This window comes from Trichoplusia ni, chromosome 6 (genome assembly GCF_003590095.1).
Source record: "Trichoplusia ni isolate ovarian cell line Hi5 chromosome 6, tn1, whole genome shotgun sequence".
Taxonomy (NCBI): domain Eukaryota; kingdom Metazoa; phylum Arthropoda; class Insecta; order Lepidoptera; family Noctuidae; genus Trichoplusia; species Trichoplusia ni.
Window position 1 is genome coordinate 9,313,091 of NC_039483.1, and position 144,179 is coordinate 9,457,269.

General features: G+C 35.6%; 11 protein-coding genes across 13 annotated transcripts; 3 read left to right on the forward strand and 8 right to left on the reverse strand.

The window, feature by feature from the left end:
* Window positions 1-5,088: 5,088 nt before the first annotated feature.
* Window positions 5,089-12,532, reverse strand: LOC113495384 (monocarboxylate transporter 14-like). The gene is made up of 5 exons (XM_026874078.1): window positions 10,928-12,532; window positions 9,641-10,135; window positions 8,585-8,806; window positions 5,961-6,249; window positions 5,089-5,581 (listed from the first exon to the last, which is right to left on the reverse strand). The coding sequence occupies exons 1-5, from the start codon at window positions 12,161-12,163 to the stop codon at window positions 5,430-5,432; spliced, it is 2,394 nt and encodes a 797-aa protein (XP_026729879.1). The 5' UTR covers window positions 12,164-12,532; the 3' UTR covers window positions 5,089-5,429.
* A 3,638-nt stretch (window positions 12,533-16,170) lies between these two features.
* LOC113494829 (40S ribosomal protein S24) lies at window positions 16,171-16,831 on the forward strand. The gene is made up of 2 exons (XM_026873315.1): window positions 16,171-16,325; window positions 16,437-16,831. The coding sequence occupies exons 1-2, from the start codon at window positions 16,276-16,278 to the stop codon at window positions 16,783-16,785; spliced, it is 399 nt and encodes a 132-aa protein (XP_026729116.1). The 5' UTR covers window positions 16,171-16,275; the 3' UTR covers window positions 16,786-16,831.
* An 847-nt stretch (window positions 16,832-17,678) lies between these two features.
* Window positions 17,679-21,939, reverse strand: LOC113494828 (zinc finger protein 454-like). The gene is made up of 9 exons (XM_026873313.1): window positions 21,740-21,939; window positions 21,493-21,642; window positions 20,982-21,117; window positions 20,425-20,551; window positions 20,218-20,342; window positions 19,959-20,071; window positions 18,513-18,744; window positions 18,296-18,378; window positions 17,679-17,831 (listed from the first exon to the last, which is right to left on the reverse strand). Exons 2-9 carry the CDS (start codon window positions 21,606-21,608, stop codon window positions 17,735-17,737), a joined length of 1,029 nt encoding a protein of 342 aa, XP_026729114.1. The 5' UTR covers window positions 21,609-21,642; window positions 21,740-21,939; the 3' UTR covers window positions 17,679-17,734.
* Window positions 21,940-22,259: 320 nt separating this feature from the next.
* Window positions 22,260-25,450, reverse strand: LOC113494827 (lactosylceramide 4-alpha-galactosyltransferase-like). The gene is made up of 3 exons (XM_026873312.1): window positions 24,730-25,450; window positions 24,328-24,452; window positions 22,260-22,895 (listed from the first exon to the last, which is right to left on the reverse strand). Exons 1-3 carry the CDS (start codon window positions 25,446-25,448, stop codon window positions 22,669-22,671), a joined length of 1,071 nt encoding a protein of 356 aa, XP_026729113.1. The 5' UTR covers window positions 25,449-25,450; the 3' UTR covers window positions 22,260-22,668.
* Window positions 25,451-26,342: 892 nt separating this feature from the next.
* Window positions 26,343-28,269, forward strand: LOC113495305 (lactosylceramide 4-alpha-galactosyltransferase-like). Its single transcript, XM_026873974.1, has 3 exons — window positions 26,343-27,357; window positions 27,553-27,689; window positions 27,970-28,269. The coding sequence occupies exons 1-3, from the start codon at window positions 26,684-26,686 to the stop codon at window positions 28,245-28,247; spliced, it is 1,089 nt and encodes a 362-aa protein (XP_026729775.1). The 5' UTR covers window positions 26,343-26,683; the 3' UTR covers window positions 28,248-28,269.
* A 2,324-nt stretch (window positions 28,270-30,593) lies between these two features.
* LOC113494791 (lactosylceramide 4-alpha-galactosyltransferase-like) lies at window positions 30,594-33,923 on the reverse strand. Of its 2 annotated transcripts, XM_026873260.1 has the most exons (4): window positions 33,421-33,923; window positions 32,877-33,299; window positions 32,615-32,727; window positions 30,594-32,045 (listed from the first exon to the last, which is right to left on the reverse strand). In XM_026873260.1, exons 1-4 carry the CDS (start codon window positions 33,444-33,446, stop codon window positions 31,819-31,821), a joined length of 789 nt encoding a protein of 262 aa, XP_026729061.1. In that variant the 5' UTR covers window positions 33,447-33,923; the 3' UTR covers window positions 30,594-31,818. The 2 variants fall into 2 exon arrangements, with proteins under 2 accessions (XP_026729061.1, XP_026729060.1); XM_026873259.1 differs by having other exon boundaries at window positions 32,877-33,923.
* A 5,877-nt stretch (window positions 33,924-39,800) lies between these two features.
* On the reverse strand, window positions 39,801-42,567 carry LOC113494792 (lactosylceramide 4-alpha-galactosyltransferase-like). Its single transcript, XM_026873261.1, has 3 exons — window positions 41,081-42,567; window positions 40,851-40,987; window positions 39,801-40,496 (listed from the first exon to the last, which is right to left on the reverse strand). The coding sequence occupies exons 1-3, from the start codon at window positions 41,728-41,730 to the stop codon at window positions 40,264-40,266; spliced, it is 1,020 nt and encodes a 339-aa protein (XP_026729062.1). The 5' UTR covers window positions 41,731-42,567; the 3' UTR covers window positions 39,801-40,263.
* Window positions 42,568-42,573: 6 nt separating this feature from the next.
* LOC113494790 (pyridoxal-dependent decarboxylase domain-containing protein 1) lies at window positions 42,574-63,300 on the reverse strand. 2 transcript variants are annotated; one of them, XM_026873258.1, is made up of 16 exons: window positions 62,954-63,300; window positions 62,500-62,876; window positions 57,774-57,880; window positions 57,349-57,480; window positions 56,121-56,335; window positions 55,887-55,958; window positions 55,307-55,366; window positions 54,812-55,000; window positions 54,287-54,331; window positions 54,039-54,167; window positions 53,491-53,737; window positions 53,024-53,174; window positions 52,705-52,826; window positions 51,991-52,180; window positions 43,742-43,866; window positions 42,574-42,901 (listed from the first exon to the last, which is right to left on the reverse strand). In XM_026873258.1, the coding sequence occupies exons 1-16, from the start codon at window positions 63,023-63,025 to the stop codon at window positions 42,669-42,671; spliced, it is 2,466 nt and encodes an 821-aa protein (XP_026729059.1). In that variant the 5' UTR covers window positions 63,026-63,300; the 3' UTR covers window positions 42,574-42,668. The 2 variants fall into 2 exon arrangements, with proteins under 2 accessions (XP_026729059.1, XP_026729058.1); XM_026873257.1 differs by lacking the exons at window positions 42,574-42,901; window positions 43,742-43,866 and adding an exon at window positions 46,263-51,506.
* An 83-nt stretch (window positions 63,301-63,383) lies between these two features.
* LOC113494795 (NADH-ubiquinone oxidoreductase subunit 8-like) lies at window positions 63,384-66,132 on the forward strand. Its single transcript, XM_026873263.1, has 5 exons — window positions 63,384-63,506; window positions 63,750-63,979; window positions 64,201-64,341; window positions 64,766-64,864; window positions 65,654-66,132. Exons 1-5 carry the CDS (start codon window positions 63,470-63,472, stop codon window positions 65,813-65,815), a joined length of 669 nt encoding a protein of 222 aa, XP_026729064.1. The 5' UTR covers window positions 63,384-63,469; the 3' UTR covers window positions 65,816-66,132.
* On the reverse strand, window positions 66,125-69,206 carry LOC113494794 (deoxynucleoside kinase-like). The gene is made up of 5 exons (XM_026873262.1): window positions 68,779-69,206; window positions 68,522-68,691; window positions 68,115-68,251; window positions 67,762-67,856; window positions 66,125-67,090 (listed from the first exon to the last, which is right to left on the reverse strand). The coding sequence occupies exons 1-5, from the start codon at window positions 68,920-68,922 to the stop codon at window positions 66,944-66,946; spliced, it is 693 nt and encodes a 230-aa protein (XP_026729063.1). The 5' UTR covers window positions 68,923-69,206; the 3' UTR covers window positions 66,125-66,943.
* Window positions 69,207-71,854: 2,648 nt separating this feature from the next.
* LOC113495404 (cytochrome P450 9e2-like) lies at window positions 71,855-80,146 on the reverse strand. The gene is made up of 10 exons (XM_026874109.1): window positions 79,816-80,146; window positions 78,086-78,249; window positions 77,148-77,302; window positions 76,780-76,953; window positions 76,043-76,181; window positions 75,558-75,620; window positions 74,255-74,476; window positions 73,829-73,929; window positions 72,789-72,957; window positions 71,855-72,030 (listed from the first exon to the last, which is right to left on the reverse strand). Exons 1-10 carry the CDS (start codon window positions 80,007-80,009, stop codon window positions 71,870-71,872), a joined length of 1,542 nt encoding a protein of 513 aa, XP_026729910.1. The 5' UTR covers window positions 80,010-80,146; the 3' UTR covers window positions 71,855-71,869.
* Window positions 80,147-144,179: the final 64,033 nt, after the last annotated feature.

Genomic DNA, 144,179 nt, shown 5'->3' on the forward strand with positions numbered 1-144,179 from the left:
ACGGCTTTACCTATTTTATTCGTTTTTGCCAACTGGACAGTTATTATGTTTAACAAGCAGATAATTCAAAAACCTAAAAATATCTGCCCGTTTTCTTTTTTTAAATGAAATCAAACCCTGATAAAAAAAAACTCAAAAAATACAGACGGATCGACTTTATTAGCATTAGTATAGATAAGCACAAAACATACAAACTGTGAATAGATTACTTGTGAAACTAATAGTTATATCCATATTATGTATGTATACGCGGTGCACGAGTGGGGGTCACGTTCGTAGGAGCACGCATTTATTTGTACTCACAATTATTGTCACATAATTGTGTCGTATTGTTCTCTAAACACTAGATAATTACCTACTAGTGACAACACTTAGACACCAAGCATTACATTAAAAGAGCAGTTTTGCATATCATCGTTTTGTCTCTAGTCATACATCGTCGATTGTTAAAAAAAGAGAGAGTAGACATAACATTTTATTTCACTTCTAACCTTTTTCTTCTTCTATTCGTATGGTTGATGTTGATCTTAGACTCAGAGTACCGCCCGTAGGCCACTGAAGTGGTTACTTTCATTCTTTAAAAAAAAACAACTCCTATACTAATTACAACAACGGATGGACGGCGTCGTCGTGGGCGACCTAGGAAGCGGTGGCGAGATGACCTTAACGCTTACCAACCAGGCTGGTTCCATGAGGCCCAGAATAGAGAGTCGTGGAAGGATTTGGGGGAGGCCTTTGCCCAGCAACGGGACACAGTAGGCTAGGAAAAAAAAATACTAATTAATTTTATGCTTGTATCTCGGGGGCTTGACAACCATTCAACTCACTTGCACAAAGACACCCGGTCTCAGAGCAAGCATTGGTGTATCTAACAAATGCGATATTGCGGGATTGAACTCATGACACGTCGCGCATGGCGGATTTGGTGTCTTCAACCATACGGCCACAGTTTTCACATACAGTTTTTTTTATAAGAGTGATTATTACTTTTACTTTTATAATTTGGGGTACAGGGCGGGCTAAAACTTTAACGCCAATTTGCACATTAGCCGTAACAAGAAAGGAGTAACAAAGGCTTATAGAGTAAGAAGTCGCTTAGAGTAGTCTCGTAGTTGATCGTAGTATCTGTAGTTGTGGGAAAGAGCTAAAATTAATTGAGAAAGCGCCCTGCTTGGAGGCGTGTAAAGTGTCTCCAACAATTTCGATGACACCGCCAAATCTAAGATTACGGTAGCTGCAGAGACCACATAATACAAGGTTTTGAAAGACCCTCAGGTTACACAAAGACCGAATTCTTTTCAATTAATCATGTTAGTAGCTATGAATGAAATCATTTTTAATGTATTGCGAAATTTATTGTTTAAGATTGCAACACACAAATATGACTGCCATCGATATTGTTATTCGCATAGCGATGCTCGTCGGTTTCCCCGAAGAAGTTACGATGTTTGTTTAATATACGGGGTTTTCATTCATCGTATTGATGTTATGAAATGAGGCTGACACTCGGCGAATGCATAACATTTCACACTAATTTTGTTTGTATGGTTGATAATTTTGCCTGTATCTAAAAAGGTTTTAATTCTTACCAATAAACTTAATGGAAGAGTTGCTTACTTGAGAATAGGCATTCCTCCATCTCTTGTAGTCGTTTATCCATGACTGACGATTCTGGATGCCGTGATACCAGCAGGGACGACCAACCTCAGGCATTTTTGAACTCTCTCGAACGTCAACGTTTTGGACATCTGTGTCTGGTTCTTTTGATTTCTTAAAGAGTAACTTATGGAGTTTTTTGCCGATTCTTCGTGCACCTAGAGACATTACTTTAAGGTAAAGGTGCCGTAAAACGAACACCAAAATCAAAAGTATTTCTGATTTGCCTTCTGCTTCTTCTCATACTACTGAGCACTGCCATACCATATGAGAAAGGTTTGAGCTATTGATCACCAATTTCATTCAAATATTTGGAGCCTTAGCTTCGGCACGATGTTTTTGCTCTAGAAGTTGGTGGAACAATAAAAAAAAAACAATTGTTTAAATATTTTATTAACATTTGGCTATACAGAATAGTAATTGAATAACATGTTCTAAATTCGTTTTTTATTAAAAAATTTATTTAAATTTTTTATTCTCTCGCACTCCAAGGTCATTGGTTCTGGTCGCAAAGGATTCAGCTGAACACCAAATTGTACCACAACTTAATGCCTATCTGAGGATCTGAGGGCCGACCAAGTCTGAGGTGATTACAAACGGCACGCTACACGATGCAGACCGGCTCCTTTTTTAAACTGACAGCATATTGTTTAATTAGGTTTTGGTAGGCCCACAGATCCTCACAACCAATTTGCAAGGCAGCACAATTTAAGAATTTAATCTGATCTCGTGTCAATTCCACTTTTCACACACGTTTTTTGAAACAAATTACATTTGGTAACACTATAATACGAGTATGATACTATTAATATAATAAATAGGTACAATTGATCGTAAATCAGTAGCGGCACTACAAAATCGCCCTTATTACAAAGTGGTACGGCTTACTTTTGAAGTTCACCACTGAATAGTCATCTATAAAATATCGTAACATTTTGTGCATAATATACGTGTTTTCAATTATATATTATTTAAAACTAGAATATTATATACGTTAATTGTGCTCTATATAAACGAGCGTTTAATTTTCTTTTGTTTATTAATCTATGGTCTTATGTAAGAAGTCGTGTTGACTTCGGGGGCTCTCATACAGCCCACCAAGAAGGGTGGGTTTACCGTTGCCTTTAAGTCTAGACAGACGGACTGCATTTCAGTTCAAGTGCAGTTTGAATACGACTGCAAAAGAACTGTGAACCAGTCGTGCAAGCCCATTGCTGATTGCTATTGCTTGAGGAATTGAACTCTAATCGGATTGCACATTTGCCGTGTCAACTGCATTCAAACTGCCCTTTAAATGCAATTTGCGGTTGGATCGCAGTTAAAATGCGCTCCATCTGTCTACTGTCTAGAGTGTTTTAGTTACTAGGAGTTCGGAAGTTTCCAAAGTATGTTATTTTCAAGTCATCTTACTTCAAAATTATTATAAATAATTTTGTCTAACACTTCCTATAACAATTCTCCTAAACATGTTGCATGTTCCAGTATTAGGTATATAGGCACAAGTTGAATAAGAGTGGCACAACTTTATCTTAATACCAATATAAATACTTTCGTGAATAAATACCCCCAATATAAATGAATGGAGAAAATTATAACTTGTTCAAGTACCCATATTTGTTTCTTAGTAATATCGAACTCCTTTCCTAGTTAATATAGTCAAAAATTGATTTAGCATAATGTATGTTATCACGAGTGTCACAATAATGTATATACAGTATATGTATACAAATATTAGCAAGTAATACAAAAATTAAAACATGACTCTCTATTTTTTTACAAATTTAATCAAGTAAAGCATTGTTAGCCCAGTGGCATAAGCGTTGGAATGACAGCCAAAGGTCGTAGCTTCAATCCTTCAATCCGAGTTCATATGCCTCACTAGCTAAAAAGGAAAACGTCACAACCCAGCACACCGAAGAATTTAGAGGATTCGCTTAGAGTCGATGCGCCCTTAACTTGGTGGTCAAAAATACAGAAAGACCTCAATCAATCAACCAATCACACACACACATTAATAACTTTATTAGATAAGTAATACATTGTTCACTGCCAATATCAACCACCTCTCCTACCACGGGTCTGTTGGTAGAGATTTCTTTAGAATGTCTTTCATATTTAGTAATGTTGTGTTTTTTTACTATTTTGTACTATAAATTATTAAATAATATTCGAAAAGTAGGTGCGTGCCCTGGGTTCGAACTCGAGACCTTTCGTTGTCATACGCGCGCCATCACAGCAAAACTGGCTTGCCAAAGAAGTGATAGGGCAATAAAACTCACTTGATAAACATTGATTAAGTTGTGTAAAATGAACTACTCAAAATTTACTAAGAGAAAATTTTGATAAGCATCTAATTTAAGGAATAGCACTTTACTATGGGCTAGACAAAATTGTATTATAATATACATAATATAATGCGTTATTTATGTGCTCGTGCAGTTTGGCTTAAATCACCTTTTTTAATTTTAGTATAGGCACCCAGAATCAACCTTTATTCTATAGTGCCAGTGTCTTTGTCAAAAAACCGCTTAACTAAAACGCAAAAGCTAATGGAACTGCACATAGGTAGGTATAGCAGAGGGGTTGAACTCATTGGATTCATCCACTCGATTGGGATGGTGGGATTCGATCCCCGCGCAGGACTAGCATTTGTGTGAATTGTGATCTAATGCTACTCCTGATCTTGGATATCTTGTGTATGGAATGGTCATGTGAATGGAATGTTTGTGAAACCCCACGACACAATTGAATTAATTAGATTTTTTTTAGTACCTATTGAATTCAAAAAGTGACTTCGTCTTATAATACTTTCGTCTTGCAACTGAATATAATTTACTCAGAGTGTGCATATATTAATATTATATCTACTTTTAATAATAAATAAATAGTTGGGAACCGTTATCATGCTATTTAAAGTTGTTGTAAGCACAACAGTGACACCAATTCGCTTGTACATCGTTTCTGAAAGAGCGTTCGTATAAAAACGTTGTAATTGTTGAATATTTGATACAAATGTATAAATTGGTAAATATAAATTTAGTAAGTACTTAGTTAAGTATATTGCGGGTACAAACTAATTCTATTGAACTACAAAATGTGAATAATTATGTAAATGTAACATACTAAGACACGGTGGTAAGTATTAGTAATAGTATTCAAGTGTTTTTAAAAACCTTTGGTTGAAAATCCAGGGGTCCTCTTCCCCTATTTAAAATGGCCGATGAATTAATGGAATTCGGATTAAGTTAGATCCGAAAAGCTAGTAGTCTGAAATTTTCAGGGTAGCTTCAAACCCGATGACAATGCAATTTACAACTATAAAAACGGCTGGACCGATTTTGAGAAACTTGTAATAGAGATGACATTTAAAAACGTGGGTATTTAAATTAGATTTTCAAATTCTATTTTTTTTAATACAATAATTGTAAATTGAGTACAGTTCGATACACTCACGTTCAATACAATAAATTCATCGGTCATTATTTATAGCGGAATTGAGGCACAAGAAGCTTACCGTCATTTCTAAAAGGAATATTATAACGGGTGTGAAAGAGATGCCGCTCTACGCCTTGTATTGCGCTGTCACGCTTCCACAACCATTATAATATTATTTTACGAGTTTACTTAAGGTAGATCCTCTGGACCGCTTGAAGGTGCCCGTTCCTTACGAAAGAGTTGCAATATAATGTTCAATAACTTATCACGTAAGTATCTAAAAGTGTAAATATGGTATTTTGACAAGAAATTACTTATTTTCTGCTTTTCCCCATCTTCTAAGCCATGCTGATCTCATCGGCCGCCGCCCTTCGCTTCTGGTAGCCCTTGACTGGTTGTATCAGAGCGATGAGTAGGCCAGCGACCACGATCCAGCCTCCAGCCAAATAGAACGACAGCTCCCAGGAATACGTCACGTCGAATATGAAACCTGAGAGAAAAAAACTTTTATTATTTCCTTTAGTTTAAGTAAAGAAGAAATTGAAGTAATTTATCATTAAAATAAAAATCAATTAAACGTTTATTATGAAAGACTTGTCATTTAAAAGAGATAGTTAAGGGAATTAACACCTTTGATATTATTAATAACTGTGTCAGTCACGCATATTTATAGGGATACCTTGACTAGTTTCGGACCTAACCAGAGTCCATAATTATCAGCTGACGCGTCACGTCACGAGCTATTAAGGACTAAACACGTTTGAGTAAACTATTACTAAGTAATTATGCCTAAATCCAACTACTTACCTGTTACAAAAGTTATTTTAGTAAATTTATCCCTATAGGAAAAGCATATTAAATGAACTTACCAGATAACGGTGGTCCAATTAAATGTCCAATGCCTTGAGCGAGCAGCACTAATCCGTATGCTGAAGTGAAATCATCCAAGGAGACCAGCTTCACCAGTAGACTTGGTGTGAAGGTATATGATGCTGCAAAAAACAACCCAAAGGCCGCTGACGCAGAGGCTAAAATCCAGTAATTGGCTGATGCAGCTGGCGGTATAGAGGCCACGGACGCCCCGCAAAGTATGAGACATACAGCATACAGGCCGCCTATGGAGACCTGGGGGAAGTCGCCGATCCAACCCAGACCGACCTGAAAGAAAAAAAAGCGCAGGTTAAAGCAAACATTGAAAGGATCCGTTACTGGACAAATGGTGTCCTAGAAAATGAAAAATCTAATAGGTGGGTCCATGCGGCCCAGAATAGAGAGTCGTGGAAGGATTTGGGGGAGGCCTTTGCCCAGCAGTGGGGCACAGTGGGATAGAGAAAAAAATAGGTAGAGAAACGGATAAAAAATGGTATTATGTGGCTTTGAGTTTTCTTTATCCTGTTTTAAATTACAGAGTACCTACTTTAAGATGTACTCGAAGTTATTCCAAAAATAAATCCTAATTTTTTTTTTCCTACTATACATTTTGTAACGATTTAAAAAAACTTCTCAGCTACCATTACGTACATTTACATTTCAGAGAGCGGAAAATTTAAATAAAGCATTAATTCATAATTTCCCGTTAATACCTTATTACAGCAGCAAGTGTTCAATAACAATTTGAAATATATTTACGAAACAAATATTTACACTTCATCGCTGTGCAATCAGGCGAAAACAAATGAAAACATTTTGAGCTATTTTACTGCTCGTTGAACAATGTTATTGAATTAAGTAAGTACCAACATGTAAAATGTTGGCAACCTCTGTTATTGTTTGCTTATACCACCTATGTCTGTGCAACTAAAAGAATTTTTTTAGATGTAATTACGACATTAAAGAAAGAATATACACACTATTATAATTTTATCGTGCTATACTTTTATAATTATATTAGTGTGTTATAAAATTATACTGTGTATTTTATAAAGAAGTAAAATAATAGGGGGATTAAATAAGATGAGAATCAGTCCGATAAAATCGGAAAACAAGGGTATGTAACTGTTGGTACGATCACAATGTTATTTGCAATGTTTTTCTTAACATATTTTAGACTGTTTGTTTTGCAAGTCAGACTCACAATTTACCAGTTTTCACGTAGGTACTTCGACGAAACTAATTCCACCCCATTATCATCATCTCAGCCTATAGCTGTCCATTGCCTCTCCATACGTTATCCAGCGCGACCGGTGCATTGCCGCCTGCGTCCAGTGAGACCCAGCGAACGGATTCATTCCACCTATTTCTTATTTATCCATTCCAGTTAGTCCGTGACACTCTTAATGCACCAATTACAAACTAGAATGTCATTTAGAAATTCCCGTAAATAATGCAATACATTTAGAAATCCTCGACCAGTTTTTGGCACAGACGCCGTTCCCAGACATTTGGAAACTGGATACATATATCTATTTCTGTAAAGTTATGTCAAAGACTCACGTCGGGATGTCTAAAACCTTGGAGAAAAACCAGACTGAACGCTGTCTCGTGATCTTCATGAGTAAGCATTTTGTTTGTCTCAGGGCTATGCGGCCGGAAGACATTTATTAGAAACGTGAGTTTCCCTGGACGCGGCCAAATGCTAGATATTATTAGGATTACGAATGTTTCGTAAACAGTTTTGGTGCACTGGAATATGACGGCGGAGGCGGGTCTGCTAAATAAACGGCATTTAATACCTTGTTTTTCGTGTTGGTTTTGATCCTTAAGGCTTGAAGGCCGAAAGGGAACCCTATTGCTTTATTTATTTTATTCTACCCATTTTGTCGTACATTTTATACATTTTATTAGTAACCATTTTCTTTAGACAGTTTGTTTCTCTTCAGCTTACTTTGCGAGTACAACTCAACACTTAACCCGTGGCCTACGCAACTTATGTCTACCTACGCATGTATCGTATTTTCATAATGTTGAAACCTCTCTCTGTACGATCACAAATCATTTGTTTTTAATTACAACTGACCTGCGTACCCTTTCTTTAAAAGCGAATTCATGATATCTTAAAGACGCCAATAAACCTTGACGTTACGCTTTAAATATTCTCCAGGACTGGCGATATTCCAGAAACGAGGACTTTTGGGACGACTCCTACTACAGACAAATTGGGCGTCATGCCAATGGAACGGCGACTCTTGCTCATTCATCATATCATTTACATTTAAATGCGCAATCTTGAATTCATACTTCGAACTAAGGAATGTCTAAGTATCTATCTATACATGACCTCTTTTTAGGGAGATCTAGATTTAAAAGTGTAAACTTAGTTAGAACCAAATCGTGACCACTGTGAACGAAAAATGCTAGTCTACTAAGTTTTTCCGAAGTTTTGGACGTCGTATGGAGCAAGAAAAAATATATTAGCAGAACCTCAATATATGTAAGCAAATGCGTGAGACCTTCCATAAACTAAGACTAAGACTTTCCGTTTCCGTTTATGCGCAACGAACATAGCAGCATTACATTTATATCTAATGTTAATCGGATTATAGATAAGACTCACCATCCCAATAGTGTTAGTGATTCCGATCAAGCTGAGCATTGCAGCGCCGTCGTCCTCAGTATACCCCTCCTGTATCATGTGCTCGGCGAGGTAGAAGTAAGGCACGATGAACCAGGTGAACAGGAAGATGGTGCCAAGACAAAGCAGGTTGAAGGTCATCAGCTTGAGGAGGGACACGTTGAACATGTCGCCGAGGCAGCTTACGCAGTCGTCGTACCATTTCTACAAAATACAAAAGCAAAAAAGCCTTCAGCAATAACCCTCATGACAAATCGTCTTTAGCAGAATTGTAAAGACTGTGATGTATGAGTAGTAATTTTAATATTTTTCCATGAGAATTCTCAATTTTCTCATAAAAGAAGGCAAGATTTTTTTATCAAACATTTCTAAGCACATTCTATTTTGCTTCGGGGGTTCACAATCGTAGTAGATAGAGGAAACTATTCGTTTTGTCGTTGTTAATTTTTGATTCAACACAATTTAAGAAAAAAAGCTGGGCTTCATTTTAGTGCAGCATACATATGGGCATTATAAAAGTGCTGCATTCTCGCTGACAAGTAGTTGATAGAAAGAATAAATTGATATCATATCTATTGACCTTCGTTAAGAGAATCAGGGTTAGTTAAGGTCGCTTTGGTTATTGGTAGGGTATTGTAGCTATTTCAATGGTGTATGGATCACTGGTTAAGTGACCAGTTATTAGTTCATTCTCTTTTTGTAATAGGAATTGACACATTGTCCACCTTATCACTCAAGCAATATGGTTGAAATTGTAATTGTTTTTTAAAGTACGTAAGTATGTGTTATATAAATTATGCCACTACAATCCAGTATTTAAAAAAATAATTAGAACCATCTGCTGCCTTAATTGGTTACTTCGATGAATAACTACAAAATAAAGTGTAAGGATGATAACGAGACATAATTTAAAAAATCACATTTGACTTTAGAAAAGCATTGAGAGAACTTTTTCCAGAAGTCTGACTTTCTGACAACTCAAAATAATTTAGAGATACAAAAAACGATAAGCTATTTAAGGATCACATGTAAGCATACCTCTTCCTTCTCATCGATGGTAATCATCGAATTCTTAAATATGTCTGGACATGAAGACGCCTTCAAACGATACCGCTTCACATTAAGCATCGCACTTCTATGGCTGATGGAGTTTAGTGGCATCTTCAAATCCTTCAAGTAGTGATGGTTCACCGACAGCTGTTTCTTCAACCAATCCCTTCTGTTCTCCTTACTGTCTTGTTTCACCAGCTCTTTGCCCTCCCTGGCTTCCGACTTAGCCTTCATAGCACAAGTCTGAGGATTCTTCAACTCGAATTTATCCGAAGTTTTGTCCTTACTTTCGTAGTTTTCTGAATTTGTTCTTTGTATAGCGTGCTTTAAGTATTTAACGATGGGAGGGTCGTTTGAGTCGGTACTCGGTTCCTTTGGTACGATCTTTTTGGTTCGGTTAATGGCAAATGCTGGATATTTCACTTCAATCCCGTGTTCCCGGCTTGTCTTCTTCACAAGTACATCTAACGTTGTCAAAGACACCTGGAATGTATTTGAAAATTATTGTAAGTGCTTGCATGTTTTGTTTGTATGTTTATGAAATATAAAGTGACTGGACACTTGTGAGAAGGGAATTCATTTTTTATTGTATAATTCTTTCCTCTTTGACATCTGGTTAGTGATATTGTTAGTTATTTATTTAAATCTTTTTATATTTCTGACCTAAATGTGCCTCTCGGTACTATGATAAAAATGCTATCTAAAAATGTTTTTAATGAATTAGGGGCAAATGTCATAACACTCATAACAATGCTAACGTCCGGGTTGACGATGTCATTACTTTGTTATCTAAAGACCTAGGTTATTGCCAAGTAGAAATATGAAAAGAACAAAGTGCGTAACATCGATCTATTAAGAGTGTTTAATAATTTGAGGTAGGAATAATTCACGGTATGTTATGGAACTATATAACTGCAACCAAACTATTGATTATCCAACACAATAAACTGATTTATAGTATTAACCGGTCTCATCTAGGTGGTATAAGGAGAAGTTAAATGAAATCTATATACTAATATATAAAGCTGAAGAGTTTGTTTGTTTGAACGCGCTAATCTCAGGAACTACTGGTCCAAATTGAAAAATTCTTTTTGTGTTGAATAGACCATTCATCGAGGAAGGCTTTAGGCTATAAACCATCACGCTGCGACTAATAGGAGCGAAGATACAATCGAAAATGTGAAAAAAAACAGGGCGCTTATAAATCATAACTTATATCTTCTACCCACGGAGACGAAGTCGCGGGCAACAGCTAGTGGATAATAAACGTCATACCTTATCGCTGTAGGTGAGATACGTTGGCAGGTTCTCAACAGACTGTGACATCGGTTTCACACCCTTGTATTTCTTAAGCTTCAAAATGTCCTGGTGACGCTTGATACTCTCTGCTTCTTGACTGATCACTTTCTCAGGCGACACACCTCTCCTTATCAAGCCAACCATACTTTTTCCTCGAGATGGAGCATCAAAATCAAAGACATAAGGATTAGAAATGGACGCAGAACTGGAATGTCTCGATTTCTCATCGTCTTTCTTCAATTTACCTTCATCCCTACTATTTCTTTGTCGTTTCTGCTCCACGATCCACCATTCAGGATCCCTCATGACGCAACCACATACACACAAGTTCAAAAGCGTGCCAGATAGAAGTAAAATTGTACCTCTCCACCCGTATTCCTCTATGAAGAACTGCGTCATGGGTGCGTACAGAAATGTTCCGACGCCAGTACCGCAAGCACCCAAGCCTACAGCCAAGTTCCTCTTCTTTTCAAACCAGTAAGCTATAGACACAACAGCTGTGACGTAAACCAACCCAAGACCCAAACCAGCGATAACTCCAAAAGTTATCATCATCATTTCGAGCGTCGTCGAAATTGAAGCCAGAACGAAACCCAACGTCGAAATTATACCTCCAAGTATGGTCATACTGCGACATCCATATCTGTCAACTAAAGCACTCATAACTGGTCCAGAAAGTAGGGGAACAGCGATGAACAGACTACCAATCCAAGCTGTAGTTGATTTACTAGCCTCAAATTCTTCTAGAAACTCGATATAGAGTAATCCAAACGAAAAACTGATTCCGTCGGCTATCATAGAGATAATGAATGATGACAGAACCACAACCCACCCCCACCCTCCATCAGGAATTCCAATTGTATCTTTAGCAGACTTTTCATCTTCGATTTCAACATCTTCATCAGCAGGATTTTCAGTAATTTTAACCTGATTATGTTTTTGCTTCTTTAAAATCGGACTAATTTCTTCTTTGAAGTTCGTAGAGTATTTAGTCTTGTTGGTGTTTACAAGTCGGTCTCGAGTGCTAAATTCTAGTTCGGGACTCGAGAACGACGCAGTTCCAACACTGGTCGTATCATCGTCTTCACCTTTGCATATTCCTGACGTAGATTCAGATAACAACGATTCTCTGACTGCGCTTTCCCTGACCAGCTCTCTATTCTTCGGTGTCCGGGAATGTCTTAACACAACTGGTTCCCAATCTTGTTCCATATTTAACTTTGTACTACAAAAAATACTTTGGAAAAAATACTGGCAGTTTTAAATTTTGGAGTTTCGTTTGGGACTTAGGTTCTTAATCTCGGGTCTCGGGCGGAGTACCGACTGGCTTGTCGCGCCACACTGTTCAGTTTCAATGTATTTGGTTTGTTTTGACCAGGCACCATTAAGAACCGGGGTAGAATCGCGTGCTCTGTGACGTCACCCATACACACGTGTTGGCGAAGAGTGGCGCGACGTTGCGCCACAACTATGACTCCAGCGATGTCAGCGCGAACCTCGCGAGTGGTGTTTGCATCTGTAAATTGTGAAGAAGCGTTATTATTATTTATTTTTAACATAAAACTTACATGAAACTAAATTAAAAGAAAAACACTTTTTAGAACTCTGTCAATTTTATGCGTCCAACAATATATATTTTATTGCTATTGCGCGGCATCAAGGCCGCTTGATGGATTTCAAAAAATCCTAAGTTATATCATAGCCACGGTCACCAGCGGCCGAAGTTAGTAAATTATAAGTATCAATTGCAATTGATTTTAAGTATAATTCAATTGGACGTTCCACCCGCTTTCTTAGGCCAAAGGGTAAACTTGCCTTTTGCAAATAAACAAACGATTGCGTTTATTACAGTTACTAACATAGTAATTGCATTATTTGAGTAACTGTAAAGATATATTTGGCTTTTTTCTTAATGATTTTCTCCTGCATAACATTTTGCAGACAATATAATGATCATTATTACAATAATATTTTGTTAAACTAATGGTCTCGTTAAGTATGATTAAGGTATCAATTAAGTATATAAGTTTTGATGTGATAGGTCACGCATCTGTGGTAGGTAATCCACTTACAGAAAATACCTCAAACGGTAGGTATCTTAACCTTGATGGAGAAATATATAAAAAGGTCGGTAGCAATATGAAAGAAGTCAAGGCCACATTGTTTTGTCAGCATTTTTTTGTATAGACAAATAAATTATGGGTCACTAAAAAACTTTGGTAGTTCTCAATTTTAAATTAAGGAACCAATTTATCAATTTGAAAACCCCTACCAGAAATATCTGAGCAAGAAATATTCATACGTCGTATGTTCTTATGTGGTAATAATGCCATTTAATTTGACGCCCCTCGTGTTTTTGCAACTTTAAATATGCACCAATCAACCGTAATATGTATGTATAAACTTATTAAAAGATAAATAGACAACTCTCATAGACTTCCACAGGCGCCAATTGTGTAAAATACATAAGCATACCCATTTTATATGCATGTTATATTAAATATTTAACTCTGCCTATTGCCTACCAAGCACACAGCGATATCAGTACACAATAAAATTAATACAAGTAAAATTTAGGATTTCACACGTAGGTAAATGTTTTTTACGTTTCTATCGCTGGCTGTTATCTCCATTCGCTTCGCAATAAATAATTTAAAACATATTTATTGCATTTCTGACCGTTAATTTATGAAGGTCGACAAACTATGTTTTATATTGATGCAACGTTCTTCCGTTCCCGTGTATAAATTGTGATAACAAACACGATTCCTTTATATTTTTTATTCTCATTACTTTGATTACTACTTATTTACCTTATGAATGCAAGTTCAATTAAAAGCCACATTTTTAAATTAAATATCACCTAATTACAAAACAAAATTTAACTTTAACGTAGCACAGCTGACAACCTCTCCCTGATAACCTATTTCACGGTAGGCGCGGGAAAATCAGCTGATAAATTACTAACACAAAAACTGCGAATAAAAATTAGAACCAGGCAAGTATCACGATATTATTTTAAGTATACAAAGGTTTCACTTGCCTGCATATAACCTTCAAGATGTATACTCCTTGGTCAGACGAGCACGCTTAACGGATTCCCAGGTCGTAATACGGCCGGCATGAGACTTCGATCAATATGGGGTGGACGGGGTGGCGCCTCCATGCCGTCACCAGTCATCGTGATCCCCCACGATTCCCCTCAACCGACGAATTTAATCAAAATTAAGGGATGTTGTTTATACTTTAAGAGGTCTAGCTTAACTGGACACGTCTTGCTAGAACCTTGTTACGTAGCTATGACGTCACATAGAAAATATAGCGTTAGCGGGAATGTAGGAAAAATTACTTTTATTATAATTTAATTTATGGAGTTATTTTAAGAATGGTTATTGTTTGCAACCTACGTATAAACCCAACTCTTACTGAGGAGGGTTAGGTAGGTATTTCTATTATAAAACAACTATACGCAAATATCCATTTACATGCATACAAGTGTAAACCGCCTTATTTCATAATAAATCAACTGGTAAACTAAAGCGCCTGTTTCAATACTTATAGCAATACAACAATTTACATATATTCATGAGTTAATATTTTGGGTAGGCATACGTTTTGGGTTCTGGTTAATGTTTTTTTATTAAAGTCAAGTTCTTTGTCCTTTACAAAAAGTGCAAAAACATTCGACGTTAAAAGACATGTCTCTTGAGTGCGATTCATCTAATTGTCTGTCAACAACGCTGACATATTGACGTATTAGGAATGTTCCATAATGGTATGAGAAACTTGAGTGGGGACCTTTACCTATCGATCTAAGTATAAATATGTTAAGAGAGTAGTTTAAAACAAGTATATACGTACATCCAAGTAATATATCAATGTAGAAACATGGTTCAGCTCATGACCTATCATAGAATTTCAGAAGATAAATGCTACATGTTAATATACTAATTAACCACTGTTAATAAATACCGCCAGGATATTTTTATTATAATTATAATGGTATACCTTATCTAAGAAATTAATTCTGTTTAAAGCTTCTAATTAGGTTTTTTTATTATAGTAAATATGGTTTACCACTCAAACAACGAGATTGTCATCAGGCGTCTTTGGTGCGAAAAATATATTGGTTTAAAAAAAAGGGAAATATCCTAAATGAAAACTTCATAATATGCATTAACGTTATTACCGACAGTCGAGTTAGTTGTGATAAGTAGTTGTCCATATAATGAAGGTGCATGTCTATGTATAATACACTGTCTGCGCTGTGTTCCTATACAGTCACGTTATTACTTTGCTAACATCCATTAGGGTGCTAGCCTCATTTATTTTGTTTCATCGACATTATCTTTGACCCCGAATTCCCTTGACATAGTTGACATTATACAACATGCTCTTCTATTTTTATGGCTAACAATTTAAAAGATGATTTAGCACAATAATGTAAACAATTATGGCAACACTTGGAATATAGTTCAGTTGTTACGAGTTGTTATGTGAATATAGATACCGGCATTTGGTAAACTATAAATACTAAATTTAAGGCTTTAATAAATTAATGTTACTTTCTATCTCCACCCTAGAATGGCCATGCATTAATAAAGAGGAAACGCTTTAGTCATGATAATTATAATGGTGACCTTGACCTGAGTTAGAACGAACTCGAGCTAGCTTAGCTAGAAGCAGAAAATAGAAAAATATACATATGAAATACAATGTAAGTATATTGTCAAAATGTTTGCGTAAAAAGCTTATCGGCTTAGTCCGTGCAATAATAAAACTTTGTATTTCTACAGATGTTTAAAAAGGCTTTCATAAGGCTTTAAAAATAATATTCTATTATGTACGAAACTAAAGGTTTTTCTAAAAAAAGCCAATAAATTCAAAAACAAAAAATTATTAATATTGACACAGTGTCTTAAACATTTTTAATTCCTTTTTGAATTATAATGGTTTGTATTACATATTTCTTATTTCTATCTAGAAAGCATATTTTGGACGAGATTAAAATTTATAATTTTGAACGTATCCGTATCAGTGCTGCCAGAAATAAATCTAATAAGATTTTAAAGAAATCATTTTTCAAAACGTGTAATTGTTGGTCTATTGTTAATATAACGTATAGCCAAATAATCAAACTAATTATTATCAATTTTAAATGATATTCAGAACCATTTGTAAGTAATATTTATTTTTATTTTTATGCACGCTACGGATGAAAACTGCGGTTTTAGTACTGGCAACATTAGCGCCTTCTTTCTTTTTCTCTGTAAGTGTTGGAGACACGTGCGTCGTTTACGGCGAAATCTCTAAAATAGTCCAAAATGACTGAAGGAACAGCAACAATTCGCACGCGCAAATTCATGACCAACAGGTAAATGTGTAAATCGTTGAGTTCAGAAGTTGTGCGAGGTGTAATAGTCGGGCAAGCCAAATGCCTCGCCATGACAGGTTATGTGTGACAACGTTTTTGGTATTTTTGTAGATTGTTGGCGCGCAAGCAGATGGTTTGCGATGTCCTCCACCCGGGAAAGCCTACTGTCAGCAAAACCGAGATCCGTGAGAAGCTGGCTAAGATGTACAAGGTGACACCTGATGTTGTGTTCGTGTTCGGCTTCAAGACTAACTTCGGTGGCGGCAAGTCAACTGGCTTTGCCCTGATCTACGACACATTGGACTTGGCTAAGAAGTTTGAGCCTAAGCACAGACTAGCCCGCCACGGCCTTTATGAAAAGAAGAGGCCCACACGCAAACAGCGTAAGGAACGCAAGAACAGGATGAAGAAGGTGCGTGGTACCAAGAAATCTAAAGTAGGCGCGGCCGCCAAGAAGTGATGTGACGGATAGAACTGTAAGTTAATAAAAAAATCCAAAAAACCTATTTGTTGTTGCTTTACTTTGAGTTATCCTCAGATGTTTAAGTATCCTAAGTGAGTGACCTCATGTGCTTACAAGTTTTACTTACTTTTGGTATAACATCCAATTGCAAACCTATTCTTTCAAATCTGTGTTTCTGTTTACAAGTGCTCTGTATTGTTATTGCCATCTCGGCAATCATCAAACTGATTCTCTAGTTGAAGTAATATTTTGGTTACTAAGTATGTACTGCACATGTAAGATTACTCCTAGTTTTGGTTTCAGTAAAACTTATTGTCAAATCTAATCATACTTCAATTATTAGTACTAAGATTTGACTGGTGATGGACGGCCTTACAATTGATACTCTCATGAAAAATATTGTGTAGTCATAGATATCAATATTTTCTATATTTGCAGCAGTATGTGACAAAGTTTATGAACTCAGGTGTCAGTAGTCTGAATCAAACAGTGTCAAGCTGCTCTGCACCTGCATACTCTGCCTGCACTAGACCTTTTCGACTGGTCTTCAAAAAGTAAATTTCATAAGCGACTGGACCCTACCAATTCATTAGATACTAGAACTTTTTCAACGACTCAACATGCTTTTCTCAAATTAAAGGCTTTTTAAAGCATCACAAAAGGGAATTTACTTAGTTAGTAATGATTCAATATAAATAAAAAGCATCAACTACATATGGCTGATAAATATTTTATTGACAAATATAAATAATTTACTTTGTCAATAAAAAATATAGAGAAATAAATCTTAATGTAACTCAGTAATTTTTTTACATGTTTAGACATTATTTGCAACTTGTAGAAATCAAAAGAGAATAAATAAGTAAGGAAGCTAGAAAAGAAACAGTTTATATATTTTGTACTTTTTTATTATTTATTAGTCACAGGATTTCACTGATTTTAGGTATTATGTTGGATTTTGCTGTCTTAAATATGTAGGCAATATTCCAGACCGCAACTTGGGACGATTGTGAACTCTACGCTCATGTCTGCATATCATTTTCCTGAAACAAATTATTATAAATACAACAGGGTACTTGACAAAAAAAATCTCAATCTTCAAAAAATACTGCTTTCTTATTTTATCACATTGACAAAAAAGTGAAGATGATACAGTTGAAATCTCGTAAGACGTCGACGTCACCTGTTAGTACACTTTACTGATATGCGAAGTTAATAGATCTCGGGCTTGGTGATAGTCAATGACATAAACTTAATTGTTTACCAACTCTGCACAGATAGATGAGTATTGCTTACAGTTAGCTAACCCTCTGTGCGACATGTCGCGGGTTCGATCCCTGCGTGGGACAAGTGTTTGTATGGTTCATAAAAGCTAGGTCATATTTGGTTCTATCTGGGTGACTTATGTTTTTGAAACCCTTGACGACGCACGGAAAAAATCCTAAGTGCGGGAGTTAGCTTTTTTTCTATTAGAGAGAAAAAGGAAAGAGTTGTCAAAAATTGATACCTGGTTGAGAAGGCTTTTCCACATGAACTGCAAATGTGAGGCTTAGCCGTGCTGTGTTTTGTTGCTAAATGATTATGTAGAGTCTGTATAAATAAAAATAATCTAAATTAGTAAGTATTACCTGAACACTCTTAAAAAAGACAATTCCCATTATCTTACATTTAAAAAAAAACAGACTTAATTAATATTAATATAAAGGGTCATAAAAACAACTTACCTCCTTAAATCTAAATTTCTTATCACACAAATGACAATGGTAAGCAGGTGGCATATGCCTTCGTTTATGTGAAGCTAAGTTCGACGAATTAAGGAACTTGGCGGGGCAATGCGGACAGGCAATAGGCCTGACGCCGGTGTGGGCTCTCTCATGCACCAGCAGCGCGTACTTCGTGCGGGCGCGGTAAGGGCAGTGAGAACACGGGTAAAGCAGCTCGCCCGTGTGAATGAGTCTGTAACACGTAAGTATATAGGTTGAATAACAACAAAGCTAGTTTCTACCAACTCTGAAGGTAGAAAATAAAACCTTACTTTTTGTTTTTAGTTTCAATGAGTTTGGACCAGCATCATTAAATTCAATAGTCAATAGGTACGTACATAGTATTTATTATCTCCCAAGTCACCTCAAGTTAACCCATTCAGTGCCGAGCCCGCCCATCGGCGGGGAAAATTTTTTAACTTTCACGCCGAGACCGCCCATGGGCGGTTTGATTTTAAACTGCAATAACTTGAGGAAATAACTTCAGAAAGTAATGAGATAATGTGTAATGATTTATTTTATTAGTATTGATTTGCAACTCAAATGGCCTGCTGATATTTGAAGTTTTGAAAAAAGGCAATTCTAATCTGTCATGCCGAGCCCGCCTTTGGGCGGGCCGCAAGATTTTATATCAGAGGTCCCAAACTTTTGTCAATTTTAGTACGACTAACGGCTATTATTAATTTATGTAAAAAGTTCTCTGCTCGCTACTTCTTAAGCATGAATTTCGTGTATAAAAATAAAGTGTTATCATCTATTTCACATAAAGGTGTAAAACCTTCGAAACATTGATCAACAGAAAGTTCTGATTAAGTTGTGAAATATACTAAGAAAAAACATTTGGAACGTCTCTTGCTTAAAAAAAACCCCTTCGGCAGGGTTTATTTTGGTCTAAAACGTCCCAGACAGCCGGTCGGGCCAAAACATAAACGCAATGAAGGCTTATATTATGCGTTCGCGTTATCTTAAGTCAAATTAATAGCACTTTGCCACTTTCTAGGATTTTTTTGGATGCGTCGGCGCATCTCGTACTTCACGTTTTTTTGCTGTTCTTAGTAATCAGACGTATGTTCCGTTTCTACTCCTTGCTCTTCCGACGATATTTGCTTGCGTACCTGGATTCAACAACAACAGTACTAGTAAACTGAATATATCAAACGATTCATGTCGGAATCTGCAGCTTCATGCCGAAAACGCCAATGGGCGGGCAAAAATACATAATTAAGATGCCGGGACCGCCGATGGGCGGGCTGCATAGTACAGTATGGCGGCATCTGGGTAATATTGTTACTCTTTAGATCGGCAGTGAATGGGTTAAACTAGTTAGGTAGAACTTACATTTCGATAATTACATTAGTACTGTCAAAGTAGGTATGTAGCTTGTTAAATTTATAAAGAAATCTCTACCTGTGCCTTTTTAATCTGGTAATAGATTTAAGTGCAAGCCCACAAATCTCGCACACAAAACATGTGGTAATACTATGACATGTTAGCAGATTCTCATGCTCTGTAAACTGCTCCTGAAGTAAAAGGCAACTTTTAAATATTTTTGCGATAAATAATATACCGATAATAACGCTAAACTGAATCACTGATACACTATTTATACTTAAAATGTACATTATATATATTAATGATACTTTAAATGTGATTGTAAAGTACTTGCCTGAGAATCAAATGTCTGTCGACATTTTCCACAAGCCCATTCTCTGATCACTTTAGACCCTCGCTCTATAAAATATCCGCCATGTTTGCTTCGCTTCAAATCAGTATCCATAGGTAGACTTGAGGCTAAAAATTAATATTGATGTTTATAATTGTTTTAAATAGGTAAACAATTGGAATCGAAACATGGGAAAAGGCACAAACATACTCATTTCATATTCTTGTTGCAATCTCCATTGAGTTATTTCAGCTGTTTGTTTTAGCTGCTCAGCATTCAATAAGGTAACTTCACAAGCCCGGCAAATATACTGAGGTTTACCATCATTTTCACATACCTGAAAATAGTAGTTTGCTTCACATGGATCTAAATTACTAACTTAACACATGGTTACTTTAGCTAAAGAGTGAGTAGTCTCATGGCAGGGAAAATTTCATGAAACAAGAGTCTTAAGATTTCAAATACTAAACTAATCTACGTAAACCAAGTATAAATAGGGAGCATTTCTAATTTTCCTAATACATACATTTCCCTTCAGTGCTTTAGGTTTGAAATAGAAAGAAGATTATTTTTCTTTCAAAAATAGCTGTTTAGGTTTAGATTATTTTTAGGAATTTGTAGGAACTCTGAGGGTCCCGAGCATAGGCATGCTTATGTTAAAGGGTTGATTGATAACACATTCCTTTTCTTTGAGAGAAATGCAATAAATTTGATAGAATCAATAAAAAATGACTATTACTACTAGTAAAATTTACGAAGTAACTTACATGTATAAAGAGTATATTTTTTATACTGTTTACAGTATCAAAATCTTTCCCTCCAAAAATTCTTCTGTAGCCTGATTTTAAGCATATCCGACATGTTTTATTTTCTTCCTGTTTCTCTATTACCCTTTTCAGCGATCTGAAAAAGAAAAGGTTTTTAGTTTAGATTTACTTCATAAATTTAACGGACTATCAAACAAGGAAATGTGATCAGATGATTTTTAGCTACATGCAATGAACATAATAAAATTATGATAAGTCTCATGTCACAGTGTATGTAATTAGTCTTCTCCGAAATGGCTCCACCTATTGCCATAAACTTTTTTGTGTAAGTTATATAGGTATTACCGAGAATCGGACAACATTTATCATTTTCAACACAATGTTTGCTGGGATAACTAGTAATGATATAAAAATGAATTATACTATTATGTTACCTAGTTCACTTAGAAATTAACTGAAACAGGTAATATCCTGATAGATAGATATATCTGATAATTACGTTTATACTTACGACTTGGCTCTGTTGAGTTCTTCCATATTATTCAATAACAGCCATTTATTTTTCTCAAATTCACCCGAGCTAAGCTTGACTGATAATAGTTTTTGAGCTAATATAGTCGAAGTCATTATTTTGTGAATTAACTTGTTCCCTCTAATTGTACTGAAAAGAGCAACACAAAAAATGATTTATAATTTTTATTACAGCCCAGTGGCAATTTAGTAAAAACACGTAAATTAAATTTAAATAAAATACTTACGTTTTTAGAGATGAACGTTAGTACGATTTAATATTTTATTAATCAGCTGCCTTTATTTGTCATGTACCTGTTAAAGAACTATTACATTATTATACTTTTGTTAACATTGCTTTTAATGGCAAAACAATAAACCAAAATCGAAGGAAATAAGCAAAAGCAATATGTTTATCCGTATCTGTTGTTATTTTACGGGGTTGTCATACTTGTCATACTCTTCTTGGGGTGTTCAGAATCTTCAGTTTACACATTGAAACATGACCATTTCTAAAATTCTATAATATTGTCTTTGAAAGTAAATGCAAAATACTGAGTGATAAGTGAGTATTTTAAATATTATTATATAATTTTCAAGTAACCATTTAGAACTTGCGAAGATAAAGAATATTTACAAGGTAGGTACTATAGTTAATAAATATATATTACAGGACTAACGGCGATTATGGATAGGTACGTAAAAATTACACTTTTCGTCAATAAATGACGGTGTTGAAAAAAAGGGAATGAAACATTACATTTTTAGAAATTCAAATAATACATTTATTTGGTTTCTTAAAATTATTATTAAGTATAACTTATAATACACCTTATGCTAAATAAAGAGCTCATGTAATGAAATCACGGATTCTCATAAATCGTAGAAGTAGTCTAGACATTTTGAGTATTGTAAACCCAAATCTGTGGAAAAAACCTAGTGCTTGAGAGCCCTTGATTTTTTTTTTCACATATTCAATACAATGCCGTAGTCCATTATATGAATTTTATTGTTTGCAGATAAAACCTAAGATGACTGGACTAAAGATTGTTATAAGCATCGTACAAGTTTTTGATTTCAGGTATGAAAATAAAACATTCTCCAATATTTTGTGTGTAGTTTTTTCTCGGCTGATAAAATGATTATCCAGCCAGACGATATTGACTTTAAAATGCCTTTAAGATCCAAATTCCTCTCCATACATTTCATAGATAGTTGGACAGTACTCCTTCGCCATTTTCTCATATGGAGAATCCTTTTCTATTTTCATGTCATGCGTCAACTTATTCCAAAAATGATGAGTGTAAGCATTCTCAGCGCCCTTCAATTCTCCTGCTTTGAAGTATTCGTCTTTCTTCGAGTAGTGAATCGGGTAGAAGTACTCGGGCCCGTAAATTTCCAATCCTGAAACAATATAAACCTCATAATAAAAATGTAAATGTTACTTTATCTGTCAGTCTGTCTAGTGTCATATCATTTGTGAAATCCTTAGATAAAGAATCACATGTAATTCTAAATCTATGGTGAAACCTCTCAACAGATTTTAATAAAATTCGTTTTGAAATAGCCTCAGGCACTCAGTGCGTGTGCTAGAATTGAAAAAAAGGCTCATGAAAAAAATGTAATGCCTCCATAGATTATAATCATTCTATGATTACAATTCTGAAAAACAAGATTAATCAAATTATGACAATACCCATCAATTATTTCTTTAGAAACAAATCTTATCTTTTTAAAACTAACGTGAATGTCAATGATAACCGAACACCGCTTAAAATAATATAATGTCGGTGATAATGTATTGGAAATAATCCGACAGATACAATAATGTTAAAAGATTTGTCTGAGAATTAATGGGTGAAACACTCGATATTAAATTAAAACTATAAAGATTTGAAATCTTACTCATATTTTCACACAACGCCATCTAGCCTCAAATTCTGCCGATGATTCAATCTCTGTCATTGGCCTAGCCTTTTCCCAATTATGTTGGGGTCGGCTACCAGTCCAACCGGTTTCAGCTAAGTACCAGTGTTTTACAAGGAGCGACTGCCTATCTGACCTCCTTAACCCAGTTACCTGGGCAACACGATACCCTTGGTTAGACTGGCTGTCAGACTTTTTCAAGCTTCTGACTACCTGTAACGACTGTCAAAGATGTAGGAATAACAGCCGGGACCCACAATTTAACGTGCCTTCCGAAACACGGAAGAACTCGTTATGACAAAGATGGTCACCCATCTACGGACCAACCGCGTCAAGCATAGCTTAACCTGAGATCGAATCACTTATGCGGTAGCCTAAATAAAGCCTTCAATCTCTGTATGAGTAAAAATCCGTCAAGTTCGAGTCGGACTCTTGACGCTGAGGGTTCCTTATAAATGGGAAAGAGAAAAATAAAAGGTTCAAAAAACCACGAAGCGCTTTGAGAAAAGGTAGGTAGTGCCCGTGCGCATCGCTTGGCGGGGGCACTGCCGTGCCCCCAGATTTGCGAACAAAATTGGTGGTCCATCAAATTTGCGACCTTAATATAGGTCGCTTCACCTCGATACTACGGGCAGACTGACAGACAACGGTGCCTAAATTTCATGGATTTAAGATTTAACCATGTGGGTACGGAACCTATGGGCCCGCACCCATAGGTTTCGTACCCACAGGTTTCATTAGTTAATTTTTTTTTTGTAAATTTGATTTTCTTTACCTTTTTTAGAAACGCTTTATTATCAATATTCAGGTACAATAATGAACTTTTTTGACGATTACAACAGATTATTTCCTTCACCTCTACTTAGTTAATAGTTAATGGTGGAGTCATGAATAATTGAGAACATCAAACCTTGACATGTATTTGCGGACCACTCCGCGAGATCGTGGGTTTTACACAATTTATGAAGCACTCTTGTGATGGCGCCAGGTCCGTTGTGAATCCAAATATCTGGCCTGTAGTTAGTTTTTAGTTCCCTTGAAATAAAGAAAACCACCAATTATTAATGTGCAATGTTAGTGTTATCTATCACAGCTAAAACCACTTAAACTTTATTTCGACGCGGGTACCTGTAATATTTATCAAACTGCTTTGTTAACAGACAAGTATCGTCTTTATTAATAAAATGAACACATCTACGTAACATACAATCTGTACGATCGCCGTAAGTTGCCAAGTAGTAGGTAGGTAGTGTAGGTACCAATATTAAGCATTTTAATAAAATTTTATTTTAAGGAAAGAAATGAAACTTACTTAATTACATCATTGGCCAGTTTTCTCCCTAGGAAATCCATAGAAATAGCTATAGCTGCCGCATTGACTAAGCCATTGTTTTCTTTAGCTGCCCAGTTGTGACCCAGAGGGGTTAAAGACTTTACCACCAACATATCCGTGTCCAGATACACCCCTCCCCATTTGTATAGAGTGAGGTACCTGAGGACGTCAGACGTATGTTCTACTCGCCACTTGCTTTCTTTAAAAGGCTCGCTTGCCACCATTGATTCCAAGGGAGTCTTTCTGGCGTAGTCCGTGATGTGCACCCTTGCGAAGTGCACGTTTGGAAAGCGACGAAGCTTAGCTATACAACTTCTTTCGTAGACTATGTCGCTGACAGGTGCGCTGAACATAACGTAGACCTGTCTCCTCGGGTGGGCCCGCGCGGCGGACTCGACAGCACACGCCTGGCGCGAGTTCAGACCTCCCCGGCATGACGTCTCATGGAAGAATATCGAGTTTGATCTCGGCGAAAAGGTTGTGTCTTCAGCTGACGGCAAAGCATCTCCTTCGTCTACATAATGACATGATATGTTATTGCCTGTCTCTTCAAAATGTATGAAATAAGGTTCTCCGATCGACACATTGTGCTTGTTGACGTACAAAATTGTTACTACACTTAAAATAACTAAACTTATTAAAATTACCACATTTTTCCTCATAAGAAAACTTTTTTTTTGACTCATTAACGAGTACATATTTGAGCTATTTTTGCGGAATGAGCAGGTAACCGAGAAAAATAATCATTTTAACGCGGCGTTATCTAATTTGATAACGATCTACAACAAATACATTTTGGTAAAACATTTGATTTCAATAAGATTAGCCCGATTTCTTAATTATGATGACACACTCTATTGTAGGATAAAGGCAGATAAGAGTCTGACACTCGCACAGCCCACATTCTGACGAGAAGAGGTTAGTCACATAGGTAGGTAGATTTTTACGCTTGAAACGGCCAAAATAATTTTTTGTGATATTTATATTCCGACATATACATAGTTTCCTAAAAAGAACTCAGTGGTTGGAATAATTTACCAAAATTACTCACGTCTTACTTGTAATTTTTCATCAAAAAAGGTTTTAGTCGAGATCGTGGTTGATTTCATAGTGTTTTTTTTTATATAATATTGAACACGCATATAACGTAGGTTTTATTATTCAACTATTTGTAGATTGAGCAAATGTTTCTGTTACTTGAAAGAAGTGGATTTTGGATGAATAAAATTTTATTCCATAACAGTATACTATGTTAGATTTTGTGACTGTTGTGAATTACTGCACAGACTGCTCGACCAGCTGAGCGGTACTCACGGTTTCCCTAAGAAATATATTTCATATTGAAATTGAAAAATAAAGAAAAAACATTTTTAAAGGGATATCATTGATGACTCATTAAGTTATTTATTAAAGTATAACTTTAATATTAAAATAACTTTCGACAATCTTTTACTTTCAACGATCACACAAACTTTCAACGATTTCATTAATGACTGGTATTCATCACTTAAACATCTAAACATGCTTCGACACATAAAATATTCACAGAAGAAAATGTTATCCGAAGTCTAGGGGGGTGGGTGGGGTTGGTTCTTATTCGCCAGGTGGGGTATTCCAGGAATTATTTAATGACTTTTGGCCGCCTAAATCGTACTTACCAATGTGCACATTGAGTTTCTCCCGTCGAACAAAAAAGTCCCTCTGGACTTTGAGTCTTTGCTAACAAGATGTAAGTAATTTCCTTATTAATTACCGTGGTATTTAATAACAATAAAACAAATCACATTATCGCAATTTTATAACTCGTTCAGGAATCGATTATATACGAGATTAGTAAATGAAATATTGATTACTTAGGAATAGACTCCTTTAGGCTATCGTCGATAATATTATTAAGTGGTTGTTCGATACTAGTTTTTAAAGTGTTCGGAACATGATTTTAAATTCTTCAAGGCTACGTTTGTACTTGTTTGTATATTTTTTTATTTTACTTGTATTAGTATTGTATAACATTTGTAAGGAGAAAGAGGAAGTTAAATTACGGAATAAACGCAAAGGCAAGTCATGTCATTTTCACAAGACAGATAAGGATGTGTTACCGTTGCTTCTAAGAAGTACCTCATTTCCGCCTAAGTCTATATTCTTTCATGAGACGACATGCAGGGGTGGTCTCTCGTACCGCCAAGCGTGTGCTGTGGAATCAGCAGCTTTAGCACATCCGAACCACCAAATCAACGTGCTTTTCACGTCTCCAGTCTTAAGAGATTACTTCGAACAAAGTACAATGAAGACTTTGTTAGATAGTTATAGCAACGTCCGGTTTCTGAGAGTGCACATCAACAGCTACGTCGAGGGAACACCTCTGGGGCACGCGGTAATCCAACTGACTGACGACCAACTGCATGTGCATATTGCTAGAGTCATGACATATTTAACTATGTACAAGTACAGCGGGATTTATTTAGGTTTAGACGTCATAGTGGGCAAGTCTCTAGCAGAGCTGTCCAAGAATTGGGTAGTCAGAGAAACTCCAGAAACATTATCAACAGATATGTTCGCGTTTTCGGAAAATCACGCTGGACGGAAGCTCGCTGAAATATCCATAGGGTAATTGTCTATTTCTATGATGACATAAGACTTTTTTCTTAAACTGTTGGTATGGTATAATTACAAAATTTTCTGAAACTTTTATGATCAAATGAACTAAACGTTTGTGATCTCAACATAAGCAAGATTCACTATTTTCATTTTTTTTTACAAAAAACCCTTACCGATATTTTCCTATATGGATATTTATTCCAGTTTCCTATATAGTGAGATATTATTTAATGAGGAGCATGCCACATGGAGTTACAGCGGGCCCAGTGTCCTGACGCGTGCTATGCAGCTCTGGTGCACGACGGATAAGATCCAAGGCATGTCACTGTCCTCGTGCGACGGTAAGTGCTCTTTAGGTGATGTTTCATGGTCCTCTCTTAATTGGAAGCCTAATGGACCTTTTATCTCCCATTATCTCTTTAAAAAAGGTTGACTTGTCGTTCGAAATGTTGTTAAAGGCTTTCTACTAGGAAGCCAAAATTACGATTTTTCAATAGTACCTAAAGTTCGATATATTTAAGGCATTGCTATTACACGACTATTTGATAGGCTGATAAAAATCATTAAGCATCTCCTTTTACTAATTGAATAAAACCATTTATGTTTGATATTTATTTACAGATGTTGCAGTTTATGGTCCAGAATTATTTTATCCAGTATCATTTCACAACAGATCGGAGTATTTTCATGAAGTTGACTGGAACAAGTGGAAGGACGAAAATATATACACATATCACGTGTGGGAATACTTTACAAAGTATAATCTTGTGACAGAATTCTCACTTTACAGCAGACTTGCTGAGTATTATTGCCCGACAATTTTTACCACTTATTTTGGTGGCATTATGCTTAAACAGGAGTTTAATAATTTCAATAAAAATAATAGGGTAAAAACCTAATACACTACGCTATTATAAATAAACTGAGCTTAAAGTTAGAAAATAAATTTCAAAATAATTAAAATTATATGGTTAAGAGTTTAATTAAAATATACAATTTAATTTAAAAAATTGTGTGGTGCCTAACTAAAAAATGTGTGCAGTGTGGGTAAGTGTGTCATACAAGGAATATTTTCAGTAAGCACGCCACGCTTTTTACGGTATTTTTTAATGTTAATATACTATGTAGATACCAATCATTGAGCTATAGCAGTACCAACCTATTTCTACCAGTAGCATTTTGTCGACACAATAACCACAGCTAAACTCAGGCCTCTTCCTGTGGGAAAAGTTTTAAGCATTAATCACCACGCTAGCTCACCGTGGGATTTTAGATTCTAATATTTAAAATCCAGGTTTCCTAACGGTGTTTTCTTTCACCGTCTGAATTAATAAGAAAGTACCTAAATATAGCCGTGAAAAAGTGTCATTGGTACTTTGGCTGCTTTGGTATCAAGCCTGCGCCTCGTGCGAGCAAATGTATGCATGAAACCCTAAGGCCACCACGACATTTTAACGATTTATAAGTTACTAGCTATTGCCTGAGACTTCGTCCGCGAGGTTAGGAGATATTATAAGTTATGATTTATACCTGCCCTGTTTTTTCCATATTTTCCATTGTATCTTCGCTCCTATTAGTCGCAGCGTGATGGTATATAGCCTAAAGCCTTCCTCGATGAATGGTCTATATAACACAAACATATTTTTTCAATTTGAACCAGTAGTTTTTGAGATTAGCGGGTTAAAACAATCAAACTCTTCATCTTTATATATTAGTATAGATTTGTTCGAAATGTATGTATGACTATTAATTAAAATAGCGAAATCCTACCGGAAGAAAAACCTTGCTTTTAAAAGAGAAATGTTATTCTTTACAATTTTATTTAAATTAATGTAGAAGTGTTTGTCCGCACGGCGCGGCGTGCCGAGCGGGAGAGGTCACCACGTGAAACCCACAGAGCGTGACGTGTCGCGAGTTCTATCCCCGCGTAGGCCAGCACTTGTGTGATCCACGAATGCTTGTCCTGAGTATGAGACAGTTTGAGTGCGTTAAGTCTGATCTGATCGACACAAAGACTTACCTTAAACATTAAAGCGGGCGTGATTGAAAAAAAAAATTACGTGAGCCGTGAGCCAAATCTTTATACTTAATTGTAAATAGTATGTACCTGCGAATAAAAAACTATCAGTTTCATATCAGGTATACGAGGTCTTAGTATAGGTACATCAAAATATCAGTCAGTTGTATTGACGTATCGGTGCACACTTATCCCGGCAACTCGTTAAAATTATTTTTCCTAGAAAGTTGCTTGTTTTCATACTCAAAATTGTATTAAAAAATAACTATGAATCAATATCAAAAGCAACTCGATAGCTCTACTGTGGGACATAAATGATAAATACGTTTCTGCCAGCAATATCGCTGTAATGTCATGTCAGGTTTTGTACAAAAAGGATACAAACGGGAACCGTATTACTAAGAATGTGCTGTATGTCCGTCTGACTGGTTGCTGTTTCTCATGCACGTGTTAGACAGGTAATTTTCACAGATTATGTATTTCTGTTTTAACTTAACGAATACTAAAAATATAGATCGAGATCAAGCAACGGTTGCGACTGTCATCAATTTGTTGGGTGCCAAATAACCGAAGACCGGTTAGTTTAGTGTTAGCCTATTTGTACGGAACCCTTTGTGTCGTAGTGCTACTCGCACTTGACCTGTTATATTATTCTAATTAGATATGAAGATAAAATGTTACGGACTTCGCCGAAAAACTTTTTTCAAAATCCATGTAATAGCTGATTACAAGGAAATCATTTTAAATCTTATCTGTAACTATCTAATAAACAGACAATATTAAAAAAAAAAGATTTTATCGTTAGAATAAGTACATATCTATGTCCCAATTTTGTGTTAAATACGTCCTTTGAGCATTTAAATATTTAAATACAATTTAAATCTTCGATACCAATTAAAATTACCTACTACTACCCTTTCTCCTGATCCCAATCTGTTTCAGGTACTACTGCTGTCTGCTACCCTGGTACTTTAGGTAAGACACAAGGCGATAGAAAGGAACAGATAAATGAATTAATTATAATATTGAAATAATGAATATAAAGTATGTACATAATATACACTATTTTACACGAACCTATTCGTAACAATGTCTGAATAAACAACAGTACTTGGCAAAAAACAAAACTGTTTACTACGTCAGACTGATTTCCGTAAAATAACAAATGAACATTGTAATCGTAAATCAAGTATTTGAAAACATATTTTACGTAAGAAACCATCTAAAATATATAGGGTAGGCTGAAGAATGGTTGCCCATTGTTAATTATATAATTACAGGTCACAAAAAAAATTGTGCCGCTTATCCGTTACTTTTTCAGACACCCTGTATATGTTTTACGGAATTAAAACTATCTTATACAAAAACATACTATTTCGTAACATATTTGGATACATATATTCGTATCATCTAGGAACAATATCAATAAGTTTATTATTAATACAAATTTTGCGTTTATACATACTTTTAATATGAAAGCTGTCGTTGACGGGTCTCTCTAATGTATTAAACTTACAAGTCAAAGAACTGTCACGTTTATTTTCAAAAAATATTTTCGTGTCCATGGATTGTGTGTCGCATAGTTTTTTTTTCCTCATTAATTCCAATGTGATTAGACGTCGGACTTTAAAAGAGGCGATGACCCCTGAGTTTGTCAGAGCTTAAAAAATGGCATGTAAAAGTAATGACGTCTATCCTATTTGCAGAATAAATTATTTAATTTCATTTCATTTAGTTGTCTTGGACCCTCACGACACTCGACGGTCATACCTTATTTTCTAGAATAAATCTTGCAGTTTATCAGCGTACTCCGGTAACGAACCCGGGTAATCCGGTTCAGTCACCTCGAAGGCATCCGTAGTTATCCGGCCCGTTGTTCTTTGAAGCTCTGGGCTCAATTCTGACCTCGCAGTTTTCATTATTAACAGAAATAAGACACATCCGATAAGCCACAATAGAAGTAAAATTGTGTACAATATGATGTTAAGACGTAACATTTTTATATAGGTATTATATTTACATTTATTTTGTCTTAATACTATTGTGAGGTGAATGCTATCACTGCTCTCAGCTCCAATGAATTACAGACAAGACAAGACCGTAATATTATTGTTTACTATCGGTCACAGTATTTATGTTTATAGTGATAAAAGAAAACAAACGGAGGAGTCAGAACTTTGCGAGTATGTAAAATTGAATAACTGTCATTCGCTTAGTTCAATGTAATCCCTGTCATGTTTATACAATTAGATTGATATGTAGAAAAATTGCACAATGATCAACATCACCAAAAGCCATTTTTATCATACTGATGATGGGTGGTGGAGGTCAAAAACATCAATTCAGATCCAATTCGCTGCGAGCCAACGGCCACCTTTTCACCACCAGCATTAATTTCCACGACTGAAACAATCTTTGAGGGGGTGGTGCTAGATCCCTGCCCGGAGATCCGTTTACATTCCAAAGTCCTCTCCATACAGTTCATAAATTGACGGACAGTATTTTTTTGCCAGCACTTGGTACAGAGAGCCCTTCTCTATTTTCTCAGCGCTGCTCAGATAATTCCACATGTGATAAGAGTAAGGAGATTCAGTGGTTGAAAAAGTCTCTACTCGAAAGAAGAACTTCCACAGAGAGTAATGTAGTGGGTAGAATAACTCGTACGGCATGATTTTAATACCTGTAATACATGGAAGACAGTTGAAAGTATTATATAACGGAAATAAATGCAAACATGTAAAATACCTACTTCACATGTTTTATAATTGATAGCGAACAAGTGCTGAATTATTCGTTGTTTTGTGCCGTTGCTCTATTTGTGTATGTTTTTAGTTACAACAACGTTTGAAAATATCTACATTGGTATGGCTTTATTCAAAAATGTCAGCCCAGTCAACACTCAAAATATTATTTATTAATATTCGTATCTCTTTTTATTCATGGGAGTAAACCCGATCTTTTTGTATATGGGGTCAGCCAGCCAGTTAGGGAAAGAAAGAGCTGGGAGTCCCCATGAAGTCCTTTTTATATCTAAAGGTTTAGATATAAAAAGAAGAGAAGTTTAGAAAAGCAATGCTAATTTTCTCTCTGGTCTGAGGGGTTAAGACAATAAAATGGGTAGCGATCTGGCTCTCTGTTTTCTATCGCAAGTGTCTTTCAAACAAGCTCGACGCTCCTTCTTCGCCTGGGCCGACCACGAGGTCTTCTGTGGTATTAATAATTCATCAAAATAAACGATTGGCGACTTACCATTACAATTTTCGGAAATGTTCCCAGTCATGCATAAAGGTAAAACTGCATTTTGAACGATATACGGGCCATTAGCAATCCAGTCGTAAGGGTCAAAATTTTGGGATAATAATCTGGTAACATAAAAAATGAATCATATTTTTGGGTGTTGATATTACACTATCGTTCACATCAACTTGCATGTATATAATCTCGCATATATTTACAAGAAATTGTTGACTCACTAAGAAATTAAAGAATCAAAAAACAAATTTTTACTTACTCAAGGATTCTTTTCGTGACATTCCTTCCAACCTCATCTTTAGCAAACGACAAGATTCCTGAAGCTAAAGAAAAGTCACTTTGTTTCGCGACCCAGTTAGGAGGCAATTCGTCTAAAGACTTCACAACTATCATATCAGTGTCGAGATATATGCCGCCCCATTTGTTCAGGGTTAGTATCCTTAGTATGTCAGAAGTATGTTGAATTGGGTAATTGCTTTCGTCCAAATCTAATAAAATTGGTTCTATAGTTGAACCCTTGGCGTACATGTCTATATGCACTCTCGCGGCTTTAATATTGTCGAATTGCAGTAATTTTGCTAGGCAACTTCTTTTCAAAACGTTCTCGCTAACAGGTGCGCTGAAGAGAACGTACACTTCCCGCTTTGGATGTGTTCTGGCCGCGGCCTCTATGGAGCAGGCTTGGCGAGAGGTGAGTCCTCCTCGACACGAGGTCTCGTGGAAGTAGATGGAATTTGACTTCGGCGAGAAGCTGACGTCCTCCGCAGATGGCAGAGCGTCGCCGTACTCTGAGTAGTGGCACGATATGTCCGAAACAAGGTGCCGCCATTGTCTGATCGTAGGAAGCGACAGAGAAATGTAATTGAACATAACAATAAATATTTCAGCGCCTATAATGAACACCGCTATCAAATAAATATGAAATGTACTGAATCGTAAAATACTTGAATAATTCATTCCTGTCTGAAAAGCGATTATTAAGGAATGTATTGTTCCCGTGGTTGATGACTGTGCTGTGGCCCTAGTGTGTAGTGTGACTAGTAAGTGTTGGTGACCGGTACCAGTTTCCTTGAATTGTTTATAAAATTTATTAAATTTATAACACGGTTGACATTGTCGGCATCGCCGGACGGTTGTTATTCTGAACGATTACTAAAATCATAACATACAAATATTTTTATGTATCAACTTTGAAGTATCTTGTTTAGAATTTCGGGCCATACGTCGTTGTCAGGTAATTGCAGTGACCTGTCGAATTAGTCGAGTTCATTAGTTGCCGCCACATCTCTCTCTAGTAGTCTGTGGTGCCGTTAAAATGGCGTTTCGTTGGAGCGAAGAGACAACTTTTAAATTTGTTTCCAAATATCTAGAACATGAATGCTTGTGGAATATTAAGTCCTCGCATTATAAAAACAAGCAAATTAAACAATCCGCATACTTGGATTTAGAAAATAAAATGAATATACCCGGATTTGGTGAAAAAGAAATTAAATTGAAAATTAAAAATATCGATCCTTAAATTAAATCGATAAATATCGTTACGGTTAGCTTAATCAGTTTATTAACTTTATTGCGTTGTAGGCTGTTCATCTTGCAAATCACCAATCTTCTCTTAATTCGAGTCAGTAATTTGATATCTGCTAATGTCATATGCCAAAATGATCACAGCAGCTAAATGATCATAGACTAGTAGACCAGATTATTTCAGAATTCGTTTTTCAAAACTAGAACTTTTCAAGATTTAACCTCTACTGAAACACGAAATGAAAAAAATTCATGCACTTTAAATGTTAAATCACTTTGAATGACAAAATTCATCTTTGATAATAGGCTATTTGTCAAAAAAAAAAACTGTTTGCTAAAAAAGCTAGTTAATCCTGCGAATTTCGTTAGCTAGTCTGCTAACATCTAGACATACAAACTTTGCCGAATATAATATTAGTAGGAAGGATTAAGTAAATGGATAAATTAAAGTCAGGAAATAGTAATGAATGTATTAATCTAAACATCGAATCCAGCCTTTAGGAGCAGGCATACTAAAGGGTAAAAGATAACGTTGGCTGTAGCATTCGGTGAGTCCAATTAGCCTTAAAATTGTTTATGTGGCACTTCCAAATATCTTTCTTATCTTGCAACTTCTATTACATTTGTATCTGCATCAATGATTGCGAATGTGGATGTAGTTGCAGATGTCTAAATCCATGCGGAAAATTTTTCGCAACAACCCTTGTACATGTACATACACAAAGGACCCAAGACCCGATCCTACACGTCTGATTCAAACACGTAGCGTGTGTATTGTTTTATTTTGAACGTTGCTGGATTAAAATGTGTTTCAATTTCACGTATTATATAGCTTGTTTTAAGTTTTTTTTTTATCGCTGTGTATATTATTCTCGATCGCATAGTTGGTTTAAAGTACCTTTAAATAGGGTTAAAAACAACTCGTTAAGCGTTCTTGTTTCGAAGTCTAACAATTGCAGGCTATGTGCGTGAAAAAGGGCCATACACCATATCGTACATTAATTTATGAAGCGATGGACAGTATTTCTTTGAAAGTTCGTCAAAGGGTGTCAATTCCTCAAAATGGTACATATTCGTCATAATTCCCCACAAGTGATGGGTGTAAGAGCCATTGTATAATTTTAAACTTGAATTTTGGAAGTATCTATGAGCCTCTTTATAACCGACTGGATAGAATAAATTGGGATTAAGGATCGATGCTCCTGAAAAAAAAAACCGAAAGAAAATAAAATGAAAGAACTGATTTTTTTTAATAAGATATTCACCTAGCCTTCGAGTGAAACAAACTCAAACTCGATCGGTTTATGTTCAATCATTGCGGAACTTCTATAGCCACCCTTCCGTTCTGGCTATCATATCAGCTCCATGCTGATACTCATATTGACAGAAAGTAAGCTCAAAAGGCAACCAAGAATTGGGCCAAACTTGCAACATTTGTTTACGAAAAAGGCAGTTATAAAATTAAATAAAATCTTGTAAAAAGCCAATTCATTTTTTACAAAGGTGCGTGTTAACTATGACCGTTAACTATTAATCACAGTAGATAGAGCCTTTACTTTTTCCAACCAACTTCAAAAAATGGTACATATACCTAAATATATTCGAATTTGGAATCCGAGTTGCGGACTGGATGAATAGATTTTTTCGATTCTTTTTTCATTTCGGTCGAAATAGCTGTCGATTCGGCCGATAAAAATTCTTACATTTAGCTGAGTAGTTTTTATCGAAGTCGGTTGTACGTTCTTGTTCTTAAAGCAATATTATCATTTTCAAGTCGTTTGTCTATCGCTACGTATAAAGTAATTATTATTGTTGTCGGTGTAGAAGAAAGATGGAGCGGCATCTTTCTTCTACACGTTGAATAACACAGTCACGCTTTCATAATATATATAATTAAATATTACTTTAAGACTTGGTGGTAGACCTTCTGATTGCATACTTTATTCAGGCTGTTTGAGCAAACGCAAACATAGGGGCACCCTTAGTAGGTAAGTAGTAATGTTGAAAAGTGTCATACCCATACAGGTGGAAGAGTTAATTGAGCTTTTGCCGCATTTTGTTTCAAATACTCTTTCGAAAGCCTGCTGGCCATTATATGTTAACGTCTGAACATTGAATGTCCGAAACATTTCACTGTAAGCAAATATAGATGGGTTAAATTAATAAAGTAACAAATGTCTCAAAAAATCAACATTGGACGCGAATAACTGTATTGTTAATAAGCCGATTTTGAAGGTACTTTATTTGTTTATTAAATTAACATCTTGAGCTCCTCAGTTTTGGATTGGTTTTAATTCATTATGATCAAACAAACTTTTCTTACACCATCACAGCGCCAGTTAGGTTCTTCCCAATTTCATCATTTGTAAACGCCATAGCTCCTACACCCAATTCACTTTCGGTTTCTTTTGCGATCCAGTTTTTTGGAAGATCATCAAAAGCTTTAACAACTAGTTGATCAAGGTCCAAATAAACGCCGCCATACTTGTGTAATGTTATGATCTTCATGAGGTCAGCCATATGCTCCACAATGTAGGGACTGTTCCACAGTTTGTCCTCTATTGTTGTTTTTAATGTAGTGTCTCTTGCATACTCCAAAGCAACAACTCTTGCGACTTTGATATTAGGAATTTTTAAGAGGCTCGTTAAAATGCTTGCATTAAGCTTTGTACGAGAAACAGGCGAATTAAAAAGTACAAACACTTGCCATTTAGGGTGTAATCTAGCAGCGGATTCTATACAACACCCTTGTCGTAGGCTTAGACGACCTCTGCATGAAGTTTCGTGAAAAAAAATTGTCTTAGGACCCGGATTAAAGCTTGAAACATTTATTGTTGGTAAACCGTCATTTTCCAACGAGTTGTAACAAAAAACACTTTGGTCTTGCTTTGCGTGATTGTTCTCCAGGTTCATTGTATAAACTAGCATCGCCAATAAAGTACAGGAGACGTATAAATAGAAAAATAATAGAAGGCATCGTATTTGAAATGGCCAAACAGTTTCTTTGAAGTCGAGAATGGATAAATTAAAACTTATTAGTAGGTAGAGATAGTAATGTGAATTCACATTAAACATGCAATCATTTTTTTAAGAAGGGAGATAAAACCCTTCTTAAAAATTACAGATCCATCTCACTTTTGAGCCACGTCTATAAGCTGTTCTCACGGGTGATCACGAATCGTCTAGCAAGGAGACTCGACGGGTTCCAGCTACCGGAACAGGCCGGGTTTCGCGGAGGCTACGGCACCATAGACCACATTCACACAGTGAGGCAGATTATACAGAAGTCCGAAGAGTATAATCAGCCCCTGTGTCTCGCTTTTGTGGACTATGAGAAGGCATTTGACTCCGTCGAGACCTGGGCTGTTCTGGAATCCTTACAGCGATGCCAAGTAGACTATCGTTATATCGAGGTGCTGAGATGTCTTTACGAGGCGGCCACCATGAGTGTCCAATTACAGGGCCAGCAGTCTAAACCTATCCAATTGCGCAGAGGAGTGAGACAGGGGGATCCTATATCCCCGAAACTGTTCACTAACGCATTGGAAGATATGTTTGGGACGCTGGACTGGAAAGGTAAGGGCATTAACATAAACGGTCAGTACATCTCACACCTGCGATTCGCTGATGACATAGTCATACTGGCGGAGTCGCTGGAGGAGCTGAACCGAATGCTGGACGACCTAGCTTCAGCCACGCGATGCATCGGTCTTGGCATGAATTTGGATAAAACCAAAGTTATGATCAATGGTCACATTGATCCAGGACCGGTCGTCGTACATGGTCACCTCCTCGAAATTGTTATCGAGTACACTTACCTTGGGCAGATTCTGCAGTTGGGTAGGAGCAATTTCGAGAAGGAGGCCAAGCGAAGGATCCAGCTGGGCTGGGCAGCATTTGGAAAACTGCGTCGAGTCTTCTCGTCATCCATACCGCAATGCTTGAAAACGAAAGTTTACAACCAGTGCGTCCTACCCTTCTGGACCTACGGAGCTGAAACGTGAACACTCACCGTAGGGCTGGTCCACTAGTTTAAAGTCGCTTAGCGAGCTATGGAAATGGCTATGCTCGGAGTTTCTCTGAAGTATAGGATTCGTAACGAATACATCCGGCAGAGAACTAAAGTTATCGACGTAGCTCTTAGAATTAGCAATCTGAAGTGGCAGTGGGCCGGCCATATCTCGCGAAAAACCCATAACCGATGGAGTAAACGGGTCCTTGAGTGGAGACCGCGACTAGGCAAACGTAGTGTAGGACGCCCATTGGCCAGGTGGGATGACGACTTGCGAAAGACTGCAGGCGGATGCTGGATGCGGCAGCCGAAGTCAGGACGCTATGGCGCACATTGGGGGAGGCCTATGTCCAGGAGTGGACTACTAAAGGCTGATGATGATGCAATCAATAAATTAGTGTCCGTCAGTAACAGCCACGATAAGCTACGGTCAACAGTTAGATAACGTTTTGTGCTGTTGTATTCACGCATTATACCTATTATCATCCTGTTTTCTATTCACGCCTTTGTAAGAGTGTAGGAGGGAGCAGTAGGAACGTTAGAAAGAGAAGACTAATTAAGATTTCTCTTTATTAAGTTCATAAATATGAAGAAACCAAATAATTTTCTAAGGATGTAAAATAAAATTCGAAGAGGAGCTCGTGACTTAACTTTTAACATAATTGTAAAAGTTGATCGATGACAGGTCAAGCTACGCTTGATACGTTTGGTCCTAAGGGGTATCGTGCAGCCCAGGTAACTGGGTTGAAGAGGTCAGCTAGGCAGTCGCTGGTGCATACTTAGCTGCATCCGGTTTGACTGAGTGATATTGATCCGTTCACAGCTGTCCGTAATATTAGACAAATACGAATTAATCTTTCCTTAAAACCCCAAATTTCAATCCGCAACGATACAAATTTTGGTTTTAATATTTTTTGTGCCCTACATACATAGTTCATAGATTGCATATTTAAGGCGATGTAACTTGTATTCAGAAAAAGACCAATGGACATTGGTTTCGCGATTAGAATGCCACTTAAATGAGGCCTGTCATAGAACCGAGACGGGGGCATGCAACACCCACGTAGCGTCTCGCCTCCACAGCGGCACATGCCTGTGTGATTGTGGCTGTTGTGAAGCCCACAGCGCAGCTTCGAGAATAGTTATCGCGGTATTCACTGTCAACACTTGCCCACGGCACCCACATTATGATGCGCCTAGCGATGTGATTGTCCATCTTCTGTCGCCAAAGCGTTCACATTTTGAAAAAGTACAACACTCAACTGTACCTGTTAATTTTTGACGGATATTATTTATTTCAGTATTCATGTTTTCGTGTTGTGGGCGGATTAAGTCTTACGTAGATACTTTTACCTATATCGTTAATATGAAGGTATTTTAAACAGTAATTTTATGTACTTATTAACTGATAACAAAATTTTATGGCTTTTACTACCACAGTCACAGGCCTAGTACTAAAATATAATGGGTTTACTGATGTTGATAATTTTAATATTCATCACACAGCTACTGGCCTAAAATTTTGTATTCAATATTGCAACTGAGGTTAAGACTTGGAAAAATAAATTCTTATGATTCTGTAGGTATGTAGACGACTGGGGTAACTATATTAGAAAGGGTTTATTTAGTTTTTATTTTTTTCGTACGGTTGTCGTAGTGTAGCTATGAACAACCAACCAACTCACCCCATCGCAGTCCATTGTATTTTTAGACTACTTCATATACCTATACTAATTTAAGACCCTTTCCGAAAGTGCACTACTAGATTGTCACTGCTTGAAAGTGATACCCTGGTTACTATGTTACTACCGGGCCCTATTGGTATGCCCGATGAACTGCCAAGGCACACGTCAATGGTTCGAATACCGGAACTCAGATATAAATTTTCCAAATCATGTGCGCGCGGTAAAACGGTTAATAATAATAAATTTAAAATAGGTTTATTTAAATTGGAACTGTATCCTTGGTGCTGGGTATTATATTATTAGTAACAGCGATCAAATTGTTTACTCCAACAGTTTTCCATGAAAATTAATTCGTTTCTGCGTGATATTCGTGTATGTTTTCAACTAGAGATGGAGTGTTTAGGATGGCTGTGTTGCTGTAAGGACTAACTTACTCCGAACTCTTCGCCATAAGTGTTATAAATAGTAGGACAATATCGCTTAGCAATTAGTTCATACACTGAACCTCTATGAATTGTTTCATTAAATGTTATGTAATTCCACATATGGTAAGTGTAGGGTCGCTCCATATCAAATTCAGAGTCTGGCGGATCGAACAATTTGTGTTTTTCTGTGAAATACACGGGGTAGAATAACTCAATGTTAAAAATGGCCACACCTGAAAAATAATAAATGGTTAGTTGTTTTTCTTTTGATAATGAAACTCACGACCTAAACACTTTTAGCGTTCCATGTAAAAGGGTAAAAATTAAACCCTACTACTGAGGCACCTCCAAGACCGTCTGATACCATACTGTATCTCAAGTTCTTTGATAGACAGTTAACATTTTCACGAGGTGTAGTTGCCTCTACAATTTTTAATAAAAATAAAAATTGTAGTTGAGCAATGTTAACCAAGAATTTCTTTTGGAAATATTTATCTTTAGTCTGGGACAAAGAACCCTCAGTGTCCACGAAGCCGCGACGCAATTAAATGTATAGATTTAGAACGAAACTTGTTGTGGCGACATACCTTTACAGTAGCTGATGGGGTTTTTATAATAGTCGTAGGAATAAGTCAGCTTAGGACACATATCTTCTATAACATAGTCGACCAACGATCCTCCAATAGCTGACCATTTTTCAGGGTTAAAATATTTTCGCATGTACCTATCAAAGATAAACGTAGATACAGAAAAACAAGTACACTACATGTAGAATCTACAGGTTGATCTAAAGCTACCTAAAAATCAAGAGCCTCACTTCATGATGATATCAGTTAGATTACTTCCAATAAAATCCTTCCCAATCGACAATATTCCTGTCGCTATATTATCTGCATTTTCTTTTGCAAGAAAAGTATGAGGTAGATTTTCTAATGATCTAGTAACTATCATGTCAGTGTCTAGATAAATTCCACCCCATTTCCTTAGAGTCACTATTCTCAGTATATCCGAAGAGTGCTCTGTAGGAAATGAACTTTGCTTCAAGGCTTCGAGTAAGATGGTCTGGGCTGGTGTTCCTTCAGAGTATTGCGCGACGTGGACCCTGGCGAAGTGCACGTTGGTGAGGCGCGTCAGCTGGGCGAGGCAGCTCGTCCTCAGCGTGTAGTAGGTGACCGGCGCGCTGAACAGCACGTACACCTGCCGCTGCGGGTGCGCCCTGGCCGCCGCCTCCACCGCGCACGCCTGCCGCGGCCTCAGCGTGCCCGCGCACGACGTCTCGTGGAAGAAGATCGATCTCTCCGCCGGAGCGAAACTCGGATCCTCAGCAGATGGCAACCAGTCGCCTGAGTTCATAAGGTAGCATGGGGTGTTCGAACTCACTATAATATCCAGCAATGTATAGATTACGAATAACGCTGCCACTGAAACGGCGAGGAAACGCCATTTTTTTAGCGAGGGATACTGCATCTCGCACTGAATTTGATGTTGGTTTTAAAAAAAGTCAATTAATGAGTTGCAATACTTTTAGCACTGTGTTTAATATCGCAGACCAAAACATCGTTTTATATTCACATCCTGACTTGATATTACTTGTCTCGTGTTTCCTCGAATCAAAATATTATTACCCAACGGTACATATTATTGTTTGTTTATCTGAAAGACATTTAAAACAACATTTTGCTATATTTAAGGTTTGAGATTAATCAACAAGTGATGCAGGTCACTTTATCTATTATCTTATGGAAGACAACAAGTTGCACAAAAGGCCGAATGGTGTAAATCAGCACGGTTTAGATGCCCTCTATGTGGTACGTATTGTGACAATTTCTAGGTAATCCACTAAGCTTCAATCATGAAAATCCTTTGTATGGAAGACGTTTAGAAATAAATTTTTATTTTAGCCGGTACACACAGTCAATTAGTCATTTTTTAAGTCGAACCAATAACATTATGGAGGAAAATACTTTTCTTGTAATATTATATAGCGTACGTTTAATCATATCATAATTTTCTTGTACAAACGGTGACACCTTGATTTTTTTTACATATGGATCGTTTTTAAGTCATAGATAGATATTCGATTTATAAACTAGGATTTTTGGACAGCATCGGAAATTAAGGCAGTAAGTGGCTAAAAATACTTGAAACAGTAACGATATAATCGCGCCGTTCTGAAGTGCTTGGACCTATTAGATTTGTCGTAGCAAGTACTCCAGATACGGGTCCAAGATAAAATTACAAAACACTTATTATTTAAATTAAATCACAGTAGTCACAGTCGACTGGCAGCGGATGGATGCGGGATTGCGGGCTGCCCAGGACCGGGATGGTTGGCGCTCTTTTGGGGAGGCCTACGTTCAGCAGTGGACGGCAATAGGCTGAGATGAGTCACAGTCAAGAGTATCTCAAAAATCAAACGTCCCAAAATTCCTTCCGTAATGTTCATAAATCGTAGGACAATGCTTCTTGGCTATTTTAGCGTAAACATAATCTTCTTTTATTTCAAAACTCCCAGTGATTTTGTTCCAAACATGGTAGGCGTAGGGGACGGTAATGTTAAGGTCACCGGGTGAGAAATACTGTACCGCGTTGATCCAGGACACTGGGTAGAACAGCTCTGGTCCGTAGATCTCGAATCCTGGAATGAGTACGAGAACCTCACTAAACATAATTCCGAACTCAAAGGTTTAAAGGCGGAACCTTTACGGCTTCCCTGTCTGTTATCAAGCTGTATACATAATGAAGCGGAATTAGAAAACAAAAATAACAATACATATTACCTCAACGAATAAGGAAATTTTTTATTATTCAATTACTGGAAGCCCGTCAATAGAAATTATTTGCATTTAAAGACAAAGACAATCAAAATAAAATGTTATTGGTCTAGTCTAATCAGAGCACCTGGTTAGTAGTAATTTATTGCAAAACTGTGAAGATGTTTTGTCCACGAAATTCTTTATTTGTCATCAAAACACTGGCATCTGTAATATTTTCTTTGTTCTGTTTGCCTGTCTATATCTCTATCTGTCTGAGGCATCATAGCTCCCGTAGTTTGTTTTGTCTTATAGCTGGATTATGTGCGAGTGTTCTTAGACATGTTTGATAAAAATCGATTGAGCCGTTGAGAGAATAACCGAATGTCTGCAAATATACTTCTGTGGGGACTTAAACTGAATGTTAATTATGATTACTGGCAAAAAATAAATTATTATTATTAAACGCAAGCGCACTGGATAACAATATTGACGACTTAGTCAATAGAGTTCCTAGCCCCGTTTGTTAAGATAATTGGTTGTGGGAAACTAGGATTATAATATGGATTTGTCAGGTGGGTTATTAATTTTAACGGGGACATTATATTACTTAATATTACTGTCTAAAAAAACACTTCAGCACTTCCAAATGCTCTACCCTCTATTCATATTGAGTATTCATTACCATTATGTAGAATATTACACACACTTGATAGGAATCTTACCTCTGCAGGTTTCAGCAGTCATCTTGGTGATATTATTTGTGTTACACATATTTTTCAATACCCTGGTGATGACTCCTGGGCCATTGTTACCCCACGTATCACCTCTGTAGTGATTTTGAAAGTTCCTGGAATATTATATGTTAAGTTATTAAAAAAACACTGAGTCTGTAAACAGCAACCTGCAATCGTGGGTACAGCGGCCAAGAAATTAATAATCGTTCCTCCGCACAATCAGAGGATAATATGATAGTATAGTGGGCTAAGCCGCTAAGCGTTTATCAAAAAATTGGGACAACCAGACATTTACCCGGGATTGGGACCTATCGATATAAGAATAGTAAAGCAGAGTAGTAGATCCTCAATATTTATGTAGGTAGGCATCAAAAAGTCAATAAATTCTATGTAGGTAGAATTATTGACATTAATCAATATTAGCTTACGGTTTCAAGGACAGGTCAAGGAAATTGAACTGCAGAATGCAAGGCGTTAGGATACACTGTCGTCGGCGCGTTATGAACTGAGAACTTGGGGCCATAAATCATTTCTCTTTATCTACCTCGCTTGCTGATGGGTCTTATTGAGCCGATTGAAGGGTGTAATAATAGACATATTATCGATAAGTAACGTCATTATCGTACCTGGTTCACAAAGTGAAAAACAAATATTTGATATTAAATACACTTTATTAATGTAAAATGTAAATAAATATTAAGATTAAAATAAATAATTATCGCAAAACCATTAGTGAATCATCGTGCACGTGTGCAGGTAGCGGTTTATCGATAACTTGGGTCCGGCGCGCTGCACATTCCTATCTCTTTTGATTTTTATGGCCCTAAGACACAGTTCATAACGCGCCGATTTAGCCGACTACAGGGCTGCACACGGGCTCAAGATGACACCAAACATTGTCCCAAGCGGGACTAAACCAGCGACAAGTTTACGGGAAAACAGACGACAAACATTTAAGGTGGCTTTGTTACGAGTAGTACCTAACTGTACACTTATTAGTACCTATATCATTGTTTTTTCCTGCTTTACTGTAATTTACCGAGAATAATAATTTAAAGCTGGGGTTTAACGCATCTGCTGGTATGAGACCTAACCATGTTGGCTTACGATTCAATCAAAGTACCTAAGTATGACAAAATATTTAAGATAAGCATATATAATCGCGCTCGGAATGTCGGCTGTTTATTTTGATTCACTATTTGCCAAATAAAACAATGATTCATTGTTTTTCTTTCAAGTCGAAAATGTGGTAAGAAGATATTACTGTACCTTATAGCGGCGTCGGCAACCTCTCTTCCAAGATTGTCCGTTGAGAAGGCGAGCGCTCCGGCCGCTACCACGTCACGGCTTTCTCTAGCTGCCCAGTTCTTCTTGAGACCCTCAAAGGATTTCACCACTACCACATCTAAGTCCAAGTACACCCCGCCCCACTTGTACAACGTCAGATACCGGAGCATGTCCGAAGTGTGAGAGATACGCCACCGAGTCCTGTTCAAAGCACCTTCACTCACTAATTGCTCCAATGGAGTATTTTTTGCATAGTCCACGATATGCACTCGTTTGAAGTTCACATTTTTCACTTGTTTGAGAACTTTAAAGCTGTTTGAATTGAGATTCTTTGCAGTCACCGGTCCAGCAAACAGCACGTAGATATTCCAGTCACTATGAGCCCTGGCAGCTGACTCTACGGCACATGCCTGCCGGGAATTCAGCCAGCCGCGGCATGACGTTTCATGGAAATATATCGATGTGGGAGGCGGGCTGAAGTCTTCTCCTACCAGGGGTAAGGCGTCCCCGATGTCGGAGTAGTGACACGTTACATTCTCATATTCACCCCAATATAAAAAGTACAGATCCGGGGAATAGTCCGTATTTAATATAGCCAGGCTCGAAAGCACTATGAAAAGTGCAATAAATAGGAACTTTTTTTTTCTTACGCATAATTTACTGTATTTAGCCAACATAATATCTCGTCGCGCACTCAATAGTTGTGTTGATATCAGTTTGCAGTAGTCTACACTTTTTTCCGAACGCACTCGATAGATACTATTGTCTCTTAAGAATCGCGTATAGGTTAGTAAACGCGTGTTTATCAAGATTAGAATGTAAAATAATCGACATGACGTGTACCTACAAACACTTGTACACGATTTAATGTGGGTAAGAAATTATAAGGAAATGAAATAATAATAAACTGTAGGATACAATACGTAATTACGTATGGTATCGTCAATTAGTACCGCCGCACTGAGGTCGTAGGAATTCTATAGCATACTTCTAGCGGGAGCAACATTTTATCTACGATATCAATGTTCAGTAAATAGGCTAGCGATGTTTGTGTAATGTGTGGCATTTTTGGGGTTTTACATTCTCAAAATGTAACATGCTTCACACTATCTAGTTTTATGAGTTTCAAAGTCGACATTTGTGTTATCGTGAGTTTAACACTAATTTATACATTGGTTAGAAGACTAGGTATATGAAATACAATTGAAATTAAAAACAGAACTAACATTGTATAATTTTATTTTTTAATCATTCAATAACTTATATCATTAAATTTTACAGGATAATTGAATCATAACTTCACTTCTTAATAATAATAATGTGGAAACCGCGGTTTCTATTGGGACACAAGTTTCCTAACATGTTTTTTTTATTAAGGAAAAGCATGGACGCATAATGCATGTATCAATTTCGGTTAAAAAAAGTCCATGTACATTTTTAATATACTAAAAACAAATAAGGTTCGCCGTACAAAACTGTAGTCAGACGTTAAACTTTATGTCGACAAACTAAATGTTTTTTTTTTCAGATTCGAGTATAGTTTTCTTGGGAGGCAGTTCAAAGAGACTATCATAAGTAAGGCTGTATTGCAAGTAATGAGGTGAATATTACCATGTTTCGGCATTTACTTCATGATAAATTGACGACATCGAAACACGAGAACAATAAAAGCAGGAACTATGGTTCATTTACTTACATATATAGTAATTAAATTGTGAATGGAAATCAGTTGCCCTCATCTGTTGCAATTCATTCTAGAGTACCTACCTACAGTATTGATACATGCCTGGTCCTTGCTTGTGATTTTCTTACTGGAAACATGTCCCAATGCAACACAAGCCCACAAAAATACTTAAAAAACTAAAACTAAACATTATACATACATATTTGTACCAAAATAATAATTATTATCACCGATATACGTATTATTTGTGTGTATCCAAGCTGTATTTGAAACTTATGCGACCACAACCATACAATGAATTCTTTGAAATATTTTTATTATCAAATACAATTTATATTTCTCTCATCGTATTCTTTCCCTATAGCAAAAAGTTAACTAAAAATAAACTTTATCTGTTTGTGTTAAGTTTCAAAATAGAATAAATGATACATATCCAGACAAGCGTATCTTTCGATCACAATAAAAAGTAGCAAATTAACAATAATTACCATTTAATAGTGCAGGTATTATTTGGTATATCATCGGATAGCGTAATCAAAAAATTAGATTATACTGTGAGTTCAAATGTCATGCGAGGTCACTTATCGTATGACGTTTTACCGTCGTAATATTTTTTGTGAGTTATAATTGAATATCTAATATTTTAGTAATACCATATTACTTTAAGGTTGAATGATTAAACGGTAATAGACAAGCCGAACGAATCCCCATGCTTCAAGCCATATTCAGTGCATATAAGAATGCCAGTAATTTTAATATTATAAAGTGAAAGGAGTTATATATCGATAACTGATAGCAAGCCACTGTTATATGACAACCAATGAGATAACGCCGTTAGTATCGAGTGTTGATCCCATTTGTACACAACTTGTACAAATATGTGGTCACTATATCGATACGACGACAATCACACTTTGAATACAAAATGTCTTTGACCGAATACTAGAAGATTTGATCTATAATCCGTTGTCTATCGCCAATGTGACGTCATTGCAATCTGTTTCTACGAATGTCTTACTCAATGGTTGTGTTCAGCAATGTATGCCGTAAGTTATCAGACAGAGGATTACGGATGAAACATGTGGAAGCGTTATTACATTTTAGTCTTTATGGCAAAGTAGTAAAGTCCACAATTCTTTGTTACTATCAAAGTGAGGCAGTTATGCATGGGTTTATCAGATTTCAGTTTGAATGAGAAGATAAAGGTTTATCTAAATATGTACGATGGAAATTTAAAGTTGTTTGCAGTTGTGTCGCATAAACTTCAAAAGCTAATATTTTTAAATGGAAACCTGATTAAAATAAATACCTAAGTTCATACATAGAACAGACTGGAATGATATCTAACGTTTATAAAAATAAATATTATAGATGCCTAGTTTATGAACTAAATACATAATGGTTTAATGCATAATCTTATACATTAAATTAATAGCACTTTAAATGTTGCAAATGCTTTGAATGTACAATCACGCATTTTCATAATTTCACTTAAAATGTGGTTTTACATGGATACTTACTATGTTAATATGGCGTTATTCAATGTGCGTTAGGGGAGCTAAAATGTCTATTCCTTAGTTTAGATTAATGGCCACGGGTTTAGTTTAGAAAACGTTGAAAATGTTTCATTGAAAGTTATTTCTACTTTATGGTTAAATATGTGTTAACGATAACAGTAGGGAGGAAGGTTCGACTGTGTGTGAAAGACGGGATATAGGCTTGGAAGAGCTCGGGAGCCCATGCATAGTATAACAGCGAACTGCAATTGCAGCTGGCAGGAGCTGGATGCGAGCAGCCGAAGATAGATCTCGATGGAGTACAATTGGGAAGGCCTATGTCCAGCAGTAGACGAATATGAGCTGATGATGGTGATGATTCCCAATTCATTAGCTAATAAATTCCGTAAGCCGTATATACCCGTGGCCATTTGAAACATTAAGTAAATCAGGAACTTAAACATATTCAAACAGGTATCGAACTTATTTCTCTATTTCATAGGTTTGACTTAAAAGGACAGTACATATCGTCGGGCTCTTAATTACGAAATTTGTAAAGCAGTTATTTATTCATTTACTTGTAGAGTCAACAACAGGAGTTGATGTATACTATAGATCTTTGAGATATGATTGCTGAAGTGCGAAGAGTGTACAAAATTACTTCATCTTATGGTGTGTGTTAAAGGAAACTTATAACTCATTTAAATTTAATTGGAATTTAATCTTAGGGATTAAAAATTTAGATAAAGCATATGTGTGTGTCAAACAAATGCTTGTCGTACGCGAAGACCGAACCCACGATACTTCATGCAGTGTTAGAGTTAAAAGAACAGAATTAGATTAGAGATCTTATTGTGTTCATCAACTTTTATTGCTGACTGTACTATTTGAGCAAAAAGTTTAAATAAATAAATAATTGCCTTCGAATGTTGACTACCAAACTTTTTACTACGCGATGTTATGACTGCGATAACGCATCAGTCTTAACCTTAAACACTGGGATAATTATATTGACTTATTGAATTAATTACAGATATTGTGATATCATAAAATATAAATCCTATTATTTACTAAATTTATTCTAATAACCTAATCGAGGCTAGATTATTTAATTAAATAAATAAAGTCAAACTTTTAAGAAGCTGCTGTAATATACTTTTGTTATCAATTTTTGGAGCATTCTTATTAATGTTTTCCCTGAGCGAGATTTCTTTTGATGAAGTAAAAGTGCTTACAATAGCATTATTTTTACAGCAATATGAGCAGTAACAAATCAAATCACCAATTTTTTATTACATTTATTTGTATAAGTAGCTGTTTGCAGGACTCCAATGTCTGGCAGGTTTCTTTCTACATTAAAACAATAAACGAATTGAACATCCAAATAATAGCTCAGTCCAAACTAATTAAGTTTGCGCTTAAAGTATCTAGCCGTTAATAATTGATATTCAGTTTACTGTTTGACAAATAATTAAAATTGTATGCAACACTAAATTATAGCACTTTCGACTAAAATAAATTAATTTAATTTAACATCATAATTTATTATACAGTTAATTTTCAGACAGTCCGAATGCAAGAAAAATGCAATCATCTAACTTGTTGTTGGTAATCATATTGACATTGTTTTTATTTACTGAGTTTAATTTATTTTTTTAATAGTAATACGAATTTAATTAATTCAATAACGTAGAAAACAAAATAGCCAACACACTTTTCCCAAGTTAGTTCTTAAAATGAACACGCAATTTAATTTGGCGCTAGTGTAGTTCAAAATTCAATGACGAGGAATTCAATTCAAGAGGTCTATGGATAAATGTGGCAAGGAAATGCAAATTCATTAAAAATATAAGGAAATCAAAATTAATGAAAACCTTATTTTAAGTTATTTTTCTGTACATGTATTTTATATTGCCATTCGTTTTACCTAAGACCGACTACTGGACCTTTGCAATACATTAATAACTAGAAACTACTTTATGCTATTCTATGATTAGAAAAGCTACTTTAAATTACAGCTATTAGCAATTAAGATGATGATGAGAATAAAACTATGGGCGATGGCGGCGGGACATCGATCACTTGTTAAGGTATCTGTGAAAGGGGTCCTTTCACCGATACCTGGACGGGGCAAAACAGACTCGAGTTAAATGAGAGAGACAGAGTGACCTCACGGCATAGCAGCGTGATTATCAAATAAATTTTAGAAACATGGGTATTAAAGGGCAAGTTGGTATAGTACCTTACCTTAAAGGTATTCAAAAACTTATTCGCGAATAGGGACAAACTGCAGTAGTATTATGCAACATGTCAGTAATGGATTCAAGGAACCAAATTAAGCAATTTATTTGCACTAAGGCGAGGCGGGAACTTTATTTTCATCATCAATCTTAACGAGCTACTTCCTATCATACGTCGATTAAAAATGGTATGGAGCCTTATGTATTAAGTATACACATTAATATATTTTTCAAACTACATAGACAGTTTTATTGCGTCACGTAACTCTACCACTCACAGGTTAAGAATCACATTTTTATTTTTCAGTGTCATATTTGTTTCATATTGATATTGTAGTGACAAATATATTAACATGACTAATGAATCGAACCACTTGTACGTTTTATTAAAAACTTTAGAATTTTTACAGATCACTATAATTAAGGCATTTTATACATGCGTGTAATATTGCCTTATAAGGTCCTTAATACTAGAAACTATATCTTAATAAGTTCGAATCGTAACATTAATTTATGCAGTTTTTAATTCAATAATAGTTGACTGAACACTTATGGCTTTAGCCGAATGATCGTTAACAATAATACTATTCCAATTTAGCAGTCATCAGACTCATGTGCCGTCAACTCCAGTTTCTAAACATTATCAAAATAATAATACATACGCTGGTATAACAATTTTGAGATCTGAAGCCATTTACAATTCTTTACAATTCGCACCAAAATATATTAAAGTTATTGGTAAAAATGTTAGGTTCTGTTAACGTTTCTGAAACGTAGTTGCATCAACAACACAAATCAATGCAATCTTTGGTATAAAATGTCATTAGGACTAACTCTTTGTTAGTATTTATGATTGCAGAATTATGTTGAACCATGTTTTATTGGCCAACGTAATAGGGCATGTGTGACCAACATTGGGCATACATGGTGAGTGACGTATACATATACAAACTTACAGACGTAGTTATTGCTCGGCGGCCGGAGTTTGTCTCGTCGGCGAGTGGGCGCGCGCCGGCTCTGTGTCTTTGTCTTTGTTTTGAACGCGCCTGGAGACAAAACAAGCTCTGTAAGTTAAGCTAGAAAACAGTTAGAGACCTTACAAAAATAACTCTTTTTCTAGCAGCATAAAAAAATATTTTCTTTCAGATGTAAATATCCATTGAATCAATTGAAAACTTTTTTGCTGTTATAAATGGTTAATTATACATTTAGTGCTCATAGCGGTCGTTGCGCTCTTCCAATGTTATTTTAAAATCAATTTTCACGCTTTGAAAGACTACTTCTTGTAAGAAGAAGTTCTAATAGTAAATAAATAACCAGAGTTCTTTGATAAATTTCAAATTTGTGCTGGTATATTTATGGAAAGTTTTAAATTCTAAGTTTCTCATTTAGGATTATAGTTTTTACCATAAATCACAAGTAATTGTATTTATTATATGACTAAATGTCACACTTATGTAACATAAATGTTACAGCTTAACTTTTGACTACATTGTTGAGTGATGTCGTGTGTTGCTAGTGCGTGCGTACCTGTAGACGTCGTCGGTGGTCTGCAGCGTCCCGTGCGCCAGATGCAGCCGGCGGCCGCGCGGCGGCGCCACTGCGGCGGGCGCCCACCACTCCACCACGCGCCCCACCACGGGCACGCGCCGCAGCAGCCCCTCCTGCCACAGGCGCTCCGCGTTCTCGCGCTCTATGTCCGCTTGAGCCTCCTCGATACCTAAGCGAAACCATTGGCTTTTACTTTGAGATATGAATGAAAAGTGCGGAAGAAGCGGAATACATGAAAAGCACTTGCTTAGGCTTAGGGTTGCACCAGGTAGAGGTAGAAAGGTGTCGCTGTGTTTCATCTTAAAAACAATTATCTGCCGTGGGTCACAGACGTTGACGTGGTCACGTGGGGACGTGGCCGAGAGGGGGGATGAGTTGCGACGCTGGACGACCGCACGTAGTGTTTTTAAAGGGACCGTGTGTGCAATGTCAATTTAGCGACGCTCTAGTGCAGCGGTATCTAAGTGAACCAGGGTCGCGAGCACACTGTTTTGATACTGTGTCCCACGCAAGAGGGATGGAGGGAGGGGAGAGGCGACACAGGGCGGTAGAACGACATCAGTCCACATTTTCATAAACTGAAACAAAACACCGAACACACCACATCCTGCACACTTGCACATGCTGATAGGATCGCAAAGGTATTATTTACATGTTATTATTTATTAGTGAATATCAAATTATATGTCTAACCTTTCTTTAGCACTTCGGTCATGTTCGTGAGCGCACGGCAGCTCTCCTCGACCTCTTCGCCAGCAGATATAACGAGGTCCAGCAACTCGTCGACATCTGTATCTTCCGTCACCATACCGAACCTGCAATACATCTTATTGTAGTATAGGTACAAAGCATATTGACACATTGTTACACTCGTTTATGTTATCGGGTGGTTATGCGGACAACCCCATTTCGAAGTTGTGTCGAGGCTAACAGTGTAGGTTCGTACCCAATATTTCGGAATAATATGTTTTCGATTGCCAAGTTCCTAAATTAATTGATAAATGTCGTTTACCTGACACAAGCCAGTCCGTCATCTCCGTCCCCGCACGAGAATGCCCCGTCGGTGGCTCGCAGCGTTTCCACCAACTGCCGATTGAGCGAGTTCAATTCTTCCGCTGAAGCGCCTTCCCATCCCGGCGGTATGTATCTAACGCCACCTAGACCTGCAAGTATTTTTTCTTTGTAGTGTCAACGAGCATTTTTTTTGATGCCTGCACAAAATTAGTAATTGACCTTTAGTGGCAATCGTTAATGCCCATTAGCGCAACATTTTTTTTTTTTGATGTACTTGAGCGTTAAGGCACGTTAAGTTGTAGCTGTACCTATGGCTAACGTCCGTAATCGCGATAATTAATATCATTTCTGGTTAGTGCGACTAGTGAACTATGTCAGCATTCATTAATATTTCATGAGCCACTGGGGGAGCTGCCGGCACCAAGCACGCAGGCTTTGCGGGCAGTGTGGAGTGTGTGTACGTACCGGCCCAGCCGGGCACGTGGACCCTGGCGAGCGCGGGGCGGCGCGCCAGCCCCGCGCGGAAGGGCTCCTGCAGCGCCACCGTGGCGTGCAGCACGTGCAGCTGCGCCTCCAGCAGCGCGCCCCACGCCGCGCGCCCCGCCTCGCCCCCCGCGCCCCCCGCCGCGCCGTCCGCCCCCGCCGCGCCCTCCAGCGGGCAGTAGCGCAGCACCACGCCGTGCGCTTCCGTCTCGCACACTTCTATGCTGATCTAGGATTTTGAATAAATAATAATATAACAAATAAAGCTTGCGAGTCACGTATTTAGGAAGGTACCTCGCGACTTTTAATGGAACCAACTAAACATGCAAGTTCGCGAACCCAAACAATGCAAGGCGGCGCATCTACATTCTACTATCTGAAGCTCACAGATACTTAAAATAAACAAAGACGCAGCGCCATAAACATCGAAAATTCAATGTTATTTGATTCAATTTAATGATCAGTTTATTTTGCAAAGGAATACAGAAATAATAATATGATTAAATCAATCATAAAATCGGTAGACTTACCATCTCAGCTTCTCTTTGGAGCACTTGTCCCAACCAAGAGTTGAGTTTATCATAATACGGTGGCGGTTTTTCCGTTCCAGGTGGTGCGAACTGAAACGCTACGCAGGCAGAGGCGTTGCTTATGGCTTCCTATAAAATAAAAAAATATTATAATAAGAACTAGATGCCTTACAAAAAAAATAATATCCATAACTTCCACTGATCATACTTATAAATAACATGTTGCAAAGTAAACATAAATAGCTTACCACAACTCCTACATTTGGTGGTTCATCGCCCCCTGGCGGTTCGCTCTGTAATACAGATAAAAAATCTCAATGGGATATGAAAAATTGATTTTAAATTGCAAAATTCAAATCAATTGCCGTAACAAATGATTCTAAATAAAGTGGAAAGGACTTCACATATATTATACCTTACTTTTTACAGTTTTTAGAAATAATAGCAAGATTTCTTCTAAGGAACGTTATTTTGGAACCGAGCTATTAGAGTCACTAGAACTACAATTTAAAGTTTCTTAAGTCTTTTAGTGTCTTAAAGCGCGCTTTACACTCGCTCGCGATTTTTGCTGTGAATTCACGCCGCGATTCGCGCCGTGCAACCGGCAACAAATGGGGAACGGCACGGCGCCAAGCGTGAACACGCGAATCCATCATTTTTATAAAAAAACGTCATCCGCAGTAAGGAATTTAATCCTTGTGTCGCGGGGGGTTTACAAACATACAACACACATGCACAAAGACACCCAGACTCAAACAATAATTAGTACTGACCAGCAGACGCAGGCCGGCGGCGGCCACGACGTTCCGGAGCGCGCGCGCGGCGCGGAAGGCGGCGTGCAGCCGCGCGCGCAGCGCCCGCGCGCCCGCCGCCCGCGCGCACGTCCACAGCGGCAGCGCCGGCAGCCGCGCGCCGCCGCCCGCCAGCCCGCCCAGCGCCGCCAGCGCGCCCTCGCGACCAGCCTGCACAACCACACACGGACTGCTACACTACTTTTCATATGATTGACGAAAAGCCTGATAAGGTTTTCGTAAAGGAAGGGTAAAAATGGAATCCTATTACTGAGACTTTGCTGGCCGTCCGTCATCAGAATGCATCTCCATGCAACCAGTCAGTTGAAATTTTTCGTTGCTGCTTTAACGCATGTTGAAGTCTAATATGTCTTAGAACATTTTTCCATCACCCAGAACTATTAAAACGGAAATAGGCTGAATGGAGATTTTTTTTGGATTATTGATTTAAATATCTAGTAGGTATACTGTACTTACGGTAGTCGTGGACTTCGATTGGTCGTTTACTACAATTGGTTCTGGAATTTTGTAGAATGTCTGACATCGTGTTAAGAAAAGCATTAAAATTTTTATAATTGACTTAAGTTGCTACGACCTGCTACATATTAAAATGTACCTTAAGAAAAAGGCAATAAGAATGCAATTCTTACAAAACAGTGACATCAAATATTTTGAATAGAAACTACTTTTACGGATTTTATCGCGGTTTAATTTTAGATTTTAGTTTCCGACGTTTCGAAACCTTTGCAGGTATCATGGTCATGGGCAGACTGAGATGGCGTTCGTCTTGACAGAAGATGTTGCTCGTTCTACCTTCATATTTTAATTAATTATTTGTGATCCGAGCTACGCAGTATGAGCTCACTGTGTCTTGATGTCTTGCAGCGCTGCTCTTGGGTTTGGCCTTCAGTTTATTTAATATTGGATCTAGGGTGAAATTAGTGTGTTTTTTATCTATTGAGGTTACTAAAATCGTCGGGAACTAAAATCTAAAATTAAACCGCGATAAAATCCGTAAAAGTAGTTTCAAATATTTTGCACAAATTATAAAGGATACGACAGTAGGCAAGCCGGGAACGCCAAACCACGGGCCTGGCGTCAGTGTCACCGAATCTGCTATGCTGTACGACTGAAACAAACAACACGTATAACTAACAACAAAACTGCTTGAGCATCGTCGGCATATCATCCAAAAATGTACCAATATTTTTGTCTTCAAATACTTCAAACTTCAAATATTTACCGCCATCATGAGTAGATACTAATGTTAATTATATCGACAACTCCATACCTCATCCTTCCCCGTGGCCCCGGGCAGCGCCAGCGCGTGTCCCCGGACGTGCAGGTGCAGGTTCCTGTGCGCGCAGATCTCTGCCAGCAGCGCCAGCGGGCTGCCCCAGCCCAGCGGCGGCGCGCCCAGCTCGCCCAACACGAGCAGCGGCGTGCGGTTCGCGGTCACATCCTCATCGCATAACTTCTCTAAAGCCTCTATGTCCATACCTTGACCTTTAAGACAAAAAAAAATCTATTAAACTATTTATTTTCATGAAAAAAAATTAGTCTAAATAACACATAAGTAGCAACAATCTATTACATCTAGATTGTAGGCCCACGAAAAATTATTTAAGCTATATCATAACGCCATCTAGGCTCAAACCAAGCAAGACTTGTACTATGAGTACTAGACAACTGACGAATAAGATAAGATAAATTACTACCAGACACCGAAATAACGCTCGTACTGATCAAACAAACATTTTTCTTGGGTGGGAATAAAAAACAACCAAAAAGCGTGGACTATTGTTTTTATTCCTTCAGTCTAGCCATTCAATACATTTTCCATTAGCTATAGACCATATTGAAGAGAAAAATGGAAGGAGGGAAGTCAGGTCTTTGCGCTAAAGTCGGACGCTAATCCACGTTAGTCTAATACCAATAAATAAGATACACTCTAACATATCATGCTCCAATCACCGTCATGTCGACTTCAATAAAGTACGTCGCAGCACGTTTATCTTGGTATAGTTTACAAACAAAAGTCACAAACAGCAAACATCTGAATACAATTCATAATAAATGCGCACTGTAGGTGTTCATAAGAATCATTTTTACACATCTGAACCCACCCTTCCTCTACCCCCAATATGTTCCAGTCTTTTTTCGTGAATGCTGGTGGGAGGAATAGAGACAAGAATCACTCTTGCTCAGACGGGAAATCTTTAATACGCTAGCTAGACTATTGGTCGTACTGAACGCTACGTGTCGTGGTTTCGATCCCTGAGTATGACAAAAGTTTGTGTATTGATCCACGAATGCTGGTTTTTAGTCTAGATGCTTATGACCTGAACGTTTTTGAAAGCCTTTGCGACACAAAGACTGATATTTACCACATGTTAAAGTTATATCCTGTTGTGGACGCCTGAAATCGCGTCTCTCGGCACCAATTTCAATAAAACTGCTTTAACACGAACTGGTGGATGTTTAATTCTACCTTTTCTTCTAAAAGAGCTGGAGCTTACCTGATGGATGCACCGGAACAGGTCTGACGCACGCTAGAGGCAGACTTAGCTGTCTGCACAGATGCTGCACGACACCCAGAGGACTGGCCACGCAGCTGTATATACATGGCAGTCTGTTTGTGAATGCTAACGCTGGAATTATATTCAATCATTAATTATGGTTAATTAGTATTACAACAGAAAATTAAGTTATAATTATTTTTTCATTCTCTGTTGTATTAAAATATGGCTCAAAAAATATAGTTACAGATAGCGCGTTCATTCCGGGCTGATATCGACTATTTGAGCCGACAATTCTACATCGCCAAGTTAATATGATCTTAACAATAAGCATATCAAGAATTCTGAAATTTCGTAAGATGAGATATTTCTCTCCGTTTTGTAATATACTTGCAGTCTGTGTTAAGTAATGTGTATGTGGTTACCTCCATCTTCCAAATATCGGGGGTATCTGTGATGTAACAACATGCGCGTCACTCTGACGAGGCCCTCCAGTTGCTCCTGGTGGTAGTATGCATTGTAATCTGCTAGTCTGTAATAAAAATAAACGCTTTCAGATATTTTTGATTTTTACGGGCGGGTTCATTATTATTTAAGGGGCCAGTTTATTTCTACGTAATTAATAGGATCGCCCAAGGAGTCGTCAATTCATAATTTACGGATTACAGCTGCAAATGGAGCAGATGCACTGAGCAAATTGCAATCAATCAATCTCAGAAGCAGTATCAATAATCTAGTTTTCGGTGTTAAGACTGTTAAAGTTAATACAACAAGGTTGCGCCTCTTTTCAGCGCTGTATTCCAACACCAGTTCATCGTCCAGTAGCGAGCTCGTCAATAATTCAAAATATTCCATTCAAATTAAACCTACGAAAATCAGGGCATGTCTATAACAGTTGTTTAAAGCGAGACATCGCTATACAAACAGTGAAACGCGATCTCGCTTCCACAATTTCAACAAGCCTGGTTCCATACCTCTTAGTACAAGAGCGTGGTACTACATTTTAATCCAACCTACGCAAAATTCTTTAAACATTTTTACCGCAACTACGCATGCGGTATCGTAAACAGTGGTCCATTTAAATGCAAATGGCTCATACATCATACACACGTTTATCAGCAACACATATATTACTAGCATGCAAATTTAACATATGCAAAGCATATAATACTGTGTTGTTACAATTTTACATGGACTACACATGTTTGTTTAGTAGTACCATGTTAATTCTTATTGTTACATTTATGCGTTATTGCAAATAAAAGGTCCTTTCAGTGACTAAAGACCAATGTATAACCCTACCGTTTTATTTAACCCTATATTATTTTTACGGAAGCCGACGAGTCCCTTAAAACAGGCAAAAAAAAAAATGCTAGAAACAAATGTCTGAAGGCTTGTTTTTTTTTTATTTCGTGTGTTGTGCGGCGATGATATTCGTAAAGCAGCTACGAGGGATTGGAGGAAGAGAGATGAAGATCTTGGTCAGTAGGGTGCCATGCGAAAGGCCTATGCCCAGCAGTGGACTAAGATGTGCTGATGATGATGAAAAACAAAAGTCAACAATATGTTGACTTCTTGGTAAATTATTGGATTGTACAGACGTGTTGCGGTACTGCGTATAAAACGCAATTAACTACGTTTGTATCGTTTTAAAACCGTGCTAATTACATTACATACTGTGACGTTTCTAATCATAGTTCGAACCATGATTTAAAGAAGTCATATTAGTAAAAACCACCCGATTCACAACGAATCATGAAATAGTTTAAAACCTATATGCTTTATTGTGATCCCGGTAGCGAAAAATAATTAGCGATAAAATAAAACTCGTTGTAAATTAAACTTCAGTACTTATTCGAGGGATCATAAGTAATTTAGAATTTTAATCTGCGTTCATTATTCATGCAGTTTTAATCGTTTTACATAAAATCGACCTCGCATAAATCATGAATATCAAGGGGTAAAACTTCGATAATATTTTTTAACAAAAAAAAAAACATACAAATCTTCTGAGCCTAACTTGATGAAATTTATATAGGACAGCTATTTCATATACTTTACAGACTGAAAATTTGATTTAACAACATAAAAAAACACTAATTGAGAACTTTCTTCGTTTTGAAGTCGGTTGAAAATGCTTTTATTTCAACCGTTTTCTGAGGCTTAACGCGTTCACTACTCCTTTAACAAAGTATTCAATTTTAATAACGCACACGATTTATTGGTTTGTAGTTAATCTTAGATTTATGATCCAATAAATATTGACCTAAATTGAAAATGTTTATTTTTCATTCAAATAACAATAGTGGGCAAAACGAATTCTTATCGACGTGTATGCGGAAAACCGGTATAAAATTACCATTTAAATTTCCATTTAATCTCATTATTCGTGGAATAGGTATCAGTAAACGTTTAGTTAAATGAGCATGCTTCATTATATACAGGCTTATATGAAAATTATGGCGATTGCTATCAAAGAGGAGAGAAGTGTAAATTGCTCACGGCTGAAGAACGTGATGATATATACTAACAGATATCCGTTACGCGTGAAGATTTTTACGGAGCCCAATTTATCCCAAGAATTATCTTGCATTATGTATTGTTAATTTTTATCGTCCAGCTAAAGACGTCAAATAACAAAAACTAATCAAGCCATACGGTGCTATACGGTGTTTTCCGTAAAAATTGGTCACCCATCAATTTTGATATCTGTAGTAATGATTGACAACCTTACTGAACTACGATTTATGTTATTATTTATTGTTTAAGCGGCAACGAGAATACATCATCTGTGAAAATTATAAAAGTTTAGTTAACACGATTTACTAGATACAACCGGAGACATGATTGCTGACAGATGGAGGTGGGAATGGACAGACTGAGGAGCTCTAGTAGGCCCTAAAAAAAGCCATTTCATGTTTTATGACTACAAAAGCTACAATAAAAAAAAATAGAAATTAGTAGGATAGCGCAGTGATAACTTAGTAACAGCGCTCATGGTCACAGGTTCGTTAATGTGGCGCAGTGCAACACCATTAGGGCAAAGTCGTGCACGTCACACAGCTCACGGTCGCCTGTTCAATTTCACAAACCTTTGCATTCAAATAGAAGGGTAGGAATTATAAGTGGTTACTCGGAAGCTAACCTTAGACGGAAGAAAAAATATTCTACATGGTTTTACTGTGACTTTTTGCACGACTTTCGTGAGGCAAATCCATAAATATGTAAGGATTTTAAAGATGATTTTAAGCTGAATTTAGGCTTTGTTATGGTCACTGTACATCTTCTGAAAGATGGTCAAATAACAAAGATCTTATACATTATAAAGTTTTATCCGGATTCACGCGTTTATTCTTCGAGTCTGGACCTTATTAAGACGCTTATTCAAGAAATAATACAAAACAATTATTCAAGAACCGTTCACTAACGAGTATTTATAGGGATCCCCCGACTAGTTAAGGAGTCTTTCATGATGAGCGAAAGAGGTGACGGGGTTGCGAGGCGAAGTGATTATTAATTTTATACTATCGAAAACATAACAATGTCACATTTAATATGTTTTCGCTTATTTACTACAAGTAATCTCGGTAATTGCGAGTGTCCAATCTTAATCAAATTCTAAAGTAAACATGTCTGGGTACATTGTAATGTATTTAAGTGGTTTCAATTATAACTAGATTTTAAAACAAAATAACTGGAATTTATGACGTCATTGTTTACGATAAAATTGGCATGATGTTCTATTGATAACTGTAATGTTTATGATTTAAAATATGCTCATAAATAGAGGTACTTCTGCAGGTGTAGGTGAGGTGACAACTATCAAATATGTCGGAACTTTAATAAAGTAATAAAATAATACATTATCAATGACGTTTACGTAAATTTTACTGTTGTGAATATTACAACAGGGAGTATGTACATGGACAAAAATGATTTAATGATTTATTTTAACCACTCTTGTTGAAAGAGAACTGCTGTATTAGGAAACAAAATACATCTCAAGTTAATGTCATACACATACACACTGCCAGCTTGAAGGCGAGTCAGACGTCTGTAGTAAAGTCAACAAAGTATAAAACAGATGAATCAATTATTCACTAGCATACTAGCTTGGAATATTACCCACTAGAAAGAAATAAGTAGAAAGTGTTCCTATGGGAACATAAAATTAGAAAAGAACTATCTTATGTGTTAATCCAAGTTAACTGGTTTCTGCATGGACAAGTAACCAAAAAACATCTATCTATCCAAACATACTGCCACATTTACACTATCATAGTATGTATTAACATTTGCATTTGAAAATAGTCAAGAAGAACAATCAAACTTTTGTATTAGTTGGTCAACACAATTCACAGTTACCAACATATTGATAAGAAACATGTCACTATCCAATTTACAAGTTTATAGCAACCCTTAAAAGCCCAGTGATTAATCTTTTCCAATTTCAATTAGTTCTCAAGGTAACTGATAGTGGAGCCATAAAGATATTATCAACAAACATTTTTATCAGTGTTTAATCTGTAGTCTTAATTGGAAAGATGTGTTTATTTAATGATACCAGTGAAAGTAACGGTTTTAAGTATTTCCGTGTCTAACCAATCTAATTTTATTATTGTGATAAATTTCGATTTCTTTGAAATATTTGTTTTTTTTTATACAATTTTGTTATGATTATAAGTCTAAGCTATGTGATATTTCATGTCTCATCTGCTATAAATAATAAAGGGTCTTTTTAACTAAATAAAGAAAAGAAATCATAGCTCATGGATTGCTTATCTGTACTTGAAACCTCAGGATTTAAGGATCAGATAAGTAATAATTTGAATATCCAATGGATATTAATAAGCAGTATGATAACTATTATCATGACTTAATATCATCACAGTTTGGATTATAATCGCCTAGTTTACAAAATTTTTGACATATACTAGTACAGTATACATTTCGAGGTATTTGAATTTCAGGAAACAACATGGAATTTAAGTCAAATTATTTGCTTTAGAAATAACTAAGCCATTGTTTGTATCTAATTGGATTCACTTTTAAATAACACAACTGATGATGTTTACAACATTCCATTTATGAATGTAAATAAAATTACTCATCATGCTAACTTCATGGAGTTATTAAAAAGTGGATTCTTACTTGAACATATGAGCCATCCATCTCGTGGTCTCGGTAGCGATGTGGGCGCCCAGCCGGGCAGCGTGGCTCCGCTCCAGGCGCCCGAACAGCGCGGATATGCTGTGCGACAGTATGGCCGCCCGCGTCACGGCATCCGTCGGCAACAGCGGCGGCTCCACACTCTCACAACTAGGGTCCGTCTTCAACACCAACTCTTCCAAAACCTTCAAAATCTCATCCATTGACGTTTCCTCTGGTTCGAAGAAACCTGTGCTGATTTTTCGCGCCTCCGGCTTCTTTTCCTCTTCTTGTGCATCTTGAGCGTTAACCCCTGCCTCCAAACGGCCTACTACTTCAGAAACTTGGAACTCCAAACCACCGAAAGGACGCCGGTCCTGCTACAAGCGTCAAAGTAAGCATCGTTAATGACTTACAACAAAACTACGCCATCGGCCAAAACAATAACACTATTTACCTGTTCAGGAGGGCCATCGCTCCCGGGGCTAGGTTTATTGGATTCCGGGTCAGAAGCTGATGCATCTCCCATGCTGCGTGGCGAATTATTCGCTAAATTACAGCACCGACATAAAAATGTGTAAACGTCACTTCAATTTCAATGTTTTGACGTGGGTGGCGAGAGTACACTCATGAACAGTTTTTCAATTTTTAAGCTTAGGCTACAAGAGTTTAAAATTAAAACATTGTGTTTTAGTTAACTTTTTTATACCTATGGTTTATAGTTTTTCTTACACATTAAAAGTGAATGTTTATTTTAGATTTAAAAACACAACGTAAGTACTTGATCCGTGGGATTAGTTTGAAGTCAGATGAACTAGAACTACTAAGACTGACTGTGTTTTGTTTGCTCTGTGGTTACTGTCAAGAAGACTTTATTAAGTGACAGATTCACTGTCACTGACGTTTTGCTTTTGAAATTATTTTCCTAATCAAATCAATAAAGCGAACGAAAAGCAAGTTGCACATTGAGAAGATGTCGCTGGCTAAAATATTTTCAGTGTCCTCCAGAGGTAATGTTTATCTACTACTTTACCCGTTGTTTTATTCTCAACCTTTAAAAATAAGCTTTTACTGTTACGCAATTTTTGTTTATAACCTAAACATCATATTTACCAGCTGATGAGTACTATTAATAAATTAAATTTACGACGTATATTCTTAAATTTCAAGTTTTTGGATTTTTTCTTGTTGGCGCAAAGTCACAATCATCGCATTCTCTATTTATGTTGCCATAGTATTGTTTGCATTTGTAGTTCGGGCTTCTGGAGCGAGTAGTCTGGTGGTAAGACATGCCCAATATAGTACCCCAGCTCAGGAGGGCAAGACGGAGAAAGTTTACCCGCCAACTTCGCCAGGCTACAAATATGTGAATGCTGAGGATCCTAATATGACCATGAAGGCTCTAACAGACCGGGCTGCACAAACCTTATTCTGGACAGAACTAGCAAGAGGATTTGCTGTTACACTGGCTCATATTTTCAAGGTAGGTTTCAAGAAAATTTATTTTAATTAGTTTCTAGAACAACTTCAAATGGTGAAATTCCCAACATTAAGGGTCTGATTTTTACTATCATTTTAAAATACAACCAAAGACTACATTAAGATCAGACATGTTCAACAAATGTCACCTCATTATTGTTGAGGTTTGTACCATTGCAGTACCAGCCAGCATTGTTTCATGATATTTGGATGCAATAATTTCAGGAACCAGCCACAATCAACTATCCATTTGAGAAGGGACCTCTGTCACCTCGGTTCAGAGGAGAGCATGCGCTCCGCCGTTACCCCTCTGGTGAGGAAAGGTGTATTGCCTGCAAGCTCTGCGAAGCTATCTGCCCAGCCCAAGTGAGTGTATCATTTTCCTATTATGTATTTAAGTTTTTATTTCCAAATATTATTATTATGTGAGAGAAATTAGGTCTGTTGCACCAAATTGTGGATTTGAATTATCTTTTTGTAGAGGCATTGGCTAGTCCAAGTCCTTTTATCTTGCTTTTCAATGAAACCTACATGAGTGATGTACATGGCCAAAATTCATGAATATATATTTCACTATTACTTGTACATCGTCAGTGGCCTCTAATATCTATGATAGATGATTGAAACAGCAGCACTTGCTTTGACAACATGGGCTATTTATACAGGAGGCCTATACTTCATAGTTATGTGTCATGAAGAAAACTCACAATTTAAAAACTTCTCTCTTATGCCTCTTATTTTAATTTATGAATTATATTTTATTTACTTACTCTCGTTTTATTTAATCCAGGCTATCACAATTGAGGCCGAAGAGCGTAAGGACGGCTCACGACGAACCACGCGCTACGACATCGACATGACCAAGTGCATCTACTGTGGCTTCTGCCAGGTATCATTGTTATGATTATTTGTATTTTTGATATATTTTCTTAACTTGGATTTTATAGAAGTGATGGAAGGCCTTTACCTTAATTTACAAGGGCCCTACTGCCACATTTTTTTAAATATTATTGGGATGTGAAAAACAGATAGGGCTCTATGCCGTGTTTCGCGCATTTCGGTGTTTCGCATCTCACTTCCATGACCATAATTATATTACTTTAATTGGCAGACCCTCATTTTATGTCGGGCTTAAATCCCGGTTAAAGGTTGTGTTATAAAGTGATATAATTTACTTCTGAATTTAGTTCAAGTATTCGTCCATCATCATTGGCCTAGCCTTTTCCCAACTATGTCGGGGTCGGCTACCAGTCTAACCGGTTTCAGCTTAGTACTAGTGTTTTACAAGGAGCGACTGCCTATCTGACCTCCTCAACCCAGTTACCTGGGCGACACGATACCCCTTGGTTAGACTGGTTGTCAGACTTTTCAAGCTTCTGACTACCTGTAACGACTGTCAAAGATGTAAGAATAACAGCCGGGACCCACAATTTAACGTGCCTTCCGAAACACGGAGGAACTCCTTATGACAAAGATGGTCACCCATCTACGGACCAACCGCGTCAAGCATAGCTTAACCTGTGATCGAATCACTTATGCGGTTATAGCACAGCCACGAGCTCCACAAGTATCCGTCCATACCTTAAAAAAAAATTATTCAAAAAATCAGCTTTAAATTCTTGTCGTCTTATATTTGAGTTTAACTTAGGTAATCACAAATTTGTTTTTAATTTTATAGGAGGCGTGTCCCGTCGATGCGATCGTCGAAGGACCCAACTTCGAGTTCTCGACGGAAACTCACGAGGAACTGCTTTACAACAAGGAGAAGCTTCTATCGAACGGCGACAAGTGGGAGAGCGAGATAGCATCTAACATCAGAGCCGACCATCTTTACCGCTAATTATATTATTCTTTCCGTTAGTGTAAATAGCGCGTCAGAGACCTATTTTGAGCTATCTATCAACAAATATGTTGATTGTTCGCTGTGATACCATCTTACTAACTTTTTAGGCAACACTTGAAATTGGGGAGCCAAGACGCAACAACTTGCGGTGGCAATGGCCACGGTTCTGCTATAAGAAAATGAAAACTATAAATAATGAAAATTGTAACATTGGAGTAATCATGTAAAGGCAAGATAGCACAAAATAGGCCTTAGATATAGAATATTAAATTAAATTGTTTTTATGATAAATAAATCAATGTCATCTCAGTTGATTGATTCTTTTATTTGTCAAAAATACATATTATAACATTTGGAATATCACATAAACACTATCTTATTCTGATTACAATAATGATTTCCATTTTATAAGTTAAGTATGTCCGCATTGACGAGTTTATAAGTCCTTCTATTGTTCTTATTATAAATTCTTGTGTAAAGTAAAATAAATTGCTTACCTGTACCATGAGATACATAAAAAAACATAATAGAGGTCATTAAACTAGATTCAAGTAAGTAAAGAGGTAGGTAAGAACATCTGAGAGACAAGAGAAAAAGAAAATACTTATTTTTTTTAAACTTACATTACTGTATGTCAAAGGCAACCATCAAATAACTCTCTGGTTGGGAAAAAACTTATATGATTCATAATTTCAGTCCAAAAGTAATAAAAGCAACTCTTTTTCAAATTTCTTAAAATAAAAATGTAAATAAGTAATATTTTCTTACTTAATCAAATTAAAACATTCTCAGCCTTATTATACTAGGAACTATCCAAATTATAGGTTAATGTGTAGCTTGGTTGTATATTGTTCATCAGTAAAGCGTGCACTTAATCATAGTGTAAAAAAATATAGTATTTGGAACTCTAAGTAAACAATACATTAAATTAAACCTTATTGACTTCATATAAAGACACTTTTACAATAACATGAAGTGAGCATGAATAATATCAGACCCGTATCTGTGTTATAAGCTCAAGGATTGTTGCCGGTTCGGAAGTGAGATGGCGCAATATGCTGCGCTTAACGGCATCCCACTTCTACAACTGCGACAGTCTTACTTTAATATGCAGAAAACCCGATTCTAGTTTGTATGATTACCTCCAAGTATTTTGTATGAATATCGCTCTAAATCTTCTTTAACAGAGTCAAGTCCTTTGTCCGCATCAATTGTAAGCACTTCACAGCCCACATCCGGTGAACTCAACCAGATTTCATATGCTTCATGTACCTAAAAGCAGAAGAATATTGTAAAGCAAGAAATAAGGTGCTCAATAAGTTTGGTAGATTAACAAGCTAGGAAATATTATTAAATGATGTAACGGTTTAATCACGCGTATTTATCGGTGTAGCCCGACTAGTTTCGGACCCAACCGGAGTCCTTAATCATGAGCAGACGCGGCGGGATCGCGAGGAGAACTCGCGATAAATACGCGTGAGTAAACCGTTACATCATTTAATAATGAATCAGTCTCACGATAGTTATTATAAAAATAAAGCTAGGAAATACTTTACGGCCAGGAACAGAGTTTGGATTCATAAACTGCCAAATATGTTTGAAAAGTTTTTATAACACACCTAAATAATTTTTAGTAAGCTACTTTACTCCCCAGTCTTAACAAGAAGTTGTGGTCTATACTATTCAGGTATTTCAGAATCATATAGATTTCTATAGGCTTTGGTTGCTGACAGTAGTATAAAAAACAAATCAAACCATCCCACATTATTTTCAAATAAATTAATAACTCTAACATACATCTTCTGGCTATACATGTGAGTTGCTTTACCTTAGAAGAAGAATGAATTTGTATTTGTTCAATGTATCATATGACACATCTTATGGCGGTCAGCACTGATCAACTACAGCACTTTCTACATAAAATAATAAAGATAGGCACTCACTTGTTTTAAATACTCTAAAGGTACTTCAGACTCTTCAGCCCTGCCACGCTGCACCATTCTCTGCCAGACTATTTCTGGAGTTGTTTTTAAATATACTGTAACAGAAAAAATATAACTAAACTACCAAGCAAGATATGTTAGAAACATTACTCATAACAAAACCACATGGGAGCATAAATGCATGCAAACAAAATGTATACCAGAACATGTTAAAGCTCAAACGACTAAGGAAGAAATATATGGAAATAATTAGAACTGCAAAAAAAGATTGTGATATCTGTACTTTTTACTGTAAGACCTACTTTGTTGGCAGATGGAACCACAGACAAAAACTATAACTGAGAGCATCATACCAATAAGGTCCAGGCTAACATCAAGGGACTTCTCAGTGTAGTCATACCAAGCTAACAGTGTTTGGTATTCTGCATCCTGAAGGAAGTTCTGCTTCTTAGCATTCTCCACAAAACAGTGCCTACTGTTTTGTACAGATCTAAAAATTAATGGATGATCGGTATTAGCTCTATTCTAACACATTGGCAAATAGTAAATTAAAAAGAAAGATATATTAAATAATTTTTATTTATGGTTGTTGTATAGGAATATGTTCACAAACAATAGGTGTTCACTATAGATGAATTTCATTAATCTATTGTTAATTAGAGTAGATATTAATCTGGATGATCTTCATCCAGTTGCGCATCATGTATTTAATTATGTCTTTCTTAGAGCTATGTTAATAATAGTCATATTTTAAATTCACCTTTCAAACATTTTCACAGTAATATCAGGATTGCTTGGTGGGCTGGTCTGTATTTTTAAGCGAGTGAGATGTACATAGTGCTGGAATGGAAACGTCCATTTGTTCATATCACTGTAGACCAAACCGAGTAGGTTGTGACCGCTAACATTACGCCATTCATTCAAAGGCTCCTGGAAAAAATATGTCAATATGATAAATTTACACACATTAACAATATTCATACTTGCATATATATGCTTATTTTACAAGTAACTTACCCCATGCTTTTCAACATTAGGATACTTGTCGAAGAAATTGATGCAAGTCGACTTTCCGGAGCCAATATTTCCTTCAATAGATACCCGAAAAGGCCTTTTATTTACCGTGCGGGCCGCCACAGCAAAAGACTTAATATTCGACATGTTTGAAAGATTTACGGTAACTTTTTTACACTTGATTTTGTTATGTATTCTCCTCTTAGTCCTCTTAACCCTATTCACAGCACGCCATGTTTATAAACAAACAAATTTTATCGCACGATATTTAGTTACTTTATTTTTCTAACTTTTTAAGGCCGAGTTAATAGAAATACGCTGAGAAACTAAACATCTAACAACGCAACGACAATTTGTGCAATTTTATTAAATAATAGCAGCCAGCAGTCACCCTTTGGCGAATGGCGCCAAAATATTATGACGTTTCGTCGGTTTCCTCTGTCAGATCTGACATTTACAATGTGGTTTAGGAATAGGTTCAGCCCTATTCCTAAACCACATTGTAAATGTCAATGTACCTTAATTTTATTCTTGATATAAATCATTTTTTATCATATTATTGATTAGGTTTCCATTAGAATTTCACGAGTTTAATTTGTTTTTATTGTAACATTTGATGCTGTGATGAAGGTATCAAGAAATAGTTTTGAGGCCAAAAACCTTAAGACGAAATTCAGTTCAGTTCAAAAGTCTTTATTTCTCTCATATAACATTAAATTACTAAATTACGTGCCCCGCCCACAAAACCGTTTAAACGGTTTGACTGCGGGTACTAATAATACGCGGAGGTAGGGTACATTATTTTTCCACCCGTAATAATGAATTTAAAAGATTATTTTTTAGAGTTAACAAATTCGCATAAATTATAGTAACTATGAAAGTAGAATCTGTTGGTATACAGTAGCTACCTAAGCAACTTTGTTCTAAAGAAACTTGTAGCGAATTAAACCACTCGATTATAGACATTATTATGATATCTTAAATAAATAAGACCCTCAAATTGAAATCTGGCTGCATCGCGCCAGCCCTTACCTTTCGACACATTTAAAAAACCGTATTCCGTTGTTCGCGGGAAACCAATCATTGCAAAATATGAAGATTGACAGTTAATTAAAAATTCGTATCGTGAATGGTGTGCGGACTAATTTATAGTCTGCCAAAGAGAAATTAATTGCACACTACTCGTGAAATCTCAAATCGAAGCAGTATCTGAAGCTAACATTAATTAGTGCAATTTTGAAGCAACGCCGCCGGTTATTTCGATTTGATATTTTAAGTAGAAAATTGATTTATTTATGTGGCTTCTCATAATAAAACCAAAGCCTACTTAAATCTTTAAGTAGGTGTATGCCATACCGCAAACGGTTAATTTAATTTTGTCCTTAAGTATTTTGTTTTGATAGTAGAACTATGGTAGGTAACACTAGGAAGTACAATACTCAATAAAATATGAAGTTGAGTTGAAATAGTTTCTTTTAAATTTCTGTTCTTTATCAATGTGACATGAATTCTTATTTATGTTTCACTGTACCCAACTTTGTAATGAAGTCGCTTAAAAGAAGGAATTTCATACTTGTGTCGCACGGGGTTTCAAAAACACCCAGGCTCAGGATAAGCATTCGTTGATTCCAAAAATTCTTGTTCTGATCGGGGATCGAACCCACGACACGACACGCGCTGTGGGTTGGGCAAGTGTTAAAGATATTAAAATAATATAAAAAAAAATTGACCAGGTACTTTGAAAAAAAATACGTTGTAAAATGGTGGCAGCGTGCTATGCTGTACTTTGCTGTGCTTTGCTGCGCCGTTTCTTGTTCACAGCTAGATCATACATGAGGCGGCGGGGTGTGGGAAAAGCAAGCTGCTGTGTATTAGTAATTTTTTGAGGTTCAAAAAGTACTACTATGTCGTCTAAGATGAATAAGAGATTTGAATTTCAGAAGTAAAATTGACTGAATTCCACTGCTAGTCAAAATCTACATATTTTAACGAATACTTCATGAACAACGTTCACTTTTCATAATTACTCAAGTAATTAATATATAATAATCCAAATTCATTTAAGTATAACAGCACAAGGCTCATTATTTAAATGGAATAATGAAGGCATTGTCTGTGCCATTACTGTATACAGTAACAGGCAAGTTCCGCGCCTCTGGGCTTGACGCGAGTCTATTGTCTCTGTTTCATACTTCGTTGCACCGCGGATGAGTGTGGGGATCCGTGAACAGTTTATGAAAGCTTTTTTATTTGCGTAATTTATTATTGCTAGTCTTTTTTTTTAATTACGCAAACATTGTTATATTATTTTTAATGGACTAAAGGAACCTTTTAGGTAGGTAAAGGTAATTAATTTGAAGTTAAAAGTTTTTTTTCTTAAGTATTGGAATGTTATGAATCAAGGTAAACTGTTTCGGTTATGTAAAAATGGACGCTTTTACCCACTGAAAGCTCATTAGGACTTATTCGGCAGATAGTTAAAGTATCTTTGTTTGGTTATTCCTCTTTCTGATGCAGACGGGTAATATACCTCATCTAAATGACTACAGACCCTCTAGAAATTACGAGAGCTCATTCTTTTCCATGTTTTTCGTAACAAGCGCTAAAAATAGGATCCTTTACAATACCTATCCAGTTTTTTTGGGCTGAATAGCTCCAGACATTTCATTATAAAACACACAATGGTTATTTGTATTGTGGATAAGTAATGTTCGGTTACAAACTTCATTGTCTGAGGTTTACCTAACACTTTATTTGATTAGGTTCATTTCTGTATTGATATTGTTTAGCTTCTAGGAAATCGGATAGTGATTTGGTTCTTATTCTATGTTGTTAGCTTCTGTTATTACCTACACTATCAGCTGATTGACGCATTTTGCAGTTTTGAAACTGCAAAACGTCGCACACAGTGGGTTTGACGTAGTGGCCTCAACCACTCAGCTAAGCGTGCCGATTAAGTTAAGTATGTCATGTATAAAGAACACTTGACAGATTCTACCGACAGCGGCAGCTGCTCCAATCTTACAGTTTACCTGCCTTTCTACCTAAATTTCTCAAGGGTCGAAATTAAAGGAAATTGTATTCTTTTTTAAAACTATATATTTCTTGGTTCAACAATGAGTTGGTATCCGTCTTTGGGCCTTAATATAAAAGCCACAGGTGACAAGCGTGTGGATTGTCTGTCTGTTTTCGTTTGGTAAACACGAAGGAATTTCACCAGGAATACTTTGGCCGCAAGGACTGCAAAGCGGGATCCTGAAAAAAAAAAAACAATACGGCTATATAAGGTAAGTTTATTTCAATATGAGTTTATGCGAAACCAGTTTCATGACAATAGAAAGAGATAAATTCAGACATGAAGACGTCGATCGTTTAAAAAAAAGTACTCATAAGTCTATGGTTAGCGAAACAGGCGGTACAGTCGAAAGCATGTGCCCTTTACTAAAAAAAAAACAATGATCGACGTCAAAAGTTGAAAATTACAATTTTCCATGAGGGGGAAAAAAATTAAAACACAATTTTTGTATTTGTTCATGAATAATATAACAATTTTTAAGAACTTTTTAGTGTCAATGTAAGTGGTGCTTAATTTAATTTTGTGTTGTGGAAGTTTTAATATCATAGCGAGAAGTGTAGTTTCTAGATTTCTTCATAAAATTATATACAGGTAAGCTAGGTCAAATTTTAGTTATTTTTTAATTAATACTTTTATTTGACCTAAATCTTCATCAGTCTTGCGTAAAAAATAATTAAACGAAAAATACAATATGACTATTAAAAGAAATATAATGTATCTACTAATGCATAACTTATAAATTATCAAAAAACAAATTTAAGCCTTCTGTTCGGATGGCTTAATTAAAATAAATTACAATAAACTAAAACAAAATCGGTATAATCATTGACCCTAAAAGCTTTTCTGTTTCATTGCAAAGTGGACGATTTTTTGTAACACCATCTTCTGCAGATAAAAACAAAACAAAACAAAAGCTTGTTAAATATGCATTCCTTACCGATGCAATGTCTCGGTCCGTTACCGAAGGGCATGTATGTGTACGGCACGATCTCAGCCTTCCGTTCCTTTGAGAACCGCTCCGGTTCGCATACGTTCGGATCCGGCCAGTACTTTTCATCTCTGTGTATGGAATATATTGGGAGCCATACGTGAATACCTGCTGGGGCCTAGAATAATACAATTATTTATGATATTGTTTCTATATAGGTACATACATCCGTATCTAGCTCACGCTAAGGAGAGTGTTTTTAGCACCAATGTATTTTGTAAAATCATGTCTGTTGCTATTGTCAAAGTATCTAATATTCTCACTGAAAATCTTCATAACCTCGTATGTATCCAGACACTTAATTCCCATGAGCCAGTCTTAACATTTTCAAGTAAAAATAAATACCTGTATAGTAAACCGGGGATAAAATGCCAATATTGTTTAAACGATAATTCAACCAAAATTTATGCTTCTCATTTACAAAAATGTTAATCAGCAGACTGAAGCAAGCCACCGAAAAATGTAAACAGACATTATCAAAGGTTTCGCTCCCTATTATGTCGTAAACGAGCTATTAACACAGAATAAAGGAATCCTCCAGGGCAATGGTGCTATTACGATGCTAAATTACCTATTATCACGCGCCAATGAAGTTATTACGTACAAAAGTATCGAACTATGTCCTTTGTTAGAGATACTGAAATTAAGTGCTCAAGATTTGCCGGCTGATAGTCTGAGAAATGAAATTAGGTCTATTTATTGGAGGTCTCCGCTTATTGTTGTCTGTGTCAGATGGCACACATTTCTTTGAGACGCGAATTGCGGTCAAAGTGGTAAAAGAAATGTCAAATATCGCCTAAAATTATCTGGTTTTAGTTCGGGATGACTATTCAGCTAAGTAGGGATTTAGCTGATTTCGTTGTTCCTTAAATATACTTTGAAAACTATTCGTATGATAACTATGAGGGAGAACTAAGCACGGCTCTGGCCAATATAGTTTTATTTATTCACGTTACGCGTGATGATAGATCCTTAAACGAAGTACTTACTATGAGTCGATCCTTGCTGCCGGGGTAAGTAGGACCGAAGTCGTACGTCGCCACTGACCGCCTGTCTGCCGAACCAACAAGTGGCCATAGTCTGAGAACCTCTGAAACAAAGGAATAAATAATCTCATCATCATACAATTAATGTAAAACTATAAATTTTGATCAGAGAATGGGTATTTAAAGTTATTTCTACAATAATACAAGCAATTAAGCACCATCTGGTCCATCTGCCAATCCACGTCTTGAAAATTATATATGGCAAGGGCTAGTTTACAATTACGTATTTAACTAAGATTCATAGTCATATTAGCTATGATAACTAGTATGAGACTACGGTGCCCAGCAAAGTAGCCTATTGGGGTTTTGAACAAACATAGATTAAGAAAAAATTGAAGATGCTAAGACATGGTAAAAATCCGCACTTACCATTTACACACATATCCAAGTACTCCAGTCCCTGGACAGCTTCATACAAATCCTCGATTTCTTTTTCTGGAGGCAACTCATCCAGTTCCTCATGCAGTTTCTGTTGCACGCGAGGATTAGTCGCCATTTCGTACAAGAAATAGTAGATCAGGTTGGCGGTTGTATCGTAACCAGCGACGTAGAATAGCACTGCTTGAGCCACTAGGTCGTCGTCTGTGAATTCTAAAGAGATTTTTTTTATTAAATTTAGTATGAGGAACTTTTGGCACAGTAGAGTACTTTTGGTGGATGCTCCAAATATTTTAGATTAAAGTTCTTAACAAGGCCTCTGCATGTTGGACCAGTATCCCGTGTATTATAGTATTTTTTATTATGAGGCGACATGACCCATAGATACGTATAAAGTTATATAAGAATATTAATAGCTAATATTTGTTAATTCTGCGCTTAACTTGACAAAATTCGAACGAAAAATACGAGAGATGGTTGCAAATTAAGTCAAAGACAAAATGAGGTTGCGAATACAACTAAACTGAAATAGTATCAGAATCAATTTGATGAATTCATTAAAACAACAATTACAGTTCAATCTCGCTGAACGAAAGCAAAAACAATGAACCAATTCCCCGTACGATTAATTTGTAAGCATAATACATATTTGTAAGAAACAACACAAGTAAATTACTATGCAGGAACGCTACTCTCGATTCACGGAACAAATATTTTGCGGGGCTTTGAGAAATGGGGTAATCCCGCTACAATTGTGACGTCAGAAACACGTCATAATTAAATTTGGCGTGCGTCTCGTCAATCAAAGTCAGCTGGCGTTGTGCGTGTGTTTTACGAACACCGAACGGTAGGGTAAGTTGTTTCATGGTTATTTTGTTTACAAATCTTTTCATAATTTTGACCTGCATTAATTAAAACAATTTAATTTCTTTAAACTTCTTTCTTGTTTCTTTAAGTCATAGTTGAATCCAGATCTCTATATTTGGATATTCCACAGCGCCATCTAGTTTTAAACTGAAATAAGCTTGTATTACAAGCACGAGCCTACTGGTATACAAACTATACAACAATATAGATAAATTACATCCAGATCCAGGACAAATGTTCGTGCTTATCACTAATGGTTTAGGTTTAGGTAAGAATCGAACCTACGACCTGCGGTGTACCAGTCACTAATATTTATATTTAAGAAACCCATTTTCCAAAATTGCCATAACGTTTTTTATTAAACTTAATCTACCGTGTGTCAGTTCCAGTAAACCGCGAAGAGTAAACAAATTAAAGTTAATCTTACTTTCTGCTGTCTTGGTGTACTCGTTGTTGTTCGCGTCGCCTTCGCTGTCCGACTTCGCTTTGCCTGCACATCAAAATGTATTGTTAATGTTGAAGATTCAACATTCAGAGAATAATGTACATTTTTCCTACGCAAGAACTAGTAATCCACATATTTATTTTTCAGTGTGATTTTAAAATCTCTAAAACTCACGCCGATGCTTATGACATTTTTTTTTTTTGGTTCGTAACGACCAAACCTTTTTCTGACTTGACAGTATCATTAAATTTGTGTACTGTAGTGATAGTGTCAAGTAACGATTTCTCAGAAGGTACTTAAATAAAGGTAACAGAAATGTATGTTACAAACGTACTGTGTATTCTTCGTACAGTTGACTCCATCTCAAAGAGAGCAAGAGACATGTCCCAAGTACCAGGAGCCCATGAATTCGAGGAACTCAAAAGATACGGAATGCATCTATTTCGAGTATATACGAACGACAGTACCTTGAGCAGCGTCGACTAATATCTGTATGAAATCAGGTCTCGGTTGCACTAAGTTCTCTCGACGGGCCTTCAGAGCTGACTTGAATAGCTGGGAGAACTGATCCGCGTCCTTTGTGGGAATGATCTTCACTTTCAAGAACTGAAAACAATCAGATTTTTAACAAAGAAGTCATTTAACACACTACAATATAAAAAATATGGAAATTACATTCCAATCACACATCTCCATGCATTCGAGCTTTTTCTATGAACACTAACGATTGTCGGAAGGTCACCTGGTCAGAAGTCTTTGTCTTGATTGATTTTTGGTTTTTTATTAGTTGTTTTGTTCGTTGATTGAAGTATCAAGCTTAATTCGTATGTACTTTTGAGCATCAAATAGTCTGAAGATCAGTAGAATCAATTGTCTTTTATGGGGGTCCTAAAGGTTACAAACAGAACCCTGTTCGTCGATCCGCCCTTCCATCTGACACAAGGCTGTATCTGAAGAACTTTCGTACTTTCGTGATAGGTGAACAGTTCAAATTTTTACTCGTGATATAACTTAAGCCGCTTTGAAAATCGAGTTGAATCAGCGTATCCATAAAATATGGATGTCCCTTTTTTAGCCTACTTGTACGGCACCCATATTATAGTCCATTTGTGTGACGAGTGTGACTCGCACTTGACCAGTTATTTCATTAGTTTATTCTTTGCAAGTATTCGTTAACTGGCATTCGCCATTTTCTTCGTCTTACCTTCATGACATTCTTCATATTTTCGTACCCAAAAAACTTCATCACTTGTGTGGTATCCTGTACGACTGCTTTCTTGCCCAACCTGAAGATGCAGTTATCCGGGTCTTTAAGAGAGTCAACAGCGAAGCCAAAGGCGCAAGATGCGATGACGTCATTCACATAGGACATAGTGATCTGTAAACCAATGGAATAAATGTGAAATGTTCTTTTTTGCAAATAAATTTTGTACTAGAGATGGTAGAGCCATCTCAACTGTTAAATAGCAATCAAATAAAAAAAATTAAGAAAAAAATAATTGCCAGTGCTTTTATTGCATCCATACGTTGCAGAAAAGTGTTAATATTTTTTTTGTTTTATTTGGAACTTACAGTGTTAATGTCCATGGCTTCAGGCTTAGATATCTTCTCTCGCAAGAAGTTAACGACGGCGCTTGCGCTTTCCGACATCAGCGGCGCCATGCTGCGACAGCGAGCTCCAGAAAACGCGGGAGATAACGATACACGCATTGACCGCCATTTTGAACCTGTCAGTTAAAAAATCATTGGAAATCAGAATCTAGTTAAGGTTAACAATGAAGAAACCGGTCCTCTGTGAACCGGGCTCGCGACGCTGAGGATTCCTTACTAATAGGCTTAAGATAAACAAATCGGTTGGGTGGTAAAATATGTTGCGTAAACATACCGCGTGAATCGATCGTTTTTCTGTATTTTTTATTATAAACGATAAAATAATTAGATAATTTGGGAAAATTTTAAGTGTCCAGCTGTCACGGTTCATGAGACGAATGTTGTTAATGTTTCAAATTAGTCATATTTCTTATATTGATGGTCGTATCTGTACCCATCTGATAGGAAAATAGCGGCGGTACATATACATCTAAGCAAACTACAAAACTTCGTATCAAAACAAATTCATAGAACTCAGTATCTTTGCGAACTTTTAAATGCTGGTTAAACTGAGTTTTGCGATCTAACTAGGTCAAATTAAAGCGAATGTATTCCACAAGTTCTATTGAACATTGTGTAGAGTTGGTATACTATTGCAATTCATGACGGTTCATATATCTATTTGTAGAAGCCATTTCCCCGTATTCATTCGCAAGTTATTCACTATTAATAAAAAACCAAACTAAATTGAAATCACTCATTTTATTCGGACAGACATATACATGAAACTTATTATACCTCTTTTTGCGTCGGGAGTTAAAAATGTTTAAATGTGTTTAAAGTTTTACAAATGAAGTGATACATAGGATCATCGTGCTCTGATTCCAAATTATTTATTACTTTTATGTGTATATCAGTACCTGTTAACATGATAAGGTTGCGTCCAAACAGGGGATCACAGTCGGCGTCAATATGCACGCCTCGGTCCGCGAACGAGTTGAAATCCCGCACCATTATCTGACGAATTAGCTCTGGGTCTCTCGGTATGAGGGTCGGTACCAGGTATTGGTACAGGCCGAAGTACCTGGGAATTAAGTATAGTAAAAATGTAATGTTAAATCAATGTTAAGACGAATGTAGACGGAAAAAATAACTGACTTGATACTTTTGTAGAAAAAAGAAAGTGTCTAAGTATAAATGTGTACAAATTAAGTACGAAATTAATATCTACAGGCTGTGTCTTATTCAAACATTTAGCAGTCCTACTTAAGTCTACTACCGAGAGTCTAACTAAACTATCGAAAACAAAGAGTATTGAATCAAATTCATAAACTTACGTTTAACTCATACGTAGAACAAGTTTTGTGGTATGGCTATAATTATACCAACCTACTTTGTAGTTATTTGTAGATAAGTTGCATAAAACATAATGACAAAAACGATTTGGGTTGAAACGGTGAAACAACGGTATGTGCAACTCTATTCAGGTTAGGAGGTAGTAGATAAATAGAATAAGTTATTTTATTTTGTTACTTATCAACACTATATAACTACTTTCAATGAGCTTAATGCGTTTGATTAAACACATATAATTAAATTTTAATTTACATTAAAATTATCTCTTAATTTTTTACAACTTTCACATAACGCTTTTCTATCGAAGTGTATTATAAGAACTAGATCACTGATAATAATAATTATATATTTCCAAATACATACATATTACAGACAAAAACACTCAGGCACAAAACAAATTATCGTGCTCATCGCACAAAAATTTGTCCTGTGTGAGATTCGAAAATCACGACCTCCAGTATAGGATTATTGATTTTGTGCATAAATTTAAATGTTGGAAACCAAGAATTTTATGTCTGGTTACAGTTATCCAAGTACGGGAGTCTCAGACGGAGTTTCTATTAAAGCAAATCTCGATTGATGTGTGGTAGGCATGCCACAAATTTAATATTTATTATTAATTCAATTTTAGAGAGCAGAAATTTAATCCGAACAAAATTATAAACAATAAAGAAGCTTAAAAGAGTATCAAAAAGAATTTGTAAAAACGAAGTTGTAGGTTCACGGAGGGCTCGTCAAGTTTCCCTTTCTAAAGTGTAAGACAAACAAACTCGTACTTTGAATTATCAAGTAAGTTAGCTTTAAGTTCGCGATCCTACATTAATAATGTAAAATCAGTTTTCAACTATTCCAGTATTTCGCTACACAGCAAAAGCTTTCTCATACAAAGAAGCCGCAAATTCTGTACCATATAACAATGTTTGTTTATACATTATTACAACACTTAATCCAAATAGGCCAGCAGGACAAAGAGATATATTAGAAACATGAACTAGTACTTAAAAATAAAGTGCTATAAATTTACGAAAACCGAGATAAGCAAACTTTTGGTTCAATGAAACGAAAATCCTCAATCAAATGAACTTGATAAAAAAAACCCGAGTGCCTCTAAATCTCCCATCATACTTTGTTTTTATTTACATAAGACCGTTACATCACAAACGTAATAAAAATTGTTTACGAAATTTAACATAAAGTAGAATTGATTACATATTATGCCCGAGAATACTTAAGACAATATAATATCCGTGAGAAAGAACACGGTTATACACTCTAATACTCATCATCCCATTACCTTTGATCTTTGAACGCGTCATATCCAGCCGCTATTGCCTCCACAAAATTTTCCCGCCCCAGAGTGACAGCTGTCAAATTCCCCAAAAACGGAACGGGAGGCAGAGTGCACACACCTCTAGATGAGAAGTATTTCAAACGGTTCCGGGAATAATAGAAGAGGCACGTCACTAGCAACACAATGAACCACCACATCACTGTAATTGTCTATTAATTTTCGGTTAGCGAAATTATTTCAAAAATATAATTTGAGTTCTGCCGGACACGCTGAACTAAGTTCTTAAAGTACTTGAATGCACCGCGCGGTTGCCGTTGTGTTCGTCAACGTACAACATAAATTTATTTTAATAAAAATAAAATAAAAAAAGACGTCCAAACATGGTGGCGCGGTTTTAGTTACCGAACGTTTGGCTATTAGAGCTGACCGGCTTAGAGAAAGTTGTGAATCGTAATGGCCGCATGCTGACATAGCGAATATAAGAGGCTGTTGCATAATACACAGATAGTACGTACGTCACACATTCGGAACTAAGTTTTGTGTGTCACGGCCCAGTTCGGCCACTGAACACTTTAACATGACTTGTAAAACAAAGTTTATTATTGATCTTGCAAAATCAATATTTTGTAGATATTACTGTTTATTCGTGTGTATAATAACGTTTTTTTATTTGTGGAATAAGTATCTGGCCAACTTTCATTCAAGTTTTTTGAAGGTCGTCTTTTGCTTGTGATGGTTACATAAGTGAGCGGTAATGAAACCTCTCGTATCCTCCCACTTATGGCACTGGTTTGTACTTTTTTAGCTGTCTGAGCCGACGACTGTCTGCGCGAAAGTCGTGTAACAAGATAATACTGGACGGATGCAAATATAAGAACAAAACCTCTTTCATATTTTACTCCTGCTACTTTAAATTGCTGCAGCAATATTGCTTTTCTGTATTGCTCAAAAATCATTGACCAATTTTCAGTGAGTGCACTATCTGTTTTAGAGAGCCATTTCACTGATCCTGTGAACATTTAGATTGACCAGAAAGTGCGAGAATGCAGTTTTACGTTTTCGGATATAAAGATAACAATAAAAGCAAGTTAAATTGCACGACCAGTCTCTCGTCATTGTGGTAAAAATAAAAAATAAGTCTGGACTAGGACGTCATAAGTTTTAAAGTTTTTGAAAATACAAAACATAAGTTTTAAAGTTTTTGAAACGAAAATTCGATGGCAAGAAAATACACCAATAAACCTTTAAACAAAAGCATTGAAGCGAAGAAAGTAAACTAAATAAATAAGAGCAGTTTTATCACACAACATGCAATCGTATCCTGACGTTTCCGTGTGCATATCCTTGGATAGTTTATAGAGACAATATCGCAACGCAAAGAAAGAGGACCGTTCTAGTGACATATACCAGTAATAATGCTGTGAGACGGTTCCATCCATGTTTCGAATTGGTATGGGAATTGTCTTGCGCTTCACGATTTCATTGTACCGTTTCGTTAGGCACTTATTCCGATCTGTATTGCAGTGTTCCCGATGGTACGTCCGAAGATCTTAGAATGTCTGTAATGTTCATTGGTGTTTTAGTTTGAGAGAAGTTTTTTTTCTGGAAAGTACCTATGTTAGATGATACGTCGTTGAGAAACCTGTTTTTGTTTGGTAAAAACTTGTGTTTTGTTATTTTTTAAACCCACTCTGAGCATTCGTCTTGTTAGCCCGATTTTTAATCGCTTTATCGGATAATTAGAAATTGAAAAATCAATTAAAGAAAAAGAAATTAAAATTATTTATTAAGATAACTCTCATTAAAATATTTAGGATTTTCGTTGTTGTAGACAATATGTATATCTGTAGCAATTTATAAGTCTCTACATCTAGGATAATCAGCGACTTCATATTGCTTGTAGTCTGCAATAATAATATAAATTTCATTCTTCTAAAAATAATGAAAACATAATTCATAACGGGACGTAAATATAATCTTCAAATTTCAACCGACACCCGTATTAATTATACATTATGACCGTTTGCTAAACTTCACGTTTTGTTTATAAACACGAATGCGAGGGACCAAAAGTGTCACTCTTTTCCATTAGCGAAACAACAAAACGTTCACATTATTAAATCAGTTCATCCCTTTTGTAAAGTTGGGTGTTTTGGACCCACGTGGGTTCCGTATGCTAATGTACTCTACTCATATCTACCTGAATTGATTTATGTGCTTTAAAAATTAAGTATCGTATAGTATACCATGGCGCCGAGTAGGCAGTAATTTCGACCGCTAATGACTGGCCGGCTGTGAGCTTTTAGGTAATTTGCTTTTAGTGTTAATATTAATACCAGTTATTGCCCGCGTATATTAAAAACTGAAAATGTGTTCTACAGAGTTCGTGTTAATTTAATTAAAAAGTATTTCGTTATAACAATGTAACTGGCATGTTATAGCTAATACGCGGTGAAGTTTCAAATAAAAAGTATGTGACGCTTTTGTATTGTTACAAAATTTTATTACTTGAACACAGAATTTGCCGATCATAATGGCATTGCATCTTTAGTACAGGATAATACGAGGCAATTCTTCTATAGCCAACAACCTTTGTCTCAACCTTGCATCGATAAATGACATATACATAGTCTAAAATGAACGAACTTACTTGCCTACGTCGGTCTTAGACTAAATTTTACGTTTCATTGTATTCGAGCTACGAGAGCTTAAGATAAAAGTCTAACTATTCGCCTTAGTGCTTGGCTTTTTAATGGTCTCTAAGTATTGTTGCTAACTTTAATCGTCATTGTTACTATAATGCCGATTCAAGAGAGGCACAAATTCTAGGGAGATTTTAGAGATTCTAAAATGTGTTTACATATGTATGTATGTTACTGAAGTTACTCATTCGCACGTTTTTATACCCCCTCTTTCTTGTTTGTTTGCACGTTTGTATGTTTGCCGTTCCGGTTGGATACCTGCAACTCAATTTTGAGGCACTTCTCTTGATAAGCCATTTAGTTTCGATGAAAATGCAATTTGATAAACGGTTGGACCGTTGGAGTAACATTTAAAACAGGGTGGTGGAATCGACATTTTTTAATTAATAACTTTTTTTATAATATAATGCTTGATTATCACGAGGAAAACCAATTTTGGTATTAAAATATTAATAAGACGTCTGTTACGTATCACATATACGTTGAAATATACGGTGTGAAATAATTTAATTTGAATTCATTTTTGCTTGTTATGTTAATATTAGGTACTAACATAAATCGACAGGGCTCATTGATACAAACCACCAAATTGTTCGGCAAATCTTTGATGGTCACTTTTCTATTTAATTGATTTGAATGATTTTTTTTTTCATGAAGACTCACGATTCTAGATAACGATAGTTTTATCTTCTTAATCTTTGAAGAACATAAATATTTGTTTCATTAACTTTCTATCCATCGGAAACTTCTATCTATATCTCTCAGCATGCATTTTTATAAGCGTTCAAATTTTACTCAACGTTCTATTCCCTCGCTTCTCGTACTCACGACGCCATATTTTTCGATTCGAAACCGATTTATGTCGTCGTTTCGAACGTTTATTTGTCCGGGCAAAGGCACGAGTGATTAACTTGTACAAAAAAAGAACACTCGCGATCTTTGGCTGTTTATTTTCATTCAGAATACAAACCTTTTTTGTGGATTATGTTTATTTATTGTTATTTATTTCGATTGTAACGTTGTACTGATTGAATAATTGGGGATTTTGGTTGACTAATGAGAATGAAGGTTGGTTTTGTCGTTGTGCGGTATCGTTTGACATTAAATTTGTTGAATGTTTTCTGCGTTTCGTTATTTCGATGTATGGTAAATGTTCTCTGATAAAATCAATGTTTGTTTGTGGTTTGTTTTACGCGGTTGTGCGAGTTAATGATTAGGTTGACTTGCTACAGTTATAAAAATACAGGAGGGTGTGGATGGAATACAAAATCATGAAACGTAGGTCAATGAAGAAATTTTTAGACGAGTTTCCTTTTTAAATTATGTTTTTATACACAAGCTTGATGGTGTTTACTTAATTAATCAAATAAATAATTGTCATCTCTGCAATTTATTTTTAATGAACTCCGAAAACGCCTGCAACAATTCTCCAAGCAATGTTGCGGGCAAAATGGACCCGGTAATGCGTACCTACTAATTTTAGCAACGCGATCTGCGTACAGAGGACCAAGCGATTTCAGTACTTTGAAAACGCGAAAATAAACCTTATTACCTTAATTTAAGTGTTCTGGTAATGTTGTAGTGTCAGGTTATGTGTAGACTGTACATCGTAACGTGTTAAACTCGCAATTAGTATTTATGTTAACGCGAAGTGAAGTTGGATTTGTTTTTGGTTGATTATCATTACCATTAATTAGGCATTAGATTAGGTATCGTTTACGCAACTCGTGCAAACCCTAAGTTTTTTCGACGTTTCTTCTCAGGGTAGCTTGTGAAGATAGTTCGACTCCAGCTAGGAGTAAAAATGAATTTTATCTCTAAGAGTTAGTATAGTTGTTCTGATATAATTGGTCACTCATCCACTGGCCGGTATTAAGCGTAGCTCAAAACAAAAACTTAGCACATTACCTCGAACCATACGAACTTACATAGGTACATACATACAGTGAGTTGAAATAAAAGCGTATATGAGTATCCTATGTTAAAAGGCAACAGGCTGCCTCACGTACCGCACATGCGTCCCCATGCCGTACTTTCACTAAATCAATTCTCGTACTAAAAGCGTCAATGGCCCCCCTAACACTATTATCATATTAATATACATTATGGAAACCGTATCTAATAGAATAATGCAGAAGTACCAGTCAATTGAGTTTTTTTTATAATTTTACAGTACTTTACTGGAAAGAAAGAACGGTAAAGAAACCCTATTACAATGGTCCGTTACCAGGCTCTATCTCCTGAACCGTGGTAGCTTGACAATTGTTTTTTTTACAGATGGTGTATTTCTTTTGCCGCTATAATAATCAATAATTTTAATTAAAATCGAAGTTTAGCAACGATTTGTACGATCATCATTTGTTTTTGGATAACTTGTTTCAATAATCCGATTTGCAGATGAACGTTTTGAGACGAAAAGTCTGAAACGAAAATTTTAAAATTCCTGCCTTTTTACTTGTAGTTTATGACTTCTGCGCTTATCTACATGGTGGTCTATACACATAAGCCCACATTGAGATGCTTCCGACAAATATGTTTTGTTAATAGCGTCACTCTTGTTAACTGAACGTTCAAACAGATAGGCATTATGAAATTACTAAACAATAAAATGTTTGTACAGTGATCACACAAATTCGTGTCCTGAATCTGGGTGTTTTTGTGCACCTGACTTGAATACAAGGATTTAAGTCATTGGTGCGATAGTCTAAGACAGATAGTTTTGTTTGTATGAACGCATACGCATCCGTATCTTTCCATCATTCCAGTTACATTTACATTACACATTAGTGTGAATATTTCCTTACACTGCACGTCGCGGCATCTCGCTTCCATAGTGCTGCTTTAAAACCTCTCAGGAAACCGTTAGCTACAATAAAAAGCTAGGTATTCCTGAAAGTCTACTAAAACAGCGAGATCCGGTTTACCTAGCGAATGTGACGTTACAAAAGAAATCCTACTATCATAATAAAAACATGCATTTTTCCTTACGAAAAGGCAAAATCCTCGTTTTTAATATCCCATCCCTGTCTCGTAACGTTCTGCATATGCTCAACGGTTACGATACCGTTGCAGGCTCTGCGGAGCATGAAATTGACACCGCCCTACTAGGTAATTTTAACGTAATATTACAGCGTTCATTGAATATTGAATCGGCTGTACTGCGAGCGATTATTTCTTTATTATAGACACGAAGGGTTGCGTAATCCCGAAGGATTGAATGAGAGTTGCGTAATAACGATAGATATTCAATGAAATAAATGCTACACGTATTTTGTACTGAGCTGCCTCCATTGACCAAAGAGGGAGTTAAATTTTTTTATAGAAGCTTTTGTGAGGATGATCCACTATTAAATGATGCAACGTTTATTCAAGCATGTGTATCGGGATCGCTTGACTAGTTTCGGACCCAACCAGAGACTTAATCAAGCTGACGTTGTAAACCGTTGCACTATTTTAGAAGTTATCTTATTTATATTTGCTGCTGAAGTATTAAAAGGCAGCCTAAATGCTTGATCTATATTGAATGGATATATTTTAAATGGTTACGAACGAACCCTAGATTCTCGTTTTTCATCATCCTCTGGTATAAATTAATACTAAGTAACAAAGTGTCAGACTGCAAATACCACAAGTTGTTGTTAAGTTTGTCGGGAACCAGCTGTGAAATCACTTCATCTCAGTTTTCTCAGGTTCCAAGTACAAAAATCTCGTTGTTGTAATTCAATCCTTTACAAAAGTATAGGGTTGCAGGGCTTGAAAATTGCGTTGGTTGTTCCTTATTTTATGCGGCTTTTTACGATTTTGTACCGGCTTCCGAAAACGAGATTCGCTTATTTTATGTTTATGTAGGAATTTCTTTGAGGCTACTCAAATGTGAGATATGTTTTTATTAAACGAGACGAAACAAAAAGGTTGTTTCGTTTACATTCAGTACGTTTCGCTATTCATGTAGAAATATATATTTTTCTTTGTATAAACACCGTTTATCTGTTATTTGATTATCAAATTGATGGCGACGGATGGCAACATGAAGGATAGTGATTAATTCTACAGAGTGATTGACGTTAATCTCTCTTCTATTTTGCTTACAATCGCTTTGTTGCTCCAACGCCTAGAGTTATTTGTTAAGTTGTAATTTCCTATTTTGAACCGTGATTTCCACATTCTTCTCTTTTACTATAAAAGAACTTGACAATTGTGTTAACAAAAGCAATATGTATGACAAAAATAAAGTTTTCTTATACAGTCCTACATTTATTAATGTACAAAATGGGTTATAAATATTTACTATACAATAAAATGTGAATAATAACGGCTTATTCACACTTATTTGAGTCGGGGTCGCGAGTCGAACCCGGGCTCGTCCGCTCTTCTCCGTTTGCGATCGAAAGTAGTGCGATCGTTGTTAAACCAGTCATTTTACGCCTCAAGAAAGTTTCAATAAAAAATATATAATGATATTAGCAACTTGTCGCGGTACATATTTAACAAAAAAAACACGTTTTTCACGTTACACGTTTCATTGTATTTTTAAAGTAAGTAGACATATTTAGTTAAATACTTAATCAAAAAAGTTGTTGAAATGATAAATACTACTTTATTTTATAAACTCTATTCAGAATATAAAAGTCACACATTATTAATTCAAGGATTAAATTCCATAAGTTAGGTCAAGTCAAAAACTCTTTAATGTAATCCTCTTTTTAGTTCTTGTTCTTTTAAAATAAGGTCTCAGTAAACTTGTGTAAGGTCTCATGTAATAGAAAAGTTTCCGAGTTTCAGCCTAATATTGTTTCGTTGTATTTGCTAGTAGTAGTAGTCCGTCTAGACAATTTCATTTCTTCAGTCTAGTGCCTTTTTTGACTGAATTATTGTCTGAGCTTTGTCTAGTTTTCCTTTCGTTTTACGTGAAATGAACTTGCAAGGCTGTGTTGATTTATCTTTTGAACAACGGTAAAAAACTAGACTATTACTTTATTGTTTCGATAGAAGCTGATTTAACATTTGTTGTAAGTATTTACGTATGAAAATAAAAAGAAGTGAAAAAAATAGGGAATTAGCATTTATAATATTCCTTGGCAGATTTTGGGTGCACTTTGGGTTCCTTCACTCTCATAGGTCGATTGGACATCTATCTGACATGAGTCCCTGGACCCTGGTGGCTGGGCTACATTTCAATGTGTCTTCCAATCACGGAAGCTGTATTATGTATTTTGCACTGTATATATCTAAAACTTAGGCTACATTCGAAAAGTTTGACGGTTTTTTAATATATTTTCCAAGAATATTGTTTAAACTAAGCATGCTTATTAAGAATAGGATATATTACAAAGTAATTACTAAGATTATAAGACAAGACCAAAACAACACCTCCAACATGTCCGAACCAATCCTAAACAACCAATCGATAACGTTTAATTACATCTGAACAGCGTTGACATTTCGTTCGCCGTCAGCTGTGAAATCGGGCGCCATCTTGCAATGCCGCGAAAACCGCAGGCGCTAGGCATGCTGTTGACTGGGCACTTTCACGCATGTTTACACATTGCCTCGCACATCTGATGCCCTGGTACAAAATAATGTGGACGGATAATTCACTGACTTGCTTGAGTGTAATTAAATGCAAATGTGCGTTAATAATCAAGATTAGGTTCATTTATGTACGTATATACCTTTGTTGTTTAGTACTTACAGTTAATTCGTGTTAATTTACTTCTTACTACTAACTGATATTATAGATTCTAATTGCATTTAATCATAATATTATAGGTAATCAGGAATTAATTTGAAAACTGGTGACTTTATGACCTTAATATCGTTTTACCAAGATCTCAAAGCATTTTCATTAGCATTTTCGTGGCTTACTTTAAATTTACAAATATTCAAAGTTAAAAATAAATAATAGCCTAACCTAGCATACAAACTTCTAAGTATATTAATCTAAAATTACTGAAGGTATTTAAACAGAAACTATTTGGCTGACATTCAAAGATCTGAGCAAGTATTCGTCTTGATTAAATTATATTAACCCTGAAGTTCGTTTAACAATTTTGTGTACATAAACAATATTATAGAACCGAAACTCCTTAGAAACACAACTATTAATATAACCGGCAGGAATAATTCTCATTATATTGTTAGCTCTTATAATACTAAACTTGAACAAGGCTTTGTTCCTTCCACATGAAAGTGATGTACTTAACTTAAAATTATATTTAACTTAGCTAAAATGTGAACATTGTAAAAAAAACTCAAAACAAAAGGAAAGGCAGTAAAATTGACACAAGTAGAGACATGTTATATGGGTGAATTTCCCGGACCCAAAAATTGCGTGGCATCGATGAAATCGGTACTAAAAAGCATTGTTATAATGTTCTAACATTTTTTTTTTAGGTAGATGACATAAAAATCTATCTGTAGCACTAAATATTTTATTAATATAATTAATAGGTTTTCCAAAAAAAAAAGTTAAACCACATAATCTTTCATCGCCGTGTTTGTCCACGACTCACCTTGATGTATTAAAGTCATCATTGATCAAAAATGTATCGTTATTTATATTAAAACTTAGTTTTATTTGGTTCGTGAATAGTTAGAGTATTGACTCGGAATACATTTATTCAAATATTTACACAATACAACGTATGGTTAATAAAAAACCATTTGTCCCAGAACTACCTTTCATCGCCATGTCCTAAACATATTTGAGAATATTGCATATTCTAACGTTTTGCGTCGCTCCCGTTTTGCGTTAAACGTTGCATATAAGTAACGTCGAAAGGCTAGACAAGGAACGACGTGTGTACGTGCCTGCGTTTTCGAGCTATAATTAAAAGTATTAAATTTTTTTGGTACTGGACATTTTTTCTTTCATCGCCGTGGATAGGTCTAACTTCTATTTCAATAAGTTTTTAATCTCGATTGAGCATTCAATACAATGCCATTTATATTTAGCTTATTTGTAAAGTGTTCATTACTGTGAATTATTACCAGTTTTTTAGTAAATTGAATTATACCCCTTGATTTTCATCGCCGTGCTCTCATTTCCGTGGTTTCCGTGGACAAAATTTGCTATGGCAATGAAAAAAAATACACGGGAATGAAAAAAATATCATCGCCGTGCCTTGTAAAACAGTTTCCTTTCATTGCCGTGGCCACGTGTTTCATTTCCGTGACTTATGTTTGTTTCGCCACTAGACAGGAATGTATCTATTTATAGTTATATTATAAAAATAATATCATGTGTGACTGGATTTTTACACATTATATTCTATTATTATTGCGTATAAATTAATAGTATTTATTTTTGTTTCAATGATTAACTTTATCATTTAAATATTCTTGTACACTATAATAACATTTCATTGCCATGGACGCCTGTTTCATTGCCGTGCATGCATGTTTCATCGCCGTGGCACGGAATTTTCAATCTTGTATATCTCGTTAGTTTTTTAAGCTATCTGCTAGATATTAAGCAAAACTGCATATCTGATCGAAAACTTGAGAAAACACTATTTTTTATTGTTCTAAAGTTGAAGAATAAAAAATCCACGGAAATGAAGATTTTTTTGGACCTGTTGAAATTCACCCATATAACATTATATAGGTATAACATTATTAATGTAAAGAATGTTCTTCGTTACTTTTGCAGCTGATTTCATTCTCTCATTATCGACTCTAACTCCAATATTACCGACCTCCGTGGTTGAGTGGCGTACGCACCGGTCTCAAGGTGTCGCTAGCTCTGAGGTCCTGGATTCGATCCCCGGTCGGGTAAAAATTAACATAACACAAGTGCTTTAGCAACTTACTTTGGGTTCAGAATAATGTATGTGATGTTGTTCGCATTTATTATTTATTTATTAATATTAATTTGATATCAATTTAATTTTTTAGATGTACTTTATAATGTCGGGAGACCTCATCGATGATAAATGAACATTTCACATCACCAGTCCACTACAGTAATAATTTATTGAATACCAAAACAGCGTGTTAAATTTCCACACATTTATACTGAGAGCTGGCTAGTTGGCGTTGAAATAATTCCACTTTTGACTCACACGGTTCCTGAACGTCGGAAATTCCGTGCGGGACGCAATCTCTAAAATAAATAGCCGTCATAATTTAGCAGGACATTGTCCTAAATAACTCGTTAATCATGGTGACTGTACGAAACAGCAATGGTTTTCGTATTCGCCGCTTGATGCTCCTCGTTCAAAACGCAACGTTTTTTGAAATTCCTCGGCGCTTTGAAAAATATGTAGATTTATTGTCTCAGACGGTTCATATTACTGCGATATAAGTGCAATGTCTGACGTGGTACTTGAATGAATGTGTCAGTGCTGGTTTGAATTGTAAATGGAACAATTGAGTTTTTAAATTGGATCGTGGGGGGAAGTTGGAACGTATTGCATGGGTTTCGACTTGTTTGTTTGGTTTACTAATTAATGAAATAGTGTTACCATGATTTCGTGAATTTTCAGCTACCCATTTCTATTGAAAATCTAAGCTTATGTTGAATTAAATTAATTGTGCCAAAACCTCAAAATTAAGTAAAATAAATAAGCAAATTTTCATGGATGTGAAATGTTTTTTTTTTGTAAGGCAGGACAACGAAACAACACAAACTATAATTTAAGTGAAGAAGTCATAAACAGATGACACTCGCATATTGAATCAAGGCAAAACAAAACACTCAAGGGTCAAGGTCTCAGAAGGTCATAAATTTCTCACGTTTTGGGATTATATGAGGAAAATATAAGCGACATCTAAACTGCCCTTGAGGAAAAAGCTGCAAGATTTGTGGGGCTGTCACAACAGTTAGCACGCATGAATCAGTCATCGTGTTCAACCCCTTTGGGGGGGCTCAATGACCCGGCACTGGACCCCACTACAGCCAGAACACTTCACTGACCATATAAAATACTTACGAAACGATTCTAAGATTCATGTCTCTTCCGACCGTGATACACGGCGTCTTTGATGTTTTGGCAGGATCCGTTTTTTGTTGCTTGCTTGATTTTTAGTTTTTAGACGACTCTTTGAGGTGATGACGCGTGCAACTTTTATTAATTTAATTAAATTAATAGTCTTTATTAACAAATGAGTATAGTAAACAATGACCGTAACATTTTATTAAGATTTTGGTCTCGTTTACATAAACGTTTACGAAAATAATATTCAACACACTACCATACATAAAACACGACGAGATTCCAAGAAGCTTTCAAAAAGTATTAAATTACCGTCCAATTCATAGTACACATCTAATATTATCAGTAATTATTTATTACTCCAAACCTCAAATTGGCTTTTCGCGTAACAATTTAATTATGAGTAAACCTCTTACTTGCCATGTTCTATTCGCGACGGAGGGAATCCATTTAGGAGTAATACATCTGCCATAATACCATCATGAAATAATCTCATTTGGGCTGGAAATGTAATCGGACGTGCGAAAGGACAAGGGTTGCGGACTTGGTGTCAACCCTGTTGATGAAAGGATTATAAACTTGTTACGGAGTGGTTCAGTATGTATTAACTCATGGATGCGTGGGGACCAAAAGGTTTTAAAAGCTGGATAAATTAAGGAAAATATAATAAAATATTTGGATTCTACATTGGGATGTCTGAAACACGTGTAAAGATTTTCATTTGAAGAGTATTCATGGCTGATTTACGTGTCCTTGAAGCATGAATTCAGGCTTTTTTATTCATTTTAATCACTTTAGAACCCGAAGCTTTACATCATCAATCTGAAAATTTAAAATATACTCGGAGTAAATTAGTGATTCTAACTTAATAGTTACGTACATACTCGTAATTATCATTAACCTGTTGATGACGAAATACCTCAAACCATACAAAACCAACAAAAAAAAATACCTCCCCTAATTACGATATCAATTTGTATTTCACTTATGGGACACACGCCTCCCCTCTTAACATCCACCACGATCCCCTCAGATATAGTCTGAGGGGAAAGCATCAATCTCTTGTCCGGAATGATAAATAAAAATAACATTATAATCAGTGTCCTGCGGATGAAGCCTGGATGTCACAGTTCACTGAAAATCGATTTTGGTCGACGCAATGATTGATGGTCTCCAAACGGCGGGCAAGGTTGCTGTAAGAAACTTTTTCTTTTATAAACTTTTTGGAATTTAAAAAAAGTGCAACACTGTTTTGTTGTTGATAGGTCGGTAAAGTGTTTTTTTTGAGGATGAAACTTGTTTTCTGGGAAGAAAATGAGAGTGGAAATTACATAGCTGTATTTGTAACAGAAGGAAAACAATACAAATGAGCACTGTCTTATGTTTTTTTCATTACATAACCATCACCATCCTTTACCGAATTTTATCAAATTATTACTGTTTGAATTGACCTCATTTTTCATTGAGTGTTGATTTATTGTCGTAAGATCTTAAAGTCTCCGTTGACTTTTAAACTATTTTTTTGCAATATCGTTAAAACGTGATAAAAGTAAATACTGGGTAAATAGAGAGATTGCTTTTAGGTTTAAAGAAATTGCTTTTGTTTGTCAAAGTCAACGAGAACTTCTGTCTTTGCGAAGTTACTCTAAACTCTTTGCCTTAAAACTTTTTATTATAATTTAAGCTTAAGGCAATCAAACACTGTTCTTTTTTGTTGAGGCAAAATAAATATAGATTTTAGTTAATGTTATATGTACATATGTCGCCTTTGCGAGTGGAATTACAGTATTCTTCAAGAAAGTCATGATTAATTTTAAAATTAAGCCTGTCTTTCCATTTGCAATTCAATACGAGTCACACAAACAAAAAAAACACTATCCAAATCATCAGAACTTAAGTATGTTGAGTAGGTACATATTAATAAAGACTTTTTTTGGCAATTATTTTCATGGTTTTCACCATGATATGACAATGTACTGGCCAGAATTAGTAATACAATTATGTCTATGTATTTCTATCGGTTCGTTGTTTAAGAAAAAGCCTGCTCCCATAATTGTAACGGTATTTAATCTCCATTCTTCCTTTGCCAAGACGTCTAAGGAGTTATTGAAAATCTTTCTCGTGTTTTTCCTAGTACAAATATTCTTTTCAGTTCATTCTTTGCTTATATTTTTGCGATAAAATTAAGATACCGTTTTTGTAGAATTTAATATATATCTTTGCGTGAATTCTTAGGAGTACGTCTGTAGTATGATGTATCAATAAAATGTTTAAGTATATTGTGTTTTTGATGTATTTGAGGATATTAAAAATGTTCTTCCCACGAAATTAGTTAATAAAACATTTTTTCTTTGAAGGAAAAAATATTTCCATATATTTAGTGCTAGGTTGGTGGAAATTAAACGTTATCTGCTTTATATTTATACTATTAAAATATATTGTTGTAGTACAAGTTTCCTTTTACTACAAATTAAAAAATAAGATATATTATCTGTGTCAAAGCAATCTGGTACTTACGTTAATCGTTAGTGTTCAATTTAGAAAGCGATTTAGTAAAATAAGAAATGTTTAAACAATAAGTAATTTTGAGTTTTATAGTTACTCTTTCATTAAGATACTTTTCTACCAAAAATAAGCGGGGATGCACACTTACTGATTGACTTCAGTAGTTTGCTTGTGAACTCTATCTAAAAACCACCAACCATAAACAATTTCAAATATTTTTATCCTTGTATGAACCATCGATTCTTCTGCACGAAACTTTCCTCTGTTGGTTAGAAACCGAGATAAATGGAAGGAGGGCGGGCCTTCGCCCTGCAGTAGGACACAAATGGCTGATGATAATAATAATAAACACAGTTCTCAAGATGTACCCTAGTTTTCAACAATTCCTCTGTATGTTGGATCCGTATTGCCGTGCACGCCTTTAAAAATCACCCAGCCTCTTCCCCTAAAGATATTCAGTGAATGAACCTACCTAGGTACCCTAGTGTTATTGTTGCTTAAAATCCAGCTATCTAGGCTTTCAACTAATGAGTTAGTATTCGCCCCAATCGGATTATTCATTGATTTTCGCGAGCATTTTGCCCCAATTAACGGCTTAAATGCCATATCGTTGTTTTTCTTGTACCTCCACGTTTCGCCGTATCTACTCAGTATTTGACATTGCTCTTATTCTGAATCCGAGTAAATTTGTGTGTTTATCTTACTAATATTATAAACGTGAAAGTTTGTACATATGAATGTTTGTTCTTCTTGCACACAAAAACCACTGAACGGATTTAGACGAAATTTCGTACACAGATAGTTTATAACCAGGATTAACACACAGATTAGCTTTTATACCGATTTTATGTCCCCGTGGGATCATTTTCGAGGGCAGCAGCTAGTTTTTGAAGTATTTTTAGTATATGCTAGTTGTACTAACTGCCAATACAAAGGAACAATGCTACAGCTATGCCCCAAAGATTCAAAATCCAGTTTACACAGAATTCACGTATCGAAATGTAATAATACTTTGCCGGGCTTCTGAATCCGGTATGTATTTTGTAAATGAAAATGGTTGTGTTACATGTGTAAGGTGCACCGATTGAAAGTCTTTTAGTGTTATATGAATAATATAGCGACCGATCGTATATGTAAACATGTTGTGGTTATCACAAGACTGAGTTACTTTGTTATTTGTAAACGTGTTAATTTTTTAAGTTTTTGATCGTAATAAAAAATAAACCAAGCTTCTTTAGCTGAATTTACAATAGTTCATTCAATCTTTTGTTATGGATCGGGATTTCTTTTCGAAGCTTGTCCTCTGAAATAGGCCTCCTCTAAAAATTCTATCCCTAGCAATTTTCATCTATTCTAGTCTAGCAATTCTCTTCAGGCCATATTCCCATCGTTTTGGTTGACACCCTTTGCGCCTTCTTTCATATTTGGGATACCATTCTGTTCTTTTTCTCCTTTTTCTATTCCTTTCACTAAGCATATGTATGTCTAAGCATTGTAATGCTTAACATACTTTGCCTACATCTTTAAATTTAATAATTTTCGAATCAAACATCGCCTTCGTAATACCATTTCTTGATATGAAAAGAGGTCTTCAACAATAGGGAAATTAATGGCTAATATTATTTCAAAGTCTCGTTGCTTTTCTGTTTGTCTGTCGACCGCACATTTCATATGAAACTACTCACCCCTATGTTTCACATGCCTTTGTACTCATCTTCATAACACAGTGAGCCTTTGCGTTTTAGAACATAATTCTGGATAAATTTTCTTTGACTGACGTAAACTGCAATTTTAGTATGCAGTTCTATGAAAAGCGTATTCTTTGAAAACTTATTATGCATCAAATAAGTATTTAGGTTATATGCTGCTTCAACGTTTTGAGTTACCTTGATGTTTATTTTAACTATTTGTTGTAATTAAAAGATACATAATCTGTAAAATTTTTCAATTTTCAGGTATACTTACTTGCCTGGTGACGGACGGAGGAATAGACGGGCATTTGTAGGGTTAAATTTTTACCCTTTTGGTACTTTTAAAAAGCGAATTAATGCCCATAGTCAATTGTAGACATTTTCAATTAAATTATTTCACATTGTTTCTCGTATCGTATTTGTGTAAAGTTTAAAGATAATTAATTAATTAAGATTTTGCATCCAGTCAGCTTTTCAATATTTGTATTGAACTTTTACTGTTTGGCTACGGTACGGTATGGATCCCAGATTTTTTTAAATCAAGTAGCAATATCAATTAATTTGCTTAGGTCTGTTATATTTACCAAATGAATTGTTACCTAATTGTAACGTTAACCCACCAGATGTCGCTCACGTCTGCCATAAAACGTTTTACGATGCAATTTACAAATATTTTTGAGTGACCCCGACGTAGCTTTGTTGGTAAAAAGACTGGTGGTATAGTCAGAGTTTTCTGATTTTGATTAGATTATTGTACTTTTGAAATGGATTCTACGTAGGATCGCGATCGGTGTGAGCTTGTTATTCGTTTCTAACTTTATCTCATCACTTGTAGCTAGACACTCTCTTTGCCTCTTCAGTTTTGGAACAGGAAAAAGTCACATTGAGCCAAATCAGACGAAATCGTTGGTTGAGCCATAATTACGGTGTGGTTTTTGGCCAAAAAATCACGAACAAAATTTTGCAGTCTCGAAACAAACTTTGCTGCCACACGCTTCATTCAAAGCATTCGAGAAAATTGCATGGCATGCGCCGATTGATATGCCAACATCCTCTGAACTTCCCGAATCGATGTGTTTCCAAAACATTTTTTTGCACGTTTTCGATGCTTTCTTTGCTTGCCATCATCATCATCTTCGCAGTCACTGGTATAGTGTTTCTACTAAATATTTTATGAAGAAAATGGATTTGCACTTGCCACAGTCATCATACCAAGTGCTTAGGAAAATTTTATTCCAAATATTTTTTACTAGAAATAGAAACAATAATCGATTATACATTGCCCTCGAAAATTCAAAATACACCTTTTCTTTTGAAAAGACTTTGTATTTTATATCTTAATCTGATGTTAATATAAACACAGTTAATACAGTTATTCTGTAGGTTCTTTGATGTCCCACTTGAAGAATATTTTGGGACTACGTTTTGATTCTTGTTTGTGTTCCAAAGACCTTCAAATCTTTGATTACATCTTTGCAGACTGATTAAATTATTTATTATATACTGTATTACATATTTTCTTGTTATAAACCATACTTACTTAAAAACATAAAATATTTCCACATTGGTGATACAACTTATATTTTATAGCGGTTATTGATGATTCTTTTAAATACCTAAATCTGTAAAATGTTGCTTTGTATTTATGTTTTTTTTTTATAGCACAAGAGTATTACAAAGATAACCTCTTATTTAAGGATACCAAATATGGTAACAGACTTTGTTATAATAGCGATTTTAAAAATTTATATTTATAAAAACTAGTTACGGGTTCGAAAGATCTAAATCACAGTCGCACACTCACAGTCACACTCGTAACATAACGAATTTTATAACTATAATAAACAAAGTAAGAAGTTCAAAACCAGTCATCGAAAAGCAAATAAAAATGAAAAGTTTATAAGTAGAGGAATCCAATGCCCACAATTCAAAGATAATAAAAAATCTTTGACACCGCCGTCGGTATCACGTATATTGAAAAAGCGGAAGTACAGCAATTTTTTACCATTATTGCTTAACTGATACAAATTGGTATTGTAGGGTAGCAATTTGCCAGCAATAAATGTGCAATGTTTGCTATGTCATAGCAATTTGTTTTGCGGTTTTCGTAATACCGCCGCCGGACAGTACAGCTGGGTCCGGCCTAATCGACAAACTCGATTACAGATTTCCCCGGGCGACGTTTTTCATAGATCCCGGATCACTAAGGGCTCTCGAACCGAACTCGTCTCCAGTAGTCACGTTTCCAATTGGTATTGATTTTTTTAAAACGAATTAAAGATGTTACATCGTTATAGTTTGTGTTTTTGCTTGTTTCGAGATGAAATTTAATTAAAATGTTGGTTTCGTCTTGTTTGAGTATGATATGTTTTGCCTGCCGATTGTGGACTTTCCCGAGTGAATAATGTATTTTAGAAAGTAGTAGACGTCTTGTCTTAGATCTAGGCTCGATGAAATATATCGCATGCTACGAGTAAGTGCTAATTCTGTTTTTTTAGTAGAAGCTTATTCTAATAGCGAAGAGCGATATTCAAATAACAACAAATACCTTCTCGTATCGTACAATAAGTTATTAAAGAAATTAAGTTGGGAGAAAACAAGCCAACTATGATGTTACAAACTAAAAGCATTATAACTTACATAGAGTGTTGCTACATTGCACGTGAATAACAAACTCCACGATATAACAGTATACAACCCAGCAACAAATCCCAATCATAGCAAGTGACCCAGCTCGGTCATTGCTCCATATATCCCATTTTATTTTTTACTCGGAAAACATCAATCTCTATTATTATAAAATCGAGTTTGTATTTATGGTAGCGAAGGGCTCATAGTTGCTTATTCCGAAGTGGGGATTTGCCAGTGGTCGCCTTTGTGTCAGAAATAATAAAAAAAGGGATGGACAATCTCGTATACGTCTCAGTCGACCCCGCGACCCGAGCTTTGGGTTTTCATAATGTTTCTTTTTTTTGCAAATATTACAAAATTTTCCCCTCGGTTTTTTGTCATATTTTTTAAAGCACGTTTGAGGGGAATGTTTTACGTTGATAAATAGTTCGGATACTGCTGCCAGTTTTTGTGGATGAAATTACCTGCACGTTCAATGGACAATAATAGCTTTTGTGTTTTAGCAGAACGTTCGGAAGATATTTAAATGTTATTGGTTATTAAAGTACTACAAAACAGTCAACTTTATCATTACATGTGGTAATGTTAAAATCACATTCCGTTTCCATTTCACTACATCTAAAACTACCCTTATAAGGTTTCCATTGATTTGTATTCTATTACCAATAACCAACCAAAAGCCTCAATCGACTATACCAAAATTGTAATAAAACAGCAACATACTCCACAATCCAACAGCTAACAGCTATGTTCATAGCCTGATTTCCAATTACCACGCAGAACAGTTTCTCAAATACCACAGGAATCTTTTGGAGTGGTTCCAAGATGGCGGATGTATAGCTTAATGCTTCCATACCGGGATACAATATCCTAGAACAATTCTGACAAGACAAAAGTCTGCTTATATTTCAGCTGTATGCTACTGAATCGTATCGTATCAATCATGTTTTTAAAGTTGCAATATCTTGAGTTTGAGCTGAAGTATCGGTTTGCATCCATTGGGTTTTTTTATGAAATATGTATGAAGCTTGTTTGGGAGTTGAGTGCGGCAGTTGGAGGAGGACGATGATTAAATAGCTGATTTGAGAGGTAAGCTACAACTGCACAAGTTGGTTGATTACAGGCTTATACAGTCGGTCCGTGGATGGGTGATCATTTTTGTCATAAGGAGTTCCTCCGTGTTTCAGAAAGCACGTTAAATTGAGAGTCCCGGTGTTATTTATACATCTTTGATAGTCCTTATAGGTAAAATATAGGCCCATTTAAAATATAAAATAAAGGATAGGATTTAAAAACTTCTAGCAGAAATGCTGTTTAATGTTGCAATAATTAGAACGTCTAAAGGAAGTAGGTTTCTAAATGCCAGCGCTTAGATAGTCCTTTAAAAGCCTCAAGCATTTAGCATAAACGAATAAAAAACTCTCAAACAACATCCCTAGTCAGTGGACTACAAATAAAAGGAAACAGATTAAAAAAGTATTGCAGTAAAGTTTCACAAAAGACAAACAGGCTTATCCTGCCAACAAAGAAATGGAAATGTTTATTAAAATAATTACGAATGAAAGATTCCTTTATTTACCTTTATTAAAATTTGAGGGAGGAAAAATACATGGTTTTAATAAGAATTTTCAGCAGACGGTATTCGGTGTTAATGAAATTTACGTAGAATTACGATAGACGAACCTCTTAGAGTAACATTACATGGACACTTAGGTAGCTTAGTGAACATTTGTGTTCTGGACTTATACATGAGGCGATTTTTCGTGATGCTTTTCTGTTTTATCGCTTAATATCATGTTTATAACTTTAGTAAGGTAACATCAAAGATTGTAAATCAAAATGGCCGAATCTTAAACTTGGTTAGCGCCATGTTTGACTGCTGGTTTAAGTGTTATAAAACCCTTAGCTTATATGACGATTTAAGTATAGTGCTTTTTGATTTTTTGGTACTTGGACATCAAAAATCATTTGCAACAATATGTTTCGTCGCTGTATCTACTGCTTTGCCTTTAAAAATAAAGTCGTTTTGGTAAACTGATGTGGGAATAGGAATTTTATGGAGGCGCTATATCAGTGTGAAAGTAATTCAATCTTTCGGAAAGACAGATTGCAAATGCATTTCTGATTGATTACTGGAAAAAGAATACTACATCAGTAATTTAAACTGATAAGAGACATATTAGCAAGTTTGATTTTCCTAAAATAAGATAAGGAATTTTAATATTCCTAGTAAAATAAAAAGTATTTCTTTCAGTGCATATTGCAGAGTAATATTTATCTATGGATGTACGAGATCTTTGACCATATCCAATTGACCTACACTGCCGAGATTGACTGAAGTCACAAATCATGTATTTCATTATTTACTGTTGCCAACTCCATCACAGTAGCTGTAATCAAAACCATCCAATTTGCTGTTTCATCCGCTGTGCTTTACGATGTCACATCTACATCTTCGTGTATCCATGTCATAAAGAATGGAGTCAAACGTCTGACGTCATGGTTCGTTACCCCCTCCTCGCATTACCCTCCTCATCAAATTTCCACTTTATTCCCCTTGCCATTCCATTACCTATAAAATAATTTTTATGTACATCTCATAGATTTGGTGATTAATCTTGTCGGAAGATTATTGTTGTAATGAAAGCTTGGGCCCGTTTAATGGGAAGTTTTTGTTGGGAAATGCGGTTAGGAAAATTGTATTTTTTTGTTGTCCTGATTACAGTTTTATGTATCATAGTTTACGTAACATGCTTTGTTTAGAATCGAAATAAGTGTGTGTTGCATTTGGGATCAAATGAGTCGACTTATTATTATTTCAATTCTTTGATAAGTCTTTAACAATTGCACAGAGTTAATAATCATTGAAGTTAAAACATATTAAAACTAGTTACCGCATAAACCATGTCCGAAAAAAACATTCTCGTTTAAAACCACGTTCCAATTTCAATGTCAGAAAAATTAAGCGCACTGTCCAAAACCTGCCAGAATTCATTTCTCCGGCCGTCTAGAAAATAGGGTCATAAATATTCCTCGGGATATTTTTGCGAGATTTCCATAAAATCTGGATGGGACGCAGACAAGCTATAGCAATGCATCACTAGTGTACAACAGCTTATAAATAATTTAAGGGCAGTTCACCTCCGCAGCTAGTTGCAATGTAAACTGAATTAATAGGCTCCTCCGGCCACGTGAAACATGTACTGACCCTGGTCGAGGGCTGGCAACTGATGATAGGAATCTAAATAACCTATTTAGAATAAAATTGCTATTATTAACACTAGTCGATAGTTTGTGTAGAGGCAGATATAAATGAAGGAACAAAGAAATCAAATACAAATGGATAACAATCACTCAAATTAATGGAAATTATATTTTTGCTGACTTACCAATCAATGTTACAGAGACAGTATAAGATGATTAGACTATAATAATCTTATATAAATTAGAAGCAAAGATGAATACAACAAAGATTCAATTTCACAAGTTAAAGCGACATTAGGGTGGCGAGTATACTTTTAATGACTTCAAACGAAATGCATTCATAAAATAACTTTCGGTACAATGTTAATAATATCGATAAATTAAATCAAAGAGCTCTTCTGAACCACAATGTTCGGCTTTCGAAATTTCAAATTAGTTCTAATTTCTTCTCGTCAAATCTCGAACTGTGTCAATGGCAATTTTAATTGTATTATCGTCATTACCATTTTATTAATTCCCTTTTCAAATACTTATTATTGTATTGGGCTTTTGTTAAGAAAGATTGATCACGCTTAGGGTACGGTACTTTGTTTCTCGTGCCGTCTTTGTGTGCAAGGCAAGTTGGATACCCAATATATAGTATTCCCATCCAAGTAAAGTTATTATCGTAGCGTAGCGTAGTACAAGCATTTGCGTGATCCACGAACGCTTGTTTTAAGTCTGGATGTCTTTGTACATGCATAAGCAACACATTCGGGAGTATTTTTCATTTGTTTTAAGGAAGGGAATATTGAAATAAACGTTTTCAAACATATATTTTTTTAAGAATAAACATTAATTCCATACAGTATAAAAATGATAGTTTAATCAAATTTTCATGCAGTTACTTTGCAGCACATTTTGAGCAAATAAAGATAATTGATCTGATTTGATTTGATCTATTAACCTAGGATATCACTTAATCAATTTACCAACCACTTTACACTCATATTCCTTGACAACCCTAAAAAGCGTAGGTACATGCATACCAGTGGTTTTACACGGGATACAGATAGGTTCGCGAGCTACGCTGTACCAGTATTATCGTGAATGCTTTGTAATGCACATCCTGAGTCTGAACCCAACTACAGAGCATTGTCTTAACCTATACTGTGAGCTCTGCGGACGAAATCCTTACTAAATTACACCTCCGTCATGTATCAAAGATTTTGTGGCTCTTCCATGCTCCTTTGATTCTTTTTTTGGCTTTTTTGAACTGCCATGTTAAAGAATCTTGAGCATCAGAAATGTTATATTTAGTGAGATATGCTTTAAATTAATAGATTTTGATCCTTATATTATTATATAAGAAGTTGATTCCGTCACATGTACGTAAACCACACACTCAAAAATAAAACACAAACTGTTCTCAATTTGTAGCAAAACCACTTTAAAGAGATAAATAAAGTCGTTTTAATTGCAAAATGTAAGAAGTCAAGTATTTTATAAATGAGAAACTCATTATAAGGAAAATGTCGGCAGTCCCTTCCAACTCTACAATTTCACAGATAGATTACTTCGCCTTACATTTTTACACAGCCATTTCAAAGGAATGACGTCATGCTAATAAAAATTACTGTAAAGAGGTCTAAAATATTACAGAACTTTGGACACCTTTTTGAATTAAGAAACCGTACAAAATTCACAAAAGTAACAGTACTGTCTGCAAAGAAACTTAACTTCTATTGGAGTTATAATTAAGTTATTACAAAATTATATTTAAATATTCCTAAAAACAAAAGAAACCGCAAATTAAACTGAATTCCAAATAATAAACTTGCAATACTAGTTTTTTCACCCCAGCTTCTACAAAAAAACCTGGAAATGTATCTTAAATCAAAATATTTCTTTGCTATCCCTACCTACGGGAACCTTTAAGACCTTTTCATTTTTGTATCATTAAAGGAAGCGGTGCCTTCGCTAGTTATTGCCTCTTTTTAATAAAATTCGGGCTTTGATACCTAGGGGACGTTATTGTAATAAATGACTTAAGCCGAAGTCTATTGTCCCCGATATCGTAGATAATTTATCTTATCCTTTATAAAAATACAAACACCGTTTTGGAAGCGATTTCTTCGGAGTTTATTGTAGAGTTTATTTTGTATCAAAGATTAGTCTGTATCTTGTTAAGGATAATTTTGTATTGGTTTTTATTGGATTTTCAGCTATGATAAGTCGATTTTTTGTAGATAATAAATATTTTGTATGAATATTGTTGTTCCGGAAAAATAAACAGAACATTTTTTTTAAACACAGAACAAGATGCATATTTTTATGGCCAACAGCCCCATTGCTGGGCAAAGGCTTTCCTGTTTCTTTTTAATGTGGAAGGATTTAATACCACATAACTATTCCTTATTCTCTAACCAGCCTCCTTAGTCATTAGATATAATTATTCTTTTTATTATACCACCCTGCCGCACTATCTCATGATTAATTACTCCGGTTGGGTCCGAAACTAGTCGGGAAATCCCGATAAATACGCACGAGTAAACGGTTTTTTTTCAATTCAATTATTTATTTCTTTCATATTACATGTAACGTTGCATCGTTAAATAATGAGAAATTGTTACAATAGTTACTATTTTTTTCTTTTTACCATTTACCTACACAATTTCAAATTCCAAATCCAAGTAATACTTTATTCATTTGTTAAATTGACAGCTAGTCACCTAGTACGGTATAATTTAACATTATTTTGGTTGCCCGGAATTGATTTGATCCCATCACCAATCCTGATTGGTACGTGTACGATACCTCTACAGCGAAGCCCGCGTGTAATAGGCTTGTAGGGATGCACTTTGTTTTCATTGTCGGCTAAATTGAAACGCTGCGAGTCCATCGTAATTTGATACAAAATTGCTTTTGGTTTTTTTATCAGTCTATGAAGGGAATTTCGCTGCTGTAATTTTTGGGGTTCCGTACGAAATTGAAGATGGAATGACATGAGATCGTGATAGCTAGACAGCTGAACTTATCGCAGACGATGTTGAGATTTCTCTTGCCGCAGCAACAACAAATATTGAAAACAAAGATGGAAGTTAAACAACAGTATTTACGGTCCATAAATTTATTTGAACACCAATTTATGTGTTACTCAACTGCTTTGTTTTTTGCCTATTTTAAAGAACCCTCAGCACTGCAAGTTCGACTTGTACTGAATCGGTTTTGTTCTGCCCAAAAATCGCTTCAAAAATAGAAAATAATACAAACATTCTAGTTTCAAATGAATAAATTACTTAACATTGAATTGACACACTTATCGCTAGATCAGTCTCGAAGATTGATATCGAATAAAACCGCAAGACGATGTACTTAACATATTAATATCATTCTATTAGACTTCCAAGACATTCCCCCACAAATCGATCAGCCCGACAGCCGGCACTGATAATAAATTCTTATTAAAAATGCATGAACACGCGCGCAGCGGACGCGAGATGCAAAATGTTGAGGCTCATACTTTATGTGTTCGGACTACTTACAGAACTATCTTCTTGAATGCAGTATATTCTTACCATACGTGGTGTTTTCTAGTTTATGTCTACAGTAATAGAAGGAGAATGAAGATGGCAATGGTTTATGGGAAGAGGTGGGTGGTCTTAATCCCCTGAAATGATGCGTTCAGTTCCAAGCGTTTATGAGGACGATCCGAATAATTGACGTTTTATAAAGAAATAAAATAGAACCGGTCAAGGGCCCTATTCGTGATGTTGAGGGTTCCCTACTAGTAGAATAATGAAAAAGAAATTGTTCGCCCATGAAATTTATAATCTTACCAAGCGTTCCTTAACCTTGACACAGAACGCATTATCCGTGAAAAAAATGCGCACCCTAGTAATCACGATTCCTGACATACAGACAGCCTGACAAACAGCGGAGCCTTGGCATCTAGATTCTGTACCTTGATTATCCTTTGCTTGCCGAACAAACGAAAAATAATACATCTGTGACTACTCTTCTAATTCTATAAAACAAGTGAGGATGTTACAATTTTAAAGCTACCAACATTAAACATTTTTAACTTGTGTCAAATAAAACATCTTATGACAGATTTTCTTGGCTATAAAACGCCTTAAATTAAGATCAATGATAACATTTTCCATGAATTTCATTTTTAAGTACAAAGTGAACTAGCCACAACGAACAACTCCCTAATTCGTCTACGTCACAGCAAACAAATTCCCGTTCCATAAACAAAGAGTGTGAAGGATTGTCCAAATTAAATTGGAAGCCGTCCAAACTAAGTGAGCCTTGTAAATAATAGTTGGCGAAAGATTGAACCGACCGCTGGCCCACGAAGATCCTTCAATTAAGTAACTGTCCTTTATTAGTGTGGTCCACGATTCAATATTTCATTGTAAGACGGTTCCACACGGGAGATTTGTATAATTTAATTATGACTGTTCATTTATAAAAAAAAGCGTGAGGCTTGGATGAGAGTTAGCTAGCAATAGCATCTAAGTTGATGATATTCGTGTTGAAGCATACTAAGTTAACTAGTAAAGAAGTTTTAGATGTTTGATTACTATGAATGTTGTATAGACCTTTGTTTAGGCTTTGATAATTTCAAAATTAAAAAGTTTTTCAATTTCAAGTGCAGTACTTATCATTTATATGCAAAAAGTTTACGGTTCCGAAGTGTAATTGGTTAAATGTAACGTTTTTTAAATAACAAATCATTTTGGGTTTGCCAAGCTTACCTAGAATTACTAAAAAAAAACGACTTAATTCTTGCCTTGTATGGAGAAAATACTTAGTCAAAATTTAAACATTAGCCACATAATGTTAGCTGAACTCCTTAAGTAGAGAAAAAAGTAAAAAACAAGAGATTTACGAAAAAGTATTTTATAAAGAAGAAAATATTTTCAAACCATCAGTGTGGCAAGTCTTTATCGAAAGTTGAGTTTCTTTAAGCCAAATGAGAGGACCCAGAACGGTTTAATTACTTCCTCTGGCTTACTAGATTAGTGGACACAGAGCTGTGAAGCGGACCTCCCCAGAAGGAGCCTCTATTGTCAGTTTGTGAACCGACCGACTCAAGATATTAGATTTTAAGAGACCAACTTTACTACTAATAGAAATTCGTACCAATACCTCGACCTATTTATTTGGGATTTTGAAAAGGACTCGTAAACTTAATGTATTGCTTCAATTCCTCGAATAGGTTTAACTATACTTATTTTAGTAGAATCCTTTGTAACCCTACCATTTATTTAGCCCGAGGTTTACAACACGCTCACATTCCACAGAAAATAATATGTGCTTATATGGTTTCCAGTAATATCGTATATCAGATCACATTGTTATAGGTACATTAAATCACGTTACCAACTTTGTTGTACGCATTTATTAAAAAAAAATAACCACAAAATTTTGCAAGTTCCCAAAATGGTTGCCTACTATTTCGGTTCCTGGTTTTTCCGCTACATTACCTTCAGTTAAAACGAAACGTCGCTGACCTGTTTTAAACAATATCCTTTGTTTAAACATTATCCAATCATTGAGCACGCACGAGACCTCACACTGTCTCGAACACTTCCGAACTACGCTAATCTCGCGAGAGGATTTACAACATTAGCAATCAGTTCCCCGTCGGAAGTGGAGATAAATCTGTTGGGAGCGAGCCTCCGATGTATCTCAAAGTGAAGTCTTTTAGGGAACGTTATACGTTTTATTGGTGCGGTCGACGCGCTTAGATACTACTGATAAATGTGTGTTTGTCACTTTCATTTTTAGTTTTAGATTTTTTATGTAATTTTTTTTTGGTGAAGGATTTTTCTGTTTATTGTGACTTTTCTGTTTTTCTCCAACTTTCATATTTTGCGGTATTTAGTAAAAATGTGTTTTACTATTACTTGCGTCAGTCTATTCGGATGCAATAAAATGTTGTACAAAAATCCTCAGACGTTTAAAATATCGTTTTTGGAAAATAACAGGAGTTTTCTTCAAGTTACACAATGGCCCCGTATCAAAACTCATACTTGGTCAGTGTAATATAAGTTATTCTCTTACAATTTGAACCTTTAAAAGCTTAAAATCGATCGCGTCGTCAAAATTTAGAGGCCAATAAAACCTTCTTTATTATTAGGTAGTATAATTTCAAGCCACCTTTACTATCAAGGGACTTTGGGTCAGCATCACTTAATTATTCAAAACCCCGGAGATCGAAGATTTTAGGATATAAATTAAATCCTGAGCTCTTTGTACAGGAGACGCAGTTAATAAACTCGCCTTTTGGTTTCAAATATCTTTTATCTATAGCAGTTTTCAGTCTTTTGTCATTACGTAGGTAGCGGTGTAGTATTGCACGCCCACCATTCGATAAAAACTCTAAGAACTTTGATGAAAATGAACACGATGACCTTTACAGATTTCTAAAAAAAAAAAGTTTGGATTTCATAAATATTATTGTACGTCTAGTTTATTTACTCGTACATGCCTTCAGGAACTGTTAGGACGAGATATTCCGCGACCCATTAAGTCTAGAAATAGATATGATAGTATGTAAAAATAATGGAAACATATTATGAATAAATAAACGTATATTATTAAATAAATTACAAGCAACATGATATACGTATCTAGTTAGGTTTTGAAAAAAAAACAAGTTTTTTAAAATGACTCTCACGATAAGGATTTCAATCGTTGTGTTGCATAGTTTTTCATAAAACATTTAAGTCACATTCACATACACCTACAATATGGACAAGCATTTGTGGATCCCACGAATACTCAATTACACAATTTCGGTGGAGTAAATGTGTTTTAAATTTATGAGGTTATCAACTTGCTCCAAGCTTACAACAACGCAAACACCAAGAAGTTCTTGGAGCTCCTACTACCAATCATGAATGTAAAGTAACACCATAACTCCGCCACTAATAAACAGAGGCAGGGCATTAATTAGAGACTAGATTAGCCGGTGGCACCTACAAGCGCCACAATGACTGGGTAATCAAGCTGCATTGTGGCTACAATTAATTGCCTATTAGCCTCTAGTATTGTGTGTGATGACGATTGTTTCCCACTAAATAGTGTGTAGGATTTCTGATCTGGATGCCCAGATACGGATGTTACTTGATTTGCATGCATTGTCTTCTTTGCAGCGGGGAACCTCAGATGTGTGTAATGGAATTTTGAACGGGATATGTGTATGTGAAGGGTTGTGTGAAGAAGACAAAAATGTTTTTGGTAAAATAAAGATCCGAAGAAATTATGAATTCATTTTTGTTATTCACAAAATCTGTTTCAAATTAAAACATCGCATAATATTGATCGTCTGACGTTTCTGTAAATGATTAAGTGATCATATCCTACCAAGATTACCAAGTTATGAAAGGTAATTTAATTTTTAAAGACAAATTCCTTCCCTTACTGATAAACTACAAACTATTCTAGCAAATTACCGCGCCTCCGTAAACTCAAGTAATGTTCTCAATCTACATTCTTAACATACGTTTATGGTACGGAAAATGTCTTATTCATAACTTAATTTCCTCAGATTCGCTCAGCAAAGGAAGTGGAGTTCGTACGAGAATCGCGGAATTACTTGTTTGATGATCATAACTTAGTTCGAGGCGCGCATTAGTTGGTACCGACTTGGTTTTCACCTCACGAGTGAAAGTAGGAATGTTATTAGCTTTGCGGTGACTTCATTCCTCGGGAACGGGGGCTGATGTAGTACGGATAGACCTGTTTAAAATTACGACTGTTTACGTCAAAGAAAAGTGGGTAATGTAGAGCAGTTTTTGAAAGATTCCTGATAAATGTTAATACTGGTAAACTAAGCTGAGAAAATGATAGCATTTTTGAGTGAAAGTATATTTCAATGTAGGTAATCATGAAAATAAAATTAAAATATGAATGATTTTCACTTAAAAGGTAGAGTAAGCTCCACAATTTCCTCCAAATTTAAAATTGATGAACACAGAATACGATTCTTGGAGGGCTTATTACATAGATACCAAAATGTTAGCAGATCTCAACCCAAGTTACAAGTTTCTAGGAATATACATTTATGAAAAATTCTATGTGTCTGTTCCTTGGTCCTTCAATGAAAAGCCTCAAGGTATAGTGTGTCTAAATTTTGCAATAGTACTTCATAATATACCATACCATACCCGAGGGTATATATTTCGGAGAATCCTTTAAATTAGGGAACATTTTGGAGTGTATTTAAGTTTGCAAGTTGTGGGTCCTGTCTCTTAGTCAACTTAGATTTTTAACGAAACAATTTAACTAGTTCGTGTACTTTATCTAACACTCGTTTTTACAAACATTTATGAATTAAAACAATTATAGCCTGCTGGACTGCTAAGTAACCTTTCAATCTCGATACGCAACAACTTTTCAAATTCGTATATATTACAGTTATCAATTAAAATTATCTCTTGCCAAAAATGGTAAAGGATATGAGGACGATAGCCAGGTGACCATCAGACCTGAAAATGTTTATAGGGTGTGTTCAGATACGACACGATGCCTATACTTTTTGTACTGTGACGCTAGGGTCTATACATCGTACGTTGCGCTACATTGGCGACATTAATTTGACACACGGTTAGGGTTAGTAGCCATTAATCACATGAGTCATAATAGGTTTCAATAATATCTAAAAAGGAAGTTTTTTTTCTGCACCATTGAAAAACGCCTTTTTCTGGGTCAGCTATTATATTCATATAAATATCTATATTCAGTGCCAGTCAGTACTTTGCCTGTCACTGCGTAGAGCAAGGCAAAGACATGTAACTTCACTAACGAGAATGGTCTGCCGCACTCAACTCGCTTCGCAACTGTTCCTTTCGAAACCTATTTGTTCTGAGTTACTCAACCTAGATTCTAACATGAAACCAATTTATTAAATAAAGGGAGTTGGAGGTAATGTACTAAATTTGTAATAAACAAGTTTTATTTAAATAAATTACAAGTTCAAAAATCTTGTTATGTAGAGTCGCGGGGGTTTCACAAACATTAAAGTCATATGCACAGATACCCAGAATCGGAACAAACATTCGTGGGTCATACAATTGCTTGTCCTACGCGGGGATTGAAGCCGCAACACATCACGCTCGGTGGTTTAAGCGTGGTGACATCTACTACTCGGCTATCCTTACCGTTAAGTGTGTACAAACAAATATGTGTATGTCAAAACTCGCATTATATAATAAGCACTCTTCAAACTCTGATTTCATATAAATGATTGTACTTCAACCATTTTAAATGCTGACCTAATTTAACGAGGCAATGTAATGCCATCAAGATAATGGTCAATCAAGATAACATTGACTTAATAAATCTCAAAGTATCACAACTAAAAGTCAGCTTATAACGAGAAATTACTCGCGCAAGACGAATTTCCGAATGTAACAAAGAAAAATCAGCCCAAATTTGAACATATGACAGACCACGATAATATTACATCTCTTGAAATTAAACCTGAACCTTATGCGTAAGTTATAAGTGTTGTTTTTGGAGTAACAAGCCAAGACCAGCTGTAGGAATAAAATTGTATTTTTTGGAACGGAAACGCTCATTTGCCATGATTTTGTTCCCATCCTCATTATGTTCTTGGGACAAAATAAAGCAATTTCACACGCGAGCGCAAAAATCCTTTTTGAAAGCAGAGCAAATATTTTCATGGGAGGAATGTAAAGCAGGCGTTTGAGAATGTGAGGAGTTTTTATAATATCCGATATCGTATGTAATTAATACGTTTGTATGTTACTGGTATATGTATTTGTAATAGTCATGCCTAGCAGTGAGATTACAAAGACGGAATGAAAGTTAATGGCAGTGAAAAATAAAGATGCAGTTGCCATTGGAATGTAATTAGGGTTCCGTGCCCAATAAATATAAACGGAACCGTATTATTCTGTATGTCTATTTAGGTCTATATGTCACCAGTATTAACTGGGATAGCTTGAAAGGTTTTTTTTCACAGATGATTTATTTCTATTCCCGCTACAACTAAAAATAAAAATTATGCAACGATAAGGTCATAAATCTGATCTATAATCAACTTTACTGATTTGCATTTCTTAAAGTCGTTTATACGTATCCGTTAGTTTCGTGACTACGACTCGACCTTGACCGTTTTTATGTTCTTTCGTTTCAAACTCTGCAAATTGCTGCAAAAATTGTTTTTTTTTTTATTAAAAAGCATAGTTATGTTTTTCAGTCAAAAATATTCACGATTGTACCTGAGTTTTTAGTTAGTTAAAGCTATTATCTAGTTTGCAGTTGTTTTGTTAACTTTCTCGCTCGATCGCGCGTGTGTTGCGGAAAATGACTGGCGTATGGCCCTCGGCAAGTATTTGGTCGAGTATTGCCAAAAGCTTTTTTAGCAAACTGAATACAATTTAGGTGTAGATGTAGAGTCAGAAATGTAGAATTCCGGTAAGTAGTTAAATTGAGATCAATCCTGGATGATATATTATTGTGTCACTATAAAGTTTAAAACTTAGAATCTACCTTAACCGAAAGGAAGGGATCACCAGTCTGTGTCTAAATACGGCTAAGCAACGGTTCGTAAGGTCATACATTTGATGGACGCCTATCCTTTTTCACAAATTTATTTTTCTTCAACCCTTAATAACCGATTTTCGTCGTTGTCTCTTGTCTTGAACTTTTAGTGTATACACTTGAACTAAACCGTTTTTTGCTTTGCATGAGCACTTAAATAATATTGAAATCAAGACGGGTATTCTACAGTCAGTCTACCAGGCTGTCATAACATAAAGGCATTTCAAAGATTGAGTGAGTACATCGGGATCAGAGCCAATGTCGCGTGATACGACTATTGAACATACTCGTATCCTGATCCTTATAACTGCCGATGCCCCATTTCCTCTTTATTGGTTTTAAAAAAACAATCTAGAACGAATTTACTGAACCATAGCATTTTTCAATAGGCTTTTCCACCATGTAATTTGTTTTTTTTTTTGTTTCGGTATTTAGCTGGTATTTATAGAAATAGACTTAACGAATTAGTTACAAGATATGTGTAGGTACTGATTAAGATTACCACACCAAATCCACTTTGCGTGACTTGTCGCGGGTTTGATCCCCGAGTAGTGCAAACGTTTGTGTGATCACCTTAAATCTGGGCGTCTTTGTACATGAGACTTCAATGTTTGTGAGTCCCCCCGCAACACAAAGGCTTGATCCTTAGTTCGGTATTATTAAAACTTTGAATATTTTACACACTATTTATTAGTATAAAAATAAAGTATTTTTAGCAAGTTACGTAAATAATACGCAGAGTAGAAAAAGTCTATGTTTGTAAAAAGTTTCATAGGATAGAAAATCTAATCAATAATACTAATTACTCACCCCGTTCTACCAGGCGATCATAAAAAGTAAAGAGCGCTCCACAAGCAGTCAGATTGAGTGAGTACATTGGAACCAATGCCGCGTGTTACGACACTACTGAACATCTGATCTGGGAACTTACGATCGATGCTCCTTCAATTTCACGCGGTATTTACTTTCACTATACATGGGTATATCTGTGCTGTGTTTAGTACGATTGTTATGATACTTGCGCTAAACATGTAAGTATCTATTATAGACCGTGAGATTGATTCTCAAGAGTGTACTTTGTTATTATTTTTTTAGTGTGTCAGTGATAAGGGTTTGAAGGTTTTTGTCAAAATGGATAATGATCAGTGTTCGTATTGTTAAGTAATAAGTAAGTAGTAAGTAAATAATAAGTTGCTAAAGAAGTAAAACTTTTAATTTCGCAGTAAATAAACTCAAACGATCAATCTATTTTTGTAAATCAAGATTTATTCCAGTTGTCCTAAATAACTTTATTACTAAATGGGATTAAATATTTTCCCCTCTTTATTTATTCAAGATTCGAGCCTTCAAGATTCGTTAGAATTTAAAATTCAATGGGCGAGTTACTTCGCAACAATAAATAACAGTCACAATTAGCCAGTGACAGCTTATGCAAACGAGGCACAGTGAATGAAGGATTCCCTTAGTTTTCTTGTAAATAGACGCAAACATTTTGTTTTATTCTTGTTGAATACCTTTTCTGGACCGTTGGGCACGCATATATTTCTCCCTCTGATATGATTTGTTGCTTTTTTCATATATTATCGAATATCCATGTTAATGGTGAGTCACTGCTTTCTGTAATAAATGAGAAAAGCTTGGATCCCCTTCTTGTTTGTCATTTGCTTTTGTGTTGATGTTAGTACTAGTTAAGGGAAACTTCTACACAGAAGGGTTTTATTATGTATAACTTTTGTTGTTTGATTGCTTTTTAACTATACCTGCTTGGTTTTTTTTATTGGTATCGGTTAGGTTTAGTACTGTCTTTAGTCAGAAACAATTGCCGTCTGGATCATTCAATTCAAAAGCTCATTGTCAATTTGACGTTAGAGGCCCGAAATTCGAATCTCTGTAATCCAAATCTTATTCCCATTAATTCTAGTCCGCTTTCAGGCAAAGACAACCGTTGCACCAATCAGAACATGAGAAAACAGTCGGGTCTCACTCAAAACCCAATCAGGGGCATCAGAGTGGCCGTCGAAAAAACGGAATTCAATTACCAGCAGGACGGGGGTTAATAAAACTGTGTTTCAGTCCACAAACTTTTCACGGGCTTCTTCAGCAGAATTTTGGTATTTTAGGGTTATATGCGTGGGTTAACAAGGTTTCACGTTTTGTTGTTCTCCTAGTATTGTTTGCCGGAGGCCGCTTTATTTATACTCTACCTTATTACGATTTTTTTTGTTGTTGAAAATATGGTTTTACGCTAAGTGCTTTTGGTTTTTAATTGTTGTTGAAACATTCAGCTTTGTCTATATTATATTAATCTCCTATAGTTGTTTTTAGCGTTCCGTTCTTGAAAGGTAAAAACGGAATTTCAATGATTACTAAGGTGGTTCCGCATTCTGTCCACGATTGAGCAAGATACAGACCTATTTTTTTTTAGCTTATTTATTTGAAAGTCTCAGTCCCACGACTTCTACTCGTACCCGACTGTGCCCTCATTTTATATTCAGATGTAATTGTCTTTTAAGAAAGTTAAAATCTTCTACCCAATACACCTATTGGCAAATAACAGAAATGCTCCGTAAACGTTTCGCTTTTCATTCTCACCACATTAACAATGAATTATCCAGAATAGATTCTGTTTGATAGCAAACACGATGACATCAAATTTCACAGATTAATATTATTAACGAGTTTAATATTTTCAATAGCTAAATCTAATTGTAAATGTACCGTTTAATTGTTTGAATGTGTCTGCGGTCCACCTCTCCCACAAGCAGGGTTTCAACGTAAATATTTGAACAGCAAACGCAAAATATTTGTATTGATTAAATTTCAGAGTTGTAGTTAATAATGAAATGTACACTTAGCGAATTCAATTAAATTTCAACTGCAGTACTAATTGAAGTGGTGAAATATTTTACGTGACGAGGATGTTGATGGTTTCATTATTCATTGGGAGTTTGACGAAAAATATCTAATTAATTCGTCAGAAAAAAATCAGCTACGTAATTTTTCTTTCATTGTGTTAACAAAAAAAGGAAGATCACACAGTTTATTAAAATCTCTTGTGACTTAACTTGTCACTATATTTTTACCGGCAAGTGACGTCACCAGTATTGAATACCATACGTTCCACAACCTTTGATGCGTTTTATCACCGTTATTTTTATTAATTTTATACCCTATCTCAGAAGAATCTGCTTTTTAAAATACGGCACTCAGTACCGGTAAAATATACCACCATTGAAAGTACTTATCCACGCGGATTCTTTACAAAGGTATCACCAAGTACAATCCCATAATTGTAGGCTACAGTCGAGTGCTAAACGTCTCCATACATGTAGCTGTAATTTCGGTCACGTATGAGAGTAACGACTATTGGTTATGGGGCACGTGCTAACAGAATTAGCCACGGTGCATAAGTAACAAGGATCTTTAGATGACCTACTTTCTTAACTTTGAATGTACAAAACAATGCGAGTTAATGTGTCTTGGATTTAATCCCGGATGAATGCGAATCCTACGTCGTGTGTGTACAAACAAAACTTTGCTTTATTAAATCCATCGTATATTTGAGTAAGTTTTTAATTAGAAATGCGTGGGGAAAATTATGATGATTAACCTTTTTAGCGTTGATTAATGTTTATGTGTTTATTTAATACCAGTAGCATGTATTGTTATGTCAAAGATGTGTATATTGGGTTACTGTTTCTGAAAAACTCCAAAGCATCTTCAAGAAGAATATTTTTCTATGTCATTGGTCAAACATTTTAAGCTGGTTAACTTTACTAGCCACTTTTAACATCTAACACATCATCATAACAGCATTTAGACAGCAAACATAATGACTCAAATCTATTTATAAACACCTAATGAAGCCTTCAAATTTAAAACGACAGCTCTTTATTATTTTTGAACTAAGCCAATTGGCGAACTTCCTGGTTCCCCATATTTCAAGCGGAATGCCTAAAGTACCTTTTGTTCAATTAGCCCACCTTAATCCACACCTTCATGTCGTCTGAACGTCCAAATTCTCAAAATTATTCACTTGATAAGGGTCCAAAAAGTTTCGACCTTTTCACAACAGTACGGAACCGGATTTAAATTTAATTCGGAAATGTAGTGACGCGACGTATTGATTCTAATTAATTTTAATAATAATTTCGTTACACCGGTAGTGTTTGGTTATATGGTAATTGATAACTGATCTCTGATAGGCGCTTGTTTAATATGCAGTTTGTTGATTATTACTATATTAATTAATGCTGTGGTATTGTACAGATGTCTAAAGTATTTCGGTGTATTGATTTCGTTTCGATGTTTCATAGTTTCATTTGTTTCGTTGTTAGGGACAGATGGATCTAGAAATGATGTTTTTGATATCCAGCCTTTGTTTTAGAAACTATTGTTGTAACCGATGGAATTAATAATTTTACAGACAGACTGAGAGCGTGGGAGTCGATACACGGGTTAGAATTTTTCGTTTATTACGCTCGGTAAAGCTTATTGATTTATTCGTGGGCTTCAAGTTGAAAAATCTTCTCTTTTTACGGTATCTTAGTAAATACAAATACCTTTTCATGTTAAATGTCAGTCCATGACACAATTTACTTACATCGTATGAATAAGAAAAGCCAAAACTTTGTAGTATTTAAAATCACATTGAAATTGTCAATCTGTAAGTCGGTAGTTAATTCGACCGAACCCATTACGATTGCGCTGCACAACTCCCAGCAACTTAAAGTCTTGTAACTCGTCGAGATCTCGACACAAATACATACATTAAAAACAAGCGACCTTTCTACATTAAAACAATTCAGTTAATCCTTTAGGAGGCTCCCATAACTCGATTCCGAATAATAACTAAATCCACAAACAATGGAGTGGCGGAATCTCGTTGCTGTTCAAGTTAAAACGAAAATTCACAGAGCCTAAACTTAATTACAATGTTAGGAGCTCGGCAAATACTTCAGAGCAAGATTACTTTTCTGTTTTATACAATTTCGGGTTAATCTCCTTGTGTGTGCTTAAACAGATTAAAATTATTGAGGAGATTGTTCAACTTTTGTGTTCAATTTATTATATTAAGTTTTCATTATTTATTCGCATCGACTGAATGCGAATGTCTGAAAAATACAAATAAACAATCAACAATTAATTAAATTTAACTTTAAACAAATATTACTAATTGAAAAGTGGTCGAAACTCCGTATAAAATAAATATCAGTTCAAAATTGTATTTTTCGTTTCGTCGAAGTAATTAGCAAGCGAAGGTGTTAGCTTAATTACCTATTCATTTCAAATTCATTATTCGTCGGTCGAAGTTACTAGAAATCCACAGCCTAAATTACTAAAGTATTATTTATGAGGCTAGGGCTTACATACCAGCTTATTAAGTTTTACCTCTGGGAAGATTAAGTGCTTACCCGTATTTAAAATCATAATACTGACATATTGAAGAATAAAAAATAACTTTGTATCAACTGTTTCTTAAAGCAAATCCTGCGTTTTCCATCGTTGGATCACAGCAAGCTATGAGGGTTAACAAGATAATATCAGATCAGAGTAACTGTATAGAACTAAGATTAGTGAAAAAAGTTTCATCTCACTATATATTATCTGACAAAATAAGAAATAAAATAATGCATGTTTAAACAAATATACAATGTAAGTATTGATAAAAATAAACATAAAATTGAAAAAATAACTTTTGATTAATATTCTACCTTAACTTAGTATAAAAATCTATTTTGAAATCATTGGCATAGCCTTTTCCCAACTATGTTGGGGTCGGCTACCAGTCCAACCGGTTTCAGCTAAGTACCAGTGTTTTACAAGGAGCGACTGCCTATCTGACCTCCTTAACCCAGTTACCTGGGCAACACGATACCCCTTGGTTAGACTGGCTGTCAGACTTTTTCAAGCTTCTGACTACCTGTAACGACTGTCAAAGATGTAGGAATAACAGCCGGGACCCACAATTTAACGTGCCTTCCGAAACACGGAGGAACTCGTTATGACAAAGATGGTCACCCATCTACAGACCAACCGCGTCAAGCATAGCTTAACCTGTGATCGTATCACTTATGCGGTTATAGCTTAGTCACGAGCTCCTCTAAAAATCTATTTTGAAATAACCAAGTAATTTTAAGTTAATCTTGTATTAATTTACGAGCTCAGAGTCTAACAGACAAACAGCTTTGAAGTTGACGCCGAACCCTTTTATAATAAAATCATAAATAAAAAAAATCTAATCTTCTCCAAATTCACATCAGCACAGTCGTGGTCAATACTAATCAAGATATCCATCGCCATTGCGTATAATCAACAGTGTCTTCTCATAAAATAACTGATTCCTCCTCTGACACGTTGCAACTGAATCCGAACAGTCTTTAATCCTTGAATTGGCTTAACCGGACTCTAAAAAGGACGTGAACTGTCTGACCAAATCACCAACAGCCTTAATACATTGTGAATGTTACGAGATAAGCTTTAACGGTCCCTTGAGATGTTCAAACGCGTTTAAATCAAACAAATCTTGACAGGCCTGTTGGTCTAGTGGTTAGTGGTTTTGACCGCCATTCCGAAGATCGTGGGTTCGATTCCAATCAAGGACAAATGTTTGTGTGATGAGTACGATATATTTTTCTGTGTCTGGGTGTAAATTACCTACATTATGTATGTTTTTAGAAAATTATGTTTCTATGTTTTTCAATTTTCAAGTACTCAAATACAAGCTTTGCTTAGTTTTGGTAGTAGGTGGTGATATGGAAGAGGTTTTGGAATTTATTATTATTGAACTTGGGTTTGACTAAAAGCTGTCGATGAAATTGATCGTTTAAGCAGCTGGTTTGTAAGGTTTGACTAACTTTCGAGTGTTTGAGCCCCTTGTGATAAAACTTTTGTATTTTTGGCCCATTTTACATTACATTGACAACTTTCTTGCAACATATTCAAAATTAAAAATAAATTAAAAAAATAAACAGTTGCAACATATACGTTAAGTTTAAGTCAAACGTAACGTGTATGCGTTCCCTTTAAAATCGACTCTGTTCGATACCGTTATATTCTTGACAAGTTCTGTTTTCCTGGTACCTGTCTTCACTAGAACATTCGATGCTAGCTTTTAATTGGATTCCTTTGTTTTTTTTAGTTGGAATCGACAAAAATTGGTTTATGCCTAGACTTTTGAACATCTTTCCCAACAGGAACGGTCCATTACTCAGCATTTTTATCGGTTTATATATAATGTCAATTCTCAAGATTTGACCATGGTAAAAAAAGAAATTAGTGCAAGTCCCATGATTTAAATAAAAACAGTCAAGTGCGAGTCGGATCCGCGACTCTCAAGAATACGAAAGAAAACACAAGCTAATTTATGACCGTAATAAACGATGCTTAACCTTGATCTCTTTTTGTAGTATTTTTTTGTTATAGCGGCATCAGAAATACATCATGTGAGAAAATTTCAACTTAAGCTATCACAGATCATGTTGTACAGCTTGGTGACAGACGGACGGACAGATTTTTTAGGACGAGGATTCAGTTTCATGCTACCTCCGCATAATGAGTATTACTTGACTGTACTATGTTTACGTATTTTTTTTAAACAACTGATTTTATTTCATCATATTCAACCTTCCACAAAGTAGGCTTTCCTAAATACAATTTAGTCAGCTTGTGACTTGTGAAGGTCAAAGGTCTACACACAGAGAAGCGTTTTATCTTTCATGTAATTTATGTATGGAACAAAATGGTTTTAATTCTGGAAGGGCTGAGGCAGTCGATGATTGGGTCACTCCTCCGGTCGCCACCCAGCCGACTCAATAACGTTATTATCCCCTGGTAGGAAGACCATACATTTTGGTAAATAATGGACGCGATTAGTTTTTATTGTGGTTAGAAAATTGTTGCTTTGAGGTCTTTGTCTGTTTTTTTTTATTGTGGTGAGAGGTTTCTGTTGTTGTGATGTTACTAGCTGTTGCTCGCGCCTTTGCCTACTTGTATGTCGGTTTTAGCTGTCAAAAACATTACATTTATTTAAAGAAGTCAGTAATCATTAATGTAACTGAGTTCAGAAAAAAATGAAATGATGAATATTCTAGTATGTTCAAATTAAAATCAAACATTTCTACATTTTTGGATGTGATTACGTAGAGTAAACACTTACTAATTCAGGAATACAATGTTCCACATTTCCATAACAGATGTTTACACATCCTCAGAAAAAAAACTTGTAATTTTTTAACCCTAACAGCATCAATATGCCTATACCATCCCGTAAAGTTTTACGATGAGGTCTAACGTATCTGTATAGCAAAAACGTTTTATGTTTAACGGTAACTGTTGTGCATTAGCTGTGAGTGGTTGCTAGTTAGTGCCGGCGAAGTCTATTCACGTTAATTTTATGTGAAACATCAAGATTTCAGGTCTCAACAACTGGGAAAACAGTTATCTGAGGTACTTAGATAGCTAATTTATATCATGAATTAAGTTAGGTTAATTCATTCATTATTTAAGCGCCGGCGCAAAACAAGGGTTGTTATTAGTTTGACGTGTCTGTCTGTGGCATCATAGCTCCCGAACGGATTGAGCGATTTTAATTAAGCTGTAAGTTTTTAATTTTTATTATGTGATTTTTTTTCGATCAAAAAATCTTAGTCCATTATTGAGTGGCATGTGTATTTTTATCTCTTTAATGTTTTGAATGCACTAATAGATGAGTTGTATAGGTCACTACTCGAAATCCAGTGTCACGAGTTTCACGCCCGCTATGACAAGTATTTTTATGATCTCTGGGTGTCTTTCTCCGTGTGAATTAATTATTAAATCCGGGCCTAACAAGAATTGAATTCACTACTGGACGAGATATGTAAAAAAAAACTTTCCCCATTTAGGACGTATTTTAGTACGACTTTATGACGTAATCATATATCTATTATTATATTATGCACATAACACAGTTCATATTTATGTCAGTAAGATCATTTATGTGTCATAAATATAAAAGTCTGTCATTCACATGGTCACCCTATACAAAGTCTCTTTGATGCTTACACTTTACTCCGGCAGCTACTCAAGGCTTTATCAAGGAAGGATTGAGACATCGCTAAGACTTTCCTTTGAGAAATGCGATAGCTTTTAATGATTTTTAAGAGAATGGAATGGGTATTAGATTTATGAAACACGTACATTAAGCGCGTATTGATTTATATCTTACTTTTATACTTTTTGAGTTGATGGATTGAGGTTTCTTTGTTTCATCATCATCAGCCTATATTCGTTCACTGCTGGATATAGGCCTCCCCGATTACACGCCATCGAGATCTATCTTCGGTTCCTCGCATCCAGCTCCTGCCATCTTGCGCAAATCATCACTCCACCGCACATAATGAAACACTACACTACGTTTGCTGAGACGCGGGCTCTTCCTTTGTATTTGTTACATAAAAATATGAACCACGTGATTGGATAATACTTGCTATAAATTCATGTAATTAATTGAACATTTAAATTTAAGAGATAACTTTATTTTATGGTAAAAATCTATGTTTAAATGTCAATAAAATACGAGGTAATCGATTTTTTAACTACTCTTTAGGTCTAATTATCTTTTTAATATATATAAACATTGTTTCAGTTTATGTCACAATAATTAAGTGGATGACATAATTAATAGATCATTAAAAGACAGTAAAACATAATCAAAGAGCTTTTCGTGATTCATTTCGGGTCGTCTGAAAATATAATCTAGATCTCTCTTATGCCAAAAAAGTATTTGACGAAAAATATCTAAAGCGTTCAATTTACTTAGATAGTATTTTACGAAATTCCTGGGAAATAACATTCGTTGGGAATTTTCCAACATGACAAGGATCAATAGATTTCAAGACTCAATCAGAATAATGGTGAAAAATTGAGATCACTTTAGCATTCGTTAGTGCGGTTTATGTATGGAACAAAAGCGGCCTCAGTGTGTAGACTGTAATTGAAACAATAGAGTATTTGACTAAATCTAATAATATAATCTGTAGAGTCCGTCAGACAGATTTCCAATAATAAATTAAATAAAAAAATAAAAAATACTTTTTAGTGTAGATTTTTATGTTATTACTTACTCAATTTATAAACTCAAATATTTCAATACAGAGTTCACAATAAGGCAAAAATAAATACACAACTAATTATTTTTCAAAAAAGATACAAAAAAATATAGCGAATTTACTGAATAAGTTCTTAGATAGAGTTCTATCTGAGTGTTACTAGCCCAATGCTTAGTAATAGCATCATGCGGTTGGATTTAGTACGAGACGTGACGAGACTGCGAACTCCAGCCATTGTCATGATTGACCTTGGAAACGGTTTGTCTGGGGATTGTGGGTTCCTTCAGAAATTACAAGATAATGCTAGGAAACTCTCGAAATTGGTCGATACAAAAAAAAATAAACATGTATTTAGGATATTTTCGTTGTAATTATGTATCAGTTTTAGTAAGTAAATATATTTATAAGACTACTGTACAATAATCTAAGACATCACTGACTAATGCTTGAAGAAAGCATCGTGAGGAAAGCTGAATTCAAAATATTAAGAATCGGAAATCGCCAAACCTGCCTACGAGATATACATTTATTAACTGGTATAAGAGTTGTTGTATTCAGAGTGGTCACCAAATTGTTTAGGAAAGTAGGCTAAAGACTTAAAGAGTAGGTAGATGGTCAATGAAACAACTGACTAACTGTCCTTCATAACTCGTGATTAAGAACTCCGCTTGGATCCTAAAATAATCGGTCCCAACAGCTACGCATGAGTAAACCGCTATAAAATAAATAATTATGAATTTTAATTTTGTTTCTAATTAATTATTTTAGTATGTCTGATGTGTGGTGACTATTGTGAGTGACTCGTGACACTTTAGTTTCTTTTTAACAAGTTCAATGATTACATAATAAACACAGTCAGCAATCAATTCCTTCTGAATATTAAATGTGATTTAATTTTAATAAAATAGTTACACAGTTTAACAAAAAGAGTAAAACCTTTGATGTATCTATAAATATCCGAAGCTTTTTAAGGGATAATGGCTTCCAGTTTGTAGACAAAGTAAATCGAATATTTAATTAAACGTCAAAAGCCCGACCGCGGACCTTTAAAATTGATTTATGATCGCGCAAATCAATATCATATTAATAGGTATGGATTAAATGTTGACTGGAAGTTTGAGGCGTAGGTAGAGGATAAAAATGTAGGATCTCGACTGCTACGTATGTTCGAAGTCTTGGCTTAGATACTGAAGACTGGAATTTAGAAAGATGATTAATAATAATTTAATAAACACTCATGAACTATCAAATGATATGAGATTAGATGGGCTTTACATACTACATGATGATGCTTGATCTTTTATTTCATAATGTAACATAAAGAATTGCGTATTTTAAATATTCAACAAAACTCATACATAACTACGTTAACAAAAAAAATGTAAAAAATCATTAAGCGTCAGAAATGAAAAAAAGACGGGTTAATTTTAAGATTTTAATTGTGTGCAGAGAACTTAATATTGATACAGATCAACATACATTTATTTTATTTCAAAAGTATTAAAATAAATTTTAATTTGCCATCGATATTGATTAAAAGCGAAATTAAAATAGATGGAACAACTTACAAACCAAAACAATAAATCATACTTGAACGCAAGTAAACTTTCAATAAATCAAATACAAAACGATGGCCGAAAATTAAAAAAAGTTATTTACGAAAAAAAAAACAAAAATTGAAAAGCAATTTAATTGACAATCACTTGTCGAATCAACAGCGCTGCGTTCGACTAATTAATCCGACTATCGCACTATCCGACTGTCCTGCTATCCTGCTATTCGACTAAATTCCGGCCTGGCCGAGCCTGATCCAACGCGTTCTCCCGTGGGATGGAGATTAAAACTAAATTGTGATCAGTGTACGCCACTAATACTGAGGCCGACAAACGTCGCCGCTGCTAACGTTTTCGGGATAGATGCGTTGTCAATCATGGATTATCGTGGTTTAGGGTATCTTTGTGTTACTTTTATACTTTATACATGGATTTTATTGGAAAACAGAGATAATGAGATAAGTAGTAAATATGTTATTATATATTTTTTTACTACGTATAAGCTTCTCTGTTTTTGTAATCATGAAAGTTATTCAACTCTATGTATAAAAACGGTCGCCGACTAAGCCATTACAATTTAATGCTTTCTCATACAACTACAAAGTAAAGCTTTAAGACAACAAATCATAATAGCAACTATAAAAGACAAAGTCAACTGAAGCCGACATAAAGCCATCACGAACAAACGGGAATCGCGACATTAAACTAAAAGAATGCAGCGCTTCACCTCACTAACCGACTTAAACACTATTCTGGCAGCCACCTAACTGCGTCTGCACTCATAAAGCATTACTCTCAGTGTGTGATGTTTAAAATCTAACCGGAATGCTATTAAGAGCTTTATTATGTAAAACTCTGGCCTCCGTCCAAGTCTAACGGGGCTTGAGCTGCCAACAGCGGTTGTAAATTATATTACATTGTTCTTTAAATGGTAGCCGACGCCGCTTGATTCGGGCCTCCGTATTTATAGCGTGTGTGCTTGATGGAAGATGGAAACAAGAGATAGATGTCATTTAAAATTTGTATAATGTTCAACTCGGTGAATAAACGCAGCTTCTGAATAATTTCGTAGAAGGTGCCAAGACAGTCCATTGCTTAGTTTCCGTGGTAATCGATTTAGATTAGTAAACGGGAACTGTAAAACAGATTTCCATTTCATGTGATAAAGATACAAAAATAATTTAACTTAAGTAAGTTGCCTAATCACCAAACACACAATATATATTATTCGCTTCTCTTAAATATAAAAAAGTCAAACAAATCAACAAAACAATTCTCATTCATTTAATACTATAACTATTTTACGTAACTACCAACTCTGTTAAGCATGATAGTACACTTTGTCAACCAAGTTATGAGCATAATTAAAAGCGTGCTTAAAGAAATGAATACTCAAAATAATAAGACGGTAAGATAGTATGAACGTCGCACTAAGTCGACGTAGCACATTTATGCACGAAGATAATGGCCTGCCTAATTAAAATTAAGTAAAGCGACTTAATTCGGCAAAGAAGATTAACTATAAGCCCGCGTAAATGTTGTTACTTGTAATTACAGCTCTTAAAATAGAATTATATTTGTTAACCGCCAGGTGGTGCCAAGTTTTATAAGGTGTAAAGAGGCCTCCACAAACGATATTTTAATTACTTCGCATTTTTTTTTCTTTTTTCTTTAACGAAACCACTCTCGCACTTAGAATTTATCCTTGTGACGCAGGTTAATTCACAAACATTCAAGTGACATACTCAAAGACACCCAGACTTAGAACAAGCATTTGTGGATCGCACATACACTCGTCCTCCGCGGGGATCGAGCCTGCGACACGTCGAGCACAAGTGAACTGTTTTATAAGTTCCGCGTTTTGGTGGTCCTTGTCAATGTAATTGTATGTTCTTTATCAAACACATACATTACGTTGAGGCACTTTATTGTCAACTGTAATAAAAGTCAATATGATAAAATAATTTACAAGTTAATCTGTCTTCTATTTTACTAGGGAATCTAACACCGGAGCGTTCTAATAATTTCCATAATCTCCTATTTCAGAATTAGGCAGGTGATTCCGCCACGATTAACTCGTAACTGATAGTTTGTAAACTACCCGTTTGTATTAATTTAAGTTATCACAAACGGCCAATCTCTTAAGAATAATACTGATTGTAACATTGACTTGTATTTCATGGTTCATTTCAGTGAAAAATTTACACAAACTACACCACGCAAATAAACAAATCGATTTGTTAATGTAGGTCCTAAATCACAGCGTCGATCGTAACAGAATAACCGGGAATTTATCGCTGAAATTCCCGATCAAACTTAAACCTAATACTCCAATGTAGTTGTCAATACCATACCTAGGTACGTGGATACCTAGATGGCTAGATAGATCGGTACCTCGGTTTACCTTTGCGTTACTGTAACCATTGAGCAAGTAATAGCAGACAAAGTGAAACTCAGCTATGCCTTCAAGTCGCTAATAAGAGAGGACGATCATCTTTGGCTTAAATACGCTATCTGTTTCTTGTCGGCCAGTCTGTGAACAAAGTAAATAAAAATGCGTCTTGCGAATCGGACTCGCGATACCGTACCGCACCGTAAAAATATTCTAATAACAACAAGAAGTTCTATTTTTCACCTAACACGGTTTGCAAAGTGCGGTTTAAGAGTCTTAAGAATCAATCGCGGACAAAACGTGGCTTGTCATTTATCTATACTAATATATAAAGCTGAAGAGTTTGTTTGTTTGTTTGAACGCGCTAATCTCAGGAACTACTGGTCCAAATTGAAAAATTCTTTTTGTGTTTTGATCATTCATCGAGGAAGGCTTTAGGCTATAAACCATCACGCTGCGACTAATAGGAGCGAAGATACAATGAAAAATGTGAAAAAAACAGGGCAGATATAAATCATAACTTATACCTTCTACCCACGGGGACGAAGTCGCGGGCAACAGCTAGTCTATAATAAGATTAAACTTCCCCCTACTTCTATGTTCTATGCGTCTAACGTTGTTTTCGCCGGTCGTGGGTCAACAGGCGCGCTTGTTGGATTACATTTAGGTACGTGTACCGACTTTTCAGGCTTATTCTTAAAACGTAAACGCGCAAGTTATTACGACGGGAACATGTTTTGAGTTAAACTTTTTGTTTCACTGAAAGCGTAGAGATCTTGTGACTGACGGACGAGTACAATTTTCGCTGATATTATAAAGCTGAAAAGATTGTTTATTTAAACGCGCTAATCTCAGAAGCTAAGAGCCCGATTTGTAGAAATCGTTATCACAATCTACCTTAATCTATAATATATTATAGTTTATCTTTGCTTCAAGGGCTACGATTAGCCCTCGAATGGAATGAGCGATGTTTATTTTGTGTTAAAGGTGATTTATGTGTTAGCCGGTTCTTCTCCATAAGAATGACACTTTGGAACCGTGCAACTAAAGTCAGTAATGTAACGTTTTAAAAGTGCCTGAGAAACGGCCTATTTGAAATAAAAACTTTTTGATTTTGATTTTGAGCCTTGTGAAGGTAAAATTTTACTGTCGTTCTTTTTTAATTTTAGTATCGTTCTTTTAAAGAAGCTTTACAATTAATGTGTTAACTAGAACTTTGGTAACCATGCACAACATTAAGTATTTGTGTGTCATATACAAAGTTCATCATTAGGTGCAACATGAATATTCAGCTCAATCTAGTCCTTCCGCTCGCTATATTTATGTGAAAATTCACAGTTAAACATGGACCAAATATTCTCAAAATCAGGAACATTTACGTGTATGACATTAATATTTTCAATTCCAAAGTATGTGTGTAAGAATGTAAGTATTAGTGACCTCTGCACGCCCTAACGACTGTACCAATTTCTGTGGAGAAGCCACATTGGATTAACAAATAGGCTACATTTATCCGACTTTCTGATAGAAGGTAATATGTTGCAACTATAACATAAAACAAGAGGGGCGAAGCCGCGAGCAACAGCCAGTGTGTTATATATCTTCACCACATGTTTATCGAAATTTCGTAAACGTTGGAAGTCGTTGAACCTGATTCGACGAATATAATAGAAGCAGACAAGACTTATGGAACTTGCCAACGTTCAGTTCAGATATAATTTCATAAGGAGTCCATTGTCACACGATTTGTTGCCGAGCGCTTGTCTCTTAAGAATTATGATAATGTTTCCCCGTTTTCGAATGCTCGGTCTGTCGATTTTATTGGGTAAAAATGTAAATTGTAGCATTTAGGATCGATCTTACGATGTTTCTGTATGTAGGAACGGGATTCTACAGCCTTTATATGTTTAATGTTCTACGTAGGGCTTTCAAAAAAGCTGATACACGCGCCATCAGTTACCAAGAAAGACAAATGGAAACTAAATTATGCTAACAAAAAGGTCTGGTACCTAAACCAGAAATTTTTATTTTTTATTCTTAACCTGTCATCAGTTTCAATAAATATAAGCATACTTAAGAATCTCTTGTCGTTTTGAGGGTTTCTTAACCAAAGGGCGAAAATGGAATCCCGGTACTCAGGCTCCGCTATCTGTCTGTCTATCCATCTCTTCATATATCTGTTCACTTGTCCGTCACCAGACTACATCTCTTAAACCGTGATAGCCTAACGGTCGAAATTTTCACGAAGGTTGATGCGATCATAAATTTGTTGGTATTAAACAAATAAATTTGATAGTAGGTACTCTTAAATTTATTGGACTATTTGTTAGGGAACCCTTATCACCGCGAGTCCAACACGCATTTGAACGCTTATTCCACGTATTGTACCCGTTATTTAACCTTTAGTGCAGTAAAGCGTAGTGATCAATGGCCCTCTTCTTGGTATCACTTGTTTCGAATAGAATGTAGCTTTTGCCTGAAAGCTTTATTAACAAGCAATATTACTCAGAATTTTCATTTTCGACGAATATACTTTAGTCCTGAAAATGTTAAAACAAAAATGTCGTTAGGTTCAGCGGTTCTATGCACGAGGAGCATGTTCGCTCCGAATGCAGACAAAGTTATGTGTACTTTCTTAATTAATCTTAGACACCACTGCCAAACAGAGAAGGAAAAAGTGAGGAAACCTGGATTCAAAATTAGGGAATCTGAAATTGCCAACCCGGAGTGAGCCAGCGTGATGATCAATGCTCATCCCTGCTCTATATGGGAAGGAGTCATGCCTAGCAATGGGACGTATATCGTCTGGTATTAAAGCGTACATTTTTTCCTATTCAATGATATGCAAAAATCTAATAAAATCACCTTTACACTAATCTCTTCAAGGCAAAGCGTTCTAATTACCTCTTAATCACTCCTTATTAACGACATTATTAGTGTTCTCACCGCTGATGACAATCGATTTACAAGCTCTGGGCCAGCGGTGCCGGACATTTTCATTATTATAGGATCGGCATAATGACGACGTTCGAGAGACCCTTGTCTTACCTATAAAATGTTTTATTATTTAGGTATTCGTATTTTAAAATTTAGTATTTGGTTGTTGTGATTTTTAATGATGACAAAATTGTGCAGCATGTTTTTTCTTTCTGGAAAGCCAACGCAGCGCAAAGAAGTTGTTAAAATTTAACCGCTATGTGTCTAATATCTCATTGGGATTTTCTTCATCATTTTCCCATCTAGTTTAATACTTATTAGTAGGTATATTGGATTTCAGAAAATTATCGTAATTTAGGTTACTGTAGCTAACTCTTAATGCCTGGAACTTGCTTCTGCTAACGTGTCAAAAAGTAGCGCTAACTAAAACATTATTTCAGCGCATAACTTGCGAAACGGTTCACTCACGGAACAAAAATATTTTTCCTTGTTGGAACAAGAGCATAACGCTTGGGTGTTAGGTCAAATTTAAAACAAATATTTTCCATGCGTTCGCCCTCCACTTGTATTTTATCCATTCTTCATGTTACCGAACTTTGATCTTTTGATACAAAATAAGTCAATAAGCGCCAAAATAAGTTTTTATTTTTTGCACTCAAGTTTAAGCACTTTTCTAGCTAGACTATTTGCATTATCTATTAAACCTCAAGCTAAAATTAGAAGTCAAACCAATTATAATTGTTACTTTTTCATTTACGAAAATTCTCAAGTTGCATACAAACATTATCACCCGAAAAAACTCTTATTTTTTTTCTTGTCTTTGGGATCAAATAATTCCATAATACGAATTAAACGAATCCAAAGTCGAGGAGAATACGTGCTTTTATACTGTGTACAGCTGAACTTAGGCAATCTCCATGACATCATAATGTCGCATGTCATATACACATGTTGTATGCAATATTTTAGCTCAACTGACCAGAAGGGCACAAAGAGGCCAAATTCTTGTTGAAAGTGATTAAAAGCTGAATGATGAATTAAAATAAAAAAAAGCATTGAGAGTTTGCATTGCCAGTCAGAAGTTGTCAAAATATTCAAACGAATCTTGACTCAATTTTGTTTTTAGTGGAGTTCCTATGGCCATTTTACAGCTCCAGCACCAGATCAGTTCTATGTCATAATATTGCATTGTCACGCAATATAAATATGCTGTAAAAATTTTTGCTCAATCGGAAACCGGAAAGTGGATCAAATTCATCTTACAAGATTTGACTATAGAAATACGGACAGGCAGACAGCGCTACAAGTTAAGTGTATCTATCTATCTATCAAATGTAGTAAGCAGCTGATATCAGTCAATAGCTAGTCCTACATATACTTAGATTCCAGGACGACCATTTTAAAGCTTTTGTAATATGGAATTATTGCCAAGTCACCAATCCCTTTAACTTACACAACGGTCATCGAATCTGGGTCAATCCCATTTTCTATAAACGTATTATACACTCAGAAGTATACCTTCCTCAGTAGATATTTCTGGAATCCGTATAATTAGATGAAGTAGAAGATCTGTGACGTTTAATTACGAAGCTAAGCCTTTCCTCTTGATATACGGTAGAGCCTCGGAAGGGTGGACCGTGTTTGCGTTGGAAGGTTCCAGAAAATTCCCATTTTAAAAGCTGTGTTTCAATTTTTTTCTTTTAAGCAAATATTTTAAGTTTAAATTGATTCATCAATAAATTTCAGAAAAAGCTTAAAGACAATATTTTTTGTTTATATTGTGCGTAAAATTTTGTCTGTTTTCATATTTATTTCTAGCAATCTCACATACTTTATAGAATACAAAACTATTTAAACTTCGAACAGTAGACGAATGTAGAAAATATTAGATACTAAAACGAAAACGATTGCGAAAAACTTTAACCTCTCTGCTGCGAATTTTTATCTGAAAACGCGATATGAGATCGCATCGTCTCCCAGATAGCGAAATCTTTTGCGTACTTTTGCAAATATTTTCATATTTACTGTAACTTCCCACTGATCTGTCGAAATGTTTTTTCTTCAGTAATCGATGTATGAAAACAATTATTATTACTTTTCGTTTTGAGTGATTGAGATTTTTTTCCTAAATTTACTTTTAAAAACGAGTTCAGTGTTTGTTATTGAACATGTTCATACTTACTTCAGTTATTTGGAATACAGGCAGCCAATAACGGTTATAAATATTAATAATTTATGATACGAAACAACCACTACAATTACAGTTGCTAACAAGAGATTGCGTAGCGGCTACGGCGTAGCCGATAACGCTACGTCTGCTACGCTTCCGTAGCTAATAACTGATCCGATTTCCGATTGTTGTTTAGCTACAATATTTTACGTTACTTTATTAGTAGGTTCGAGTTTCTCTAGAGCATAATTATTTCGAGAATGTTCGACGAGTTTGGAACTCGATAAAAACCTTAAGTTAAATGCAATTATGGGTCGATTTACGGACCAGACGAAGCGTAACTTTTGTTTATTAATTGCAAGAACGTAAATATTACAGATTTAATTAATTCTTCCATTTTAGTAAATATACATGCACCGCCACTTATACATCGGGCTCCTGTCAAGAGTATGGCGTTTAATTTTTTTTTTTAGAGTATATCAAATAAGAGATCGACTTGAATGATCTGCACGAAGATTCAGATCGTGAAAGCATCAGTAGCTGTTAAGAATCGTTTATCGAAGTGAAGCTTTGTCAGTTTTTTTCCTATAAATACGTCTTACCTAAAACTACTACGAGAATGATTTTGGAAATGATACTCTTTGCTAGATTGTTTGTAAATAGAGTTATAGTTGTCTATAAACTTTATTACCAGGCGAAAATACACTGACAAGAGTCGTGACTGAATTTAGCCCTTTTCTGTTTATATGGAGAGTTGTGTTCGAGTTCTTTCGATTTTATTGTTCCTTTGACCCGTTCCTTTGACGCGTCCTCAAAGGAAATACCAGGAAGTATGAGACGTTCAGAGAATGCCGTTATTTGGTGCGTGCTCTATGTGCCAGTGATTTTACTATTATTTATAATGATTGTTTCAGTTTTCCCCTTTATTGGCGGCTAGTTAGTTTTTGTTTATTTTCGTTTTGTTTCGTAAAGATGAAGTAAGCTTGGTAAGAGTAGAGTCGTGTGTGTCGATTTTGATCTAGCACTTATTTTTTTTTGTTTATTGATTATGTTTAGAGAATTAAAATAATTCCTATGATGCTGAAAATACAAAAACCGTTATAAATATTTTTGATATGATAATGAATAGATCGATAAAAAATATAGATCAGTAAAAAAGAACTAGAAAAAATACCATGTCAAATTATTACTTAAAAATTAAATAAATATTATTTAGTCATCGCCTTATAATAATCATCCCATTTTCAAGGAACGAGCTAAACCCTCAAAATCCCAACTACATGTAATATCCACTTATATACCCAACATCAGTCTTAATCCACTATCATACATCTAATATTAATTCAAGGCTGAGGGTAATTTCTTTTAGTTTTATATCTGTTGGTTATCTAGAAAACAGCTTTCGTATCGCGAGCCTACTGAGATCTCGTCGTAAAACGTTCAAGGACACTCTAAGACGCTTGCGGAATGCTGGCTGGAATTTCAAATATTTTTTTTGCTCTTTTAGGATTATTTTTTAAACATTGCTGCTACTAAGTTAATGTAGAGAGATGGTTTAGGGGTTTGAATGTGTGAATGTTATTTCTTATTTCTTCTGTTACATGTTGATTGACAAGCTATGACGGTGCTATGAGGTTTTTGCTGTTTTCGTCTCTGTTAGTTGAAGTATACTCATTTATCTCAAAGTCTATTAATAAACCAATGCTTACCTTATTCAGATGATCTTTATTCTATCTTTTATATCTAACTTTTTTCTTTTATTTCGGGCCTAAAATTTATTTGTCTACCAAAAAACTCCAAAACTTTCTCTCAAATTGAAAAGCCAATGATTGTGTCTCAGAATCTGTGCAACTATAGAGTTGCCTTGTAAGAAACCTAGTGAACTAGAATGCCATTGCAGGGCGAGCTGTTTTGGATCAGTAAATTTACATAACTTTGTGAACACAGACAAAGACTAAGAAATTTTCGATGCCCAGATTTGAATGACAATCTAAGTAACCTTTTTGTCTGATGCAGTCTGGTTAACAAGTGGTAAGGTTAATAAGTGAAGATATGATGACATTGGTCTTAAATCAAAAATTTCATACGTAATTTATTAAATACTACTTTGTGACAAATGTTCCATTTGTACAATATTCCCTGGTACTATATTTCAATGTAACATCATGAGAAGGACATGAATAGGTCGCGTGAGTTATACATTACCTTTTTTATTGTAATCCATTGTCACAGTAATATATCGTCGAGATTCATTTCATTTATTTTATAAAAGGAATATGTTAAACCGAATTCCATGAATAAAATTTTAAGCCCTTTTTACAAGTGACATTTGTTAAAAGGGCTAGAATTTAATTGAGCCTTTTTTTCAACTACTGTGCTGTTTTTGTTTTGAATTTACAGTATAAGGTCTAAATGACGCACGCGTTTATCGTGATCGCTAAACTAGTAACGGACTTAATCGAATTTCGTAATCATAAGCTGACGCGGCGGTGGGGTCGCGAGCCGAACTTATTCGTAATGAGTATTTATATTATTTGAGTAGGAATCATCTTTACGAAAGTTTCATTTATTCAAGTCATTTGTGTCACTTCCTTTCGCAAGTCTTTGATAATCAAACAATAACTGTCACATAAATCTGCATGTACAACATGCGATTGGAGTCGCTGGGGTCTAATGCCGTCGCGGTCGGCTGCAAAGCTAAGCTTCTTATCCATAAAACAAGAGAGATGCTATCAAAAATCCCTATTAAAGAAATGAATTCGTGTCAAAGAGTCACATAGTCGTTACAAGAGAATAAACACAGAACTTAGTTTAAAACAGGGTTGCAGAGATAAGGTCAAATTACAAGGCATTAGCGTTAAAACGTCGGACACACTGGCGCCCTCTATCATAGCGGTTGGAAGCAATAAAAACAAAGTCTTTTCCTACCACTTACACGTTTATGCCTCGAATTACCACCCAATAACAATTGCTGGCCGACCGCGCAGTTTTCGTTTCGCTTGTGGCGTAGATGGTGAACGGGGGCGTGGGATAATAACAACTTAATATAGAATTGTACCATAAGGTTCGTTATCAGTAATGAACTATACGACATTATGCTCTAGACCAATTAATTTAAATTCGCGATTCAATTACTGCTGATCATCAATTTCTCATGGGATTCAAGTCGTCTAAAACGCAATATACCATTTGGTTTGCTACTCGACATTTATCGTACCATCCAAATTAACTTTCGTCTAGAGTCTAACTTACAATATATTTTAGCACCTGGTCCCTTCTTGTATTGTTATCGTCATTGCTAAGGGTGTCACCCCGGTCTCAGGATTGATCTGTAGGCACACAACAAACTAAAATAATAAAAAAAAAACAACCTTACACATCACAATATCATACAACCTTAAACAGCTTGTTCTATATCCTTTGCATTGTCTCCTGAAAAGGAAACAGAACAGTTTTCAAAAAACGAAGCATCTTATAAACCGCTGTCGTAACGTCGCTTCTCTCTATATCTTCCACCTTACGTCAGAGAGCGGCGGAACATGACAGTTACCGCCCGACGTCTCGTTAGCGGCGGTAATACGATTTTAACTTTCGCCCGCTCCTACCAATGATAAGGGCCAATTGGTTCTATTAGCCGAGTTTGTAGTCGTAATTGTTCTGCACTTAGACGATCAGCGGTCACTGGATTAACTTTGGATAAGATACGCGGTTCGTTGGTTTTATCTCGATAGATTTTTAGATGTGCTTTATTTTTAGTCTGTATTTTTATAAGTATTTTTGAAATCATATAAAATGTGTGAGATGTATTTTCAAAACTTCATGTTAATCACTCAGGAGTTCATAGTAATCTTCAATATTAACATTTTTGTAAAGAAATTGAATGCACCACTTATACTTAATAACGCTGAAAAAAGTTAAGCTTCAAATAAGGAAAAAGAAACATAAAAATTTATAAAGTACAAGATTTTATCTAAGTAGCACTCAAATTCAAACGTCAGTGGAGTCTTAAAATGACTTAAAACTCGAAATTTCTTGACCTACTGACCCAGTTGTATTGAGACAAACGTCATAATATAATTTCTGGAGGTTCATCACGGCGCTATGCCTTGCTCACTGAGATTGAACAAACCTTGGTTTGAGAAAGATAGCTTAGAAATACTATTGAGATTTTACTAAGCATTGAAAGTCGGAGAAAATAGGAATTTGTTACTTAACTAGTTTAGGTAATAAATTACCTATAAAGTTTAAGTTACTTCACTATAAAGGCTACAATATTGATTACGATATGTCCGTCAGGTAGTACACAATTTTCTTTCGGCTTCGCAAACGTAATCGAATACGAACGTCGAATATCTGTGAATGGTGAATACGTGTGACGTCACACGTCGCTACGTCTCAAGTCCTCTCTCCTTAAATTTAGCATTATATTTTTTATTGTTCATGAAATATGTCTTAGGCCCGATTTTTCGATCGTCAGATAACTTTTATTTGAGGAATAAATATTGTCGTTTGACATATTTTCTATACAAAAGCTGTCGAAACGTCAAACATATTCGTTGAATAAAAGTTATCGGGCGATTGAAAAATCGGCCCTTAGTGATTTTAATTATGTCTAACAGACTTAAAAAGATTTTTATTTACAAAACCCAGTCGTCATCCCTATTTCTTTCTTCTTGATATCCGCTTGTTATGGGATAACGACGATACCAACCTGTCCTTTATCGAGTTTGAAGTTTCTTTTGAAAAAAAAAAGCACTTTACAAAGGTTATGGGTAAATACAATGCCAGTTACATACTTGATAATATTAATATGGATTGTAGACATTAGATAACCGAATCCTTGAAATTTTAAACTTCAATCAAACTGACCACCGGTCCTGATTGGGCTGTATAACCCCAAGGCTCAAACGTCAACGCAATTAATGTTGTTGACTTAAGTTTTAGATTAAAATAGGGCAATGTTGGAACTGGTTTATATCTTCACTGGTACCTATGAACGCGATTACTTAAACCGGGCTATTTAATTCAATGTTTTCTGCTGTTCACATTTCTCTTACATTTATAATATACGTAGCATAGAACGGCGGCGAAATAATATTTGTGTTAAGGCTTTTTCTGCATAGAGAAAAGCGTCCTTAATTCAGAATCAACCCGTACAACCTATTTTTAACTAAGATTGCTCAATAATAATTTCTCCAAAAAGCTTGCAAAGTTGTTTTATTGAAAATTCATATTTAAAAATTAGCTAACCTAAAACTTAGATTATAAAACGGAGTTTTAGTGTTCATGGTGAAATTCGCCTTAGTTACGAGTACGTGTTTGTATGCGAAGTGTCACATCGTAGTTCAATTAAGAACATGTGATTGGACCCCAATTAAGTGTGAGGAACGGTCTATTAGGCGATTCTTACGGCGGTGAGCGTCGAGGCGGTCTCCTGGGGGATCTCTAAGATATTTAACTCAAATTTACATGAAGTTAATGCTTATAATTCGGCTGTTGAATGTTGAAAATAAAGTTTGTATGTTGTGTAATCGTAAATTAGGGTTTTATGTGATGTTTCACATCTTTGTCGAAAGTCGTTCAATGAGTATGAATGAGCAATGTCGTTTTAATGAAGAATATATATAAAAAACTAGATTTTTGTTTGTTTTTAAATAACAATCCGAAAGCAATTTTATAAAACTTGAGTATTTATGAGTTTTAGAGAAATTCCAAGTTGAATTTCAAAATTAAGAGCATATTTCTTTCTCTGTCTAAACAATTTGAATCTCACTCCATCGCAAGCTATTATGTAAATACAAATTAATTTTCCAATCATCTATCTGAGAGAAATTCTAAAACTCTTATAAACCGCACTAATTAATAACAAATAATCCGGCTAAACTTCCCGATACCGAGATCAAATTCTTTGGCTAATAATTAAGGCTATCATAGCCCCATGGGATCCTAATTATTACCGCCTTTTAACGGACCCTGTTTCATACAATTTCGAGTTTTAATTAATAGCAGAGCTGGTTAATTGGGGCGTAATAGAGCCACCTGTAACTGGCTGGAACTCTTGAGCGGAATAATTGCCTCCCCATCTTTTTATTCTTTTTAAAACATACCAATTTGTCACTTTCATTTGTCTTTTAAAGCGGTCCGTAATTGCGTTAAAAGTCATGACTTGTTGCGTATTTTTCTACCGTTTTATATTCCTGGGTTGTTCAAGAATTTCATAGAGAGCTTCTTTTTAAAATATTCTGAGTAAATGATGCATGAATAGGTAAACAGGAATACTTGCTAGTGGTTGTACTTCGAGGGAATACAGACGATTGAAATACTTGCAAAGATTTTCATTTGAGGTAAGCAAATAATTTGGATGAGAGCCTATTTTATTCTTGCAATTATAAATAGTTAAGTTCCTTATGCTCTCCGCAAATATTTTCAACCTAAGGTGTTTTACTCAGATTACTTTCGTAAGGCGCATTTCTCATTATTTATTTTACGGGTAACTCACGCGTATTTATCGAACATTTTAACACCGACTAGTTTCGGAACAAAATCAGAAAACAGATATCTTTAAGTGGCTTTAACAAATGCTTTAAACTTCATAATAAAGGCTTACTCATTATAACTTATTCCTCTTTCGCGTGATTAAAAATGGCGACGTTTATTAATGGTTGTACGTACTAATTTATATGGCGGCGTGTGAATCAGAGGCGCGGTTTAGAACGCTAAACACATGAAAGGGGCCACAAAAGGGTAATGATTTATTAAGTACATAATGTGGGGTTTCACTGCATGAACCTGCCAGTTGTATGAGACAGCAGTTTTCTTTGTGTTTGTTAAATTAATCTTTGCTTATCAGTATTACAGTATGTTTTTGCGTGTAAACTTTGAGTATAGATAGGTGGCCTAATTAATTTTCTAGTTAAAGATTTATCGTTCGTTTAATTGGTAGTTCTATAAATTTTATTTTATTTTAATGAAAGTCTATCTTTCTTTATAACAGTAAACGGCAAAGCTAAAGGTAATATTTTATTTAAAATGTTTAAAAGTAAAAGTGGGCATCACAATGTATTGTGTTAATTGCATAATTTTCAATAGTTTTGTTCGTTTATGTAAACAAAGAGTATCAAGGAACCAAGAATATTATTCACAAATCCAACTTCCAAAGTAAAATATGTTAAAAAAATTTGAATTAATTAACAAAATAAAACCGCAGTGAAACGTACCTCTAAATAGAAAACAAACGCCGACGATATCGTGTCGGTGACACTCCGGCGATAAACTAATGAGCTCCTAACAAAGAACGGGGAAGAACGGAACGGTTTGTCTGAACTCGGGAGCCGATCGCACGCGGTGACGTCACTCACAGCTGACGTGAAGAAAACAGAGATACGGCTGATGTCTTGACTTATATTGCTCGTAACAATGACTTGTCAGTGTGTTGTCATTGTGGCTTCGAGCTTGAATGATTGGATTTGTTCGAGCTTGGGTGTAAGTTTGGGTCTAAATTAGCCACTTTAAAGAGGTTTCTGTAATGTATAAAATATTGAATGAATGATTAGCGAGATCGGAAATCTTTAATTTTATCAAATTAATGATTTCTGATTTTTTACACAATGTATATCCTCAGATGAATCATGTAATAAGCTCTTCTCTAGGCTTTGTTGTGATAACTAATATGAGATACATACTTATATGCAAAATAAATGAATTATTACGGAGTTTTAGGTTTCCGAGCTAAACCCGAGTAGGATAAGCATTTGTGTTATCCACAAAAGCTTATTCTGAGTCTGGGTGTCTTTGTGCGTATGATTTGAATGTTTACGAAAACCACCACACAAGGCTTACTTACTTATTTCTTAGTGCGAGAGTTGTTAACAAATAAAACATAATTACAATGTTATGGTCAAAATATTCTTAGAAGTTTTAATAACCTCAAGACAGTTCTCGGAGGCATTTGACTCAAATTCGTTAGAGTAATACAAAGAATAAGTTTATTGTGATTAAATAGTTTATTTTGTCCGTGGTCTTTCAGCGTCTATAGACATTTTAGTAAGGGGTAACCAAAACATTGCATTCCTTTGGTAATGAGCTTAAACCATTCTAAGCAGCTTATATGATAACTAGCAAAGTAAATGCATAAACCGTTACCGCTAACCGTAGTTAACAAGCATTGTTTGTGACGTTAATGGTAACAGCTATTTAAGACGAACGTTATTCCGGCTTTGAATGTCTTAACGACGGTTGCGTAGGTATTCTTTGTCCTATCAGGAAAGCTTGCTAAATAATAATAATAATAATTATTATTAGGGTGGGGTTGAAACCTCACTGTCCTGGTAGTCGTAATTGCCATTGGATTTAGCCGAGACTTAGCCAAGAGCTTCGATCAATACCTGAGGAGTCTCTCGTTAGGCCTCCTGAGTTCTAAAAGTGGTTCCTTGCGAAGGTTACTCTATCCGGAGCCCTAACCACCGGTAGCTTGGACCCTGTTCCGTTTGGATACTATTTCAAATGTACATTATTATAAACATAAAATAAAAACGACCGCCCAGTAGACTCTTCGAAAGTCGAAAGAAAAGAACAGACAAATGTATCAATCTATCTGGATACATACTAAGTCTACTCTCTAATGAAAAGAAGAAAATGAGTATCTCAAATGAAACATGAAATGAAAAAAAGAAAACATTTTTTTTTCAACTACATAATGACTTTAATTTTATTTATTTGTCAGCTAGTTGTGACAAAAGACTAAAAAATCTGGTGTGTTCCTGTTCTTAGTCTTTCTAGTCAGAGTTCTACAAAATGTAGCAGTGTTCCAACTGTTCCTGACAGCGTATTGATTGCTGATGGGCCGAGACCAAGCCGGCCAATATCGGTGTATGCCAAGACGATGCTTTGAACTGCTTTAAAGCTAACCACTTCGCTCTAGTGACGTTGACAGATTGCCAAACCTACCTGTTTACAATGCCTAGGTAAAGGTACATATTTGTAATAGTAGGTCCATTATAAATGTGTACGTGTATGTACTATAAATATTATTATGTTTAAATAAGAGTCCAGATCTTAGCCAAAACTCATTTTGACAATCGTAATCGTGGAACGAGAACCGCTGGATTGTGTGGGTTAGAAAATAACAAAATGTCATTGTCATACATTTAAGCGTGTAGTAATAAGGCCATGTGTATTCTCGTAAACGTAGACTTATTATAATAAAATTTTGTTAATATATGTAGGGAAAAAGTTAATGCAATAATTCGTGCAATTTTCCTTAAATATATCCTAAGAAAGACCATCCTAAACATTTCACGAATACCGTCAATAAACAAGAACAACTTACCGCAAAGATCCAAAAAAGTAAAATACTGTTAACAAGAAAAGCTAATGAAAGTCCGAAGTAAAATTGCTTGTTACCAGAGTATAATGTCCGACAAGAATTTTGCTCATACTTTGGAGTTAAGTACTTAATAATTCCTTTAAGGAAATGTTTTCAAACGGTGTACCTTTAGTTAAATAGTTTTCTGAGAAGTAGGTACGGAGGCCCCGGGTGTCACTTTATGGAATGGTACAAGCTTTACGCAGAAGCGTATTTAGTAAATATTAAAAAAAAATTACATTTAAACATAATTTCAAACATTCAAACATTTCTTGGAAAATTCGGGATGATAAGGCTAACAGACGACTTTATAATCTAATATTGGAAATCAAAAACGCATATAAATATAATTAAATACAAAGCATCAGAAAATAATAATATAAAAAAATGATAATGACAGACAATAATGATAAAAAAACTGAAAGTAATTATACCATACACTGTCATCGTATAAAATACCGTATTCGACTTCTAAATAGAGTGAGCCTAATAGCGCATGACAGCGTATTGATTGCTGATGGGCCGAGACCAAGCCGGCCAATATCGGTGTATGCCAAGACGATGCTTTGAACTGCTTTAAAGCTAACCACTTCGCTCTAGTGACGTTGACAGATTGCCAAACCTACCTGTTTACAATGCCTAGGTAAAGGTACATATTGTAATAGTAGGTCCATTATAAATGTGTACGTGTATGTACTATAAATATTATTATGTTTAAATAAGAGTCCAGATCTTAGCCAAAACTCATTTTGACAATCGTAATCGTGGAACGAGAACCGCTGGATTGTGTGGGTTAGAAAATAACAAAATGTCATTGTCATACATTTAAGCGTGTAGTAATAAGGCCATGTGTATTCTCGTAAACGTAGACTTATTATAATAAAATTTTGTTAATATATGTAGGGAAAAAGTTAATGCAATAATTCGTGCAATTTTCCTTAAATATATCCTAAGAAAGACCATCCTAAACATTTCACGAATACCGTCAATAAACAAGAACAACTTACCGCAAAGATCCAAAAAAAATACTGTTAACAAGAAAGCTAATGAAAGTCCGAAGTAAAATTGCTTGTTACCAGAGTATAATGTCCGACAAGAATTTTGCTCATACTTTGGAGTTAAGTACTTAATAATTCCTTTAAGGAAATGTTTTCAAACGGTGTACCTTTTAGTTAAATAGTTTTCTGAGAAGTAGGTACGGAGGCCCCGGGTGTCACTTTATGGAATGGTACAAGCTTTACGCAGAAGCGTATTTAGTAAATATTAAAAAAAAATTACATTTAAACATAATTTCAAACATTCAAACATTTCTTGGAAAATTCGGGATGATAAGGCTAACAGACGACTTTATAATCTAATATTGGTAACTCTAAAACATTACTGATCTTGAGATAAGTCGAATTAAGTTTTACGCATATATTAATATGGAATGAAAGTTAAATACAAAGCATTCAGAAAAATAACTAATTTATAAAAAAATTGAGTCAATGACAGACAATAATGATAAAAAATACTGATAAGTAATTATACCCATACACTGTCATCGTATAAATATACCGTATTCGACTTCTAAGGATTAGAGTGACCGCCTAATACTTGCGCAGCGCGCATCATAGTCGCGAAGTTTGTAATGTCATTACGTACTTGAAACTCCGCTTTGTGAGTAGAGCTCGCTCGGCATTGCGATATGCTATTTAGATACTAGTATTATTCGTTGCGTCGCGCATCGCTCTCTGTGTGTTACTGCTAAAGTCAATGTCATCGGCGGGGCGGGACACGCTTTGTCGACAATGCAACAAAGGCGTATTGTAGTAGTTTTTCAATTTGTGTTATTGCTTTTTATATGATTGTTGGATAGGATTTTATTACTACGATGAAATTGTAAACACGTAGTTCTATTGGCGAGGCTAAAATGTATTGAGTTCACAGTTTCATATTCAATAATAAAATAAAACAAACGATTAGAGTTATGAAACCAAATAATGCGTAACATATTTAGTACAATTTATTAATACTACAAACAGTCATGCTAAATGCTGGTACAATTGATACTAAATACTTTCAATCTGATTTAGTCGACCTTGAGTTACATACAGTCGCAACAATTGCTACTTGACAAGAACCCCAAAAGAAATAGCTAACCTTAGCACGTACATCTTATGAATGTTCATTCATACATTGATGTCCTTTATTCCGCGAGTGTCGTGATTCGTCTCATCGTCTGTATTGTACGGGACGACCGAAGGGTACGTTGGAGGGCTCACAAGAGAACTCGGATTACTCGATTTATTTCTTGCCCTTTCAAATAAAACGACGTTCTGAGATATCCGTTTTTTATGGTGCCGTGGTTTGACGTCTTTCTTGATGATTGACTTGATGCTTTGTTTTGGAAGTTTATTGGTTTGTACAGTAACAAGTTTTTGCTGCGGATTTATTTTGGAGACGCTTTTTTTATTAAAGCGTTTATTTTTTTTTACTATTTTTTTTTTCATTCCTGTTGGTGTTTAGGTCAAGATAAGATTTATTTCAGCTAAAATGAATCTGTTAAAGTAAAATGTTTTGATATTTTCTATCACCAAATTAGACGGCATTCCTATAAACCCAGAAAAGGACTCTTCTACTTTCTTCCTGGCGTGAGGAAGAAAATCAAAAAAGCAAATCAAGACTAGAAAGAATGAGCCTCAGTTCACAGCCAGTACGTGAATATAATCTAGTTCAAGACTAGTTCAGCAATCGATCCCTCGTGATAAATCATCCAATTCTCCAACAATTACTCAAACGACTTTTCATAAAAATAGTTCCAGAAACGTTTTTAGTTCCACTTCAACGAATCGCGACACTCGATAACTGCAATTGAAGCATAAAACATCTTCTGACCTCTAAAACCTCACGTTTCCGACTTCCATCCATATCTCGGTCGAGGAAGTCTGGGAAGTCGGAACCGTGTAAATTATTGGCGGCATAACCGACAGGCGCAGGCAACTTTGAGTCGTCGAGTTCGCAACTAGTTTAGACGCGACACACAAAAGCTTGAAGTTCGACAGCTTTATCAATGCATCTCTGGTGTGACAGTGTGTGGTCACCAACGTGTAAAATAAGAAGTTCGGTGGCATGGATGAATTATTATTTTTAACGGTTCATTTGATTAAAAATTAAGTAGCGGTTGAAAAAAGTGCGTCGCTGCAATTAACTAAATAGCTCTTCCTCGGGACTATATCTGTAATAGCTAGAAAACTATAAGCTTATGTGTTAAGCTCCTCTGTACCAAATTTCATCGAAAAGGGAACCGCCGTTTGAAAGTGAAATCTTAATAAATCTATGAACATACCAACACTCTAACGTGCTATCAAATTTATATAGTACATAGTAGCCTACCCATTCGGATCGGTTAGTTGGTCAACGTTCAAGTACCGTGAAAGTAAAGCTAAAGTATTAATAAATCTACCAAATATCGATCAGCTTTAGATGAACCAACAGCAACTACGTAATAATTTGAAACCGTACAAGAAGTAAGCCCTGTACACCGTTCGTTCGCGTAATCATAAACCCGTATGCCCCAAGTTTCAAAAACCAAACATTTTACCTTCTCCGCAAGCGAATTTCGACTTTAATATCCAAGTTGTAAGGT

Bases quoted from the DNA above. Each gene is read 5' to 3' on its own strand.
- LOC113495384 (XM_026874078.1), bottom strand. From the start codon at position 12,163: ATGGAACAAGATTGGGAACCAGTTGTGTTAAGACATTCCCGGACACCG. The intron at 10,136-10,927 runs GTATGACGTTTA...AATACATTCCAG, and splicing joins ATCTCACCTACAGCGATAAG to GTGTCTTTGACAACGTTAGA. The intron at 5,582-5,960 runs GTAAGTTCATTT...TTTTTCTCTCAG, and splicing joins AATTGGACCACCGTTATCTG to GTTTCATATTCGACGTGACG.
- LOC113494794 (XM_026873262.1), bottom strand. From the start codon at position 68,922: ATGTCGAATATTAAGTCTTTTGCTGTGGCGGCCCGCACGGTAAATAAA. The intron at 67,857-68,114 runs GTATGATGCTCT...TTTCTGTTACAG, and splicing joins TGTTAGCCTGGACCTTATTG to TATATTTAAAAACAACTCCA. The intron at 67,091-67,761 runs GTGAGTGCCTAT...TTCTGCTTTTAG, and splicing joins CTTTAGAGTATTTAAAACAA to GTACATGAAGCATATGAAAT.
- LOC113495404 (XM_026874109.1), bottom strand. From the start codon at position 80,009: ATGTGGTGGTTCATTGTGTTGCTAGTGACGTGCCTCTTCTATTATTCC. The intron at 78,250-79,815 runs GTAATGGGATGA...CTTAATTCCCAG, and splicing joins GACGCGTTCAAAGATCAAAG to GTACTTCGGCCTGTACCAAT. The intron at 72,031-72,788 runs GTAAGGAATGCA...TTTTTTTTTCAG, and splicing joins CGGACCGAGACATTGCATCG to GATCCCGCTTTGCAGTCCTT.
- LOC113494795 (XM_026873263.1), top strand. From the start codon at position 63,470: ATGTCGCTGGCTAAAATATTTTCAGTGTCCTCCAGAG. The intron at 63,507-63,749 runs GTAATGTTTATC...TTGCATTTGTAG, and splicing joins ATTTTCAGTGTCCTCCAGAG to TTCGGGCTTCTGGAGCGAGT. The intron at 64,342-64,765 runs GTGAGTGTATCA...TATTTAATCCAG, and splicing joins AAGCTATCTGCCCAGCCCAA to GCTATCACAATTGAGGCCGA.
- LOC113494827 (XM_026873312.1), bottom strand. From the start codon at position 25,448: ATGTACTCGTTAATGAGTCAAAAAAAAAGTTTTCTTATGAGGAAAAAT. The intron at 24,453-24,729 runs GTAAGTTTCATT...CTTTATTTCAAG, and splicing joins CTGGCCAATGATGTAATTAA to GGAACTAAAAACTAACTACA. The intron at 22,896-24,327 runs GTTTGATGTTCT...ATATTGTTTCAG, and splicing joins GTCCGCAAATACATGTCAAG to GATTGGAAATTTACGGGCCC.
- LOC113495305 (XM_026873974.1), top strand. From the start codon at position 26,684: ATGATTTTAAATTCTTCAAGGCTACGTTTGTACTTGTTTGTATATTTT. The intron at 27,358-27,552 runs GTAATTGTCTAT...TATTTATTCCAG, and splicing joins CTCGCTGAAATATCCATAGG to TTTCCTATATAGTGAGATAT. The intron at 27,690-27,969 runs GTAAGTGCTCTT...ATTTATTTACAG, and splicing joins GTCACTGTCCTCGTGCGACG to ATGTTGCAGTTTATGGTCCA.
- LOC113494790 (XM_026873258.1), bottom strand. From the start codon at position 63,025: ATGGGAGATGCATCAGCTTCTGACCCGGAATCCAATAAACCTAGCCCC. The intron at 57,881-62,499 runs GTAAGAATCCAC...TTTTTATTACAG, and splicing joins TGGATGGCTCATATGTTCAA to ACTAGCAGATTACAATGCAT. The intron at 57,481-57,773 runs GTAACCACATAC...ATATAATTCCAG, and splicing joins CCGATATTTGGAAGATGGAG to CGTTAGCATTCACAAACAGA.
- LOC113494829 (XM_026873315.1), top strand. From the start codon at position 16,276: ATGACTGAAGGAACAGCAACAATTCGCACGCGCAAATTCATGACCAAC. The intron at 16,326-16,436 runs GTAAATGTGTAA...GTATTTTTGTAG, and splicing joins CGCAAATTCATGACCAACAG to ATTGTTGGCGCGCAAGCAGA.
- LOC113494792 (XM_026873261.1), bottom strand. From the start codon at position 41,730: ATGCAGTATCCCTCGCTAAAAAAATGGCGTTTCCTCGCCGTTTCAGTG. The intron at 40,988-41,080 runs GTGAGGCTCTTG...TATCTTTGATAG, and splicing joins CTAACTGATATCATCATGAA to GTACATGCGAAAATATTTTA. The intron at 40,497-40,850 runs GTATGTCGCCAC...ATTATTTTTCAG, and splicing joins CCCCATCAGCTACTGTAAAG to GTGTGGCCATTTTTAACATT.
- LOC113494791 (XM_026873259.1), bottom strand. From the start codon at position 33,574: ATGAATTATTCAAGTATTTTACGATTCAGTACATTTCATATTTATTTG. The intron at 32,728-32,876 runs GTAAGTAAAAAT...TTATGTTACCAG, and splicing joins GTCACGAAAAGAATCCTTGA to ATTATTATCCCAAAATTTTG. The intron at 32,046-32,614 runs GTAAGTCGCCAA...CATGTATTACAG, and splicing joins CATTTCCGAAAATTGTAATG to GTATTAAAATCATGCCGTAC.
- LOC113494828 (XM_026873313.1), bottom strand. From the start codon at position 21,608: ATGACTTCGACTATATTAGCTCAAAAACTATTATCAGTCAAGCTTAGC. The intron at 20,343-20,424 runs GTATGTTTGTGC...ATTAATTTTTAG, and splicing joins GCAACAAGAATATGAAATGA to CCTCAAGTCTACCTATGGAT. The intron at 20,072-20,217 runs GCAAGTACTTTA...CTTTTACTTCAG, and splicing joins GACAGACATTTGATTCTCAG to GAGCAGTTTACAGAGCATGA.